The sequence below is a fragment of the Fringilla coelebs genome (assembly GCF_963513975.1).
Source record: "Fringilla coelebs genome assembly, chromosome: Z".
Classification (NCBI taxonomy): Eukaryota; Metazoa; Chordata; class Aves; order Passeriformes; family Fringillidae; genus Fringilla; species Fringilla coelebs.
Window position 1 is genome coordinate 41040533 of NC_140031.1, and position 144179 is coordinate 41184711.

At 39.3% G+C, this 144179-nt stretch overlaps 2 protein-coding genes across 4 annotated transcripts; both read left to right on the forward strand.

The window, feature by feature from the left end:
* The first annotated feature begins 23071 nt into the window (after positions 1-23071).
* On the forward strand, positions 23072-80919 carry SPIN1 (spindlin 1). Of its 3 annotated transcripts, none has more exons than XM_084225262.1 (6): positions 23072-23151; positions 61168-61396; positions 71083-71131; positions 76190-76443; positions 77406-77639; positions 80309-80919. In XM_084225262.1, exons 2-6 carry the CDS (start codon positions 61345-61347, stop codon positions 80506-80508), a joined length of 789 nt encoding a protein of 262 aa, XP_084081388.1. In that variant the 5' UTR covers positions 23072-23151; positions 61168-61344; the 3' UTR covers positions 80509-80919. The 3 variants fall into 3 exon arrangements, with proteins under 3 accessions (XP_084081388.1, XP_084081387.1, XP_084081389.1); XM_084225261.1 differs by lacking the exon at positions 23072-23151 and adding an exon at positions 23159-23377; XM_084225263.1 differs by lacking the exon at positions 23072-23151 and adding an exon at positions 23881-24330.
* A 16013-nt stretch (positions 80920-96932) lies between these two features.
* NXNL2 (nucleoredoxin like 2) lies at positions 96933-103072 on the forward strand (the record flags this gene model as incomplete). Its single annotated transcript, XM_084225147.1, has 2 exons — positions 96933-97234; positions 102904-103072. The coding sequence occupies 2 exons, from the start codon at positions 96933-96935 to the stop codon at positions 103070-103072; spliced, it is 471 nt and encodes a 156-aa protein (XP_084081273.1).
* Between the last annotated feature and the right edge of the window lie 41107 nt (positions 103073-144179).

The window sequence follows — 144179 nt, forward strand, 5'->3', positions numbered from 1 at the left end:
GACCGCTGAATCACCATGAATACAAATAAATCACTCTTTCTCTGAAGTCTTTATATTGAAGGTTAATGGCATACTGTCAAAACAATAGCAGATTAAAAAAAATAAACTCTTGGAGAAGGAACAGTGTAGCTAGGAAGAATATCAGTGTTCTGCTGCTGTAATCATCCTGCAGCTTGTAAACTAGTAGCCATTTGCAAATCATTCACAGGAACTAAGCCACTCTATTCACATTGGAAAAATATCTTAAAATGGGCAGATGATTTAAATAAATAATTTCCAGGGCTTGATAGAAGCATACTCAAGCAAAAATATCCATCTACTTAGTCAAAAATTACTCACTATAATATTCTATTCACACATACACAGGTATTCCTTACCAATGGTGAGAAAAAGGGTGATTATCAGAATTCCTGCTACATTTTCTTTCAGTATTAATCCCTGTTCAGTCTCCAGACTTTCATATCACACTTGGAAAAAACTGGTCCCACAGAAAGTCATCAACCCAAGTTTGCCTTGGTTTTACCCCCTAAATACAGGTATAAATTAGGTGAAATAGATATAAATCTACAGCTTCATTAAAATTTTTAATTATGTTGATAAATAATAATGATTGTCATTATTCATTAAATTCATAGCCATGTGAATTTACATGTGAGCCAAATATGTGTATATTAGTTTTCTTTCCCTTCTTTCTTTAAATTTAATCTTATTTTCCTTTCTCTTCTATCATAGAATGCAAGTAGTGAAATTTTTAACTTACTAAATTTTTTGGCAAAATTCCCAAGTCTGACATCGAGCTAGTATTTCACTCAGCAAATCTGGTTGACTAAATTCTTCATTTTAATAGCACTACACTCTATCTTTTTTTCTGTCTTGTTTTCATGCTATAGACTTTTGTGGAAGCTTGTATTTGAATTAGCCAGCATGCAGCTGTGAGTACCTGCTTATAGAAAAGAAATCTGAATATTATTTTGCCAGGTTTAAAATAGAAGACATGAGCTGCAGTTGTCCTTTGTGCTCCTCTGATTGATATTCAAAAGCATCAGAAACCTCTTTTGGTTTCTCACAACAATGTGAAATGTGTGTCTATTACTTTCAGCATATTTAATGTAAAATGTCCTCAGCAACTTCCACCTAAATCCTGTGCCTTACTTTCATTTATAAGGATGCTTCTTCTTGTTAGGTCTTTTCAATTTCCCCACAATCCCTAGACATGCTTTGATCACTCTGGAGTTAGAGACAAGGTACAAACTCTTCTCACATAAAAGAATGGGCAAGTCTGTAACTAAAGATAAAGAATAGTCATCACAAAAGCATTGATAGAGTTATTCTGCTCAACAGCACGTATATACCACATAAGAGGCAGAACAGTAGTAGGACCTGTAAAACAAATAGCGATATTTTAAGGTTCTAAACATTTTTAAAAGAAAAAGATGTCATTGGATCAAAGAGCAGGTAATTCATATCAGAATATACATTTATGAATCTGCATCTCCTTATGTCTCTGTGGATTTCCAGATTTAATGACTATATGCTAGGAATATCATCTGAATGCAGGACTGATAGTTTGGTCCTTTTGCTGTATGTTTTTTCACAACCAATCTGGCTTCAAGTGGTAAATGTTGCTTCTCTTCCAATTTATACCTGAAGTTGTATATTGGGGTTCCTTTCTTCTGTTTTCTGGTGTTTGGGTGAAAACAAGGATTTTATTTCTATACTAGGCCCTCCTTTTTTTTAAACAGCTACCTGTTTTTCCACCATAGGCATATATATATACATATAAATATAAATATATATATATTTTATTTAATCCGGCATTCAGGACCACTATTGTATCCATTCCTAATAAGGGCAATTACTTCAGTTATGTAAAATAAAACTTGCTGGAAAAGCTTCACCATGAAATCCATCAATACTTTGCATCAAGCCAAAATACCTGTAGATATTTTTGGTGAATGCAGTCATAGAGTTGGAAAAACAGCAGCCCCCCTGAAAATGTCAGTGACAGGGAGGCTCACAAAAGTTCTCTTCAGTGACTAACAGTGGAAATCTGCTTGACAGACACCTAAAGTGGAGACCAGCCTGATCTCCCTGGAGCTACCCTTTACTACTTCATTCATGCTGTTATAGGTAATAAATGATAAAGCCAAATTAAAAATAATAAAATAGGTTTTTATTTCGTGACTGAGGTTCGGTCTCTGATAGCCACAATCAAAGGGACAGCGTCGAGCCTGGGTTTTTCACTGAACTGTAGAAAATTTGTCTGGGAAAAACCATTACTCCGTACTTAGCTTGTTCTTGGCAGATGCATCTTTCTTTTGCAACCTTCTTCAGTGTTTATGTGATTCCACTGCCTTCTTAATCAAGTTATTTCTGTGCTAACCTATATCCAAGTTTTTAATGCTCCCCAAATAATACTGCATCTCTTGCAATCTAAGTAACTTACATCTTGATTTCTTACTTGTTTCTTCCAGGGTGGCACTTTGCCATTTTAGACCATTCAAGCAAGAATTTGCATTCGTATTTCTACTTAAGCATTAAGACACAAATGTGTCCATCACCCTAAGCTGCACTTAGCGATGCTTGTAGCTTTTGCTACAAGCAAAAGATGTTTGACTGACAGGAAAAGGCAGAAGGTGGCACAAAGACTGTTCAACGTGAAGAGCTGAATTTTGCAAATTAATCTTCAGCTGTAGGTAACAATTTTCATGGAAAGGTGAATACATTAATAAAAATGGAGGAGAATAAGTCTGCCATAACAGTAGGGGAAAAAAAATGACAAGTTTTAGCCTTGACTAACAGAATATTATGTTCAAAGACTCAGTCAGGATTTCATGGACATCTTATTGTCTGACACTAGAAATTATATTATTTGTTTACCAATTTTTCTGTCAGTCCTTTTAATAAATTCAAATTTTACTGCAAAGTTAATTTCTCAATACTGATACATAAGTAACTTGCTGACATAAACATATCTTAAGCAGAATAAAATCACACGGCAAGTAGTCTTATTGTTTGAGAAAAATTGTCCCTTCAGCTGGAAAAGGGACTGTGAAGTTCAGAATTTTATGTTGTCTATACTTCTGAATGTAACTTATTTGACAAAGCTGGGCTTTTCATCTTAGTTTTGATGTCACACAGTTCTCATTAACCCCAAAAGATGTCAAACTTTGCAGATTTGTAAACAGTATTTATGCACTATTCAAAACACATAATTTCTCAAACACACTGCACAAAATTATACACACTGAATGAAAATACATATTTCAAATCAAACTTGGTCTATGCAGACACTTAAAATAGAGGACAGAAGAGAAAGACAGAGTATGTATGTACAATGTGTGGCTGAGATGGAGCTGGTTTTGGTCAGAACTGCCCTTATAGTGCTCATCTTTGTGGTTAGAACAGTACTGAAAACACACCAGTGTTTGGTCTACAGCATCAAGGTTGTCTCTCCAACAGCCTTCAACCACCAAAGGTGGGTAGGGGGCAGCTGGGCAAGGGCTTCCAGGGACAACAGTCTCCAACTGATAGAAGAGATGCCCTGAAAGGTGTGAAATTCTACTCAGCAATAAAACTCTGGAAAGGAGAAGCAGGAGGTGTTATGGTGCTGGCTTTCAAAGCAACCCTAGGTTAGTTGAGGCCTAGCTTCCAAGGCAATGGATGGACATCTGCCTGACAATGGGAAGTAGTGAATAATTCATCTTTTTTGCTTTGTTTCCATGTGCAACCTTTTCTTTTCTGGTTAAACAGCTTTTATCTCAGGCAACTTTTCCATCTTATTTCCTCCTGCTGTCTTGTTGAGGAGGAGTGAGAGAGCAGCAGAGGGGGTCTCTGGAAGTCATACAAGACAAAGTACAATGTATTACCACTTGATCCCATTTATCCTTTTCCTGCAGTACTTAGAAAAGATATTGTATTTGTAACTCTTAATACTAATGTTGCACAAAGAAAAAAAAATGTACCATGCTGAATACAGCACAGTGCCATTGGGATAAAGGAGCAAGAGATTTGATACTTTGCTTATCACATCACCTGAACTGGTATTTATTTTCTGGGTCATTAAAGTAATTACACACCAGAAGCAGTTCTGACAGGTTTCAATGTAGGATAGTGGTAATTCAATATAATTGAACTTATTTCCAAGTTTTTGAATCATTCACTTTTAGCACTAGTAAGTTTGAACACAGTATAAACATGAGTTCTGCAGTAAATGAAAATCCTACTAACCTGATAGATTTCAGGCGCGTAAATAAAATCCATTCCCAGCTGTGGTAAATAGTCAGAATTGTACAGTGTCGCTTTAAGACAGGCGAAGAATTGATGAAGCTGGTTGAGGAAAACATGAGCTGGGCCATTTGCTTATCTTGCATCTGGCTCAAGCAGGGCTTAACAACAGAATGATGTCTGGAGTTGCTTCAGTGAGGCACAGAAAAAATACAAAAATACGGCATCTGCTGTACTGCACTGTACTGAAGAAGGTCAGGCAGCCTTTTCTGCAATCTCAGTATTCCAAGGAGGACCAAAGTGTTGCTTCTACCTCTTTTGCCAACTATCAATCCTGACTAAAAGTAACTGAGATTCTCATTAAGCCCCATTAATAGGTCAATTTAAGCATCCTTTGGGATGAAAATGAAGAACATGTGCTGTGCAAGGCATGTGTGAGCAAAGTCATCAAACCCCACTGCAACATGTGATTTTGGCCCTCTATGGACGAGCCAAAATTTAAGTATAAAAGGTAGGCTTCAGGGCAGAAAAGGCTGGATTAGGGAAAACACATGTGGAGGGGGAAAAACCTCTGGAGAAGGAAAACATTGCTGGAGGGGAAAAATATCTGGTCAGCATTGACTGATAGACAGTGTCCCTAGTCTTTCTCCTCTCCTGAAGGGATGGCCTTAGGTGAGGTTTATACCTCCATCTGCATTGTAGCACAGCTGAGAATACTAATTGTCATATAACCACTATTAGAATATTTCTCATAAAACCTTCTCATGCGACACTGTATTTTTAGTGCATTTATCACTGGCAATTCTGAACGTGCTCTTCTGCTGCTTCTCATTATTGTGAATCTGAATTGTGAACATTGCTTTTTGTGCGCAACCAGACCTATAGTACTGGACTGGTGAACTGCACCTATGCTTCAAATTCTTCTGTTGAAATTGACTGGACTGACAGTGCTAAATTGGTTACAGTCAGGCCACATCCAGGCCCTCTGATCTCTGAAGGCCAGCTGGAACTCAAGAGGTCTCATTTTCTGCTGAATTCCCATGCTCTTACCATGAGAACAGATAATTTGGCATTGTGGGGTCATAATTTACTGGTTTTGAAATATGTGTATGTTGATCTAAGTATAATTACAAAATTGTAATAGTATTTAGATTAGATTAGACCATGCTAGATTGATGTGCTAGGCAAGTTAAATATCCAAGTAAATAAATATTTTTAAATTGTGTACTTTTCCTTTATATTATGCTTTTCCAAGTGCAACAGTTGAAAACATCAAAATCAGGTATTTTTGAAATCAGAAAAATGTAATTACTTAGAATCTTGTCTGAAGAAACTATGTTTTAGATACACTTTTTGATCTTATTATGTATGACATTGAAAAGCTTTAGTGACTTCCACAGTAAGGCTGTCTATTATTTCCAAAATAGATGCAATTGCACCTAAGTGGAGATGACTATATATTGGAGCAAATATTTGCAAATTGTGCAAATCACTCTTCACAGTTAGGTTAAATGTCTAATAGCTAATTAAAAATTCTTTACAGATAAACAAGGGCAATCCAGTCCAAGAAAAACATATGTCCCATTTTTCACCATCTTGATTCATCTCTTAGGCTTCTTACCCTGAGTGGACTGATCATAATTAGGTCAAGTTATTTACATGGTTTTTTTGCAGCACTATATGCTGTTATGAATATTTGCTCTGGGATACAAGTATTTTTACTTTCCTTTAAATTCAGCATACTGTAATGAAAGACACATTGGTAACTGCATATTTATTAAAAATATTGTCCGAAAATACTTTTTCTTCCTTCTTTTCTTCATGCAGTTTTGGAGTTAAATGAACCAGATACACAGCTGCTGTCAGAAGGAACAGTCTAACCATTTATTTTTCTTCTTATCTCCTTCCCACCCTTCCCAGTATGATGATCCAAATAGAAAACGTTGCATTTTGTACCGATATGTTTTCAGTGGAAATGCAGCTCCCACACACCACACAACTTCACTGTCACTAGATCCAACACAGACTAATAAGGAGGAGTGCACATCAAAAGGGTGAAAAAGGGCAGGACCAGTTGGCAAGAGCGCCGCTTCAGCTTAATTTGAACAAGTCCTGAAGCATCTTCTGAGAATGAAAGATGTGAATATGATATTTCCCTGTTGTTCTGTTGTTTTTTTATTTTCTTTCAAGTTCAGGTTATTTTTGACTGCTTAGCAAAGTGACAGCCTGTAGACTTGTCAGATTTATTGAGTTTACCAATAGTCTGTGGACATCTTGAATGTAGAAGTGGTGCAATTTCACTGGTCATAAACTTTCATTCTGCAAGCACTTTCCAGGCCTTTAGGCCCTTCCTGAGAAAATGGAGTATGAGTGAAATCCAAACACCTCTCCAGTCCTTCTCAATGCATATTTACTGAATAATTTACTGAAACTGTAACTGTCCTTTATCATGTTATCATCAAAGAACTGCTGAATACAAAAATGGAATCAAGTAGCAGTACTGAGACCTTGTTTTTCAAATGAATGAAACTTCTCAGATCTCTCCATATTATAGATAGGCTGTTTCTTACTCAAGTCTTGATGATTAATTCAAGCAATTAACTCTCCAAAATTCAGTAACAGTGCAAGACTCTACAATTATCTTTACACTACTTTAAAAAAAAGGCACAAAAATTAACTGTGAACTGACACAATCCTTTCTCACTAATAGAATTATAAGAGTAGTTCTCTATTCTAGGAGTAAGAAGATTACTTTCCAGCAACACAGGAATTTGTTGGCCAGATTACTCAGCTTGTAGATCAAAAATTATAAATTATAAACTTGCAAATTCTGATTTTGTATTAATGTTATTTATAAGTGTGTCAATTGTATGTCAAAGGTTTAGTATGTCAGCTATGGAAATAGTACATCTTTTTACCACTGGGGTGAAAATCCAATACACCTGACCAGACATTTCTGCATCAATTTGATCTGGGAAACAATGAGGTGATGAGGACGTGTTTGCAGTAAGTACTCTTACACAAGACAAATAATGATGCTGTCTCATGCCAACACCTACTTTAAAAAAATATTTTGCAAAATGAAGCTTTGATCTGCTACTAATTGAAGGGATTGGATACTATTGTTAACTCATAAAGTATCCTCTTTACTACATAGTATAGATTACAAGCGATATGTAAATGAAGGCAGGTTTAGGAGACAGACATGTATTTGAAGATTTTGTTTATAAAGCTGTTACCAAAGATATGATCTCTCATCTATAATTTAGAATCATGGAATCATTTAGGTCAGAAAACATCTTCAAGATGATTGAATTCCACCGTTAATGTGACACTAACAAGTCCACCACAAAAGCACATCCTTAACTGCCACATCTACGTCTTTTGAATACCTCCAGACATGGTGACTCAACCATTTTCCTGGGCAACCTGTACCAGTGCTTGATAACTCTTTCAGGGAAGAATTTTTTCCTAATACCCAATCTAAATATCCCCTGGCACAACTTGAGGCCATTTCCTCCTGTTTTGCTATTTGTTATGTGGCAGAAGAGACCAATGCCCTCTTAATTACAACCTCCTTTCAGAGAGCAGAAAGATCACCCTTGAGTCTCCTTTCCTCCAGTATAAACCCCCCAGCTCCCTCAGTCGCCCTCTGAGGACTTGTGCTCCAGACCCTTCACCAGGTCCACGTGCCCTTCTCTGGACATGCCCCAGGACCTCAGTATTTTTCATGGATTGAGGGGCCCAGAACTGAATACAAGATTCAAGGTGTGGCTTCACCAGTGCCAAGAGCCGGGGGACAATCACTGCCCTGCTCCTGCTGGCCACAGGCCAGGATGCCATTGCCCTTCTTTGTAGCCATGAAGGCTACCTGGGCACAGCTGGCTCATGTTCAGCCACTGTCAACCAGCACCCCCAGGTCCTTTTCCACTGAGCTGCTTTCCAGCCACTCTGACCTCAGCCAGTAGCACTGCCTGGAGTTGTGACACAAGGACCCATCACTTCCACCTTGCTGAACCTCTCCTGCTATAACTGTAACTTCTAGAATGCATTAACTACCTGCTAAGTCACCTGAGCTTATTGCACAGGTATTAGTATATTAGTTATGTACATGTAAATTACATAGCTACAATACAAATATTATAAACTAATAAATGCATCAGTTCATGCTAGATAATATATGTATTTCCAATGTGCTGAGAAGTTCAGCAACGCTTTATGCTGTATAGCCATAGTTTGTCTTTTCTAGGCTAACTGGAAGTAAGAGGACAAGAAGACATTGGGAGAGTATCTGAGAAATATCTAAGGGTTTCTGAAAGCAGGAGTCAGAAGATAGCTTACAAAGCAAAAAACAAAAAAAAGTTTGCCTCACACAGGTTATCAATTCGCTATTAATAATGTCCAGATACATATAAAAGGTTAAGTATTTGTATGTAAATAATATGCAGATAAAAGTTATTGGAATGTTGTTTCTCTGTCACTGAATTCTGTTTTTCAGAGGTATTTATCTGCAAGTGGCCCAGGTTTTCTCTAGAATTTATTATTGCAAATTAAATATGCCCAGTGAAATTACCTCCCCAACAGGCTGACTCAGTGTCACAGAATCATAGAATAATTCAGACTGGAAGAGATTCCAAGGTAAATTCCCAACTTTAACAGTACAATTCTCAGAATTGAATTTATTTATTTCACATTGTATGCAGTAAGAGACTGTCTATTGCTGTTATATGTGATTTTCATATGTTTTCTTGGCCATTAATGAATTTTTCTTTATTTACCTACTGCTTCTCAGAAGTCCCAGAAAAAACAGGTTTCGGATAAAATCTTGTTTATGTAGAGTAGCTTTCTTGAACTGCTATAGGTCTCATCCTATGTCCAAGAATCAGTAAAAAAACTGCTAATTTTTTTTAAGTTAGTTTAAGATATTATAAAGAAAGAAACATGAATTTTGAATTTTATTTCTGATGCACAAACATGTGATACGCATAACATTACTCTAACTGGGAAACAGACAATACTTCATAGATTAATGGCAGTGAACCCATCTTGGATCACCAGATAATACAAATTTGAATTGGACAGAGACAAGATTTTTGATTTTTTTTAACCTGAAATCACTTTAAGAATGATTTAAACTAGTCCATTATCCACACTTTCTTAAAATAAATCTGGAATTAATATTTGCTTCTTATACTATGGACAAATTCATTTATTGCAAGTCACAACATATTTCCTTTTATTTTCCTAAGAGTAATCTGGTAATAGCAGGAAAAGAAAATAACACACAAATAAACAAAGCTACACCACAACCACCTCCCCCCCTCCCAAAACTATAAGTTTATTCAAAAATAACAATCTCTATAGAGTGTATCCATTCACAAATCATCTGACCCACTTGGTTAAAGAAGAATCAAAGGAAAATTATTTTGGCCTCAGATTTTCAAAGTGGGCTGCTTCAACACTATAGAAGTACCCTAAAAAAATTTAAACCTTTCTGCATTGATGGCAACAGGTACATAAGTGTTAATAATAGCTTCTGGATGAAATTCACAAATAATTACAAACTCTAATTTAGATATACAAACTCTAATTTAGATATTGTGTCTTCAATAAGCTTGTCCAGCAACTTGAAATTATATGCTACCAGTAACAAAATAATTACTTAACATATGCAAATTAACTGCATTAGCACTGTATCTTTAAAATTGTCTATATAATTAATTGGATTACTTCTTATTTTCCTCTGCATCTCATGCTCCTTGATCAGATGAGGTGAACCCAAGCCCTTGATTTCAAGCAGCTCAGAGCAGAAGGATGAAACTGGTTTCCACACTCATAATTAAAGAGTTGGTACAGAAGAGAAGGCGTCTTTTCTGTTCATATAATGTGGCTGCCTATAGTTCAATGCTTCCTCCTGTTTGCTCTGAGAGCCTGCTGCTGTGAACACTTTCCTAGAAGGATGCAGAAGAAAGGAACAGCTGTCTACAGAGCAAAAGTTATCTCTTATTTGAATTTATGGGAGACTCCAGTTTAATGATCTGAAATATTTCTGAACAATATCTGTTTTCCTGTCTTTTTACACATTTTTTTAAATATTAGATTTGACTTTATTAGAAAATTGTAGGGTGACACTTCCCTGATATTTCTTATTTATAAGAAAATAATGTTTCTGTGTCAAGCATTTATATGAGCAGTTCTCAGAAGTCGTTTAAGAACGCTCAGAATTGCCTCCACAGAGAAGGATGCTCAGCCCTGGAGCAGAATGGAGATATTAAATAACTGGAATTATCTTAACATGATCATGGAGAAATTCTTAACATGTTCATAGAGAAAATTACGTGGAAGGGGACCTCTGAAGTACTCAAAGCAGAGCAGACTTAGACAGAGCTGCTCAGGGACTTGTCAAGTTTTGAAAATCTCTGAAGACAGAAATCCCAGTTTCTGGGCAGCTCATTCCAGGGTCTGATCCCTTTACCAGAAACAAACTGCTGTTTATGATGAGTCAGAATTTTCACTGCTCTAATTTATGACTGCTGTCTCTTGTCCTTTCACTGTGTACCTCTGAGAAGCGTTTGGGTGGTTAAAACTACAACATACCAAATCACCTTTAAGAAACCGCTTACAAGCACAAGTTTAGATATCACGTAATTAAAACAAAGCACATACATAAGGCAAAAAAGGAACCCACATGTGAAGGAAAACAACAGGTTCCCAATAAATCATGCTGAATTTACCTCACCTGCCAAAAGTGACTCTTCAATACATAATTGTTCCTCCATTTTTCCATTTCCATCATGAACAGCCAAAGCAAATTTTCAAGAAGGTGGTTACACTGTAATAGGTATACTCTAGCGTATATAATCTGATAACCTATCACAGGCCTTATCTAAGTAAATGGGTATCTTGGAGATAGATTATGGGATCTGCTTCTGGTGAAATGAGGGGCTCTAACCTCAACATCCCTTTTGTGCTCGTTCAGCATCCCCCATTTTACACAACACCACTGTTGGTTAGACAAGTTGAATTAATTATCATGCTAGAACATGCATTTGTGTTTCAACTACACTTTCACTGCAATTCAGACGTAATGGAAGAGCCTTAAGGGAGCTGTGTTCCAGTCAAGTGAACTAATAGACATACGAGGCCTCAGTTTATTTATCTGCAGCCTAATTTCCTCTTATAGTCTTTCCTTTTTCAACATTCCCTTTCCTACATGGATCTCTATATTTGAAATACTATTGCAACCCTTGCTGCAAAGCTCAAGATGAGACCTTATAAGAAGGAAAGGTTTATTTATTTTACAGTGAAATCAATTTCACCCACACTCTCATATTCATGCACTCACAAGCACACTCAAGAAGTGTGTATCCATGAGCTGTGTCATCTGTCAAGCATCAGGTGCCACTTAATGTGCTGCAAGGTGTCTTTACAGGATTCAGATGATGATCCAAAGGGCAAGGTACATAGACTATCAAGCCTCCTTTGCAAAAAAACCCACTATATTGCTCATGATCTGTTTATCCACTGGTTCCAGCTGTGTTTTGCATCTGTGTGTCTACTCCTAAATTTCTTTATCTATTTTTCCAGTTACTCTTTAAGCTCTCTTTAACAACTGCAAGGGGAACAGAAAATTTCAGTCCTTTGTATTGTCTGTGTTGTCTGCCAGTGAGCATGAAGACAGAGGTAGCAATCGCTTCAGCCCCACTACTGACACATATGTAGCTGCAATCTAAATCCCCAGCTGGCATCCCCACCTCCCAAACAGAATGCATGTTGAATCTGCTATTGGACAATGCATGGTACTTGTCTTCTCTGATTCATAAGTTGCCTACACAACTAACAAAGATTTATTTTCTCACTAAGAGAACAAAAATGGTATCTTTTGATTCTCTGGAACCACAGGTAAACAAACTTCAAGGATCACCTTCCTCAATCCTGCTATAGTACATAAAAATCATGTCATAAATCCCAAGATACTCAGATACTATTCTCTTGCAAAGATTGATGATTTCTGCAAGCAGTTAAGACTTCATTGAATTATAAGCCTTTTTTGAGAGTTAACTCTGAACATCTCCTAACAGCAGGAGCTTATAAACTACTTTTCTTTCTTAATGAAAGAAAATCCACTCCAGCTTAAAACCAGGAAACTTTACCTCAGTATTTTTTGAACAACTTTCTTTCTGCAGTATTTTTGCTGGTGAGCTGGCTAGCTTATTTCAGGTCCATTCAATTCATTAACACCCCAAGCCAGAACAGTTTGAAGCAACTTTCTTGAATTTTTCAATATTGATTTCTGTGGCATATTATTTGTTCTTCCCAATGACTGCATAATTTCATATTGTATATTTTTTTTATCACTGTGAATGAGAGCTAAAGCAGAACTTGAAAAAAAAGAAATTCCTGGTTAGACAGGAATATGTTTTCCACAGTTAAATATTTGAATGACAATCCTTTGTGTTTGTTTAAAACATGATGGATTGCTTTGTAACCATCTGTATTATAGATTCTGCAGGGTATAGGAAATAGTAGAAAGAGTAAACTAATCAACTCTGATATCAAGAGATATGTTCCCAGATCACAAATTCATATGTTGGATCTGAAACAACACAGTGAAATCTTATCAATCATTGTTGAGCATATTCAAAAAACGCATATTCATAGAAGGCTGCAAGAAAATGCATTTTAGAGAGATCTACTCACCTGTGAGATGTTCATGTGAATTTCAATTTTTAGTGTGTACAGTACCTGGGAATATTCAAGATGTTTAAAAGGCACAGGTAAGCCACAGGAAAAAGAAATGTAAGAAACTGTTCTGTAATTATAATGATCACTAAATATTATCATTGGAGATTTTGGTGATCATTAACTATCTGCTTTCTGGAATTAACCTAGATGGTAAGTTTTGGTGGTTTCCTTTTAAGTTAAGAGGGAAGGAAAATATTTAAAATGAAGGTGTTGAGAATCTCTGTAAGTTAATGAACTCCCTTAAATCTTCACAAGATTTACAAAGTGATTTTTATTCTCCATATTAACAGTGTACTAGAAATACATGTAGTCTGACTGCTACTCGCTGGCTTCAGAAAATGGAAGAGTGCTAAGGCTACTCCAATAATATTATTTAATATAAACAGATTGGAAACAATTATTTTTAGACTCTAGACTACAGAATTTCATTATATAAACAGCCAGTATACACCATAGTTTGGTTAAGTCTGGCACAAAAAGCACAGGAAAGCCTTAAGAATCTTTATCTAGGCAATTGTGCCCACAAGAATGTTCATTCACAGTACTACCAACAGGTGCTTATATAAAAATTTCTTTTACTGCATCTACCAGTGCAAGAGGAAGGTATGGGAGAAATCAAGATTAAGATCAGAAATCAGATTAAGATCTTTTGAGCAACCAAACAAAAATTGCATATATCATGCTAAGAACATTAACACTAAATTTAACTGAATTGTACACATCAACTAGAAAAAACATAAAAAACTAAAAAAAAACCAAACAATGCTCTGCATCAAGAGTCTAGCAAACAATAGCAAGAGATAGAGGAAAGTAAGTGCTAGTAGGGAGTATCTGAAGTGAAATTTTAGATTACATATATAGAAAGAAACAAATTAGGAACAATTTCTTCATTAAGGGCAGTCAGGCTCTGGAACAAGGTGCCCAGGGAAATGGTAGAGTCACTATCACCAAATGTTTTACAAGACATGTAAGTGTAACAGAGAGAGACATAGCCAATGGTGGACTTGCCTGTGCTAGGCTAGTGGCAAGACTTGATCTTAAAGGTCTTTTCCAATCAAAATAATTCTGTCTTTTCCAACCAAAATAATTCTGTAATACTATGTCAAAATCCAATTTTTTAATTAAATTCAGTTAGAAACTTTTAGTCCCCTTGTATAAATGTTTGCTCCCAAGCGTGGTTTAGAAGGTTTTGGTTTTTTTTTAATCTCCCCAGAGGAAAAATATTAAGGCACAAAGGACAGCTATTTTGTGAAAACACTACTACTACTAAATGGACGTCTCCATCCTTTATCAGCTGGTTCAATGCTGAAAAGCAGTGTTTGTTCAGCAGAACAGCACACTATTTCCATGAAGACATATGATGGATGCAATGGAGTGGATCACATTCTGCTAAATACATATATAGAATTATATATATGTGTATATATATTTTTATAGTTATATATACATTTCTGTGCTGGGAGGTACCTATTGAAATAGCTGTGAAGTTCTGTGGGTATGTCTTCCATCCATTGTTCTGGTTTGCTGTATAGGCTCCAGGAAGCTTGACCCTAATGAGTATCACAGGGCTGTGGGGAAATGAAGTTCCTGCTTTAAGCATATTTTATGAATTCTTACAGAATTTTCAAAACAGAGTGGTATAAAATAACTGTATGAGGTATCACTTTATATTGTACTAATTCTACACAGGTTTTCCTTAAATTCTTCTCTTCATGCTGAGCCTTGCAAACAATTTGTCCTTGTATTACTCTTTGTTAATTTCTTTTCAGGTTCTGTTGCAAGTGCAGCTGAGTATAGAGTAATTGAGGCATATATTTTTGATGGTTGCAGGTTTTATGAAGGTGGATGTGCTATGTCTGAGTTTAAATGTACCTAGTAGTCCACAGGTTGCTATTTCTTTTCATGTTCATCATCCTATTCAGAGCTTATTGGATAAGTATCACTATAAAAACAGACTAATTTGTATCTGTCTTGGTATGGAAAGACAAGAGTATGCTAAGGAAGGCAGAAGCCTCCTCTGAAATGGAGAATGCAAACCCTCCCGACCCATCCGAATTGCTATAAATTTTAAATAAGGGGCTCTCAGGCAAAAAATATGGGAGCAGGAAATAGCAGTTCTTTAATAGAGAAGAAAAATAAGAGAATAAACAATGCAATACACTAGAACAACACCGACAGAACACAACCTGACACCCTGTTGGTCAGGGTGTTGGTAGCAGTCCAATTGGAAAAGGGGCTGCAGTCCTCCTGGAGTGTCAGGCGTGGTTCTGTTGGAGCAGGGGGTCCTGTAGGAAAGGGGTGTCTTCTTCCTTTAAAGATCCAGTGGAAGAAGAGGCAGCTGCTATTTCTCTGGGGAATCCAGTGGAGAAAGCCGTGCTGGTGATTCAGAATCTCTGGAGTATACCTGGGTAGCAATGCTTGGCTCCTCCCTCTGGGCAGAGCATCTCACAATGGGATGTTATAGTTCTTATCAGTCATGTGGTGACATTCAATGGCCTCTTATCAGCAGATGTCCCCTGCCAAGGGAGGAGTGATTGTGATCACTCAGAGAGAGAGATAAGGAGCATTGCCCACTTGACACCAGACAACTGCCATACAGATGGTAATAGAATACTTCTTGGCTTGCAATCTGGAACAGCAGCCCTAGGCCATTACAACTGAGACCACTAAAAAATGTTCATCCCACCAAGTTTTGTACAGACTGCATCTTCAGTATCAGAGTAAAGCCCACTTTCCTTTTTATACTAATCATGCGTAAGAATTAGCAAACACATCTGAACTGGAAGTGACATGGCTGTAATTAAAGCAAAAAAAAAAAAAAATGAACACAGTACACATAAAAAGTGAATGAACAAATGAAAATAATAAATACAAAATACCAGTTACGTAAATACTATGAAAAATTTAAACAGAATGAGATACACTAATAATGCCATTGGAAAACACCTTTTAAGTCCTAATTAAGCCAACACTACTGGGAGGAAAATCACACAAGATTATCTACATTGTATTTTCTGTCTTGCATAGAAATACATTTCCCTTTCTTAAAAGCATTTCATAATTTTTCTTCTCCTTTCAGTACTAAAATCTTTGAAAGAACAGTATTCCTATATTCCTTGAAGGCTATTAAAAAGTTAAGGTGACATGTCTTATTTACCAAGATTGGTCACAGTGGTTTTCTTTCTTTTTCTTCCTGCTGTATACTTTTTTAATATTATTGTTTGGTTCCCCTGGAAAGCCTTAAAGAATATGACACAGAGACCACATATATCTCAAGTGCTTGTGTAACTCCTTTAAAATAAAAATTATCAGAATGGAAATGATTATCATATATTTTCAAAATAAGTTGTTCATCAAACTTCTCACATTTCAAAGCCCATATAATGGAAATAATGAAGAAAAACTGTATTTTAGAGTAAGTATCTTCCTTTTCTGTCATAGAGATTAATTTCTTCTACCTATATGGAAATTAGTGGAAAAAATGCTATATTTTGTTCTGCCAAAGGCTGACAACTACTTATTTTGGATATATGTGTGTGAAAGTGAGGAGGGAAGATATAAGAGTGGGAGGAGAAGGGTTTAAATTTCTGCAATAGTAGTATGATCCATTTGGCAATCTATCTTGCTGTGACCAAAGTAAGTCTGTGAAGCAGGGCATCATGTGACAGAAATATTTATCTGTTTTAAAAGAATGTCAGGTTAATATCTGTGATTCTTCTCTCCAAGCACATTTATTAGACTCCTTCCCTTCAGTAGGTTATCAGTCCTTGACACTTAATAATAGATCATTCACTTATAAAAGGGATGTAACTACACCGGTAAAAATGAAAGCTTTTGTTAATAGTAAGAAAAATGTAATCATTAATTGAGACTGAGCTATAAAAAAAAGAATTAATTTAGCTACAAAAGCTTCCCTATCAAACCTCTAAAATTTCAGTTAGTTTTTAGATTTTGCTTCAAACTGAAGTTCTAATTTAGTTTATTTTGAACATTTATCTTTTTTTACTTTTTGTATGTTTCAATTCTAAGCAGATTCATTGTAAGCCAGTCCTAGAAATTAAACACATTGATCAGAAATCACTCTCTGTTAGCACAGGATATACATCTCTGATAGATCCTGAGCTTCAGTTCTGTAGTAGTTGGAAAATCTCTTTAGGCTGAGCTTTATTCACCATGTTCTAATGCATACATAGATAAATTTTCAAAAGACAAATTTTAATATAAATCACCAATATTTGAACCTTATTGTTGTTTTACTTAAATTGTTAGAAGACAGATATTTGGTTCCTGTAAAAGCGATATACACAAATGTTGCAACTATGTCATTCAGTAAACACACTAGGAGGCCTCTGTTTCCTTTAATTTTAAATAACTTCTGTATCAGCTTTATAAGAACTACCTTGGAACAGACAAATTTACCAGAGAGTCAATTAAAGCTACCCTTTAATACAGCAATTAAGTCCCTTTATGCCCCGAAAGAAAATTAAAACAACAGGCTGACTGATCCCAGTATTTAAGGATGTGGATTGAAAATCAGGCTCAGAGGCAAGATGGCATTTCGCCTTCAAATCCAACAAGCAACTTGGATTCCAAGAGTCCTTGATTCTACCATCAAGTCAATAACCAATTTTTTTTGTCAGGACTTACGGCTGATAATTCCTAGGCCAGGAAGATGTTGAAAAAGAAAATGTTTCTGGAACTGGAGGGAACCTGGTTCCTACCAAGAACATCCCAAGAGCATTCAAAGCTTGTGGGAAATTTTAGGCATTCTGTTCCCAAAGAAACTAGGCAGCATTTAGACCATTAAAAAATTCCAAGAAGTTTTTGTACAACACTTTGTAAAAATCCAGGACACTAATAACTGAATTAAGCTGCTTTTTGAGTTCACAATGTGATGGTGCCAAATTGAGCTCTTCATGACTCTTAAGGTACTCCTAAGGAAGCCAGATCAAGAGTGTTCTATGGGTCTTCAGGAATTAAAGTTTCTTTGTCTTATGCTGTAACAAAAAAGTCGCATTATGTCATGCTATATTTGCCAAGCTCCAGTGGAAGGTTCTCCACCCTAATGGAACCAAAAACTTAGGAGCGTAAATAACAGTTCACCAAGGCCATCAGGACTGCAAAAAGAACTTTGCAACCTTCGCTTTTTTAGCAGGGAATTTTGAAATGTTTCCCCACCCTCTTTTTTGTTTCCCTGGTTCACAGAAAACAAGGAGGAGACAATTTTAAAGGAATCTTTCTGATGGAATTACTTCCCCTGTAGTTGAAGAAATACTGCTGAGTCTCTTCCATAAGGAAGACTATTTCATACAAAATGTAGCATCTGGGTTTGCTTTGGTCAGCATCTGAGGGCTTGTATCGATCGGTCACAAGCACTTTGCCTAGCCTAATTAGTTGTCAGGTAGCTGCACAATCTTGGGCTTCCCTGTACAGATACAGATATGACCTCCAACATTTCCTCAGAAAACCTGAATAGACATGTGAGCTCCAAGCTTGTGCCGAGGAATCCACAGATTCACAGTCTGGCTGAAGCAGAAGGTCAGATCCAAAGCTCCAAGAGTTACACAGTTCAATTTGCCCTGCCCTGCCTACAGTCAGGCAGGAGCTCCTAGCAATTCAGAAGGAAGAACAAATGGCCTTGATGGGCAGTCAGTTTCTCAAAAGCTTCTCATACAAGTGATCTCCTATGCCTCAGGGATCATCACACCTCAGATCTTGAAGCAAGGAATGGGCTGATATCACTGAGGATCCTTTTCTATAAGGGTTTTCTAAGGCAATGGCTTTCCCATAGTTCCCAAGAGAAGAAAACAACTACAACCCAGAGACAGCTCAGGATTAACAGTAGTTTCAGTTTTCTTTTTAAACTGCTCCTCCCCCCTCCAACAGCGTAACAAAACTACAATATCAGTAGTATGTGCTGGACTGAATTCAGTTCTTGCTCCTGGGACCACAGTAATTACTTTGTTGATTTCACATGTGGTCTGATGACTTCAGGAACAAGACTCACTGGACTCAAACACTATTTCATTCAAAAAGCAGCTACATCCCATTTATGTTCTGCAGCCCCTAAACTGAGGAACAAGCCCTGTGGTACTAAGTGAAGGCTTCTGGAGTAATTGGCAATGCATGGTAACTGGAGTTATTGGAGTTATTGGCAATGGTAACTGGAGTTATTGGCAATGCATATTTTGGTCTGGCTTCCTGGGTACAGAAACATCTGAACTGAAGAAGTGTAGGAAGTCCAGAATTGGTTCCTGTACGCTATGGTCTGAATGGAAGCTTCAGACAAAGTTTAACAGAGAGACCTTCCCATTGTGACAGAGGGTTCAGAAAAGACTCCCTTGCTTTCTAAACTCCTTCTCAGAGAGAAGCCTAGGTGTGGCTGGATCCAATCCTAGACTTAATCAATGATTATGTCTAAAGGACTGCATAGGTGTGATTGAAACTTATATGACTTTGTCCTGCAAGATTGATGACAAATTAAATACATCTATATGAAGAAAGTAAATCAGTTATTTTAATTGATGATTGTTATATATGTATGATGATAGTGATTAGACTAAAAGACTTCAGTCAGGACAGTAACTATTAGCAGAGTGCACTATTTTTTAAATCAATAATTTTGAAGCTAGCTTAATAACTATTAAATGGAGACTGATGCTACTTATCCAAACCAAAGACCATGGGCAAAGTAACCCTGAGGGGCATCAGCCCTCAAGGGAGGAATCGCCACATGCACTCCCTAGAAGAAGTGTGTTGCAAGTTCCTCCTGGAAGAGGGACTGGGCTTTCATAGTATAAAGTCATTGACTCTAAAATACATGTTTCTAGGCCAGCTATGTCAGCTCAGCAGCCTTTAACTCAGCACTTTTAAATCGATTACAGTGTAATCACTTGCTGGTTTCTTTATCAGGATCTTTGTCTGCAGCCTCCTCAGCAATGTCAGTTGCTGTCAGAACATGTTTTTTACATCCTGAGAATGTTTAGTTTTGGGATAAAAGACTCAGGCTGGCTTCAGCACTCTTCAAAATCAAAAGCAACATGAACCAGTTCTCTATCTATCACTGATAACTTTTACAAATAGAGTAAGGTTTGAGCTGTTTACTCCCACTTAGGCAGAGCATCCTGCTACAGTCAATGACAGCTCAAAAGAACAAATACTAGTACCATTAAATCCTTTCTGAAAAATAGCACCACAGCCAGCACTGAGAACCTATTAATATCCTTCTGTTATTAACTAGCTAGTTAATAACTAGCTAGTTAATATCCTTCCACAACGGAGTATGTCCCACACCATATATTCAGATCTAGGTATTCTTTCTGTCTGAACAGTCACCCATGATTTGATGGGTGGACTGTTCAGTAGATGAGGAACTGGTAGGATGCTTGCATCCACAGAATAGTGTTCAGCAGCCCAGTGTCCAGATGGAGGTTGGTGACAAGTGGTGTCCCTCAAGAGATGAGTACTGTTTAATGTCTTCATCAGTGTGACAGACAGTGAGATCAAGTGCACCCTCAGCATATCTGCAGACAACACCAAGCTGAGTGGTGCAACTGACACAACTAAGGGATAAGATACCATTCTTAAGGACCAGGACAAGCTCAGCAAATGGGCCCATGTGAATGAGGTTTAACAAGACCAAGTTCCAGGTGCTGCACCTCGGTCAGGGCAACCTGCAGTATCAGCCCAGGCTGGGGGATGAACAGAAGGAGAGCAGCCCTGTGAGAAGGACTTGGGGGTGCTGGTGGGTGAGAGGCTGGACATGACCCAGCCATGGGCACTGCCAGCCCAGAAAGCCAAACGTGTCCTGGGCTGCATCCAGAGCAGCGTGGGCAGCAGGGCCAGGGAGGGGATTCTGCCCCTCTGCTCTGCTCTGGTCAGAGCCCACCTGGAACCTGCATCCAGCTCTGGGGTCCCAGCACAGGGAGGACATGGAACTGGAGTGACTCCAGAGAAGGGATACAAAAATGGTCAAAGGGATGAAGCACCTCTGCATGAAGGAAGGCTGAAAGATTTGGGATGGTTCAGCCTGAGGAAGAGAAGGCATTAGGAAGGCCCTACAGTGGCCTTTCAGTACTTAAGCAGAGGTTGTAATAAAGACAGGGACAGACCTTTTAGCAGTATCTGTAACAGCTGAACAAGGGGCAATGATTTTATACTAAGTGAGTGGGGATTTAGAGATGGTAGGAAGCAATTTTCTACAACGAGGGTGGTGAAACACTGGCATGGGTTGCCCAGAGAGGTGATAGATCCCTGATCCCTGAAAACACTCAAGGTCAGACGGACAGGGCTCTGAGCAACCTAAGTTGAAGCAACCTCTAGTTGAAGATGTCCCTGCTCATTGCAGGGGCATTGGACTACATGACTTTTGAAGGTCCCTTCCTAGCCACATGATTCTATGATTCTATGTCTATTTTTATGTCAGGAGAATTTAACCAATGATTGCTTATCTCAATGATATGCAAAGCTGGTTACAGATTCTACAATCCTACTTGGATGGTACAGCATTATTAACTTGTACCCTCATCTTTACCAATCTTTGTCCCCTACTTCATCGTGTCTCACTCTCTCTCTTTCTCAGAAATTTCTTCCTTTAAATTGCAAATGACTAATCTCTCAGAATCTCAAGACTCTTTTATCATAGGAATTACTGGGGACACAATTCCTTGGATGAAATTAAGAGATGTGAAAACAATAAAGGAGAAACTAAAAATGTGATTCTTCCTCCTGTTCTGCCAATAAGAATTTAAAGCAAAGTTATGTATGTCTGTACCTTCACACACCCATATTTTACTTTCTGGCACATGCATGGAATTCATTACTGATGTGATCTGTAAGTGTGACTTAGGAACTTGGCTACTACCCTGTGCATTTGCTACTGTTGAACTAAGAAATTCCATTATTTGAATCAAATCTTCCCTTCTCCAAACTGACTTAATTTCTTGCCAAGCCTTGCTTCAGAAAAAGGTACCAGTGTGATTTGTTATGGCAGATCAGCTATCCACCTGCTTTCATTATTAGACAAATTTGTCAGAAGGTAACAATCTTACTGACGTTTTCCATTTTGCTGTCAGCATGGCAGTATGAATGGATCTTAGAGGTATGTGCTTTAATGACTTACCAAAATGACGGACTAGGATTTGATGACACTGTATCATATTTTCATCAATACATTTCCAGGTTATTTTACTTTTTTCCCCCCCTGCTAATTAATGCCTTAGACAGTTTCATCTGAAAATTTCTGGTATGGCTCACCAAATTTCTTCCTTATGTTCCACTCCATCTAGATCATGCATGCCTCACGAATTAGCAAATACTCCCCATTAGGATTTATAAACGTTCTGATTTTCTCCTAGATGTCCTGGCATCTAATGCTAACAGTTGAAAAGATGACACTCGCCTATGGTCTGTCAATTACTGAACAAGTCTTGATTACTTGCAGGTTTTCCTTTACTGTTCCCTCAAGTATTGTCTCTCAGCCTCCCAGGGGCATGCAGGACAGCCCTTCAAGAGGGGGAAACAATTTGTAACTAATGCTTTTGTTCAGCACACATTTTTGAAGGCTTCCCCACTCTTTTTCATGTCCTTATTGCATAGATCAACGTTTTCAGGGAAACCTTTAAGTTCTGAGGGAACTACACCTTCTTTCTGCCCATAATGTTGCCTCTCAAAATGAGAAGACAATTTCATACAAAATGCAGTTGCTTACTTGAATTATTTACAAATACTTCCCCTGCTCAGATGAAGTGCTGGCCTGCCTTCTGGCAGCTGCACTCCACTCTTGACCTTCTTCAGCACCAAACCTGGCAGAATTCAGTAAGCGTTCGGACAATGTTCTTAGGCACATTGTGTGTCTCATGCCCCGGGCAGGGCTGAGAGTTGGACTCCATGATCCTTGCGGGTCCCTCCGAGCACAGGACATTCAGAGATGCTCGGGGTTCTCTGTGCACCCTGAGGGCTGGAGGGTGACCTGGGGCACGACTGGGACACACCGTGCCCCACCAGCACCGCGCAGGCCGCGCTGCCGCCCATGGCGGGCCGGGTGGGGCTGCCCGCCGCAGTCGGGGCGGCGCAGTGCGCCTGCGCGCCGCCAGGGGGGGCCGGCGCGGGGGAGGAGGGCGGGCCCCGGCCCTGTGTTTTGAACGGCGCGATGCGGGTGGCTCACTATTTGGCAGGAAGGTGAGGAGGCCTCTATCCTGGCGGCGGAGCTCGCGTAGGGAGAGGGGGATCCAAATGTGGCAGAGGCGAGCTGGAGGCAGCGGCGGCGGAGGGGGACAAGCGAGAGGAGGGGAGCGGCCGTGCCCGCCACCGCCGCTGCTGCCGCCGCCGCAGAGAAGCTGAGCGGCCCGGCTGGGAGGGGCTGAGCGGCAGCCCTGGCACCCCCGGGCGCCCGCCCCGCCAGCAGGTGAGCGACCGGGACGAGGGAGGGGACGGGGGGAGCGCAGCCCGTCGCGCCGCCCTTGGCCTGGCTCGGCCCAGTACCGGGCAGAGCCGGAGGGAGTCGCTGTGGGGGGACCGGCGCTCCCAGGTCGGCCGCGCCTCGCCTCCCTCGGGCCTCTCACATCGTGGATCCCCCGCCCTCTCCGCCCGGAAGCCGCGGGCGACATCGGGGCCGCGGAGGCTCCGGTCTGGAGGTGTCGTCTCTGTTCTCCCTTTCCCCGCAAGCTCCCTGGCTGCTTGGCAACCTCCCCCGCCCTTCCGGGCTCCGAGGCTCTGCCGCCCTCCCCCGGCACGGCACCGCGCCGCATCCACCCGTAGGGGAGCGGTGCCCTCCCCCTTTCCCCGCTGCGGAGCTATTGTGTGCGGGCTGAGGCCCGCCGAGGGGCTGCTGGCGGATAAGCCGTTCCCCGGGGAGGTGGAGGCGGGAAAGCGGGACGAGGGGGGCGTGAGGGCGGCGGGGGAGCCGGGGCCGCGGGAGACAGCGCCGGCGCGGTGTGTGCGCGCCCCGCGCGCTCTGCGCTGCTGCGATCCTTTGTCTGCTGTGCCGCTTTCCCCTCCTCCCTCGCTCCTTTCCTCCCTCCTCCCTTCCCTTTCCTCCCTGCGTTCCCCTCTCTCTCCCAGGCTCCAAGCGCTGCTGCAGCTGCAGGTTTGTAAATACTGGACCAACACACACACACACACACACACACACACACACACACACACACACACACACACACAACATGGCTGACGCTCGCCTTGCTCCTCCACCAGGGTCTCCGCCTTCTCCCTCAGTCTCCGCTGCTTAGCCGCTCCTCCGTGTAGGCTTTTGTTTCTTCCCCCCTCCCCCTTCATCGCCCATCAAAAAAAAAAAAAAAAAAAAAAAAAGAGGAAAAACAATTCACCCTCTTTATTTGCGCGCATGGCGGGATATCAAGGGTAAGGATCCTCGCTTTGGAAGCTTTCTCCTTTCGTTTTGCTGTTTGCAACAAAATGAAACCTAAAATCAGAGGTGATTTGGGAACCTGGCAAGGCCTGGGGCGAGGGAGGAAGGGAGGGAAGGAGGGGGGGAACTGGGTGAGCCCCGCTGAGAGAGGCTTGATTGGAATGTGCGTATCTTTTTCTCATGTTGGGTGGGGGGCGGCTGATGCACCAAAGTGCTGGCAGAGATGAGAATACTGTGTTACACTTGGCAGAATGAACTAGGGCCTTCTCTTTCGTTTCAGGACAATTCGGTATAAGAGGTCAACTCTGGACAATCACATTAAAAAGATCTGAAGTAGTTATGTCAGAATAGGCATTGTGTAGGTAAAACCCGTAAAATAGGCGTTTTGGCTTTTTTGCATTTCCTGTATCTCCTTGTTAGTATCTTAAACAGCTTGCAGAACGTGGAATACATAAACCGGAATTTACACTTGTCAGGTCTTCGTGTTGCTGGCTTTCTGTCACAAATTAATTTGCCCTTGTGATGACAATAGTACAAACCAAAGCGTTTCCTTTTTCCTAAAAGGAGTGCTTTCAGATTTTTTATTTTGTTTTTTTGTTGTTGTTGTTATTGCTTGTTTGTTTTGGTTTTTTGTAAAAAAGGCATTGTAACATGAAGTTTAGTGAGCTCCCAAATAAAAACAAGACAGCATGCTTTTGACCCCTTTACCAGTGCAAGGCGAATGGTTAGTTCAGTACCCTCCACCTCAGTTATTCAGAGCACCCCCTTCTGGCTTTGATAAATATGGCTTATTTTTTTGCTGCTTGTGACGTAAAACCAAAACACTTGAAGGTAGTTCAAGCATATCTAAAGTGATCTGCCATGAAATGGTTTTATTTCTAGCCTGTAAATTAATGGTGAATGTTGAAGGTGTTAAGACATGATGCTTTATATTTGCTTTCTAGACATGTTACTGTAATTCCAAGTGTTTAATTTTTCAAGGATTGTACTTGAAGATACTGTCTTTATTTATACACATGGGTAGCCATAGGTTTCTGAGCACTGCTCTTAAGTAACGAATGTCCTAGCTATGTCGTCTTTTGTCTGCTTTGCTTTAGAAGCTTCTAGTGGAGAAGCATTGGAATGGCACAGTCTCGCAGCTTTTACTGAGATAGAAATATGTGAATTAAATACTGTATATGGATACTTCTTTCTGCTGCTTTTTCCATCCCCATTAATAAGCATTGATTAGCAAACACTGATTATGGAGAAAATAATATATAGAAGGAGTTTACAACAACATAAAACTTAAAAGAAGTCATCCAGATTACAGTATCATTTTGGAATGTGTATCTACGTCATGACTTCTGAGGCAACTGTTTTAATTCTAGATGGAGAAGTCAGAGCAAAAGTCTATAGTCCGATACATCAGATTCCTGCAACAGGCAGTTACTTTTTTTTTTACATTTTTCAATCTGAAGGCAATATTGCCTAAACTAGAATAGTTTTACAGGTTTTAGTTAATTTGTCATTTATTGTGATAACTACTGCATTTGAAATTATGCTGACGTACTAAAAATGTGAAATGCATTGAAGTATGCAGCTCCTCCCTCAGAATAGGCCTTCAGATACTTAAGTCAATTCTTAGGCTGAAGAGCAAAATACAGTAAAAATAAGCCATCCACAACACAGTTTAAGCCTGTTACATTGCAGTTTGGTTGCTAGAGCTAAATTTTATTCTGTAACATTTATCTCTATTTCATCATCTTTGTGAAGTTTCCTGTCTATAGCATCTTTTCTTCACCTTGCATTGTATTCTTTTCTGTGACACTTGGAAGGTTTTTCTTCCTGTCTTGGTTGTGTTGACTTAGTTGACCTTCAGATCCCAAAAGGAGCAGATGTAATTGAAGAATTTGCCGAATCTCTGCATCTTCATTTAGTAAAGAGCCTCCAGTGTTTTTGCCATTGTGAGTTATGCTAGGCTGTATTCAACCAAATTAAAAACCTGAGACTAGTAAAACCTTCTTTTCAAAACCTGTTTGGCAAATGAGACTGAGGAAAAGGAAGACGGCAGTAAATGCAGTCTCAGTGATCAGCTTGCTGGAAGAAGTTAGAAATTAACAGTTTTTTCAAAGTAGGCATACTTTTCAGTAGATCTTTAATCAAGTAAATTATGACTCGCTCTAGTTCTAACTATTTATGAGATTACCAAGTAACATACAGTCCTAAAAGTAATAAACATTTAGTACATTCTTATTCAGTACTTTATATTTTCTCAGTCCGAATATTCCTTCGTCCTTTTCTTACCTAATATCTTTCCTTGCTATCTGTTGACAGACTGCACTCTTTGATATGTTCAGATCTGTAAACCAATAGCTGATGCAAGAGCTGTGTGTTATTAATGTAATGCATGATTTGCGTAATATTTGACAAATTATATATTTTTACAAGTATTTTATTTACTGAAGCAAAATGCCATTTTTAACCTTTTTTTTCCCTTTCTGAAGAATGAAGCCTTTTGGTGCAAACTTCTCATCATTCCATTTTGTTTTTCTTGTTGCCTGCCTTTTTTTTTTTTTTTTGACCTGGTAAGAGAAAGATCAAACTTTGATTTCTTGATGGTGTGGCATGGCAATGTTTTCATAGGCGACTAAAACAAATTCAACAATCTGGTTTAGAAAACCATCTTTGAAAGCTGTGCATTGAAGCTGAACCAAAAGAGAATGCTCTTACAGAAAGTTGTTTCCTGTTGTGTGGTTAGATAGCTTGTTTCTCATGACAGGTGTGAGAGAATTTTTTGATTTGTTGTTTTTCTTGTGTTCCTTCTCTTACTGCTCTTCAGAGGTTAGTGATTTTATGATGGAAGGCTGAATGCTGATCTTTCTTGACACTGGTTCTCATTATGAGTATCTCCTGTATATCAAGATGTATCCCAGTTGCTGTCCAGATGCTATCTAGATGTCATTCTGCCACCTGCCTTAAAAGAATGGGGAATCTGACTTTGCTTTATAAATGCGTAGACTTGTTTCCATCTGATGTGAATATATATTGAGATCCTTAAAACAATGCAGTCAACTGGTTTGTATTTAGCTACGAACAGTTGATTCTAGAGACAAAAGGGCTTCATCCCTGATCCATTTCAAACAATGGTGAAATAATTTAATTTGAGCTAACTGCTTTCACCATGTGGTGGCTGAAGTTAACTTTCTGTTATATAGTAAAATGTGAATTTGCTAAAGACATACAGAATTCAGGAGGTGAATGGATTTGGCTTTCAGTTTGTGGAGCATGGTTCTACAAAGCCAGGTTATATATATATATTTTTAATTTATTTTCTATAATATATGTCATGAAACTGCTGTAAATTTATGTTAAATGAGGTCTTGAATGGCTGACTTGGAAACTTCACTATTGGTTCCACAAAATGAAATATATAAAAATAGTAATGATTACCTGTGGTGTCTACTAGCTGTAACTGTTACCTAAATGTATTTTAATTTTTGCAGTTATTGTGCCTTGGTTGAGATGTTCTTGAAATATTTTGATGAATTTATACTCTTTTTGGTAAGACTTAAAAATCTCTAAAACTTGATTTGCTCTTTGACTGGTTTAGGTTTGGGGGGTTTTTGTTTGGTTTGTGGTTTTTTTGTGTGTTTTTTAATGTTTTTGTGGAATATTCCAATATAGTATTCAAGTTCTGCACCTACAAATACTGGTGAGAGTAAGTGCTTATTTCAAAAGCACTTCTGTGGATTCCAGTGATTTAGTAAATACTTGACTTTCACAGAATGGATGCTGAGCTTAAGACCATCTGTTCTGTATGGTATTTTGAACAAAATGGAGCTGCATCAGTTAGTTACTACTTTGTGGTATAGTAAGCTATTCTAGCTGGTCTGCGCCATCATGCTAAGGTCTGTAAAGTGTCACCAACAGAGACTTCAGAAAAAGCCATTAACAACAGCAGAACAAGCAAAACCCAACTGCCGAGCTTCTTTTCCCATTAACTTCTTTTAATCCAGTTTAAATGTAAAAGCGAACTTTGCTAGATTATGATTTCTTACCTTCGTTGGATAAGGACAGACAGAGTCATTAGATATCAGACTTTTGGTCTATTTGATTTAGTAAAGTCAAGTAATTATGTGTTTCAGAACTGTTTCAGTTTTTACTAATTTAGTGTTTATGCTTCCTACATGGAAGTCGTTGCTAGTTATGTGGAATCAAGGCAGCTCAAGTCCAGTATATTATCTTGTGATTTTAGTTGGAATTTTTGAATAGGGAAACTTTTACCTTTCTAGATTTAATGTTTTGTGAGCTGAGTAGCACAAGAATAAACATGTTCTAGATTAGTTCTCCAGCGAAAATTCTGTAAAGTTTTGTTGATTCATTTTTCTATATACCTTGACAAACACAATGTTTGCTGAAGTCTGGAGCTGTGCTTTGGGTTCTTTTAGTAAGCAAAGGTTAAGTACCTGCCATGGACTGGAAGTATTATGTGTATTCTGTTCCATATCTGTAACTTATTTCTGGTTGTAATTGTGCACTTAAAATTGTCTGCAATTAGACCATCTTTCTTCCATTTTCTAGGAATGATAAAAGTTAGTAAAAATAATGCTTCAAACTTGGAGTATGTGTAACACTTAAAATTATACTTGGAAAAGAGTTGACTGATTCTGGACAATTGCTTGCCCATCATGTTTAATAACCCTGTATGGTCTAGACAATGAGCTAGACATCACAGTGAAACTAGGATGGAGGTAAGCAAGTTTGAGATCAATGTACTCCATCTTTCTCAAAGCATTCCAGGTGCAGAGAGCTTTGTTGAATGGATGTAATTACTTTTTTCTTCAGAAATCCCTTTCAGAAGTTCTTTGTCTTGTTGGTGAAAGATGGCCTACAAACCCATTAATTGGTTGTTTAGGTGTCAGTGGAACTAAAAATGAGATATTGTGGTCCTGAGATTTTGTGAGATATGATAGGCCAAAATCTATACTCTTAAAAGTATGCCTTCAAAAGCAGCTTAACAGTAGATTCTGACTTTCATGTGACTCCGCAGAAATCTGTTCTTGAATGCTTTTAGGGTTACAGGATATGCAGGCTTTCAGTATACTTGGAAACCACAGATTGTTGCATATTCTTATGGTTCTTTGATGATAGGCAGAGCGGCTGGCCTCTCGGTCATCTCTCCCTACTGCTGAAGGGAGGAGTGAATAAGCACAGAAATCTTCATTTCCTAGACTTCAGGGGTACATCTCAGGTGAATTACATCTCTGTCTTCCTCTCTTCCTTTTTGTTGGTAAAGCATACATACTGTTAGGTGCCAGCCAAAAGACAAGAGGGTAAGCGGATTTCCTGTCTGTTCAAGTCAGGGGAAGTTTCGCTCCAGCCTTCAGTTATACCTATGTATCTTGGTTTGAAAGACAGGTCTCTGCTAAGGAAGGCAGGAACATTCCTTGGAATGCAAAATATGATGCCTTCTGTCTGAATTGTTATAATTTTGAAATTAAGGGGCTTTCAGGCAAAGATATGAGAAGCGGAATAACAGTTCTTTACTAGTGTGTGTAGCAAGGCAAACAACAGCGGCAGCAACAGTAAACAAGAGCAGAAATCCAGTGGAAATCTCTTCCCAATCTTGGAGCACTTTGCCCATGGGTGCAGTTCCGGTCGCAGCCGGCAGGGGCGCTGCTGGCTCCTGGCGGGCCGGGCGAGCGGGTGCGGTGGTTTCCCGCGCCTGCAGGGAGCGCTATGTGTCTCCGCTCAAACTATGGTGGGTGCAGCCGGCCGTAAGGGATGGAAAAGGGGCTTCCTTTTATGAACCCCCAGGGCCAGCCATCCCGGTGCCCCCTCTGGATAGCAAAAGGGGATGTAGCAGGGACATCGGAGCCATAAGCTGAGAAGGTAGGGATCCGCAAAGTCCCGGAGTGGTGGATGAGATTTATCAGAAACTTCGCAGCTGCAGCTGGAACCATGGGGCGTTTTGGATGTCTGGGGATGCAGGATACAATGTAGCAAAAACTCAGCAGTTGGCAGAAAAAAAATCAAAATGGTGGGGGCGGGGAAGTGGCAGCGCGGCTCTGAGCAGGGCAGGGAAAAGGCTCCCTGCGAGGGGAAAGCACTTGGGATCCCAGAGCTTTCTTCTGAGGCACCCCAGCAGATGGTGTAAAGTCCCTTTTTTAGTGAGGTTGGGTGGTAATAATGTCCTAGTTCAGTGGCTGCCCTCACGAGCAGAGAAGCAGGACCCCCATGGCAGAAGCAGCAGGACTGGGCTGGGCTCCAGCGGCGGCAGTGAATTCCCTCCCCCGAGAAGCAGCTCCGACTGTCCACCTCCAAAGCCAAGTGCAAGAGAGCTAGGAGCTGCCCCAGCCCCTGCTCTTTGCAGCAGAATTCTGCCTTTCCCAGGGAAACCCAGAGGGAGTAGCCAGCTGGACCCCTCCCCTGAGCTGTGGCCACTTCTCTTGTCGCTCATAAGTACCCAGTCGTTACTGTCACCTAGCAACACATGGGAGAAAATTCCCCGAGAGAAAGAAACAAAGGAAGAATCTTAAACCCCAGCACTGTGTTTACAGTGTTTATACATGTAGCTTGTATGGAAAGAGGTCAGACATGTTAATGTTACTTCATGGCAGTAGGGTTACATGGCTGTATTAACAGTGGATGAAAAGTACTTTTTCAAATGCTGTAACCTTGGCTAACCAGAAGTGAAATAGACATTGCATTAGAGATAGTTTTAGGCTAGAAGCTTGAAGAACTGAATTTGCATAGATTTGTTTGAGGCAGGCTTTTTCTTTTGCTCTTAGGTATAATTTAATTGAAGGAGGAAGAGTGATGTTGTAAATAAGCATCTCAGGTTTTGGTTGTACTTAAGCCTCTAATCACATTTCTAGGAGAGTTTGTGTTTGGGTGAGGGTGGCGCAGTATGGCTCTGGCATGGGCAAAAAGGGCAGAGGTGTGGTTGTTGTTGTGTGTGCTTTGATTATCTCTAGGACAGACTCCTAGAAAGCCTCACCTGATTTTACAGGAAGGATATCCTGCTTCTGAGATCCTGTTTGCTGGAAGATGCCTCACTTTTTCTCTTCTTCAGTTGCTCTATTTCCCATTCACTGCTGCCCAGTTGAGTAGACTCAGCTTTGTTTCAAGGACCACAGGACAATTTAGTCCTCCCTACCAATAAGCCCATGTGCATTTTCAAAAGGAAGAGGGATGTGAGTTTTTTTGGGAGGATTGTTGTTATTACCAATACCTAGGTTAATGCAGAATCTCAGGAAATACACTTAAGTGTTTATTGGTGAAGCTAGTTCAGATTAGATATAAAACTTTTCAAAGAGAAAATGAGATTATAAAGCAAAAAAAGAGACTTCTTTTATCTGTAGCTGTAATAAATGGGCAGGAGACAATTCTCCTTCTGATGCCTTTATTAAAAGTGATCAGCTCAGGATAGGGGCATTCGGCAGGTCCACGGCTCCTGTCGCTGTTTCCCGGGTGACTCAGAGGAGGAGGAATCGTGCAGCAGCTTTGTCCCACTTGACAATTCTAGGTTCTGGTTGTAAGCATAGCAGCCTAAGAAAATGGATAACCTATTTCTTGTTCATAACATTGCTGTTGCTAGAAGTTCTACCTCCAAGTTCTGTCATAATTAATTTACTTTCTCATTTAATTTCTATTTGTGCTGCATGCACAGTGGAGTAGTTTTAGAGCAACAGTTGCTTTAAATACAACTTAACCACCGAAGCTCAAAAAAGGAAGGCAGATTTACTGTGGGTCAGACACAGTATGGTAAAGAACAAGTAATTCCAAGGTGATTGTCGTTCTGGAAGCCTTGACTTCATTCTTGCCATCATTTTGTTACCTCTCTGTAACTAGAGAATGAAGACAGTATAGTGTTTTAAGTTGGCCATACTCAAGTGCATGCTAATGTTGTCTTAAAGTTCATTTTTTCACAGTCCAGTAAATAACTTCGCAGAGTCACTTGAAATAGCTTATCTGCTTACTTCCCATCTACTAATTAGTTTCCTGAGTATATACCATTATCAGAAGTAATATTTTGTAATACCTTAAAATCAGAAGTAATATTTTGTGCATTTTTCTTCTGTGCTTTTTAAGAAATTCTAGTGTTATGAGGATTGGTGTGTTCTGATATCTCTGCAGCTTTTAGGGAGATTCACTGGTTTCACAGTTGAACTTATCTGTTGTCTTGCTCCCTACCAGCACTCACACACACACACTACGCACACATACACACTTATGCAGGATGTGTTGTGTTTTTTCACCAAAAATGTGAAAGAAGATACCATGGTACATCACAATGCTGATTGTTCTTATCTTAGAAAAGAATGTATGATTGGTGGTTTAATAAGAGGTACCATTGTCTGATGATGAATTCAGTTCTGACTGAAGTATTTAAATTAATATTGCAAATATCTGATACAAATTTTCTACACTTAATTTATCTTCTTTTAAAGTAAATTTTTGTTCTTTCACTGACCCTCCAGACTTACAGAAATCAGTGTAGTTAGCTGCTATTGGAGCTTATATAATAGAATGCTGAGTTTTGTTTTCAGTGACTTCTTGTTATGCAGATTGCAACTTTAACATCTATGGCAGCTATTCACCATTTAAGTTCGATAATCTCTTTAGGCCAAGATTTTTAGATGGTGCGTGAATATTCTGCAGTTGATCTGGAAAAGCTAACATCTCATTTTTCATTAGTAGTCGTGGCAAAAGACGGCCATGCTTAACAGCAAGTGTTTTCACTTAACTGGTTTATGATTCCACTGTAGACTGTTACGTGGATGCGTTTGAGAACTGATTTAATATAAGCTAAAATGGCTGAATGTGAAGAAAACAGGTCAGATAAATTTGGTCTAAGACTGGCTGCTCAGCTTTTTCAAACTGTAGATTAAAGGCAAGAGATCATTTTCTCTGAATCCTTTTTTCAGTTTTGGTTTATCTGGGGGGGGGGGTTTTCCCCCTGGTTATTGCAAAGATAGGACGAAAAATACTATTGATTTGAATTGTCTAACTATATAAGTATTTTCTTAAAACCAGGTGTGTAATGAGAAATTTTCCTATATGCCTTTAGTACCTATCAGTGTGATCATGCTTCAGTTTGCAAAAATGGTATTGTTTACTCCTTCATTGCAGTAATTCATATAAAATGTGTCCATCTTCTGACTAAAAGAGGCCAAAGTTTATCAATACTTTCACTCTAATTCCTTTTCCTGCTGTCAGCTGATTTAAGAAACAGCTACATTTTTGTTAGAATAGGGGCAATCAGTGTTTGTGTCCAGTAGAAATCCAAGTTAATATCTGATTTATTAAAAACTGTCTGTTACAGTTGTAGCTACTGTGATATTGGTGGCGGGGGGGGGAAGTTTGGATACATGTGTCTCAGGTCTTTGAATAAATGATCTTGTGGCTAATCTTGTCATAGTTTTGGTTGTATAAAAAGCTAATGTAGGCAATTATTTTCTAACCTTATCCCTTTTCAATATTTTGCGGTCCTGCTTTTTTTTTCTTTTTAAGCGCTGAATTACTGCTTATATGTCGATATCCTCACTGGTTACTTAGGTTGGGGTTCATAACAATAAATTTTGACATTCTAGTCAATGCTGTGAATAATAGCTTGTCATTAGAAGAATCTTGAATGTCTATGTGCTTTGTTTGAATTAAAAGTTGGTAGGTGGTTGTTGTTGCACAAGTTTGTTTTGTTTTTTTTTTACAAGTATTTGTGTCACAAATTCTTACATTTGGTTTAGGATTTTTCTTTTAATATAATATGCCTAGGCTTAATTTAGTTTTGCAATGGCATCTTTTCAGGATACTCAAACACATCAAAGAATAATTTGGTACTTATGATGCACAGACTAAAAAGCTTGCAAGTGGTCCATCTAATGGTGATATCCCCCTGACCCAAAAAGCTATATGCTGCTTGTAGTCTCTCCGTGTTTGAAGGTGTATGTAGCAGCACTGCTAGCTTACATTGTGGAGGAGTGGTTGTGATGTATTTAAAATGAGTTTAGAAAGATCAGCCAGCCTTCTCAAGAGTTGTAAATGCAGGAGTTTGATTTGCTGTGATTACTCAACCTAACAGACTTATAAGTGCAGTAACTTACCACTGCATTACTTTCTAACAGAAGGGTAGGTATGTTTGCCCTAGGCTTGCTCTTCCAGAATGTTGGAATGATCCTTTTGGCTTTGAAGCAATCCTTCTCTAACTAGCATAATAAATTAAACCTAGTCTTCTGGCAAAGGCAGCTGAAGTATAGTCCTTGAAGAGAGGTGAGCAGAGAGCAGTGAAGTGCCTTACTTTTTAAAATAGATGTTCTTCCTCCATGGTTTCCACAGACTTGTTGTAAATGTTTTCAAACCAAATTCAGTACACTTGGTTAGAGTTGTAATAAATTATTTGTGTCACTTCTGTCTGTAAGAGCATGACTAACAAAATAATTGCATTGTAACTTAAAAGTGTACTTGCATTCACCATAGAGTGGTAGCAAGCACAGTGATTGTGCAGTGCTGCTATCATATCCTGGGCAGCTGTTATTTTTGTGCATGTTATTTTTGATTTTTTTATTCGAAGGAGGGAAGGATAGTTGTCTACCAGGAAAGAAAGTTCTAGAACCACAGAGTGGTTTGGTTTGGAATGGATCTTAAAGATCACCCAGTTTTACTCCTCTGCCCTGGACAGGTGCGCCTTTACTAGACCAGGATGCTCAAGGGCTTACTGAGGCACTTCCACAGAGGAGGCATCCACAGCTTGTCTGAACAGCCTGCTTCAGTGCCTCACCATCTGCAAAGTAAAGAATTTCTTCCTGATACCTAATCTAAACATGTTCTCTCTTACTTTGAAGCTACTCCCTCATGTCCTGTTGCTACTTGCCTTGTTGAAGTGTCTTTCTCTAGCGTTCTTGTAGGTCCTCTTCATCAGCTGAAAGGCTGCCATAAAGTTACCCCAAAGCCTTCTCTTTCCAGGCAGAGCAGCCCCACCTCTCAACCTGATCTTGTAGAGATGTGTTCCAGCCCTGTGATCATCAACTGAAAAACTAACCCAGTTTGTATTTGCCATGATGCAAAAGTGTGCTGCTTTGGATGGTTACACAAGGCTGTGACAGCTTCTTGTTTTACCAGCGGTGCAGGTTCTTGCCCTGTGGTTAAATGCAAAGGTTAAATGCATTAGACTGAACAATTAGGAGTGGGTTAAAATTTACCTTTGGATAAAGTGACGTAAGGGAGGTTATCATGACTTTGAATAAGTACTAGATAGATCTCTTCTTTATATTTTTTTTAAAAAGCCTTATCTTGTAAGATTACTTTAAGCATGGAGGACCATGTAAGTGTGAAATGGTCAGGCTGTAGGTTAGAACATATACAAGGTTAAATCAGCAAATATTTTGCACTGCCTTTTTAAAGCAAGAGGATGCTTTAAAAAGAAATTGTACTTAAGAGTCTTGGTATATTGTGCAAACTCATAGGAAGAATTGTAGCAATGTAGTGAAAAGAAGTAATACCTTTGTGTTACTAAGTATATTGTCACTATTTTTAAAGCTGTTCAGCTAAACTTTGATAGCTGATGATTATTCCATAGTAGAAGGACAGAACAGTAGTGAAATTTAACCCTATGTTCTGTTGGCATAGACAAATAATTCAGTAGTAGAAGAGGTTGTGCTTGTCCATGCTGCTTGGGAGAAGAGTAGAGAAGAATATAAGTCTTTTAAAATGTGCTATGTGTGTCTTTTTCCTTCTTTTACTAAAGTGTGCATAATGTTGCAGTAGTGGGATTTTTTTTTTCAAAATTAGTTTTGCTCTGCCATCTCTATGTATAGGAAAACAGATACATTTGTTCTTAGCTATTAGAAAGAAAATAGACTAGAAATTTATTTAAATACCACTGCATGATTTAGTGTGGAACTTGAAAGTTTATGTTGACAAGTGTATATTGTTTGTTGGGTTTTTTTTTGTTTGGTTGGTTTTTTTTAAGGAAGCTCTGGTAAGCTTATTTGGCATGAATCAGTTCTCTTACCCCTTCATTAGCTTCATTTCTCCTCAGTAGAAGAGCCAAAATGTGTGTGTTTTAATACCAGATTTATGAAATTTTTTTTTGCATTTTGTGTTTAATTTTTGGAATTTTTTTTTTGAATCAAGAGACAAGCAAGGAATTCTTCAAAGGGCAAACATATGTCAAAATGTCAGTGAGTCCTTAGCCAAATATTTTATCTGGTTGTAATATTGTCTATGTGGGAAGCAGATCAAATAAGAAACTATTACGTTTTAATCAGTTTCATTTTAGTAAAATGCTCTACTTTTGCACAGCTTCACTGTTGATACCTTGTAAAAGGCCAGACTAAGCCTACAAGGTTTTCTAAATTTAATTTCTGGAGAATTTTCCTTTGTTTTCTGGGTTATTGATTTACAAATGCTTAAAGTTGCAGTCCTGCAGTTTTCCTTTACCCTGAAAATTTGTGTGAATCTCAGAAACGTAATTATATTTAGTGTGGGCGTAAACATAAAAACTGGAGTTAATTGAGCTTTTTTTATTTTGTTTTTGCATTCTGGATATGATATGCATGTTATTGTCTACTTTCTTTTGCCTTGTTAATCTCATTTTTCTCTAACTTATAAGTGTTTTTGTCAGTGGGTTGGTTTGGTTTTTTTTTTCACCTGTGCATGTTGATAACTAGCAGTTCCTTTTCAGGCAAAACCCCATGCCTATTTTTAATTGCAATCAGCAGCTGATGTCTGGCTTAGTGACTATGTAGTGTTATCACTGCTTCTTACTTGTAATCAACCCATATGACTTGAGGTTTGTCATTTAAAAATCAGTGGGTTTTGGATGCAAACTTAATAACCACTGATGTAGGATGCCTTTAGGAATGGCATATAGTGGTTTTCTGCCCCTTTTCCTTTTTCTGAAGAATTTTAGGACCATATAGAGCAACAGATAAATAAAATTAAGAAAGTTTTGATCACAGGTTCCCAAACTCTTTCTAATTGATGCAAAGGCCCAGACAGTGGAAGAAGCCTTGATCTGTGAACTGTTGAGCTGGACCAGCTGAGATGATCATCTCTTGCAGGTGCAACTGTCTGTTCTTTATGGGAAGACTGAGAACTTTTAAAACCTCTGGACAGAACTGGACTAATTCCCACACAGCAGTAGTAGGCTGGATGTTTAATTAGTTTCACTAGTGCCTTTTTTATGGAAATATAGAATGAAAAATAGATAAAGCATGATTAAAGTACACCTTTCTTCTGTTGAAAGTGAAGTCATTCCCTTTGCCCTTTTCTGTGCATTTTTTAAATTCCAGAGGTGGAAAGACCAGCTGGTCTTTGGTTCGTTTATTTGGTAGGAGAGGGGGGACAATAACATGGTTATGTGCATCTGCATTTCCAGTGCTGTTGAAAAAATTGCTCAGTGTATTGTGTACATACTGGTGTTACAGATGCTAAGCAAGTTCCTGAGTTCAGAGAACTATTAAAAACTTGCTGCTTATGCTCTACATGAAACTAAGTATAAATGTGGTTTTTATTTTACTTTCACTCTAGTGACTTCTATTCCTGGTAGTTAAATAAGGATGCAAGTTGAAAGGTTGTGCAGCTGTGAACAATTAAATAGTCACAAGTTTTACTGAAGCATAGTATGTCTGATTATTTACAGAATTTTCTACCAAAGGATAATCTTCCCAGCAGAAGTATCTGCCAGTAATGGGTTGGAATGATGAAAATTTGTCTAGAATTATTTAAAGGGGATTTCTCACTTTGTATGATGCTCACTTTGTAAGCTCTGTATAATTGATGATCTTTTAGTGCATTTTAGGAAACAGATATAAAAAATTGTAATGAATTGTCCCCCCATCTTGGATTGTTTTGCTTGTTAGAAATAACAAGGCACATTTTACTGCTGAATGCCTGAGGGTAGAGAGGTGTCCACTCTATGACTGTTATTAGAATCTGTGAAGGCGAAATGGAGAAATTGTTGTTGTTGAAGGTAATTATGATAATTTTTCTGTGTTGATGGTGCAGGTATTGAGGTATACTTGTAAAATGTGGTGAGTTTATAGACACATGTGTATACCAGAATGTCTGTCTGGAAATTTGTTACTTCATCATTTATTCATTGCGTTTAAAAAAAAAAAAAATTCTGCTCCATAAGCATCTGTAACTGAAGACAAAACCCTTAATATCTTAAAAGTTTTTTTCTTAAATACAGTAAAGTAGTATGAGAGAGTTGTGTCAGAAGAGGTATTGTTTTCGTCAGTCAGCTAAACTTCTTCAGGTGACAACATGTCTTAATTTAACCTATACTTATGGAGGCTGTAAATATAAGTAATAAATTAAAGATGTGTGCTCAGGGTAGTTTTTCCTTGGAAGATAAGTTTTTTGAGCTGTAGAAGGTGCTTATAGGTAATGACTTGTTGTGTTATCTCCTGAGTCCTGATAAACCATTCTTAGAGTGTCCTTAGGTTAGTTTTCATTAAAGTTCCATTAATAATTTGAAAGATAAAATGAAAGCATGCTTGCAGAAAATAATTTTAGGCAGTGTATTTTAAAAATAAAAATAGAAAACTACCTAAATAGAAAATACAAGACTTGGAAAATATGCTTTAGCTATATTAAATTTAACCAAACATCCATTGAGTAAACAACAGAAGAGATGATAATTTTGAGGACTTTTAAGGCCTAGTTCTCTAAGGTTGTATTTTATTATGCATTTTACAGGCAGGAGGAAAAGCCCTTACTATGTCTTTGAAGCTCTCACTGTACAGCGTAATATATGTGTAATTGGAAAAGCTGTAGATAAGGTAGACATAATTTAAGAAAACTGTTGTTTTGGTTTTATTTAAGTTGGTAACTTGTTTTTTAAAAGCTACTAAAATAAAATCCTGATAAAACTAAATTACAGAATTCTAGAATATGCTGAGCTGGAAGGGATCCATCAAGATCATCACATCCTACTTCTGGCCCTCCACAAGACATCACCAAGAGTCGCACCCTGTGCCTGCCTGAGAGAGTTGTCCAAATGGTTCTTGAGTTAGACAGATTAGGTGCTGTGACCCCTTCCCTGGGGAGCCTGTTCCAGTGCCCAGTCACCCTCTGGGTGAAAAAGCTTTTCTTGATATCCATCCTAAGCCTCCCCTGACTGAGTTTCATGCCGTTTGCTCAAGGTCTGCCACTGGTCATGAGAGCGAAGAGGATGGTATCTTCCCCTCCACTTCCCCTCATGCAGAAGTTGTAGACAGCAATGAAGTCTCCCCTCAGTCTCCTCCAGGCTGAGCAGACCAATCATAAGGCTTCCCCTCCAGACCCTTCACCATCCTTGTGGTTCTCTTTTGGTTACTCTCTAATAGCTTAATGTCTTTTTTTAATATTGTGGCTCCAAAACTACACACAGCGCTCAAGGTGAGGCTGAACCAGTGCAGTGCAGAGTGGAGTAGGACAATCCCCTTCCTCTGTTGGCAGTGCTGTGCCTGATGCACCCCAGGTTGGCCCTCCTGGCTGTCAGGGCACTGCTGACTTATGTTCAACTTCTTTTGACCAGTACCCCAGGTCCCTTTCCACAGTGCTGCTATCCAGCCTCTTGTTCCTTAGTCTGTACACATGTCCAGGGTTGTCCCAGCTGGAGAAGTCAGTACTTGCCCTTGTTAAACTTAATGGGATTGGTGCTCACCCACCTCTCTTAATTGTCAAGATGTCTCTTAGTCCTTGAGGAAATCAACATCTCCTAATTTAGTGTCCTTGTCAAACTTATTTAGTATCCATTTGAGTCATGCATCCAAGTCTTAAATAAAGATGTTGAAGAAAACTGGGCTGAGGATTCAGTTTAGTTAGTTTAGAGGGGGTTTTTTTTGGCATAGCAGGTTTTTTATGGTATAAGGCTATGTGGATCTTAAAAATCACAGAATTTCAAGGGACCCTAAAAATCATCTCGTTCCAGCCTTCCTGCCATGGGCAGAGACACCTTCCACTAGACCAGGATGCTCAAAGCATCGAACAGCCTGGCCTTGAACACTTTCAGGCATAGAGAATCCACAACTTTACTGAGCAGCCTGTTCCAGTGCCTTACCACCTGCACAGAATTTCTTCCTGAAACCTAATCTAAACTTATTCTCTTTTTGAAGCCACTCCCTCAAGTCCTGTTGCTCCTTGCCTTGATAAAGTGTCTTTCTCCAGCCTTCTTTTAGGTCCTCTTCAGCTACTGAAAGGCTGATGTAAAGTTGTCCCAAAGCCTTCTCTTTCCAGGCAGGACAACCCAAACTCTCTCAGCCTGACCTTGCAGCTCAGTGGCCCTCCTTGGGAGCTCTTCCAACAGGTCATGTCTGTCTTTTTGTCTCTGCTGGGGGACAGATCTGGATACAGTATTCCAGGTGCATACCATGCAGGTAGTATTACCTCTCTAGTCCACTCATGAGAGTGGACTAGGGAGGTGATAACCACCTTTGCAGACTTGCTGGTCATGCTACTTTTGATGCAGCCCAGGATGTGATTGGTTTTCTTGACTGCAAACACACATTACTGAGTCATATTTATCTGCCTCTCATCCACCAACACCCCTAAGTCTTTCTCTCTGTGGCTGCTCTTCAAGTGTTTGCTCAATGTCTGTATTTGTGCTTGGGATTGCCTCAACCCAAGTACAGCACCTAGCACTTGGCCCTCTAGAGCTTCATGAGTTTCCCACAGACCCACCTCTTAAGCCTGTACAGGTCCCTCTGGATGGAGCACTTCCCTCCAGCATGGGACTGCCCCACACAGCTTGGTGTCTTCAGCAAATTTGATGAGGGTGCATTTGATCCCACTGTCTGTGTTGCTGGCAAAGATAATGAGCAATTCAGATCCCAGTACTGACCCCTGAGGACACCATTCATCACTGTTCTCCTCTTGATATTGAACTGTTGACCACAGCCTTTTTGAATGCAGCCCTCCAGTGAATTTTGTACTCATTAAGTTGTCTAATCTGTAAAATCATGTTTCTTGAGATTAGATACAAGGGTTTTGTGCAGGATAGTATACTTCGCAGAAGTCCAGGTAGATTACATTAGTCACTCTTCCTTCAACCACCAACACTGGTTATTGTCCGGTGTTGAAGTGAAAATGATCCTCTACTATTACCCTGAAAAGCCAGTATAATGTTTTTCTTCAACTGTCAATGAAGATGTTGAAGTGAATTGGACATTATGAAATGATAAATTCATTATGGTGTGATAAATTAAACTTGCTTTGAGGGCCAGGATTATTTTCCTGTATTGGGTCACTGGACTACCTGCATGTTAGTAGAGCTAAGTGTTAAGGGTTGTGTTATGGTAAATACAGCTGGCAACAAAGTAAATACAACTCAGCCCCATGCAGCAACTTGTTCGCTCCCACAACAGCAGGGTCAGGGAGAGAATTGGAAGGGTAAAAACTAGAAAACTCATGGGTTGAGAGAAAGGCAGTTTTATAGGGAAAGCAAAAGCCATCCCGACAAGCAAAGCAAAACAAGGAAGGAATTACTGTTTCTGATGCCCACGTAGGTGTTCAGCCTTCTCCAGTAGAGCAAGGTCGCATCACGCGTAATGGTTATTTGGAAAGACAAATTACATCACTCCAATGTCCCCCAACCCTTCCTTCTTCCCCCCACCTTTACAACCTGACCATGACGTCACAGGGTATGGAACATCCTTTTGGTCAGTTTGCGTTACCTGTCCTGGCTGTGTCCCATCCCAACCTCCCAGTTTCCTCAACAGTGTGGCAGTACAAAAAGCATATGAAGTCCTTAGCCCTGTGTAAGTCTGCTCAGCAATAATAAAACCATTGCTGTGTTATCAGCCCTGTGTTCAGCAGAAATCCAAAACACAGCCCCATACCAGCCAGAAAATGAGCTACCCCAGCCTAACCTAGCACAGGATGTAATAGAGGAAATAAAATTGACCAGCTTGTCAGGGAAGTTATGATTTAATAGCCAGTGTCCTGGGAAATTGGAGGAAGAGAAGTCGGGTTTCTTTTCAGCCAAATCTTTCTATTGGAGCAGGGCCATCTGCTAAATCTTCAGATCTTAACAATACAGAAAAATAAAAGGAAGATGCTGAGTTGCTGGAAAAATGGGCTCAATGTGCAGTGCATTATTCAGAGCTGGAATATTTGGCCTCTCAAATGATATTGAAAATGACTGAAGCATTTCTAATATCAATAGATTTTATTGTCACAGATTACCTGCTTTACAGAGTAGAAAAAGTCTTGGTTTAACTGTGATAAAAGATACTCTTGGAAATAAAAAAACTAAGAATGACAATTGTTTCTGCTCTGAAAACTTCAGGTGCAAAAAACAGCGAAGAAACTCCTGTGTAGTTAGTAGTCGTTGTATAGATATGTGACTATATTTCAGTAAAGCAATGAGTAGTAAGCAAGTCAGAAAGAGGAATGTTTTATGAATGCTTCCTGTAAAAGGGAAACTATTCCCTGTGTACATAGGAAAGGAATGGATCTCCTGTAGATCTAAAGCTCATAATCCTCTTTAATTATTCTGCTGGCAAAACAACTTCATGCTCTTCATCTAGAAATATTTATTACCTTACTAATTCTGAGTAGCTTCAGACTGTCTCTTGTTTAATGCATGCAGGGTCTGATTTTTGACATGTGATAATTGCATGTTGGGGTCAGCTATAGTAGGTAAGTTTCTCTGGGCTTAGACTTGTTCTGCCATTTAAAGCCATCAAACAAAGAGATCACCTGAATTAACCAGTGTGCATTTCTTTCTCTCATTGTTTCTCACACTACATGGACGCATGTGGTTGCATTACATTCTGACCAGTGTTAGTTTTAATTAGTTGTATTCCTGATAGATGATGACTGCAAGGAAATTTGAAAAATGCTTTTAAGTCCTGTACTGCCTCTTTTGTTCTGGAAGTTGGGAGTAGTAATATAAGATCAGGTGTGTAATCAGTTGAGTTTTATGTACAGTAATGGAAAATACGGTTTTCATATAAAGTGCAAAAGCAATAAAACAGCTTAAGTAATACTTCAAATAATATTTAAAAAACATTTTCTCTTTTAGATTTCATGAAATTGCAGTGTACAGGCCTATGTGTGCCCTGCACATTGCTGTTGACTGGCTAAAATCTTTTGAATACATAAGTGAAAATGATGTATGACGTGACTTGTCAGATATCAGTTTTCTGACAAACGTGTTTGATACAGTACTTTGCTAAGATGCATGTTTGTGAACTAAGCTACAAATATTTTTGGAAGTATAGTCACAGGCTGCCCAGGAAATTGTGAAAGAAATGAGTGGATGTAGCGCTTAGTGCTACAGTCTAGTTGATGAATATGATGGTGTTCTGTCAAAGGACAGTTAATTTTGGAGGTCTTTTCTGACCTTAATGATTCTGTGAGGTTTTTTCGTTATTAGCTAATGAACGGAATATTTGCTATAGCCCTTCTATTAATTTGTGTGGCCTAATCAATTATAGATCAGACATCCTTGGGTGAAAGGCAGAAAGGGTTCATTGGTTCTAAGACTGCATAGTGAAACTTCAGTCTACTAACAAAATGGTGAAAAGAGCAGTGTGTAGCTGGTTAGAACATGGTGTAAATTGAGGGAAAAATTGCTTCCTTTTATTGCATTTTGAGCTAGTAAGATGAGTGTATTTGGGGAGTGCTTCTAAGCAGGAATTTAAGAATTTTGTGGTACTGCTTATTTGCAGTTCCTTTTGACTGCTCGTGGTTGTCATTAATACTTCTTAGCCTGGAAGTATGCCTCAAAATTTTAAGAGAAAATTCATAATGAAACTTCAATCAAAATTTCTTAAGTTTCTTTATGATGATAGTTAGGAAAGACTGATTTTTTTCCTTCAGATAGAAACTGTATTGTTTTTGATTAATATGTCGGACTTTGTATCAAATATGTGAAATTGATGAGTATAAAGAATATATCATTGTTAAGGTCATAGGTTTTTACGAGTGGAAAAAAATTCATGAACTGCTAATGGATCACTTCAACTCAAAGAAATGAGCATTGAACAATTCTTGTTTATGCATACTTAAACAAAGACCCACTCCAGCAGAGCTTGGTAAATTCCCATGTTTTCTATGCAGCATGGTGTGGGCTGCATAGGATTGCAACTGTAATTTGTAGTGTTATTTGTTGCAGTGTTGAAGACAACCCCTAAGACTTTTCTGGTTTGTGTTCTGTGATCTGCTTTATGCTTTTTTAATGGTTCTGATGTTGACTGAAATATAGAGTTTGTCAGAGGTGATGGCTATGAATTTTATTTGTGACAAGTAGCCCCCAGTGAGAAGCCAGAAGCCGCAGAGAAGTGTGTACTGTTAGCTTTGGTTGGTTTTGCAAACAGCCTAGGATAGAAAAAAATGCTGCAGCAATCCCAAGATTATTGGTATGAGGAACTATGTAAAAAAAGTTGAGCAACTGATTGAACTGGCCGTGGCCAAATGACTGAAGGACTCTTTCTGTGAAGCAATGGTAGAATGACTTAAGTGCAAGAAAGACCAAAGGCTGAAGTCAGGGAGAGGGATAAGGAGAGAATGTAAGGCAGTGATTGAGGAGTAAGGTGTTTTAAAAGAAGTGAGAGAATTCTTGGCTCACTTTAGTTCAGTATTTCATAGTGACAGATAGCTTTGATAGCTTTAGAAATTGTAGAGTGACAAGTGGTTTCAAGAGATAAAGAGACTCGGCCAGTCTGGAAGGGTAACCACTGTATGGTAAGTGTGGGCAGCCAGGCAAGCCTACATGCTGCTGGTGGCACAGACATGTTAGTCTGATACCCTCGAAAGAAGCATTTGAATGTGCTTGTGTGGTATCACTAGTGACTGCTGTTGTGCTCCTATTAAGGCTTACCTCATTTCTTAAATGGTCATTATGCACATACTTCAAATGTTGAGAATGTGAGAGGAGCAGAGCTCAAATGAACATGGAAATAATGAACTGTGCTTTTATTAAGAAAGCTATGCAATTAGAATGAACCAAGTGTAAGGGTTGCTCAACTTTGCCCTTAATAGTTGTTGGACTTTTTTTAAATGGCGATGCATCACAGCAAGCTTAAAAGATCCTACTAGGAAAGTGCTAATACTGATTTAAATGATTTGGAGAAACAGAAAAATTTCCTTGAGTTCTATAGAAAGTCTTTAAAAATGTTAAAGTAATTTAGACGCCTTCTTTAACTTATCAACTAGGGGTCTGTAGGCGAATGCTTCAGCTTCACTGTTTATAGGGATTTGATCTCTGAATTGTATTTTTCTCAAATATTATCTTTAGCTCAGGTTCAGGTACTTAAGACTGTTTTTAGGATAAGCCGTATTGTACACTGCTGCTTTGTTTTGTGTTTAGTTTTTGTATTCTTTGAGCAAGTTTTTTTATTGCTCGAAATAAGAAATCTAAAATCAAAACATTGCTGTCTTGGAGTTTTAACAGCTTGGGCAACAGCAGTTCCTGTTTGAGGTCTGATGTTTGATCGTGGGCTGTGTTTTATTTACGGTGTTCTTAGCACAGAGTGTGCTGAAATAAGATCAGGGAAAACTATCTCATAGTTTTAACATACATGTTATGAAGTCAGATTCTTTATGTGTTACTTGATGAAAAACACGCTGTTGGGTTTCTGTTTTAACAGCTCTTATTTTCTTAAAAGAATATGAAGTCACAACTTTAGGTAATTTTTAATGTAAAAAGTGATTCTGATATAACCCAAATGTAAGGACTTAAAGAGCACAGTTGCCTGTCCAGAAGGAACTTACCATAAGATAAACATGCACAGCAGCAACTTCAGATAGCAGAAAACAGAGGAAGTTGCGACAGGAAGATGCTAATTGTAGGCCTGGAGGAGGCAAAACCTTGTTAGTGCATCCTGGGTAATGCATCCAAAGATTCCTACTGTAGCAAAGTGTGTGAAAGACGGCAACTGCTCATTAAGTTAGTATCAGTCAAACACAGATCTCAAGGGGGTATGCTCCCATGCATACATGCAACTTCTACATTGGACTTCTGGAGGAGGGCGAACTTTGGCCTGTTCAGGAGACTTATTCAGAGAGTTCCTTGGGAAGCAAAGAAGTTCAGGAAAGGTGGGCGTGCTTCAAAACAGAGATCCTGAAGGGCACTGGAACAGACTGTCCCTGTGTGCCAAAAGATGAGTCGATGAGGCAAATGTCCAGCCTGGATGGGCAATGAGGTTTTGAAGGAAGTCAGGAATAAAAAGAGGGTGTCTCATCTTTGGAAGGAGGGTCAAGTTTCTCAGGAAATATTTAAGGGACTTCCTAGGGCATGTAGGAAAAAAATTTGGGAGGCCGAAGCTCAGTTTGAACTTTATTTGGCAACTTTTGTAAAACATAGTAACAAATGTTTTTACAAATATATTAATGGTAAAAGGAAGGGTAAGACCAACCTTTGTTCACTATTGGATGCAGAAGGGAACTTAGTAACTTCAGATGAGAAGAAGGCAGAGGTGCTTAACACTTTCTTTGCCTCAGTCTTTAGTGGGAAAATGGCTTGTCCTCAGGACAGCTGTCCTCCTGGGTTGGTAGATGGTGTCAGGGAGCAGAATGGTCCCCCTGTTATCCAAGAGGAGGCAGTCAGAGACCTGCTGAGCTGCTTGGATGTTCATAAATCTATGCGACCAGACGGGATCCATCCCAGGGTGATGAGGGAGCTGGCAGATGAGCTTGCAAAGCTTCTCTCCATCATTTGCCAACAGTCCTGGCTCACTGGTGAGCTTCCAGATGGCTGGAAGCTGGCCAGTGTGACACCCATTCACAAAAAGGGTGGGAAGGAGGATCCTGGTAATTTAGGCCAGTTAGCCCAACCTCAGTACCTGGTAAGGTAATGGAACAGCTTATGTTGGGTGTCATCACACATCCCTTACAGGATGGCCAGGGGATCAGACCCAGCCAACACAGAGGAGGTATTTCATCTTTGACTGACCTGGTCTCCTTTTATGACCAGGTGACCTGCCTGGTGGATGCAGGAAAGGCTGTGGATGTTGTGTTTGGATTTCAGCAAGGCCTTTGACACTGTCTCCCACAGCACACTCCTGGAAAAGCTGGCAGCCCACAGCTTGGACAGGAGCACTCCTTGCTGGATTAGGAACTGGCTGGATGGCCAGCCCAGAGTGATGGTGAATGGTGCTGCATCCAGCTGGTGGCCAGTCATCAGTGGTGTCCCTCAGGGGTCTGTGCTGGGGCCAGTTCTGTTCAATATTTTTATTGATGACATGGATGAGGGTGTTGAGTCTTTCATGGTAAATTTTCAGACACTAAGACTGGGAGCTTGACACTAAGCTGGGAGCGTGTGTCAGTCTGTTGTGGAGGGTAGGATGGCTCTGCAGAGACACCTGGAACAGTTGGATGGATGGGCAGAGTCCAATAAGATGATGTTTAATAAGTCCAAGAGCTGAGTCCTGCATTTTGGCCACAATAACCCCTGCAGTGTTATAGGCTGGGGATGGTGTGGCTGGACAGCACCCAGGCAGAAAAGGACCTGGGGGTGCTGGTCCACAGCCAGCTGAACATGAGCCAGCAGAGTGCCCTGGTGGCCATCCTGGCCATCCTGGCCTGTGTCAGGAATAGAGTGGCCAGCAGGGGCAGGGAGGTCATTCTTCCCCTGTAGTCAGCACTGGTGAGGCCACACCAGTGTGCAGTGTGCTGTGTTGAGTGCCGTGTCCAGTTCTGGACCCCTCAGTTTGGGAAAGACGTTGAGAAGCTTGAGCATGTCCAGAGGAGGCAATGAGGCTGGTGAGGGACTTGGAACACAAACCCTATGAGGAATGGCTGAGGGAGCTGGGGTTGTTTAGCCTGGAGAAAAGAGACTCAGGGGTGACCTTATCACTCTACAGCTTCCTGAAAGGTGGCTGTAGTCAGGTAGGACTTGGTCTCTTTCTCCAGGCAGCACTGACAGAACCAGAGGACACAGTCTCAGGCTGCGCCAAGGGGAATGCAGGCTGGATATTAGGAAAAAGTTTTTACAGAAAGGATGATAAAGTACTGGAATCATCTGCCTCAGGAGGTGGTGGAGTCACTATCTCTGGATGTGTTTAAAAAAAGGACTGGATGTGGCACTCAGTGCCATGGTCTAGCTGAGGTGTTAGGGCATGGGTTGGACTCTATGATTTTAAAGGTCTTTTCCAACCCAGGAATTCTGTGTGCTTCTGTGTGTGAACTTGGACTGTATAGGTAGTACCCCTGGAAGAACGACTTGTGGATGCCCATCACCAAGGAGCCCAGAGTAAGGAAGGTCCCATGGGACACCACTGGATCCCTCTCCCTGTCTTCCTCCACCCATCTCCAGAGCTGTAGTCTGTCCCCTGAAGAAATAGAGCATGGGCCCAATGGGCTGATGTATTTGCATGAGAACCTTTTGTATGAGAACTGGTTTCTGTTTTGCACAAGAACCTTTTATGTTGAAGGTACATACTCTCAGTGACTGGATATAAGGTATGTGTCCAGAGACCTTAACTTGCAAGTCCAAAAAAGTGTCAAAAAGGGCTTTAGAAATGTTATTATTAAGGGAGCAAGGTATGTGGAATGTTAAATCTTAGTAAAACTGAATGTTGTATCTCTGTACACAATGCGGTGGCATTGACTGAAGAAGCCCAAGGCAGAATTAAAAGAACTTGCTACCAATAACTCCAAGGCCAAGACAGTTTTCTAGGAGTTAGCCCCAATTGCTGGATTATGTCAGTACTTTGATCCTTGGGACTCAGAGGGTAGAGGAAGTGGCTAATGAGGCTTGGGTTGATGATTGCCGTTGGATTTGCATTTTTAATTATTTGGATAGCTGTTGTACATTGTGTGATTGCTCATGTTATTGCTTCTGTCTTTTCTCCTTCTATTGCTTCATATACATCACCCTTGTGGCCAACCTATGAGCTGAAGAGCAAAGTCCCTGTAGGGCAGTATTTGAGCCACAGAGTGTAAGGTGTAAGGACTTAAATAGCACAGTTTCCTGTCTCATGAGGACTGTCAGGGCCACAGAAGGTACTTGTCTGTAAAATAAGGCATCACAGTGGAAACTTGAGGTCAGGGACAGAAGGAAAGAATTTGCAACAGGAAGGTGCTAATTCTAGGCCTGGCAGAGGCGAGATCTGATTAGCACATCCTGGCTAATGCATCAAGACAAAAATTCCCACTGTAGTAAAATGTATGGGAAGCAACTGCTAGTATACATACCACCAGTAAAAGAAAGAGCATGCCAATACAGAATCCTCTGTATCCTCCCTCTACTCCCTCCCTTGTTAACAGTTAAGACGCATTTAAACTTCTGATCTGTAATTTTTCATCCTTATTCTATGATCTTCATTTTACACTTCTCCTAATTTTGGCTAGGACAGAGTTAATTTCATCACAGTTGCCAGGAGGGAGATGGAGCCTGTGTGGACAGGGCCAGGTTATTTTATAGCACCCACATAATTGTCAGAGGGCATGGCTTTAAATTGGAGAGAAAGGGAACATGATGCAGAACAGCTATTACTTTGTTCTGTTTTTCGAGGAGAGCAAAGGAGCCAACAGAGTAGTGTGTGGGCAGTTCAGCTGGGGCATTTGTATATTGTGGTTTTTGTCTTAGGCCTGGGGAAGGAACATAGGTGGAGATGGAATCACAGAATGAACTGGTCTGGAAAAGACCTTTTGAGATGATCAAGTCCAGCCTATGACCTGAGGTCTCCTCATCAACTAAACCATGGCACAGAGTGCCACATCCAGTCTTTTTTAAAACACATCCAGGGATAGTGGCTCCATCGCTTCCCTGGGCAGACAATTCCAGTGCCCAGTCAGTTTTTTAGGAAAAAAATTTTTTCTAATGTCTAATTTAAACTTCCCCTGGTGCAGCTTAAGACTGTCCTCTTGTTCTTGTGGGAGAAGAGACTGACTCCCCAGCTAGCTTTCAGGAAGTTGTAGAGAGTGATAAGGTCACCCCTGAGCCTCCTTTTCTCCAGGCCAAATATCCCCAACTCCCTCAGCTCTTCTTCATAGGGCTTGTGTTCCAAGCTCTTCACCAGCCTTATTGCCCTCTTCTGGATGCATTCAGGTGTTTCAACATCCTTCCTCAACTTCCCAAGACTATTTGTCTACCATTGTTTTTCATTGTCTCGGGCTCAGGGAAGAAGATGGTGGCTGTAGTAATGTCTGCAATATTCTCCTTTTTCAAAGGAATCTGTATGTCACTGGACATGGTAAGACTGGGTCAGTTCAACATCTATAAGCATTTTTTGCATATGATTGCCCTCTTTTATATGCTGTTGTTATTAGTATTGTTGCTACTACTGTTTGTGTTCCTTAGCTCATTGCTGCTTTTCTAATGAATTGTTGTCTCAATCCGTAATCTCTGCCTTTTTGTCCTTTCTTACTGGAGCGGTTGGAGGAAAGGAAGTGGTAGTTTGGAGCTTAATTTCCATCTGGGTTTGAGCTACAAGAGCCCTCAAAAAGAAATCTTTTTATGAGAAGAATTTCTGTGCATTGAGCTCGCAGTTCTGTGAACCTCTATAGCAGGGTTTCCTTACAGAAACTGCATATTAAAGTTTCGTACACAGTGATTTCTTCAAGTAATGGCGAGTTAACAATGGAGCTTTTTACAGATTATGTTGAGATTTTTACCTGTGTGCAAGGAACTGATAATTCCAGGTCTCTAATGGATCACGTTTCAATCTCTGGTTTTGTTTGCTAGTATTTTTTAGGCAATTTGTAGTAAGGGTTTTTTTTTTTTTCATTTCCCCATTATAAAAAAACAAAACAAAAAACAAACAAAAGAAAAAACCCCAAAACCCCAGGCTGGTACAGCCTGAGCCTTTGTAACCCTGAAGCTAGAAAGTTGTTATTTTGTGGTAATACATATTTACCATTTTGTTTTGTATTCAAGTATGTTGAAAATGTTACCTTCCACACTAAAGGACCCATAAAGGAAGCAAGCCAGATGATCTTTCTAAGGAGTACCCAAATGACTACTGAAAACAGTAGCATTCTTGAGGCCAGAATTCCACAGTCATATTCTGCTATATCCTGAGCTGTGGCAAACAATATCAAGCCAGTCAGAGGAGAATCAAGATGACATAATCTTAATTCATAGTTGCCCAGAAAGTATGAAACAATTCTTTGTATGCAGTAGGATTTAGACACTTCAGAAAGTAACCCCTTGGTATGTTTTAGAAGAGTAGGCATTGGATTCTAGATACCTAACCTTTCAGGAAAGTACTTCTTGCTGTTTGGAAAGACCTTGACTCCTAAAGCTGAACTTCAATAATCAATTTCAGTGATGTGGCAGTAGCTAGGTCTATTGACTCTTATCTTGGGCTGGAAAACATTTGGAAAGTTTCACATTTCACAGGCACTTTTTCACCTATGGATTTTACTCATTTTAAAGTACAATACATATTTATATGTGAACATTTTAAGACAAACAGGCTAACATTCTTTGCATAGTGCTTAGAATATTGAAATTGATTTTTCTCCCAGTAATCCAGGGCTTTTCAAATAACATCCACTCCTGCCATCAAATGTAATATGATGTGTTCTTCCTGTAATTTTAAGCAGTTCTCCTGCATGGTAGACTCTTAACATGATTACTCTGTGTTTTGGATGTTTGTTTGGTGTTTCTCCGTAGACAATGTAAGGTCGTGTTTCCTTGGGTTTTTTGTTTTTTCATGCTATTGATGGGTGGGTGCTCTAATGCAGATAAGAAGACTCTTATTTTTAGTACCTTGAATCTCCCACAATGATGAGGGCTATTACAAATACATGTGCATACAAATATATGTAAGCATAAGGGTATGCTAAAAATGCATGTAGATGTAGACACTAAAAATTACTTATAAGCTTGTAGAAAACAAGATCTTTTTATCATTCAGCCTATCAGAACAAACTGCATTCTAACACGGGGACTGAGAATCCTGTTCCCTCCTGACTTCTTCACTGGTGCTTTTATTGCAATTTAGAAGTGTATTGACGGAGTTCTGAAAATTAGTCTTGCAAGGTAATACTCTGATCCTATAAAGGTATTGTTAAGTCTCTGAAATTAAAAAAGATAATTAAGTTTGTTTAAAGTACTGTTTTGTAGTCCCAGCTCTAATGAAGTTTTTACTGCTGTCTTTACAAATTAACCCAAATATACACTGTCAGAGTTTATTTCAAGTCACACCCATTGTAATGCTGAATTGGATTAAGTGAGAGAGGCTGCTTTAATGATCCCACATGAAGGAAATGTTATGGAAGTAAAGCACAAACTGTACTGGGTTCTCTAACAGCTACATTTTGCTAATTGAGAAAGTAAGAAGGCTGCATAGGAAACAATGGAAATTGTAATTTTAGGATTTCTCTCTGGCTGTTCTTTCCATTCATCTCTATTTTTCATGTGTGTAAGATCTTTCGACTGCAGTATTCACAGGTTACCATCTATGTGTGATCTTGTAAGACTATACTAATGTTTCAAGTTAATGAACTGAAACAAAATCGCTGTTCCTAACTTTAAGAGAGCCATGGTAAGGACATAGGCTGAAAGATGATAGATTTAACAAAACTTGCTCAAACTGCTGCCTGAGATAGGAGCCTTCTGAAAGAATAGTATTCTTTTTAAAGCTACCAATGTAATTCTAAACCTTTACCCATGTAATTCTTCAATGTAATTATTTTTCATAGTTATTGTTCTACTATAGTGTTACCAATTTTTTTTTTAGGATTTCTAAGTTATGTCTAAGTTTCCTCTTTTCACTCTTATCTTCATTGCTGTGGTGGTTTAACACTAGCTGGAAACTATAGTCCAATTAAGCCACGTCTCTTCTCCCTGCCCTTCTAGTAAGAGAGGAGGGAAAGGCAGATGCTGTGCGTTGACATAACAATTACTGAAAGCAAACAGGAACGGAATAGGAAACATACAGTAATAGTAGCAATGCTGATAACAAAAGTATAGGAAATGAGAAGGCTTTACACACAAAAACAGGTGTTCACCGCCATGACTTAGCTTTGCCTGACCACCAGGGTAAAGACAAGATGGCGGCTGTTCCCGCACTCAGTGCTGTGTGGTTTCCCTGGACAAAGACAAGATGGCAGGTCTTCTTCACGGCCAGCTTTACCTGTCCCCAAGCCCAAGACAGCAGAAAACAATGGCAGAAAAAACCCCGAAAGCAAGACCATCCATGTCACACTGCACCACTGGTGACTTCTTGAACCAGTGACACTGCTTTTGACACCTCCACTCAACTCCTCTGGACTCTGCTGTTCTTGGCACCCAGAGCCACAATTTCCTGAGGGAATCTTCTTGTCATTTGTTTCCAGTCATGCTTACTTCAGCTTTCAGTAGAGTCAGCTGTTGGGATCCCCCTGCCACCCCAGAAATAGAGATGGATTCTGCCCCTAGATACCTTGATGGCATCAGGATACATAGTGTATTGATGCCAACTAAAGCTTTACATTCTTATGGGTCTAATGTGCCAGGGCATGAGATCCACATTCATGTAGATTGATCATTCCCTTCCCCCTTCTGTTTAGAGGAGGGCATCTCTTGGTCTGCTCATAGTACTTCTTAATTCTTGTAAATATGACCTGGAGGTCCCTTCAGAAGGATGAGAAATAACATCAGCCTTTTTAATCTCTCTGAGGTCTTTCTTGGCTAAGGAAAACTGTAGCTGCATTTATTATCAAAGAGTTTAATGTGGTGTTTATCCTTCATCTCAACAGAAGTGCTGCTAGAGTAGAGGTCCATTTTCCATCCCACTTCCTCATGTATTCTCAGTGCTCATGCATCTAGAACCACAGATTACCTTGTGGTGTGTACTCTCTCTCTCTAGCTGGGGAGCACCTCCTGCCTAATAGCAGGAGCTCTGATCTGTACTGGCAGGGCATGGGACATTTCCTCCTTGTATTTTGGGTAGTCTTTTTGAAATTGTCGTTGGTCCTCTTTAATTTCCCCGTTACATTGTTGTAAGTCCTTGGACAATCATTTCATAGATGAGACACAGTCCTGTATTGGGATGGAGATCGTTTCTTTATATAGCTGGAGTTTGGTAGCCAAATTGTTCATTTTTTTTTTCTCCTTCCCTCTGTGATTTCTCTGCCAGTGAGTTGGCATGTGTCACTGGCACACTCTGTAGGAACTTCACCACATGTTCTGTGTATCTTGGATGTCATCTGTATTTATCGGCAACTGCTCATTATTTGAATCTTTACAGATTACCTCCATTACATCTAATTCTCTCAGGTACTGGATACCTTGCCTCCATGGTGTTCCACTTGTGTTGGTGTACTAAAAGGTGAACTTCAGCTGTGCAAAGATACCTCTCCATCAGACTTGACAGGAGTTACTTTCAGAGACTGAGAGTTTCTGGTCTTTTCTAAATCCCCTGTAAATGCCTGCATTCCAGAACAGGGATCCTAATTGCTTGGCTTCATTGCCATCTAGTGTTGCACCATTTGCCACAATATCCCAACATCAAGCAGCCAGGTTGGTAGGGCTCACCAGGCTGGTGGCTGTAATCTTTTGGCTTTATCTCAGAGCTCACCCATGGATAGGGATCAGGTGATTATATATAGCCCTGTTTCTTCCTCTGGTCTTGTGGGTCCTCATCCCTCACCCTGTGAATTGATTTGTTCTTGAATTCTTCTTAACAGGGGCAGCTGCTACTGGCATGGGCTGTTCCTCTAATTCAGCTGCAGTTTGAGTCGCCTTGCTGCCTGTGCTCTGCTTTCCTCTCCTTTCCCTGGGCATGCTGTCAGACACACAAGCAGTGTCTGACAAGTGTCAGCAAGTTGCATAACTTTGCGCCTCTCTGGAGCTGTCACAGCATTTTTTTTTTCAAATATTTTGCCACTTTATCAAGGTCCTCTATTTTTCAGGGGTGAACTTCCAAACCACTGGAGCAGCATACTCCTTTAAAAGCTGGCTTATTTTCTCTGCCATCCCATACTACTCATGACTGTTCAGCTTCAGGGCAGTTCACTGAACAACTTCCCTAAATGTGTCTATGCTGATTCAAAACGTTGTGTAGACTTAATTTATTCTAAATTTAACTTATTCTAGACTGCACTAGAAGAAATTTGGCAGACATTGCAATTAGAATATCTTTGACATGGAATTCAAGATTCTCAAAAACTGTTGTAGGAGGCCCAAAAGAGGAAAAACAGGTGGAAGTCTGAGAAAAAGCATTGTTCTCTGGCCCCTCTACAGATTGGGTACTATTATTAATGAATCCTCATAGGTAGCAGCCAAGGCCAGGATAGGTGAACAGCACTGAACACACATCCCAGATGACCTTTTTTGCCATTGATGTCATCATGTCACACAGTACAGCAACAAAGCAATCCTGATCCTTCTCCCTGCTCTGTAAAAACAGCATCATGGGGAACATGTATAGGAATATATGCAGGGTTAGATATCACACCTTTTGTAAACAAAAGTTTACAAGAAGAGAAGGTAGATTATAGACAAAAACAGGTGTTCACCACCTCCATGTAGTTCTCTGTGGCAGCTAGGACAAGGACAAGATGGAGGGCACTCCCCACAGTTGGCTCTCCCTGTCCTGCAGGCCTGAGATAATGGAAAACAATCACAGACCCCTGAAAGCAAGATCATTCACATTGTGCTCTGCCACTGCTTTGTTCCCCATGGCTGATTCCCACCCCAGTGCCTCTGCTTTTGCCCTTCTCACTCTGCCAGGGCTCAGTTCCCAGCAGCACCAGGGCTTTTAACTGCTCCGCTGGGCTCAGCTGTGTTCACTACCCAGAGCTGCCCTCTCCTGAGGGACAGGAATGGATCAGGAGTGGCAAGAGCGGGCAGGGTCCACTCAGCTGAGTCCAGCCACCTCTCTGAGGAAGAGGTAAACAAAGTTGTGTCATTTCTACGAGATACTCACCTTTTCCCCCATGGCTGTGCCCTGCAGTGCTCATGTAGATGCTATAGAATAGCAATATAAGTCACACCCATGGAGTTTTGAGCTTCACCCCCTCCCTACAACCACAAGAACTTACCAGCAAACCTTTTTATATTGTTTTTCATTATGGTAAATAACTTGCTCATTTGCTTATCCTAAAATTTTCTAGTAAATAATTAGAAATTGCAGTGTGCTGTCTCTTGAAATTTAAAGACACCATGTCAACAAAAGACAGTGTGGACAAATTTCAGATTCTTCTTGTCTTCTTCTGAATAATCTGCAGTTCATCACTGTGGCATTGCAATGTGGAGTTAACTTTGAATTTTGTGAGTTTATATCTGTCATGAGAGTAGTTTGTGTTGGAAGGGGCATTTAAAGAACATCTAGTCTAACTGCCCTGCCATTGGCAGGGACTTCTTTCCCTAGAATGGGTCAAAGCCCCATAGGGTCAGTACCAGTACAGTGGTATTGGGTGTGTTTGTTACAATTGTAGATAGGACCTCTCTGGATAGAGGTGAAACTGCAGAGGCCGTTATAGTGGAGTGGTAGTTGTACTTGATGTGGGGTCTTTCAGTTCATAAACGTGTTCCTGAAAAGTATTATTTCTGTAGTTGTCAGCTGCAAATCACTTTTATCTTCAGATTTCATGTACTGTACTTTCTTCTCAGACATCAGATCTTACTACCTACACAAATTCCTAGTATAGAATAAAAGAAGTTCCTAATAACTAATATACTGATTCAACTGGTAGGATATTTCAAAAATTCATAATTTGAATTGCTGAATTCTCATACCACAGGAAAGTGTTTGGGATTTTTTTAATAGGTAACGGGAAAAAGAAAACAACAGTAACAAACTAAAACCAGCTTTTTTTTTTTTATTGCAACCATTATTTAGGGGAAATCTTAACAGTAAGATTGCCTTTGGGAATGCAGGTGCAGAAGACTTGCATAGAATGATCCTTTCTGCTCATATAATAACGATTAGGGAGTCTGAATAACAGACTAACATGCTGAATAACATTCTTCATCCAACTTGCTAGTGCTGGAATAAACTATACTACTACTTCATATGAAACATATAGCAGTAGCTCTGAGCAAATTTAGGGAAGTCACAATTGCTTACCAAGGAATTTAGTTGATGCATTTCAGTTTAGAATGATTCCTTCCCCAGAACATTTTTGTGAAGTGTTGGTCTTCCCCTGAGCAGCTAGCAGTGGAGGTTCTCAGCAAGCTGTTTACACAAGTATTTTAGATAGTGAAGTAAAAATATTGAAGCCCACCAGGTGGTGCCAGAAGGCCTGATCACTGGTGGCTCTGACAGCTGGAACAGACCTGAGAAAGTGCAAGCCTGCCGCTTTTGGCAGAAATTGTATTGCCTAAATGCAGGCAATGCATGCAATTACCCTTCCTCTCCTTCCAAACTTTTCTACCCCTAAAGCATTTCCTCAGTAAATACTTCCTTCTGTGTTCATGATGGTGAAATTTAAATATGCTGGTTAGGAGTGAGGCACTTAAAATTGTGATGCTTGCTGCCAGCATTAATTATCATTGGTTTTGTCTGCTAACATCCCTCTTCAGTGAATAGCAGAGCCATGAAGCTTTCACTAAACAGCATTGTGCCGTGTGTTGCCGTGAAATGCATGCAATTTTTTGGAAATAGAGACATGAATGTTAAGTAAAATTTAAGCTAGAGAATTAGTTTAGGTGGTTACATTTATCTTCATGGGGTTAAAAGCTCACATAAATATTTTAATGTTTCTAAAAACTTAATTGTTTACAAAGGGAATAAGATATTTCACAGTAAGGAGTCCGTGCATGTTGTTTTTTCCATAATTTCCCTTTGTACTGCAAAAAATTTTTTTTCATGACTTTTTTTTTGTTCTGTCCTTATGTCATGTTTTTCTGCCTGTTTTGATGGTATGATTCCACTGTTCTCAAATAGAACTGGTATGATTGACAATTTGTGATGCTGGTGTTTTTAATCTAACACTTAACAGCCTCTGAAATACTCTGCAGTAATTAGACTACTATCAGACGAAGCAGTCATCAATTTCCACACTTTTTCCTAAAGAGTGTTTTTGTGTAGAAAGGCTTGTAAAAACAGATGAGCAACGCACCTTGGCTGGTGAGCAGCAGCTCACAAGTCAAAACAATGTCAGTCTTTTAAGTGAAACCTGCCACTGCACTGGTCATGACCTGTGCTGTTAGGTTTTGGGGAAATAGGTGTCTGACAAGTAGGCAGTAGAACTTCACCTCTGGAAGTTGCTGGCGGTCTGTAAAGTCCCTTTGGATGTGTCACTTTGTATCCAAAAAACCCTACTTACGTTGGATTTACTTTAGTGTATCTGCCACTATCAACAGAAGGACTTTAAAAAGTTAATTGTTTCATATGTCATCTTACATATTGCCAAACAAGGAATATCTGATCTTTCTACACAGACAGAACTCTTTATTGCAACTGAGTGCATCAGAAGTGTGTTTTGGTTTTGTGTTTCCTACTTTTATGTGAAGCATGACATTTCTTGAGACTTGCAATCATAAAGAGATTTTCCATATTAGGACATCAAGATATTTGCATGTTGGCATTAAGTCTGATAATTTTTATCACTTTTAAGAACCCTAAGGTGTACAGAGTTTAGTGTATTTGTAATCAAATAAGTAAGACTTATATATTCTTAAAATTCAAATTGTTCTTAAAGTACATCAGTTTTCAGAAAATGAGGTTTTATGCCTCATTGTTAGTAACTTCAGAACTGTCGCTATGCAAGTGAAATGTATTGAATTCAGAATACTAGTGTTAGGAAAGCAGAGTTTCATCTTCAATAGGGCTTTGAACTGATAACAGTTACTTGCTAAGTTTCTAGAAAATCAATTTAAACAGCTGGATCTGGTTTTAACTTCAGTAGCCTTGTGTCCATCCATTGGTTCAGAGAGCATGGTGAACCACTTCATTAAGTGCTAGCAAATGAACTGTGACTTTAAAAGGATTATGAATAAATTTTCTGTCTCCAAAGCATGATTCCAGATTTGGGGCATAGTAATGATTTGGGATAATCTATTAAAAAAAAAACTTAACTGGTAGAAAACCATATCTTTCGTTGTGGTTTAGTTATTTTTTTATACATAACTGCATAAGCAGTACAATCAAAATATCTAGTACTTTATGTTTTTACAATGAATTGGAAATCTTGTGAGGATGAAGTGTGTAATATTGGTGTTACAAAATACTTTGAATAACAGCTCAACAGCTTACTGTTAAAGGGTGTATTATTTTCTAAATCTGAAGAATTTTCACATTTTGTGGATTTGTGAAGGTGGTGATGGTTATTTGGTTTATGTTTTGGAGAGACTGTTCTTTTAGTTTTGTGGGGGCTTTTAGATGAGAAGATAAAATACAAGATTACAGTTACTTCTCAACTAATAGCTCTTCTGGAGGAGAATAGTTACCTCTTGTATTTTTATGTGGTGCCTGTGAGACTGAGTATGGTAGTATATCACAGCAGTGCTATGAATTTAGAGTTGGTTTTTCATAATCTGTGATGCTTCTATATTAATGTGCTTTCGTCCATAGGAGAATACATCTGAGTTCAGTAGAAAAAATAATCCTTATGCTATATTTCTAGTAAAGTAGTTAAGTAAACTAACTGCTTCCTATTGGAATATTGTTGAATATTGTTGCCATGGTATCATTTTGCATTGTTGGGTATACACTAGTAGCTTTCAGGATGAGATGAAATGTGGGAAACATTGTTTCTGTAAATGTGGAACATGTGTTTCTGTAAATTTTTTTTTTATTTCTTTATTTATTTAGTTCTTATGAATTCCTTACTGCAAATTGCTTAAGTTAGTTCTTTCTAAAAACTACAGATTGCTCCCTACTTGTTTTTCTTAGGTGTATTGCTCTTTGTTGCTGTATTGTTCCAAGAAGTTAATGAGTACAATTCATGAAAGAATTGTCAAGTGTTAGATGTAAATGTATTTTTCTGTGTAACAGTTTTACCATACCTCAAGGTGCGTCACCTTTATGTTCCCTTACTCAATAAGGCATTAGCTTAAGCTACATCTTTTCATTTGTTTGGATCACTAGTTAGGGGCATTCTTCTGATTTTAACCCCTATATGAAAATTGACAACAGTTTCCAAAACTGAGGTAAAAGAGGGAAGACAGTACTCAACTCACAGATTTGACAGGCCCTGTCTCTCACAGATAAGCAGTGACATTTCTTAAGGAAGTGATCTGATCTCACTTGACTCTTCTGTGAGCAACACTGAAGTAGTGAATTCTTATACATAAATGTTTCAGGCCCAGAAATGTTATTCTGAAATAAATTAGCCTGTAATGCTTTGGTTTTTTCACATGGTAAAGATTTTCCGTTATTAAATCCTGAAAGGGGTATTAAAAAGTTGTCCTCAGTTACCTCCCGTATCTAGAGGAATGTAATGACTAAGTGCTTTAGGAATTTGATGATCTTAGGTGGAAAGAATTGCCAGAAACTTAAAGAGATCTATGAATCATCAGCTCTTTGAACTATTGACCTGTTCAACAAATTGCTGGTAAAGCAGTGAAATCAGTACCTTTAAAGGCTTTTGTGTTGCATTGTTTTCAATAGTCTTTTTTAAACTTCTGTGAGGTAAAGTTATTCTGCTATGTGAGTGGGAGCATGTTGTTTCTAACCAAATAGATTGGTTAGATTGTTTGATTGGTACTTTAACCAAGTAAAGGTAGTACAGTTTCTCTAAATTAGTAGTTATACCCCACTGTGTTAAGCTCAATAGTTTTTAAGAAGCCTTCCTTTCTCTTTGAAATTGACATAGTGACCTGGAAATTACTGTGATTAGGAGATAAAAAGCAGCATCCCTTGTATTTGTTTAGCCATATATGTCCTGTGTTGCTGAATGTTTTCAGAATACCAGATTGTGAAGTAATATCCTGTTGCAAATGAAAACAAGCATTAAAGTAAGACTTGGTTAAGATGGAATATTTTTGTTTCAAAATCAAGCTACTTATGAACTTCATCTGTTTTGTTTTTCAGAGTTTTGTAATTGAAAGAGCATCTTCTACATTTGAAGAAGAGCAAGTTGTTGATTGAATGGTGGATTAATAAGTGGTTGTCTCATCCTAAGACTAAAAAGAAGATATCCTGGAAGTTGGAAAGAACTGGATTTTCACCCTAGTCCAGCAGCTTTGCTGCTCACTTAAACACAGATGAATGAAGACCCCATTTGGAAAATCACCAGGTCAGCGGTCCAGAGCTGATGCAGGTGAGGTGTTCTTTCTGAATGGTTTTCTTTGCTTTTAATGGACAAAAAGCATTCTTACTTTACTGACTTTTTAAATATGTGAATTATTTTCTGCAGATGTTAATAATTTTTGATGTCATCATTCCTGTTTTAAAAGAAAATTTGCTTTTTTTCTAGAAGATCATGGCTTGAAAAGACAAACTAAAAAATTAGGTAGTAAATTTAAATGTAAGTGTAGCAGTACAGATGTGACCATCCTGTTTTGTGTTGTGTCAAAAGTTATTTATCAGTGACCTCTGTGGGGAAAGCAATATAATTTTCAAGTAACCCTTTGGAGACTTTCAAACTTGTATTTCACCTGAGACTGTGTTAAATTTGCTGTCACTTATTTGAAACTTATATGTACTGATTCCAGTGGTAGGTAGCAATGCAGTTATCTTTCAAGTAAGAGCTACAGGTTTCAAAGGAGAGATCCAGTGCAAAGTCTTAAATGCTTGGTTCAGTGGCCAAATGGAGACAGTGATGACTGGAGCTCCTCAGGTGTCAGTATTGGGAGTAGCATTGTTTAACGTCTTATTCAGTGGTAGGGATGATGGGATTGGGTGCACTCTCAGCAAGTTTGCTGATGACATCAAGCTGTGTGTTGCAGTCAGCATGCTGGAGGGAAGGAATGCTATCTGGAACAACCTGGACAGGATTGAGAGGTGGGTCCGGCATGCCTTGTGGTGTTGAACAAAGCCAAATGCCAGGTGCTGCATCTGCGCTTGGGCAATTCCAACACAAATATATCCTGGACAGAGAATGGACTGAGGGCAGCCTTGGCAAGAAGGATTTGGGGGTGTTGGCAAATATGAAGGCTCAGCATGACCCATCAGGGTCACAGTCACACAGTCACGCTCACAGGCCCAATGGCCTCTCACATCCTGGGCTGCATCAAAAGCAGCAGGACCAGCAGGCTGAGGGATGTGTTACTGCCTTTCTAGTCCACTCCATGAGATACTACCTGGAGTACTGCATCCAGCCCTGGGGCTCCTTATGTAAGAATGATGTGGATCAGTTGGAATGAGTCCAGAGGAGGGCTGTGAAGATAATCTGAGGCCTGGCGCACCTCTTCCACAATCAAGAGCTGTAGTTGTTCAGCCCAGAGAGAGAAGGCTTCAAGGTGACCTAATTATGGCCTGCTGGTACCTGAAGGGGACTTAAAAGAAAGCTGTAGAGGAGCAATTTACTTCTATTTATTATTTATTTCTCTTGTCCTGTCATTACAAGAAGCTCTTGTAATGACCGGATGAGAGAAATTGGCTTCAAACTGAAAGAGAGTAGGTCCAAAAGATGGCCATGAGGGACTAAAGGGCTGGAGCTCCTTATGAGAAAAGGCTGAGAGTTGTAGTTGTTCAGCCAGGAAAAGAGGAGACTCCAGGAAGTGCAACCTTTTCGTTTTTAAGTGGGACTTATAAGGAAGATTGAGAAAGGTTATTTGCCAAAGCCTTCAGTGACAGTACATGGGGTAATTGTTATAAACAGAGAGTACCGTTAGGTTTGAGTATACAGAAGAAATTTTTTACAATGAGTATGTATGGTGAAAAACGGGAACAGGTTATCCAAATATGAGTGACTCCTCTTTTGGAAATATTTAAGGTTATGTTCAAAGGGATATTAAGCAACTTGATCTAGTGAAAAGTGCCTTCCCCGTTATAGGGCTGAACTAGGTAAATTTAAGAGAATCTCTGAGATTACCTAGAACAGCTGTAAAAAAGGAAAAAAGTTGTACTTAAAGAAGTAACTTTTAAATCAGATTTGTTGAGCTTTACTGCATTATGGATACAAATATCTTATTTACTGTCTTCCATTTTTAATGGTGGTTGCTACTTTCCAAGAAACTTTACAAACAACACATAGGGTTCCAGAATAGCTACATCTTAAGTAGAAATTAGGATTTTAAGTCTTGCCTATAAAATTTCTGTCATCTGGGATTGAATAATAAAGCAGTAATTTAGTCTTTGTCAGGAGGAAAAATTAATAAAAGAAAAAGGTACAGTAAAAGAGTGGAAATAGTGTATGTATTTTATATTTGATATGTTAATAATGTAAAATAATAAAATGGTTGGATTCTAGGAGACTTCTGGATCATGTACAGGTAGGTAGCAAAAAACAGGTGCTGGAGGTGGAGATAAACCAGTGGTAGTGTCAGGTTTTCATATAGGGCAAAATTTGATGCATTAACAAAGCATTTTTCAACTGACTTTGATCTCATCCTGTTGTAGGGACCTACCAGTCAGTGACACTACAGGTTGATAGCATCTTTGTCAAAGACAATTTTCAGCTGTCCTGTCTGTCTGCTCAGGAAGGAAGTGCTTTTATATGTTGATAAGTAGATGTAAAGGAAGAGGTGTATGTGATTTATAATACCTACTTTTGAAATCTCTCTCTCTGGGAAACATACTATGTATGTATTTCTTTTTGAGAAGCAAAGGATAGGATTGAAGGTAGAGAAAAGAAGGCAAGGTAGACATTTAATTTTTACGCAATAGTAGAGTATGTGGGTGCAGACTCTTGGAGTTTGTTCAAGTATAGAGTTACTTTCCATGATCTAGTTTCCATGAATCAGACAGGTGCTCTTGGCAGTGTGCCTGCCTGTCTCTCTAATTAGTGTATTGCTGTCCCAAATATAGGAGAAATACAGCCTTAAAAAAAAATACAGTATATTTAATTGTAAAGTAAGATGTGATTACCCTGTGTTAACTTAATTGACCCTTCTAAATCTAATGATCACCTGTATAATGCTGTATAAGTGAAAGGCTTGTCCTCTCGGGTGTTTCTTAGCAGTGTTCTCCCAGAGATACAGAATCCTACTGAACTGCATGAGGGTCAGGAACAATTGTAAAGCCTTTACTAGATGGTTTGAAAACATAAAAGTACTCTCTTAGTAAAGAAAACTTTTAACACATTTTGAGCATATAATGAACCATATATGAGCATTTGTATTTTTTTCACTCGTAAAAGCAAGTGTAAATTGTTTCAGTGTTGTCTTTATTAACTAAGATGGATGTGAATTGCTTAGAATAGAAAATCTTTTGATCAGTGTAATCTTTTGTGCAGAGCTGGAATTTTGTTTATGTCTGTAGTTCTGACCTACTTCAATTGAAAGCCCTCCCTTCTTCAAACTTGTAAATTGACATTGAGCAATACTAGGTGAGAATCAGCACACTGAAGTGTTTCTTAGGTCCCTGAAAGTAATTCTGAAATAGTCTCCAGATACAGAGTGCAATTACTGCTGTTCACAGTGATGATTCTGGAATACAACTTTAAAATATCTAGGTTGTTGTAAACATAGGAGATATTCAGAGAAGTAAAATATGGTTGCTGTTTTCTGTAGAGCCTGTCTAATTTTCATGGATTGCTTGGAGAGTACCAACTCATGTCACAATAGTAAAACATTGCCAGTAGCTTTCTCCCATCCTTCTTCCTATTCTCCTATAGCCCAAGCTGAAATGACATATATATTTTCCTTGAAGGCAACATCCTGAACAATTTTTTTTTTTTGGTCTTGTCATACCCTATTTCTTTATCTTTGTCTGGGGTAAAGTTCAGAAACATGATTTCTAGTTTTGCTGTTGAATTGTAAGGGTTTAATGTAAGGGGTTGAATTAATGAGCGTCAGAAAACACACGTATGACAAAACACCATATGACAGTTGAATTCTTAATTCGGTTGCTCTCGCCTGGAAGCTGGGCGTTGTGGTCAATTTCTATTACAAAAAATATGCTCTTAGTCATAAAAAAAAAATAGGTTGATATGAAAGGGATCTTTTAAAGATCATCTTGTCTAACTCTTGCAATTAGTGGGGATATCTTCAACTAGATCAGATTTTTTTTTAATAGAATAATCATTACTATGCCCCAAACTTGAAATCATGCTTCGGAAACAGAAATTTTTTTCATAATCCTTTTAAAGTCACAATTCATTTGCTAGTACTTAATAGAGTGCTTCACTATGCTCTCTGATCCAATGGATGGACACAAGCCTACTGAAGTTGCACTGAAGATTTGGACACTTCCAGGGATGGGGCAACACCAATTCTGGGCAACCTGTGCTAGTGTTTCACCACACTCAATGTACAAAAACTTCTTATTTCTAATCTTCTCCATTTTAAAATCATTACCCTGTGTCCTGTTGCAACAGCTCCTGCTAAAAAGTCTGTCCATATATTTCCTATAGGCCCCCTTCACATACCGGAAGGCTGCAATAAGGTCTCTTCAGAGCCTTCTTTTCTCCAGGCCAAAAAGTCCCAACTCTCACCTTTCTTCATACAGAAGGTGCTCCAGCCCTCCAGTCATTTTCATGACTTTCCTGTGACCTGATTCCAGCATGTCTGTTCAGGACCCCTGGATGTAGGGTTCCAGTTGGGCTCTCACCAGACCAGAGCAGAGGGGCAGAATCCCCTTCATGTCCCTGCTGCCCACGCTGCTCTGGATGCAGCCCAGGACACGTTTGGCTTTCTGGGCTGGCAGTGCCCATGGCTGGGTCATGTCATCCACCTGCGCCATTCTTGTGGACCAAGACAAATTCAGGAGGCAGATAGTTTTGATTTTGACCACCTGACTAGAATATGTTAAATGTCAGGATTCTGTGCTGCCCTCTCCCCATGTCCAGAGCTGCTGTAGAGGACGGAGGAACTCTTGTTGCAGTTTCTACAATTGTGTAGCTGTCATCGTTTAACATAGTTTAGGTTTTAGTTAAGAAAAAAATCCATGCGCTATGGAAGTGATTCCCTGTAAGGACCTTGGCAGCTTCCTTTGGACCTGACAATACCAATCAGTTGGCTAGTTTGAATATTGACCACCTGTTAAACCACTTAAAAGAGCTGAAAATGCCTCTGTGGAAAACATATTTAAAAATGAACAAATCCTGGGAAAAGCTCTCTTGCTTCTAGCCTTTCAACAGGTAACTGGACGCTAGCCGGGTAGGGCCCCACTCCTCTGTGTGACCTGGCCAGGCCAGGCTGGACCCTTCTCTGCCACACGGCCTGGCTAGCCCAGCCCGAAGCACAGCTTGGCTGAGATTCTGCTGCCACCGAGTTCCAGCCATGGCTGGTGAGCCATACTGGCTCCATTCAGCTTCAGGTGGAGCCAAGCCAAGCTCTGTTCTGGCTGTGAGCCACCAAGCCACAGAAAAATCACATGGCTAAGAACAGAGATGGCTCTGCAGCCCCGCACAGAAATCAGCTCCTGCAACTGGAATTAAATGGAGCAGGGGCCAGAAAAAAGCCCTGCAGACAGAGTGGCCACTGCCCGGCAAAGATCATACATATGGCTATCCACAGGCCTGGGCAAGATATTAACATTTTTAGCATACAGATGAAACTTGCAAACATCAATCCTCACTCAAGTGAGAGAACAGGAAAGGGTGAAGACACATAGAGAAAACATAGAGACACCAAGGTTAGTGAAGAAGGAGATCGGAGGAGAAGGAGGAGATACCTTAGTCTTGGGCTGAAATTCTCTTGTAAGGCTATGGTGAAGATATAATTGATACATCAGACTTTTTTTTTCCCCTGTAACTCATGGAATGTGCTGGGGGGGATATAGTGTTCTAGCCACAGTGAGCAGAGGTACCAGTATTGAAGCAAGCAGCTGTTGAAGTAGCTTGAACAGAGATGAGAGATGAGAAACCTTTCCCCAGAGATGGAAGAAGAAAACCTCTGTTTCCAGAGATAAAAGGGAACTTTGGTTTCAATACTAGAACAACTCATTCTTAAAATTGTACCCCAGTAAGCTGAAATGACTAACCCATGGTGATAGTTATGGAAAAAACTACCAAAATGTGGGAGGCACTTCATGATAGCAGATTTCCAGGCAGCTGCTATTTGTGAAAATTAAAGCCATAAGGAAACTGTTTCTTGGGAAGAAGTCTCAGTGACATGGCAAGAGAGACTCCTCTCCCTAAGAGGACTGAAGAAAGACTATTTTAGAGGTGGTAAACTGACTGAAAGTCCCAGGGTTTGTCTATTTACATTGTCAGTGGAAAAAAAAAGAGGGTGTGGTGGGAGGTGAAGTGTTCTGAAGTTTTATTCTAATTTCTTACTATTTTTCTTTTAATTCTGTTAATAAAGTTTTCTGTATACCCTTTAAAGTTTGAGCCTGCTTTGCTCTCCTCCTAATCCTTATCTAACAGCAGAAAATAAGTCATTCTAGTGGGTGGACTGGTGTTCGGCCAGCATTGGACCCACTACAGTAGCCAAGCAATTCAATAGTGTAATCTGATATATCCTTAAAAGGAGTTTATATCTTTATGAGACCTATCTGAATTCAGACTGTGCAAATTAAGAGGGCAAATTGTGGCAAATCAGGATCTGGTTAATACAAGAGTGTGTTTAACCTAGGATCTTCAAATACTTGCTATTGATATATTTATCAAAACAAATGCCATTACTTCATGTATTAAACTGGGAGCTCTCTTAAGAAACTGACTTAAGATGATGAGTAGTACTTAGTTATCTGTGTTGCCTTTGATATAGAGCTCATTACATCAGTGAACAAGTTGAATCTTAGCAAAATTTGAAGATCCCAAAGTGAAAATTTAGGTAGCAACAAAATCCCATTCCCAGAGGTCAGCATAACTTCTCTTCTGTACTTACTGCAAATGTTGAAGTAAATCTTCCTTCTGTGTCAATCTAGTGTTTCTGTTCTTGACTTTGAAAGAAAAATCCTTCATACCTCCCTTCCTACAGGTTACACACTCCTTGAGAGGTGAACAGAAAGCAAATTCTTGTGCTGCACCATTCTGTTGTTTTGCTGTGTTTTTACTTGAGCTACTTTAGCCAAAAACTTACTTTTCTCTCATTAGCTGGAAATGTAAAATGTTAAGTACATATGTTCATCTTCTGGTGATGAAGTTTCTCTATTCTGTAAGAACAGTTTTTGGATTTTAAGAAGTTAGTCTTTTTTAAATAAAACATCACCATATTTTAAATATTTTTATTATATTATATAACAGTGGAACACAGCCTCATATACAGAGAGGTAACTGAAATTATGCTTAGAAAGTTTTTTTTTGCAGGTTGTGATAAAGTCCTAAAGTCTTACAGGTTTCTAATCAAACTTTTTGTGATGCTGTTTTTGTTTTTCCAGCTAAGTTCTTACAAATACTCAATTTAATTATTTGGTTTTGTAACAGTCAAAAATTGCAAGTAGGATCTTTACTGCAACAATTGACAGACAAAGCCTAATTTTTAAAACCTAAGAGCATTTCAGATACCATTACTGTTGGAAATGCAGATTCCTGACGATCTGATGTGAGCTTGGATATACTAAACATAAGATTATTTTAGTTATTAATGAATTATATTAATCCTGCCATTTCTGTAACTTTGTGTATGCCCTCTTAAATTTTGCATACAAAAATTAAAATAGTAAAATACTTATGAACGCTTTGAAGATTTTTGGTACAGTTGCTGCTTGGCTCCTGTGTGATTCTCTTCAATATGTATCTAATTCTAGATATGCTTGGAACATGCACGTAGTGTAAATTTAAAATAATTGGTTTGTTTGGGCCTAGAGAGAAATTAAAGCACTTCTCTGCAAGTGTTAATTCAAGCATTCCTAGTTAAACTTCTAGGCGTGTTTGTACATAAACACGAGGCGTTAGGGTTATACATGGTTCAGTTCAGCACTGTGACCAGATTGTTTTAGATATGGCAACCAAGAAGCAAAAAATCCAAGACAGCCCAAAACAAGCTGCTGTGAAGAAATTTTTACTCCATACTATTAAAAAGCAGTATAGTGAGGAAGATAGGGAGAATCAGGATCAAGGCCTGTTATCTTCCGGCCAGGTAGTCACCATCAGCCATCACTTTAACAGGGGCAATTTCAGTCAACCCCAGTAAATGATCCCTGTGCAGGTAGCCTTTTACTGTGATCTGAGGCTGCAGTTTTTATTCTAATAACTAATTTTGATTTTTCTGTCTGTTCACATTAGCTTTTTTGTACAGCATTCTTTTGAACATGTTTTTCTGTCATTTTGATTCTGCATATTTCCTCTGCTGAATTTTTCATGGCTGCTCATAAGCAGCTTTCTATCAGCCAGCAGAAGCCTGATTTCCCCTTTCCTCATTTCATCTTATTAAAAGCTTTCAATTTTTCATATTCATCCCAAGTTATCACTGGGTTGAGTGCAGTGCTCTTCTCTCAGTAAAAATTTGTTTATTTTTAGTTTTTTATGTGCTCTGTTAGGCACAGGTAGTGCTGGTCTGACTAACTCAGGATGATGTGTATTGGCATCTCCTTTTATTAACTCAAGGATGAAAGCTTAAAACAGCCTGCTGATTCACTGTTGTTGCTGATTGACCATTGCAACTACTCTCTCTGTTGCGTTTAGTTTCATTTCCATTTTAATAATTGCTGCCACTTGTTAGGTTCATCACTGAGCTTCTGTGTTGAGTTTGCATGGCAAGGTGCCAGGAGAGTACAAGGTGGCTTCTGTGAGAAGTAGAAGTAGAAGCTTCTCCTGTGTCCAAGAGAGCCAGTGCCAGCTGGCTCCAAGATGGACCTGCCACTGGCCAAAGCTGAGCCTGTCAGTAATGGTGGTAGTGCCACTGGGACATTGTATTTAAGAATGAGTGAAAGATTCTGCCCCACAGCAATTGCAGGTGAGGAGTGAAACTACGTGAGCATAGCAGCCCTGCAGACAGCAAGGTCACTGCAGAAGGAGAGGGGAGGAGGTGCTTCAGGCCCTGGAGGAGAGAGTCCAAAGCAGACAGTGGTGAAGATCATGGTGAAGCAGCTGTGCACCTGCAGTGCATGGAGGACCCTACACTGGAGTGGGGGAATGTGACTGAAGGAGTCTGTGAGACTGCAGGAAGTCTGCACTGGAGCAGGTTTCCTGGCTGGACCTGTGACCTCATGAGAGAAGAGCCCAGTCTGGAGCAGGTCTTGTGACCCTTTGAGGGGCTCACTGCAGAGCAGCCTGTTCCAGAAGGATGGCACACTGTGGAAGAGATCAATGCTGCAGGTGTTTGCCAGGAACTGTAGCCCATGAGATGGATTCACATTGGAGAAGTTTGGAGGACCATCTCCTGTGGGAGAGACCCGACACTTCAGTGGGGAAAAAGTTAGTTCTCCCCTGCTGAGGGAGAACTAACCCTAACCCTGAGGAGAAAGAAAGAAGCAGCAGAGATAACATGTGATTAACTGCACCTTCATTCCCTGTCCACTTGTGCTACCTGCAAGATAGGAGGTAGAAAAAAAATTGCGAGTGAAGTTAGGCTCAGGAAGAAGGGAGAGCTGCAAGAAACGTGTTTTTAAGATTTAGCTTGATTTCTCAGTATCTTACTCTGACTTGTTTGGTAATAAATTAATATTCCCCAAGTCGAAGTCTGGTTTGCCTGTGATGGTAATTGGTGAGTGATGCCACTCTGACCCTCTCTTGACCCAGGAACATTTGGTTGTATTTTCTCTCCCTTGTCCAGCTGAGAGAAAAGATAGAATAACTTTGGTCGGTACCTGGCATCCAGCCAGGATCAGCCCACTGCAGCTTCAAGTGCAGATAGACAATGTCTACCTCTCTAGAGCCTTTTCCCATTTTAGCAGGTCACTGATCAGTCATAACACAAAGTGTTTGGATTCTTTACATTTTGACATTCAATATGATGGCTTTTATGTACGTTTAAAAATTATTTTTCAGTAATTCCAGCACCTTTTATATTGTAGGTCATGCAGGAGTGTCTGCCAGCATGATGAAGAAAAGAACATCCCACAAGTAAGTTGCTAATATATTTACTAAATGATAGCTCTCAGTAACTGGAAGTACTGTTCTAGAAATATATCTGTATTGTTCCACTCTGTTCTTGAAAATTTTGGAAAAATATTCAGTCTGTATATGTGTGTAGAGTCAGACTTTTAATCCTTTCAGGAGGGTAGTAGTAAAGAAAGCCCCACAGATAAAGTTTTAAATGTTGTTTTGACTGTTAACTTTTTTTTTTTTTAAATACAATTTTGAAATTCTTCTGGAATCTGTAGAGAAGGATTTTCAAGTCTGAGCTTAGCCATGTCTACTATAGGATGTCTGTTCTCTGGCACAGAGTTCATGCAGTCACCAGGTCAAAAAAAACCTGCAAATCATCCTTACTAAGAGCCCAGTTGGGAAGGAATCTCAGATATATCTAGTCATGCACATCTATATGCACTATAATTGTAGTGTTGGAAAAGATTTTTCATTTTTTAAAAATAAAGAATGTACTGAAATACTTCTGTAAGTTGCTGTTAGTATGTGAAGGAAGGATGCCTGCTTTTGCTACACTTTCATGGCATTCAACATTTTAAATAGTGGCAGCTGAACACTGGTGAGTAGCTGTGTGAAAGTAGAGGTAACCTTCTGGATATAATTGGTCTTAGTGTCATGCAGCAAGGTACCTTATCTGGCTGTATCTGGTGAGAGAAATCTAAGCTGGGTAAGTGGGAAACTTGAAATGTTACTAGCTGTTTGTAAGTGTAAAGTCATATAGTGTATATCAGTCACAAGCAATTTGTTTGGCAGGTGTATTTTCCACAATTAGTCTAGTTAATCTCTATTAACAGTGTTAACTGTTTCCCAGAGACAACACTTGATGTTAAACTACTCTGATGCCTTCCACCAGCTCATCATTGTCCATTCTTGTCTATCTTCATAGAAGGCAAAGAGAAACATTTTTTTGTCTAGGGGCAGGTAGAGTTGGTTAAACTTTAATTTCTCTTGTTCTCTTTCAACCGCTCAGAGAAAGGAGTGTATGATGGGAAGACTATCAGAGGTGGGTTGCCTTTTGTACTTGAGGGTGGCTAGATTTGTCTTTATTGTTGTGTTAATATACACTTACTTAAATAACTAAATAGGCTGTAAATTTATTAGCATAAAAGCTTTTGTGGGACATAAGAAGTTTTGATCCTAAGTGACATAATTTTGAGGTATTTATCTTAAGCATCCAGTTTAGTTTTATGTTAATTTAGCCTAGTTCAATTTTTTATTATTTAGTTAAGGTTTTTTTGTACCAAGCCAAGGTGACTTCTTGTGTGCTGCATACTGACTTGTCTGAGAATTAGGAGTAGTGGAACATTGTTTATAGTTTGCCATAAATGAGTAGGATATTAATATGATGTAATACTGTATGCTGATACTACTCTGAGCCAACATAATCGACTGTTAGTAATGTATACTTTGTCACTGATTTAGCTATTTATGTTCTCATTTAATGAAAAAGAAGAAGCCTACTGGTACTCAAAGGCAATTGAGATTTTAAAGGTTTGTTTCAAAAGGTTTGTGGCAGAGAAAGGAGCAAGGCATGACTCAGTAAGTGAGGTTGTGGTAGAATGAGCAGTGTGGATGAGCCTTCTGAACTCTTTAAATGGTAGTTAGCTACTTGTCAGACAATACCCTTTTCTTTAAAAGAAAGAAGGGCCCACAACTGTTGAGCCTTTTGGAGATGATTCCAGTGGTTATAGGACAGTTCTTCCAAGCACTCTGTCACTGAGTAGTGGTGATCTCTGCCAATATGAAGGTGACCTCACTGGCATCAGATCAATCAATAAGCTCACAGATGTCATTCTTTCCCTAAACAATCCTTTCTTCATAGGCTCTCCTATTTCTTGTAGTCAGCAATTCAGAGACTTGGAGGTATAGGTTATAGTTGCAATTTATTTACAAGTGTACTTTATTTACAAGTGAAATTTTGATACCACTTTAAGGTAACATGCTCTTGGCTTCTGCAGCATCTAGAGCTGAAATTCACAACTTAATGATTTTTTTTTACTTTTGAGGGAGTACTTAGAATATACTTCAACACCTCTATCTTAATTAACATTCTTCATAGTCTGCATATTGTGAAAAGTAGTTAATAACAATTCTCAGATCAATATTATGTTATTAGTCATAGACATTAATAAGATCACAGTTGTGTTTTGTATCCTATTTTCAATAACTTATCTGTTTTGTACCTTGAGAGATTTGAAAGCATACTGACCACTGCTACTGTACTACATCTATAATGTTTTATCATTTTCATTCCAGTTTTTCACAGTTGTGCGTGTTTTGCATATCTGAGAGGTGTGGTTTTCTTTCATCCTTCTGGTTTGTTTTTTTTTTCCCCTTTTGGTGTTTTTCTGAGATGACATGATCATGATAAAAAACAATCAACAATGAAACTTAAACGCATAACTTTGTAGGTTACTGAGCATTGCCATTCCTATTTTTATAAATGCTAGTTTGTGTTTTAAGCACAGCCCTCTGGTAATGGCTGATATTTCTGCTGCCAGTCCTCTGCAGTTATGAAATACGTTGTTTTCCCAGGTAGCAGTAGCCAAATTAAAGTTTGTGTAAGGACCATATAAACACAGCTTTAATATCTGGGCAGATTTCCTTCTGGCTGTGTAGCCTTTAGAATGTTTCCAAAGTATCTTGTTCTGATAATGAAACTTTTTCGCATTAGGTTTTTACTTAACAGCTTACAGCCTGCAAGATAAAGAAGAAGATCAGAAACTTTTGGGAATCAAAAGTTTGCAAGGGCTGTTTACAATGAGGGTGTATCTCATGTGTCAAGAACTGCTTCCAGGACTTGCTATTTTCTGTTTATCCTGGCTTAATTTCTTACATGTCTAATTGTTTTCAAATATTCAAGAACAAATGTCTGTGGAAGTTTTAAAGAATGTTTTAATGAAAGAGAAGGAAAAATTGTATTGGACCCACTGGATAGAACATCATAGAAGGTTATCTGTGTAACTTGATTTATTACAAAAACTACACGCTGTTCAGGAAAGGAGATTTGGTTAGTTGATTGTCTTACATGGAAGTACGTTCATAACTTACTTATTAATAGTTAGAAACTTTTGGTTGCTTTCTTACCATGTTCAGATACAAGAAGTATGTTTTCCTTGATATTAAATATCTATTGATTTCCTTAAATATGTAATTTGTTATAGTATAAACCGCTTCAAATGAGAAGTGAGCAGCTGTTAGTAATGCAACCTTCAAACAAAAATTTGAACTGCAAGTACACCTAGTGGGTACTTGATTTGTATTAAATTCCTAATATTCTTTGCTCTATGAGGCATTTTAAACCTGTTTTAACTGTTATGTTGTCTTCTTTCATCTTTTTTTAGAGTGAGTGTATTTTTTTCAAAGATGAAATGATGAGCAACATAAACTGCTTAAACTAGACAAAGCAATGTCATTTTAAACTTCTTTTATTTCTAGTAGTTTTTATTCCCTTCAGAATGAAGCAGTGTTCCATTAGCACTAATTAAATGAATTGAATACAAAACAAACTCAATTTTATGCTGAGAACCAGATCTGTGAACTTACTTTGTAGTAGTAGGCTATTACTGACACTTACTCCAATTAGAAACACTTGAGCAGAGCTAGAATTTGAAAATATATTCTAGTTTTTGCATAAAATTAGATCCAGCTTTGTGGGAGAGTTTCTTTTTATAGGAACTTAAACCTGTTCCAGTTATCTGTGCTATCAAAGTTAGGAATGCAAAACTGCAGTCTGATCTTTGGAAACGTCAAATGATAACAAAAGTGAAATTTTAAAACACCCTTGCTAAGATCTTCATGGTGAATTAAAGTCTGGAGGTGGGACAAGTACTGAAGTTAATTGTGTATCTTTTTTTTAATAGTTATGATTACAGTTATGATACAGCAATAAACATTCCAATATCATATTGTGAGTGTATTTTTCTGAAATATTGCTTCCAGGATTTCAGTGGTATGATTGTTATCTGTATTTTTTGGTTCATATAGGGACTTCTTTGAGAGCATTAATCATATCTGGAGACCTTTTTCTTTGATCACTATCTCTAATCTAAGGAAAAATAATGCCTTCTGCAACTGATAATTTTTTGGATGTTACTTTTAAGCTAGTTGTGTGCATGTATTACTGCCATTGAAATGACGTGTGCTACATGTGGTAGCCCAAAAATTTGTTTTACAACTAGTTGATATCCAGGAGAATTTTGTATATTGTCATAATGCCCCATAGTTTCTTCCATTTGTGTTCAAAACTTTGTTTTTAATAGCTGGATAAAACAAAACTTGTATAACACTTTCAGTGATTTGGAACTGTCAAATAGCTTACATTACAGTTCATCAGAATAGCAACTGTTACTTACCAGAGGGAATTTTCATGCCAATTCCATGAAGATATCAGGAGGACAAAAAAGTTACTTGATCTGTTTTCCATATAAAGGAGTATCCCCTCTCTGACCGTTTACATTACATGCAGTTTTTCATTTTCCATACTAAATAGGGAAGTGTTATTGCTGTCATGTGTCTTTAAAACTACTTGGAATCAAAATTACCTGTAAATGAAGGAGCCAAAATTTTCTTCAGGTGTTTTGGGGAAAATAAACATTTTGAAAGAATTTTAGTCAGCCACGTAATGCTTGCACTGACTTCTTCCTTCTGGGAAGGAGTTGTTTACTGTTCTGCAGAGAGTAACAAGGTAGTAAAGTTGTAATACTGCCAGCTAACCTTGTGCTTTGAGATTTGATCAGGTGAGTTTCACTTTTGACATTCAGTGTAGCAAAGGATAGAATAGTTATTTTGGCTTAAGCAAACTACATTTAGAATTTACTGCTAGGAAACTGAACTTTCACAGCATGTCAAAAATGTGTCACTACTTTCAAGTATGTTTTTCTTTTTTCCAATAAAGCTTGATAAGCTTTATGACCTAATTTGAATAAGGTATGATAAGCTATAAAATATATTGTCAAGTAAGAGCATACAGTGATTTTCTGAAGTGGAATATGTATGTACTTGTTTAATATTAATGTTTGTATCTGTGTACAGAAAACATAGAAACAATGTGGGACCAAGCAAACCTATTTCTCAGCCACGAAGAAATATTGTAGGCTGCAGGATACAGCACGGATGGAAAGAAGGAAGTGGACCTGTAACACAATGGAAGGGCACAGTTCTTGATCAAGTTCCTGTAAATCCCTCTCTCTATCTCATAAAGTATGATGGATTTGATTGTGTGTATGGACTAGAACTTCACAAAGATGAAAGAGTTTCAGCACTTGAAGTTCTTCCAGACAGAGTTGGTAAGTGTTTACGGTTTTTCTCCGAAATAAAAATATACATATTGGCTGTCTTTTATCACCAGATGTTTTTCACTAATCTCTCCAGACTTCCCCCAGGATAACCCATGACCACTTAAGTGTTACTGGTCAATTTCATTTTTGTCTGATGGCAGGTAATCTAAATGCTTTGATTTTTTTTTTCTATTCCACTAAATTTTGATGATGCTATTGAGTGCAGTTGCTCTCTTCTGTCTTTAAGTATTTTGCAGTACATTTTGTAGTTTTCAGATTAACATTGATATTTCTGTTGAAATTTCAACTCTAAGCCATCTATAGATTGTGTTGTCTATTTTGTTTGTCTAACAGTAATAAGGCTACTTTTTTTCTTGTACTACCGCCATGTACTTATAATAATGGCTGGAAAACATTTTCTAAGTGAATTAACCTAATTAGTAATAATGCTTTTTGTTTTTCAGAATTAACTTGGATTGTTAAACTGCAGGTTTTTCAGTCCACCAAGTTTGATATCTATTCAAGTAAACACTAGTTTGTAAATAGAAAAAGCTTTTGCTTCTTCTAACTGCAAAGGAATTGGTTATAATCTGTAGGGTGGCATTTTGAGGAACCAAACCCCAAAGTTGAATTAATAACATCATAGAACTGCCTTGAGATAGGCCTTTTGTTTCTGTCTCTCCCTGTCCAATGTCTAGTTAAAGTTCAGAGTCTTTGGTGCTCAATTGATCTCTTGTTAGCTTACATTGTGATTGTTTAATGAAAGGGAGTACAGTAATTCATTGTTATTTTAACAGCATTCTGAAGTTCTTAGTTCTGCAGCACTAAACTCTCTGGAATGGACACGGTTTGTTTTGTGTATGAATTTACTAACTGCCAATCAAATTTGTGCATTTATTAGCTTAAAGATTATTTTTACAAAGATACATATCTATGCTTTTGAATGAATTTCTGAAATGCTGTCATTTCAGCTTCATCTCGAATTAGTGATGCCCATCTGGCAGACACAATGATTGGTAAAGCTGTGGAACATATGTTTGAGACAGAGGATGGCTCAAAAGATGAATGGAGGGGGATGGTTTTGGCTCGAGCTCCTATTATGAACACATGGTTTTATATTACCTATGAGAAAGATCCCGTCTTGTACATGTACCAACTCTTAGATGATTATAAAGAAGGTGACCTTCGCATTATGCCTGATTCAAGTAAGTAGGCCAGTTACTGTTTTCTTTCAGCAGCTTTTTTATTAAACATTTAGTGTTGGTTTATTTATGGTCAGGAGAGCTGACAAACACGCATCATGTTTGATATTCCATTTAATTCTTTTTAAAGTATCACAGCTAACAAATGTGGTAGTACAAGAAAAAACATCTGTGTTAACTGCTGAAATATTTAACTTTTTCTTAGCAATGACATATGCAGGGTAATACTTTTTCATAATTAATCTTAATCTGCTGAAAATATGGGTGTGCTACCATCAAAGATTCACTTTTTGGTTTTTTAGTGGAAATTGACAAGCTGGAAGTCTTCCACTGCTTTTTTCTTATATAAGTATCATGTCATGTGGAGTTGGCTCTTGATTTGTGTCTCTGAAGCAGTTCTTTTGCGAATGAATATTTTGGGTCAAATTGATATAGTAAGAACAATTTCACTGAGCTAGTTTTTTAGTGTGGAAAACTTCTTGAGTAGTTGCTTGTGGGAAAGAAGTACTTATTTTTTGAAAACTGATTTTCTCTCACATTTTGTAACACTAGTAAGAAAAATATTTCCTCTTAGTATTTTTTCTCTCATTTTGGATGAAGTAGTCTTCTTCAGGGTTTCTATTAGTTGAGGAAGCTTTTCACAGAATCAGTATTATTCTAGAGATTTAGATAGTCAGTTTAAGGAGAGAGTGATAAGGAATACTTTGAGTTTACTACTTCTGTGTACTAAAACCCTTTCTGACAGAAGCCATCTGGGATTTAAAGAAAATTATTTGTAACTAATACATGTGCAAAGCACTAGTAGTTAGCCACTACAGTTATCCAGTTAGTAATTTGTTGAGTATGAGATGATCTTCTTTCAGATGCACCACTGGTAATGATTTACTGGCAGAATAAAAAAGTGGCACATATTTGCATAATCTCTGTGTTAATGATCTGTGTTTAGATTACCCTCTCCTCTCCTCCTAGCAAAAAGCAACATTTCTGGTGCTTTTAAAGAAAAAGCCACAGATGTTAAAGGAAAAAAGTGACCTTCCTCTTCTTGAAGAAATAAAGCAAGCTCTTTAAGATTTGAATGTTAAAATAACTTGTTCTTTGTATAAACTGTATTAACCATCAAAACGGACTAAGAATGTACTTTTAGTCTGCTTTGCTTTCTTCCACCTTGAAAGTAAGGAGAGCTTATATGCTTTCTTTTCATTTAAATCTTACTTGGTTTTAGTGCACTTTACCGTCTGTGCTCGCCAAAGGATTATTGCTTACTTCTAAACACTTTTAGGTATTTGCTTCCTTTCCTGAATGTGAATGCTTTCCAGATATTTTGAATCATGTCCTTGAGTCAACAATTGGATGTTAGTATTTTGGAGTAGTATTACTCAAAGTCAGATTTTAGAATATCTGCAAATGCTTCTGTAAATTTGGTGAAACTTGCCATAATGTTATAAATAAAATTTCTAGGGTCCTGTCCCTTATCAAATATAGGTTCTACATATGTGAGGAAACCAAATAATAGATAATTTGTTTTAACCTTTTTTCTTTTTGTAAGGGGAAAATATATTGCTGTATCTGATACTAAAACTTGGCACACTTCTAAGTGAAAATGCAGGACTTGAATTTGCATCTTTGCCGAGAAAGACTCTTCATATAAAACTCATACTAAGAGGATAATAACTATGTGTGACAATGCATTTACAGGGGAACTGAAACACAAAAATGAAACTTCTGTTTGCAAGAATTTCTACGTGCAAATGCAAACCAGTCTCTTCATTCCCTCTTGGGTTTTTTTCTCCTTTGAGAGTTTTTTCACAGCTCTCAAAACTCAAAATAAATCGGGTAGAATCTGTAAGAGATTCTTAATACAAACTTGTAACTAAGTTATTAATTTAAAAGCTTATGATTTCCAGAATAAAACCCACATCAGATATTACAACTGCTTTAGAAAGTTTTCCAGTAGAATACAAACTACAAGCTTATCTGAACTAGGAATCAAAGAAGAGGAGTTGAGAAAGAAGATGTGGTTAGCTTCCAATTCTCCATACAGTGCTTTTTACCCTTTATCATGTTCTGTGATTGGCTTGTATCACTTGGCATGTTAAAAATCACACCTTTCATAATCCAGATTTAGCATAGGGTTTGTCTGGTTAGTTTTGCCGGAGAGAAAAACAATACAGTCAGATTTTACCAAAATTACTCAAATATGGAGTGAAAAGTCCCTTTTAATAGGGACTTGATATCTACTACCATTTCAGAAGAGATGCTTCTGTTGTAATCAAATGCATGTATTGAACCTTTGAATAATGTGTATGGGAAGATGGAAGTTAAGTTGGGGTGCCTTTCTGCTAAGTAGGTCTAGTGCCTTTTTCTGCTCATGGCTTAAATTCAGCTATCTACTACCATTTTCTACAACTTGTGCATACACCCTTCTGTCAAAGATTGCCTTCTCTTACCAAAGTGCTATTTTTGTCTTTATAAAACTGAAGACAGTCTTGCTTGAAAATTTTTTCTTCAACTACATCCTACAAGCATTGTTAAATGCATATCTGAATGAAATTAAGTAATCTGTTTACAACTTCTAATTGTTTTGTATGAGTTTCAAAGACGACTGTGCAGTTGTCTTCCATAGTGCAAAATTTTATTAATGTCTACTAAAGCATACTGGATTTATGTTACAGATGATTCACCTCCTGCAGAACGGGAACCAGGTGAAGTTGTGGACAGCCTGGTAGGCAAACAAGTGGAATATGCCAAAGAAGATGGCTCGAAAAGGACTGGCATGGTCATTCATCAAGTTGAAGCCAAACCATCTGTCTATTTCATCAAGTTTGATGATGATTTCCATATTTATGTCTACGATTTGGTGAAGACATCCTAGACGTCATCATGAACTTTTGCCAAATTTGTGGAACTATTAAATGTAAAATTTGTAGACACAAAGACTTGACTGCTTTCCAGTTTAACGAAAGCTTAAATGTCCCTGCGAACCCACAATCTGCCAGCAAAACTGTTTTGTTCTGAGTAATACAAACATGACACATTTTGTGTAAGAGAACTCCTTTTCTTGAAGGAAGTCAGTATGTTTGGGCAGGAGGGAGTTAAAAGCAAAGAACAGCTGCAAATTCAAGCTGTGTAAAGTTGATCTAGTATTGTAATCATTAATCTAAATTTTTTTCATAGATTCTGACTTTTTCTTCAATCTTGCACTCACTTGTTCAAGTGCCACATGCAAGTGTAGTTTGATATTTTGATACGCCTTCTTTTGTAACATTAAATTTAATTTCTTGGATACTGGCAGTCCTTGTCTTCAGGGTTGGGACAGAGGTGACTTTTCTGAAAGGTTTAAACAGTTTGTGCATTATCAAGGAGTGCCTAACCCAAGTAACATCACTCTGCTGTGTTTCTACACTTTATTTCAAATTTAGCTTTTTAAGAACTTGCAGTGCGGGGAAATGCTTGTGCATTTTTTACTAGTCACAGGGCAGTAGGATATCAAGTGTTTGGATTACGCACCTTTCAGTGAAAAGGCTTTAAACTATAAAATGACATTTAATCTGTATAACCACTTAATTAGAATATGCAGGTTAATGGCCCATATTTACGAGTTGTAGGAACCAGTAAAATACATGCAACAAGGCTGCCTTCAATCCTAAATGTTGTACTTCTTTCTTTGTTTGTTATACACACTTCTTAGCAAAACCCAAGTGCTTGGTGCCACAACTCTAACAGTATATATGCTACTTCAGAAGACTTTAGACTACGCATTGGCATTAGTAGTCTCTCATTTAAAATCAAAACCTAGCAACCTGAATGTTTGTGTGTGGACTTAGACGCCTAACAGTAGTTAATATTTTTACATGGTAAATACAATCTCACACCAGGGGAGTGGGAGGGGGTGTCCTTTTACAGCGAAGACATAACTTTAGGGAAGGAGAAGCATTTGTTGCCTTCTGCTCAGTCTGTTGCATTCCTTTGTTTTGGTTTGCCTTTAATTATTTTGGTTCAAGAAGGCATCTTCCTGGTTTATTCTTTTTCTGGCTTTTCCACTTAAGGAGTGTCTGGATAAATCTACAGTTTAAACCTGTTGTTGCCTTTTGTGGTGTACATTGTACTTGCTTTGAGGTATGCTGTTAACATTAATTTCATTCTATGAACACTAGAGTTCTGCATGCCAGTGGTGTACTATCTAATGGAAGCTATAAGGCAGTCTCAGTGGTTCAGTCATCTGCATTAGATTGTGGATGTAAATAGCAGCCCACAACTGCAAAATCTTTTCATGGTTATAATCTTACAAGATAGTTGTAAATGAAAATTAGGGTTTCCTTAAGTGTGGCAGCTTTTAAAAATAATGGAATTGGAACAACAATGCAGCACAGCAACAAGGTTGTCATGTTACAATAAGGCAGAGCTCTGCAAGTTTCTAGAACTGCTTCACAGAAGTACAGAATGTGAAGACAGTTAACACTGTTGATGGAAGGAACAAATACCCTGATATCCAGCTGTGTGCCATTAGTGGAAGAATGCAGGAGCTGTTAATCAGAGGACAGAGGTGCAGATGACCTCTGTTGTGGGTATTCCTGATATTGAAGACTCAGTGGTTTAAGCCCCTTTCTGTCCATTTTTTTGCCTGATTTCATATTTTAGCCTTAAGGCTTGTGCCTCATTATGCTGTTGAATGGTAATAAATACTCTCCATATAAATATGATACCTTAATTCTTTGTCCATTGCTACTATATTGCATTATGTCCAGTATTTCATCATGGGCAACCAAAGGCAGGCTATTGTCTTTCAGTGAATAGCTTCTCGATGCAGTCCTTATGCAGTAAGTACCTGAGTCATAAATGTTTCTTGTGTTTGAACAAAGTGAGCAGATTTGCAACACAGTGTTTTCATCCTGCAGATCTGTTGTGTTTTCTATTGACTCTTAAGAGTCCTGCATGTAAATCTCAAAGCTGAGCCTGGCTCCATGAGCCCAAGTCGATATTTGTGGCATAGGAATGAGTGAGTGTATTAATTACACACGAGATACATGGATTACCTAGTACACCGAGCTTGGGACTATATATCTGAGGAATAGGAGGTTTATTGTTTTGAAATATCTGAGGTTTAGGTCTACTGGAACACTTTTAGGATTAGGCTTGCATTTGTGGGTTTTCTGCAAGCCTATTGAATACACTATGTATTCTGACAATTAGAGTACAATCTACAAACTGTAAATTTCACTGTCATTTTTGGATGTCCCCGTTTGTCTGTTGTGTGGGTATTTTCACTTGGGGTTTTTTTGGGGATTTTTTTTGTTTGTTTTGGTTTTTTGGGTTTGGTTTTCTTTGATAGCTTAAACCACAGTTTTGAGGCTTGAGACTAATTCCACTCCCTGCCCATCTGCTTTGGGCTTTGTTTTAGGCTCATGTTTCAGATCTGCATGCAGTGCTTGCGTTACCCTGGTAACTAAATGTTGGTTCCTTGTTATAGGGGTTCAACATTACTTTCCAAAATCACATAGGGCTTGTGATGGCACAAGCCATGGATCTTTGTATAAAAGTTACTCACCTTTCACATTTACCTGCTGTAGTATTGTTGTATATTGTGTGTGTGCGTGTGTGTGATGTCAGGCTGCCATGTAAAACTTAAAAGGGAAAAAAAAAACCAACTTAAATGCAGACCATCCTTTTTTGCATGCTTAGAGGGTTAGAACATTCAATGTAACAAACTAAAGTTGCATGTTAAAATGTTTAGGTTTTTGTTTTATTCTGTTTTTTATTTTGTGTTCAGTTTTTTGTGAATTTGCTTATTGTGCTGTTTTAATGGTTGTTAGTAGGATTAAATGCACCGGTGAGACGAGCATAGTGCCAACGGAAGGTAATTTTCCAGTTGTATGTGTCATACAGCATTTGAAGGGACCATGTATTCTGTTGAAGAAAAAAATAAAATTTCAGTTGAATAGCAGAACACTACATTCTTCTTCTTTCTTTTGAGTGCCAAACCCTAAACTATGTTGGAATAGAGATGGGGAAAACCCTTTTTCTTGGAATAGGTAGAAGCATTCTTTAAATGGATTGTTGAAACACAGGGGCTTTGTCTTCAGAGAGAATTGTCTAGTTGCGTCAGGGAAAATAATTATGGTAAAAACAGTTTCTGGTTCCTTGAAAATGCTGTGCTTTTTGTATTTTACATCATTAGTGCAATTTGGATGGTTCTTGGTATGTGTATAGTTCAGAGGTCTTCGTGTTCACATTTTTAAATTAGGTAATGAATTCATCTTTAGAGCTTGGTTTCTTTATTTTTATTTTATTTTGAAGAATGTAGACAGTTCCCTGTTCTCTGCATTTAGAAGTATAAACACTTTAAATTGTTACTTAATTCTGTAAGTAATTTTTATAATTATGATGTAACTCTATCCTTAAAACATTTAAAATAAACCCTTTATGTGCAACTTATGCCTGTAAACTTTGTTCTCATGAGCAAAACACAGAGATGTAATTTCAGATTATGAAGAAGCAGTTTCTTCATTTTTCTGATTGAAAGGATTTACTATTTTAATGTTGAGCCATGTACGCTGGTATAATACCTGCGCTATGAAATAGGGTTGGTTGCAAGATGGAACTTGCCTAAGGAAAAGCGTACTGTTAAATTGTATTTAACTAAACGCAGAAAACTCCCCCCCACGTCCAGGGGCTGTGCAGGTCTGTGAAGCAGTCTCTCTTTCCAGAGCACACAAAATATCTTTGCAGTGGGGAACTACAGAAGCATTTGGCAGTGTCTTGGTGATACATTAATTTGCTTTGAATTAAAACAGTTTAAAATTTAATGAAGTGTATTTTACTGGTGATTATAAACAAAGTTGATGCAAATTGGAGGTGATGAGGAAAGAAGAAAACATCAACATGTTGTGGATTTTCTAAAGTCTTCTAAGTTGTTTTGAAGACTTTATGTGGTTTAATTACTAAGGCAGGCTTTCCATGTTGAACAGATTTTCTTTATTACTACCTCTTTTTTGATAATAAAGGGTGCATGGCACTTAAAGGATGTGATATAGTGGTGGACTTTGTAGTGTTAGGTTAAAAGTTGGACTCAGTGATCTGAAGGATCTCTTCCAACCTCAACGATTCTGTGATTGTAAAGCATTTTTTTTGGCACCAAATTCATTTAGTCATATACTGAAGAATATAGAGAATGCCGGCATGCATACCCAAGCCTTTTCCCTTAGTTCATCATCCAATTTATTGTATCCTGTTGCCCCTGACACTCCACCCAGTGAAGATTTATATTGTGTACATCTGTGATTAAGGAGACTCTTAAGACTTTGCTGCAAAAAGTCTTTGCACCTGCAAAAAGTATGTGTTTATCTCTGTGACCAGTCTGTTAAATTGTAGTTAACAACAGATAGTAATATTTTGTGACTAATGCCTGAACCTGTTCTGTATTACCACTAATAAACCACCCTCAGTTTGATGGCATCTTCCTCTGTACAGAGAAAAAGAGAAAGTTATAAAAGCAAAGATATTTTTGTTGTCTATTGCTGCAGTAATAAACTCACTCCTGAGAGCTGGTTGCTTACAAGCTCACTTACAAGCATCTTAAATGTCAGTGCTGTGTAGACAGTAATGTCCCTCAGATTTAAGAGGGTGATAAGAGTCCTCCTCAGAGATATTGTTTTAATTCTGCTCTACTGTATTGTCACATCTGTCAGGTTCCTCCTTGTCAATATGAACAGGTTAAATTTTCAGGGGAAAAAAAAAAAAGCTGCTCTTTTCTCAGTAAGTTACTTATTTTGACATAATTTTTTTTATATTCATACTGTAAGCAGTGGAGCCATTGACAACTTCAGGGGACTCTACTGCTTTGTGGAAAGGATAAAGTTCAGTAAGGATATTTTGGAGGAGGTTGGGCTGCTGCAATTTAAGATCATTAGGGTACAAAAGGAGGAGTAAAAATAGGTGAAGGAAATGAGAGGTATGTTTCATCCTCAAGCACTAAGTAATAAAAGATTTTTACTATTTTACAAACTTTAAAGCATTATTTTCAATCTGACTCATTTTTCTTTCAGTAAGTTCCTGCCTTAGCATGTTACATCACTTAACCTCTTTGCCAGTATCTGTAACTTACCATTTTAATTCATTTCAGGATTTACAGCCTGAGGAAGTTATCAAACTCCTCAGGATTTTTTTTAAGCTCTGCTCTTCCAATTGCCTTGTGAGTTTCCTGATTTCCAGAGTGCAGAGCTGCATATGTACAATGTACACCTGCGTGTATATAACAGGAAGCAGCTGAGGTCTCAACAGAGTGAGGTGGTGTCAACACTTCCCTGTTCTACAGAGATGTTCATTACAGATCTCTGCACATTTTTCTTCTGAAATCAGTAATGATTTGCTTAACTCCACTTGTATGCAACTTGTGTGAATGGTTTTGCAGCATCACAGTTTAAATACCTCTATGTTTTGACACTGGTTCCACCCACCCCCATGCAATTAATCCTTAAATTTGTTTATATTCAATGGAGTCTGACTTTTACAGGCCCTTTCTTAGTATTTTGATGCCATCGTTCCTCGGGTCTCTAGACCGATCTGTTTGAAGCTGACTTTAGTAATGAACATCTTCACATTTACTTTGATTGCATAGTCTTGTTACTTCCTAAGGAGGTTCTGCCCAGATCTGACAGATGATTTAAAAAAAAAAAAAAACACACAACTTTATACTACTTTAAACACACAGTCTTGTTGATCAAAGTGATTCCTGGTAGACAGCCACTGAGGAGAGAATGGTCTTATTTTTCTCTTTCTTTTATGGAAGATTACTCGGTGTCAGGGTAGCACTCATCTGAGTTTTGGGCTGATGCATTTTAGTCCTGTGGCACTAGCTAGCTACACATGATATATTCAGCTTTGAAATGGACTGAGGGATGATTAAATTATCTTCATAAAGACCTTTATCACTGGATAAAAGCTGTCACTAATTTATTTGATTTTGCACACTGTCACTAACTCCTCGCTATTTTTAGCTTACAGAGGCAGATGTCTACCTTAAACTTCCATTAATTTAATTAATTACAAAACATTAACCTTTTAAGCTGTAAGAGCAAAATAAATCGGCACTAACAGCAGAAGCACTAGAAGATAAAGTGATTAAAAGGTTGTGCTTAAAGTGTTGCAAGAATGGCAAAGCAGTTTTTACAACTTTTCAATAGGATGCCACACATTTCATTATGGAAATTTGGAACTCTGTTTTGCTGGGAATCCTCACTATTCTCCAGCATTTTTCACTTAATTCAAGTTTTATTCTGCCTGACACAAAAAAAATCCGCTTCTATTATTATTATTAGTACAGCACAGTGTATTGTCTACTCAGTAGCTGGTAGACAAAAAAGATATAAAAAGGGAGTTACAGTGCAGTTTTCTGAAAAAGCAAGGCAGAAAACCTAACCACTCTGATTCAGAACTTCGATGGTAGGGGGGAAAAAATCCAAACAATATAAGGATCCATTTTCTGCTGATTCGGAACTGAGAATAAGATTTCATTCTAAAAAAACTGGCAGGAAGATTTAACAGGAAGATGCTCATAATATATGAGAAATGCATTGTGTTAAATTTTACTGAGAAGAAAAGAAGATTAACTGCAATACGTAGTGCTTTCTAATGTAAATCCAAACATCATCCTGGCCTTTACCTTGGTATTACAAGACTAGCAGTGTACACAGGAGAAGATTCTTAGCATTTTGGCTTCCACAGATTTGGTTTAACACGTGAAAGTTGTCGTATTTAAAATATAATATGACCCAAAACAACACCATATGTTCTCCCAAATTCTGACCACTCTAGCAGATGACAAAATTACAACTACCTAAAATTACTACTAATTGATACTATCTAGTCATACTACTCCAGATAATACAAAAGCATGAAATGGAGATCTGAATTGCTTCAAGTTTTTAAAGAATGCACTTGTATGTGGAAGGAAGAAAATATCTGAAGAGTGCTAAAAACCTTACTGCAGAAAGCCCGTGCATTTAATGCTTTGAGACGCTCCTCTGTGGAGTACAAACAAATTTTTGCACTCAATATAGGTTCAAGATTACCAAGATAAGAGTTGCTGATACCTGTGTCCTTCTCAGCCAATTAATAAAAAAATGAAGGATAAATTGTGCTGCAAGAGGCAGAAATTTGAATTCTTCAGACATCTGCTTTTCTGTAAACTACCAGATTATATCACTAAAACTATTTTGGAAATAACAAATGCAATTTCAAAGTTTCTTTTGTATTTTTTTACTGGGATTATTCAGCACTCTCAAATGGCAGAGTAAAGGTGCAGAGTAAGCACTGGAGAAAATCATGCTAAAGAGTGAAAAATTACCTGTCCAACTGACTGAAGTCCTGAACTGTCTTTGGGATGGCACTGGGGTAGGAGGCTCCTGCAAGGTATGGCAGCAAATGAACCTGCTTTTTACTGGCCTTTGGACCAGAGCTGTAAGGCTATAAATACTTAGCTCTGAAGCAGTAATCCTTTCTTGACTCGACCAGATTAAGGTTGGTCCTGACCCAAACTCTAGTGCTCTCTTTGCAATGGGATTAACAACATACGGAAGGCTTTGTCTTGATGCTCTGGTACTGGGGAAGTCCTGTCTGACTCCTAAGTCTGTTACTTCTATTCAAGATCCAGGCAAGCATGCATGGGGTGGGTTAGGTGGAAGCATATCCCCTTCTAGACAAGAGATGCTCGTTGCTCCCCTCCATCTACTCTTCTTGAGGCTCCCCCCACGCCCCGCCGAAATCCATCGAGTCCCGCGGGTCAATGTACCTGTGGGCGGGCGGGTTCGCCCGGCCGCCTCCCTCGCAGGCCCGGGCTGACCGCGGCCCTCGGGCCCCGCGGCTCTGTCGCGCCGGGCGGGCTCTGGGAGCCCCGGGGGAGCCGTGGCAGCCGCGGCACCCCCGGGTCCTTGGTGCGGCTGCAGCTTCTCCGGGGCGGAGGGGCCCCTCGGCCGAGCCCCCTGCACGGCCAGGGCGGGGGCGCTGCCCTCGGCAGAGCCTTTCCCCCGCGGCCCAAAGCCTCTCCCCGCCCTGGGTGAGGCCTGTGCGGGCCGGCGGCTGAAAGCCCCGGGGCTGCGCCTCCCCTCCGGAGGGGCTGAGCTTGTGCTCCGTGAAGTTATTCTTCTGCCCCAGCCCCGAGTTGTTACTTTATTTATCTTCATCGGCGAGCGGTGTAGGGCCTCAGTCAGGGCCCCATTCAGGGTGTGGTGGTCTTCTCTGCAGATTTTGTAATACAGTTTTGCCATAATAGGCAAAAGTCTTTCATGAAGATGTTTAAGTCATGAACTAAAATACTTCAGTTTCTGACAAGCATGTGGTCCAGTCCATGGTGAGGCAGCCGAGGCCCTACAGCCCATGGAGTACCACTGAAGAGCAGAGATCCATACTGTAGCACTGGGGACCTGGGGCTGCAGCAGACGGAGATGCCCCAAAGGAAGCTGCAGTCTGTGGAAAGTCCATCCTGAAGCTGACTCCAGGCAGTACTCATGGCACTGTGGAAAGGAGCCCACACTGAGGCAGTTTTTCTGGCAGAAACTGCAGCCTAATAAGGACCCCCAATACTGGTGCAATCTGTTCCTGAAGGACTGCAGGCCATGGAATAGACCTACACTGGAGCAGCAGGGAAAAGTTAAAAAGTGTGAGAAGGAATGAGCAGCAATGGCCATCAACTAAAACTCAAGAAGTTCCAGTTCAGCATGGAAGAACTTTATGTTTTGTGGTACAGGCTGCCCAGGAATGTCCTGTAGTTTCCCTCTCTGGAGACATTCTGAACCTTCACGGATGCATTCTTGTCTCTTGTCTCACCTGCTCTAGCTGACTGGCCTTGGCAAGCTCTTTGAACTGGATGATCTCCAGAGGTCTCGTCCAACTCTAACAGTTTTGTGATTACATGAAGGAGCAGCAGAGATGGCGTATTATGAACAGATCACAACCCCTATTTTCCAGTTCCTTGCACCAGTTGGGCAGGAGGAGGAGGTAGAAAATCAGGAGCAAAGTTGAGCTTGGGAAAAAGAGAGGTGGAAGGAAGATATTTTTGGCTTAGTCTTTCTTTGTTACCATCCTACTCCTATTCTTGATTTGCAAAAAACTAATTTTCCCTTGGTTAACTCTGCCCTACCTTCAGTGGTACTTAGAAAGGGATGTTTGTGTCTTCATCTCAACTGATGAACTTTTTCAACATTTTTCTCCCACAGTTCTGTTGAGGAGGGGGACTGAGAGAGCAACTGAGTGGGCAAAGTGGGTCATGCAAGGTTAACTCTCCACAATAGCATAAGGATTTATTCTACTCAACAGCCTTACGTATGATTTCTCTTTTCTTTGTCCAAGATGATTTTCAATGTAACTGAAAAGGATAGAATAATAAAATATCTTGGATTGGAAGAGACTGTAAGATCATCTAGTTCCAAACCCCCACTATATAGGGGCAGGGATGCCCATGAAAATTACATAAAAGTCAATGTTCATGAGGCACAGAAGCTAGCATGTGAAACCTGAGTCTTTGACATCTGTCATTCTCTGAATTTAATTGTCATTTCAGAGCTCTAAGTACAGTCACTGTTTTTTCAACTCACAGTCAACCAAAGGAACAGAAAGTAGCTTTCTTAGGCTACTTTTTACGGGGTTTTGTGAGTGGAGACTTCAGCCTATTCAGTGACATTTCTTTCTCAATTATTTCTATGTTTCTAATGATTTAAAAATCAGAGCACATGGTACTACAGGCTGCAAAATGCTATATATTCTGTGTATGTCTGTGCAAGGGGAAGGACTTTGGGATTTTACAGTAGCTAGATAAAACATGTACAGTATAAATGACAGTGAATCTCAGCCTTAAAAGGACATTCCGTTAGTTCAAACAGCAAGACCACAACTATCTAGAAACCCATGAGACAAGTGGCTGCAGTGAGGTCAATGTTCTCTGCCAAAACTCTTATTATGAACTCCTGCAAGCAGCTGCAGCATAGATGCATTGGCAGCTTGGTTATTGGCAGAAAAGTATTCTTGTTTCAGTGTTGTAAAATTTACACTGGCTTCTCTAGGACCCAGTCCTTTTTTTGCTAAAAAATGGTCACCTGAAATACATGGTTAATGAAATCATTCAATCTGGCTAGAAGAGAGGCTGCTGACAAGGTGGGCAGGAGTAGATGCAGGCTGTCGTTTCCACAGCTGAAGACTCTTCAAGTTTTGCCAGAAGAGGTTGTGCAGATGCCAATTACTTTTGTATGCAGCTATCAAATTACTTAAAGCAACTGAAACTGCTATTATACTTCTGGAGTCCCTCCCTGCAGCAGAGTGCTCGTGACAATCTGACCTTTTTCTTCAACCAAAACTCTGACAAAAATTAGAATTAAGTGGTGGTTGCTAGCAACTGTAGGGGACTGAGCTAGATTCTGCACAAAGACTCAAAAGCAGCTTTACACTTCTCATGAGACACATAAATGCAGGATCTAGTGTTGGATGACTCTGACCGTGAAAGGAATGCATCTAGTCAGAAGTCTCTTCATGCAAAAAAACCAACCCAAAACCCTAAATGTCCTCTTTACTACATTAAACTGCCAAAAGGTTAGAGTGAGTGAAAAGTGTGACTGAACTCAAATGAACTAGAGCAGAATTTTACCGCAGTATTTTTCCATTCCTGCAGGTGCAAATGTTGTTCCTTGTTGCCATGCAGCTGCTGCTGTATTAGATGACACTGCATTGTTTCCCTGGCATACCTGTTGGGAACTCAGAAAAGTTACAGCACTGATATTTAGACTATGTAGCACTTGGTAATTTGAGATACACTGCTCAGGATAAAGTTAGATGCAAAGGATCATTGAATCCAGCTTTTGTACTCCAAGGAGAAGTTCATACACCTTTGCTAGGTTCAAAATCTGTAAAATGGAAAGAATGTACCCATAATTGCTACACTTCCTATCCCAGACTTTTTGCATAGTATGAATCTGTTAATAGGCTGTAGTATCTCCTGAGTGAAAGAAAAAATATTCCTTGCAAACTCTCAAATCCAGCTAATTTTTAAGTATTTTTAAAAGCATTCTTTCACCCTTCCCATATGTGCTATTTATTTATATCAGTAATGCTTATTAAACTGGAACCCAGACTTAATGTTGCAAACATTTACTTAAAAATTGTTATTGCAGAACCACAGAATATCCTGATTTGTAAGGGACCCACAAGGATCATTGAGTCTATCTCCAGGCTCTGGACAGGACACCCTGTTCTTGCCTGAGAGCATTGTCCAAATTCTTCGTGAACTCTGTCAGGCTGGTGCTGTGACCACTTCCGCGGGGAGCCTGTTCCAGTGCCCAGCCACCCTCTGGGATAAGAACCTTATCTTAATACCCAACCTAAAGCTCCCCGACACAATTTCAGGCCATTCCTGCAATGAGATCTTCCCTCAGCCTCCTCCAGGCTGAACAGACCAAGTGACCTCAGCTACTCATTATAAGGCTTCCCCTCAAGGCCCTTTACCATTCTTGTTATCCTCTTTTGGATGCTTTCTGATGGCTTAATGTCTTTTTTATATTGTGGCATCCAAAACTGCACACAGGACCCAAAGTGAGGCCTCACCAGCAGAGTGTTATCTGATAATTATTGTCTCTTGTTGCTAACAATCTGTTGCTCCAAAAAATGAAAATGAAAGAAAAGGAGATATACCTTACAGTATCTTACTAGAATGTTTTGGTTACTTGGTAGCTACTACAGCTCTCAGTCTTGATGATAGTAGATGTCTTTGGGGTAAGAATGCTAAGCTACATCCCGGTATCTCTTAGGAAGGAAACATAAGATTCCCTAACAAGGTAACCCTTGATATCTGCTGCAATAGGCACCAAAGAGTTGAAATACAATTAATAAAATAGTAAGTAATTTTTTTTAAAAAAAAAGTGTCCTACTTATTTGAATTATTTTCCTACTTGAGAAAAGCTGGTATTATTTCCTTTGTGTTTGGGTTAAGTAGGGGAAGCAGCTCCAAGAACAATCACGAAGGAGCATTCAGTACATATCTGTATCACTGCTGGTTATGTCACAAGACCCTGAATTGAGCTGAGGAAAAGGTGCTCCAAACGTGTCAGCTCTAAGGAATGCTATGAATATGCAATAACTACTTTAGTTGGCAGGTTGTGCATAGTAAAATTTAATTTTTTTCGCTCAGTAATTCTTTGTGCACTGGCTTCTTTCCCCAGCTCGTTTGTTAATGTGTTGGGTTGAGATCAAGAAACTTGCTACACTGAAACCTTTTTTCACTGTATGCACTGTGGTGAGTAACTTTGCCTGCTTTCTCACCAATAATTCAGATTATGACTTTCTCCTGTAAAGCACATTTTTATGTATTATGAAAAAGAACTTTAAAAAGCCAGCTATTTTACAAAATTTAATCAATGATTGCTACAAATTTAACTCTTTAATCCACAGATGTATTTCCTTTATTCTGTGTGTTCTGGTCTCCTTTGGCATCTGATTTTCTGTCTGGCTAGTATTCACACATGATGGGATTCACCAAAGCCAGTTGCTAATATGACTTCTTCAGGGATTGCACTACATACAGTACTGCCCAACCAGAGTTTGTCTTCATTAGTTTTGTCACTTGCATGTTTTCATCAGGGTATAATTAAGTAGATGGTACACTAATGATTAATTGTAGACAGAGCCAACAAGATCTCAACCAGGTCACACTCTCCTTTGAGTGAAATTAGCTTTTGCCTTATGGCTTCTCACCGGATGGATATGCAGCCTGCCAACACCAACTATGTAATGATGCATTTCCTATAGAATGCTTAATAAGCAGATTGAAACTTGATGTTCTATACCTTTTCATCTAAAAATCCAGCATCATGCATATAACATGAGTTTTAAGAGACCCTTTATTGCAAATTTTATTGGATCAAATTCTTTACTACTCAGACCCATGCCAGCTATGAAGAAGGTACATGAAGGAGAAAGCAATGGCTATGTTAATTAAGGAACTAGGCAAGTATTCAGAATCTTCTCACGCTTTATCTTGTGTATAGCTGATAGAGACATTAACTCTGCCACCATAGGTGTATGGAATTACTTTGCTTTGAGCACATATTGTATTTCCTTATATTATTTAAGAATTAGAAAGTCTGAACATTTTTAATTCCAGTTCATTTCTTCTACAGGTCTTTCTCAGCATGCTGCTCTATGTCATTAAAAGCAAGAGTTTATGATTCAGGCTCTTCATATTTTCTCTTCTAAATTCTCAGTTGTGTGTCAAAATCTGGATATGTAATTAACTTCAGTATTAATTGAAGCAAAATTCACAAGGAAAGTAGGATAATCTTTTCAATGTGAGCAAAATAAACTGAAAGTCTTGGGCTTAGATTAAAGATAGGACCAAATACTGTTACCTTAAAAATAGTATAGTAAATTCAATAATAAAAAGCTCTTTACTAGTAAAATCATAAGTGCAATTTTTTGTGGTAGGAAGTTTTTGTTTAATTTTATCCTGGAATTCTCCAGAGGCTTCTACTGGGTGACCATTGTGTGCAGATTTTCTGACAGTGTAACATCACAGCTAACACTACCTTGAGACAGGACCACAGAAGAAGCTCCATTATTTTCAGTCCAAGGGGAGACTAGGGGATGGAATAAATCACTACATTGTTAACACCAGTAGCAAGAACAGTCCTAGAAGACATTTCTAATTAAAACAAGTCTCCGTCTCCTTGGTATGAATCATAAAGTGAGGCATTTCTTATTGGTCCATGTTAGTGTCATGGAGAAATGTCTCTGCAGTCAATTCAAAGGCAGGTGCAAGACAAGATTTTCCTTGCTATGCAGCACTTTCAGTGAATCTTTGATATATTTAGAAAGTTGATCACCTTAAGCTTCCTGAGGGAAGGTATCTGGTTCCTCATCCCTAGTATCTGCTCCTCAAAGAACTTAAGACGTTTAACATCACTGTCATGTACATCCAGCTCTTCTCCCCAGGGAGATGTATGTAGCTATCAACTTTTTTCTCTATGCCTAGAGGTCTCAAAGACAAACTCAGTATGTTCTTTTCTCATGGCATAGCCTGTTTCTGACTAACCAGCTTTCTAATCTGTACAGATGGCACAGCTGGAAGTTCCTTGGGTCATTGTTTCCACTCATAATACCTGAGAAAATACACTTTCACCACCAATGGAAGGAGAAATTGATAGGAATATCAAGAATGTACCAATGGTAGCCTGAACCTGTATGAAAACTTTTTTCCATTTTTGGTGATTCTACAGGCTCCAAATGCTTTGACTCCATCCTCAAGGGTCTCACATTTCATAATGGTCTCACAAAGGCAGACAGTATGGCAAATCAAACACTCAGGTAAGCCTAATTTCTCACCTGTGCTATTTTAAGAACAGACAGCTTTCACAGCTCCTTGTGTCTTCTACTTTTGACATCCAGAGGAATTCTGAAGGGGGGAACTGCACAAAACAGCACTCAAAAGTTGGACAAAGGATTGATAGGACATGTGACAGATGGGAGGACTACATTGTTTTAAATGTCACTTCTGTGCTGGAAGCAGATGAATATCTGGTTTAAAAAAACATAGTTTAACTCTCCATGAAAAATGGAGAAATACAGTATTTTAATAAAAGCTACTTTTGAAACACCTAAGCATTTTGTTTTGTTTTGGTTTTTTTTTTTTTTTTTTTCCAGTAGAATATCAGAATTGAAGTAACATATTAGTCCAGATATACTTGGAAATAATGATGCATGAACTACTTTATTTTAAATGCATGAACTTCTGCACAAGAAACAGTCTTTTAATTAGCAGTAAATCTTCATAATAAAAGGCAAAAGGGGTAAGAGAAATGGCAGAAATGCAGCTCCCAAAGTTCAAAGTGACCCTACAACCAGTTTTGATGAGCCTACTGAAAAAAACCCCAAGACTGCTGTGTTACTTCTGAGGTTCATCTTTGGGTTTTCTCTCACATGTTCAACTATTTTAAATAATACCATATTCTTTTTCACTCAGGACAGAACATTGACAAAAAATTTTTGTCAAGTCAATGGAAGAAAAGCAGGTTTCAAAAAGACCTCAAAAGGAAATAAATGTGGGGGAGAATACTTGTGCTCAGTTTATTCCTATACAAATTTAAACTGGAATTCTGTGTTGAAGTATCGCTGTTCTCACTGTTCATACTACATGGTCAGAAGATTATCAGATGTATAAATTGGACTTTAATTTCACTGTAAACTTGGTTGCAATTTACCCAAGCAAACGCTCATCATAACTAACATCCATTCTGTTCTAGTGTTAAGTATTTGAATCATAATACATACTTATCACAAATTTATCTTTTCTGTAAGTAAAATTGACAGATTTTTTGAGAGTCTGCAGATTAAAACATGGGAAAAAACTGAAGAATAAATCCTAGAATGCATTTGTACACACCATTTTAATGTGAAATATTTTTAAGCTAGCTTCATTAAACACTTGACATACCCACCATAAACATTAAAATTTATTTTAGTGGGATACTGATTTTTTTTAAAAGATAAATTCTTTTTAATTGAGTTTTTCACAGTTCACGGAAAGGAGAAAATGTACTTGGTTTGATTATCACCCTGTCGGGATCCTTTAATTAAACTGTAATTTAATAGCCCTACCACCAAATCATCTTTCATTTCCGTTTTTGCAGTTTGCTTTAGGCAGGAAAAAAGATTTCTTATTTGTAATACAATTTTTGTTCATTTCTAACTCAATGTCAGCTGAGGAAAAAAGCATTATTCAACCCAAACACATGATAAGTGCACTGGAATAAAATGAGAATTCCCCTTATCTACTGGGACAGAGAATAGACAGCTCCTTTCATGTCCAGAATTCAGATAATTCTCTATGCTATGAAAAAAAAAAGTGCAGGACGCCTGATATTAAATTTTTTTTGCCGAAACTGACTAAGCCTGGTGATGACACCTCCAGGAGAGAGGCGGTGAGCTCCATGGTGAGCTGAAAGGGGCCCGGCGCACGCAGTTGCTGTTTTATTTTATTGGAAGTTCGGCATCTTCAGCGAGCCTTGAGCTGCACTTGGCTCCTCTGAAAGCCGCCTTGGCGCTCAGAGGAGCGGGGGGAAGGGGCCGCGTCTCCTTGGCTGCGCGGGGCGCTGGGCGGGCCGGGCGGTGGCGGGCGCTATAAAGCTGCGGCGGCGGTGCCATGGTAGGGTGGCGGTGTCGCGGCGGTGGAGCTGCGTGTCGGGGCGGTGCGGCGCTGCGTGGGTCCCGGCGAGCGCTCGGGCCCGCGGCCACCGCCGCGCCCGTGGCGGGTCCGGCGGTGCCAGCATGGTGGATGTGTTCAGCGGGCGGCTCCTGGTCAGCAAGGATGGCCGCAGCGTGGACCCCGAAGAGGCTCTGCAGAACAAAGTCGTGGGCTTGTACTTCTCCGCCGGCTGGTGCTCGCCGTGCCGCGACTTCACCCCCGTCCTCTGTGACTTTTACACGGAGCTCCTAGAGGAGACCGAGCCCCCCGCCCCTTTCGAGGTCGTCTTCATCTCCTCCGACCACAGCGCCGAGGAGATGGTGGGCTACATGCGCGCCATGCACGGGGACTGGCTGGCCCTGCCCTTCCACGACCCCTACAAGCAGTGAGTACCGGCGGCCGCCGCCGCCCGGAGCGGTCCGGCCCCGCCTGGGGCGCACGGCCAGCGCCCCTGCCCCGAGGGCCGGGACGGGGCGGGCGGGGGCACTCGAACAGCCCTAATACAGCAGCTCCCCGGAACCTCCGCCTCTGCCCCGTTAGCCCGCGACTGCTTCCCGCTGAAGTCCCTGGAGCCCAGGCTGCCGCATCTCCCGGCCGTGCTCCCGCCCCGAGCCGCGGCTTCCGCTGGCTGTCACACTGCTTGCTCTCTGGTTTTAGCCCGTCCCATACGTAAAGAACGCGGTTTTGTGCACCTCGTTTGGAAGCTAAGAGATCTTCGAACAAGAGTTAGTAAAAACCCCATGTATTAAAGAGATGAGTGAGGTAAAAACTAATGGCAAGTGAGGATCAAGTGATTTGCTTTTCAGCACGGCGGTAATTGTTGCTAAGGTTGGTCTGCATTGCCTAGGTTTGTGCTCTGGGAAGAAGGCAAATGAAGATGTTATAAAACTTGTAACTGAACTACTTGAAGGAGAGGAAACAGTGAAGAATTTCAGACAGATACAGTATCAGCTGGAGTTTAGCGGTGGCATATTGCACCTGGTAACTGTGCTGTTCAGTTTCCAAAGTGACATTCCTGTAGGCAGCTTGCTCATGAAAACAGCAAAAGAAAAGGGCATGACTGTGTAAGTAAGTAACAGGGTGATAGCAAGAAGTGTTTTGACGACCTAAGTCATGGATGGAGCCTCATTTGGATGACTTTCAGAAATCTGATTTAGCTCCTATAAGTATAGACTGGGATTACGGGATGACAAGTAAGATGTTCAGGGTTACTGAAATGCCTGTAACTGGAGACTTGAAATACATGTAAATATTGATAAAGGGGTTTTCCCTCCTCCCTCTTTAAATGAGTTGATTGTAGAAATTTTTTTTCAAGGTGGGACCAAAGTCAAGAAGGTAACATGACTTTTAAATGTAGATTGGGTAATAAAACTTGCACCCAAATAAATTCTTCTAAGAAAGAAATCTTTTCTAGTGCTTCTAGTAACTTCTGTCTTTCCTTTTAATTCTAGATCCATCCCAGTGTGCTACCTGGTGTGTAACACTCCAGCTACTCGCTCAACAGGGAGCATGTTGGCCAATCTTGTTTTTTCAGGGCAGTTTGGCAAACTCAAGAGCAAATTACTTCAAGCCAGGAACAATTTCATCCTTTCTGGCTTATTTCTGGATACCCACTACCAATTTATGTTAGACCTTTTTCCCACTGGCTTAAAAATTGTTTTGCATAGTTCTCTACAATCTTCCCAGGCAGTAATTGTATTTGATATCTACTAATCATAATAGAACACTGGCAAATTTCCATCAGGAAATGTAGTCCTTGAAATCCCCGCACCCAGCAAGCTGTTCAGCATGGCCCATGGGAATGTGCTTACAGCTTTATCCTCTGTGGATTAGAGGTCTATTTCTAACTGCTCTTGCTCAAGTAATGCAGAGTGGAGGCAAAGAGATAGTTTAATTGGCTTTTCTGTGGCATCCTGTAATGTCCTTCACAGTTAGGTAGAGAAACATGGCTTGGCCTTCCAGATGACTGTGAGATCACAGGGGCTTAATGGGGAAGAGAGTGGAGAGGGATATGAACAAGCAAGGTTTTTGAAGTTGTGTTTCTTGTGTGTAACAATGAAGGACTGTGTGGAGCTGTTCAAGGTGCTTAGGCTGGATTAACTGGTAGTTTGGTGTCAGGGGTACAGGTGAATCATCCACTAACCCATATTATAATTCTGGTTAGATACTAGTTCTACTTAAGAATATAATTAAAAAAAAAATGGGTAAGATAATTGTATTATTAATATTTTTAAATGTATTATTATTTTTAAAGTTCTGTTGCAATTAATTGAATTGGCTATTGATTTTTTGATGTGTAAAGAAGGCATTTAATATCTTCAGTGAGGTTAAAAGATCCTAGCTGGTTGCTTCAGTTTAAGGTACACAATTGCAGCATAGACTGATGTATCTTCCAGACACAACAGAGCCAATTTTAAGTATGCCATCCAAAATACTTTTCAAGAACAGAAGCATTGGTGATTAATTTTATCTAAAGAAACAGCCAGCATTCATACTTGTAGTGTATAGAGCCTAACACTGCAGTGTCAAGCAGCGAAACAAAATACTGAATTCAAAGCAGAATCTCCAGACTCTTCCATGCTGTCAGTCCTGGCTATTCCCAGAGGTGGGACTGCACCTTTACTACCTCATGTGGTCTGTGGCATGACTATTAGGAAATACTGCTCCTGATCCTTTCACTGTCTGCAGGTTAATGTAAATTTTTTTTGTTGCCTGAGGCACAGTATTTTGATTCTTGAAGTGGAGTGTGAAGACAGTCTGGCAGGAAGTGAGCACTTGAAAGAAAAAGAGGGTAGTAGAGAGGAAAAGTAGGTGTTGGACAGAACATCAACATCAACAACAAAGGTTCTAAGTAGGACGGATGTTTTGACAGTGGCACACAAAGACATACCTTTGTGTTTGTACTAAACCCTGTGATGAAAGTTATCAGTTTTTATGAGGGTGTCTGGTGTGTACAGTAGTTCTTGCAGGCTACCAGGCTGGCCTGTACAGCTCAGTAAAAATTAGACTCATGGAAAATGCCCCCAAAAAAAAGAAAATGTTGTATGTACATTTTATATTAGGAAGCTTTGTGTATGAGGGTGGATTGGCACCTGCAGAAATATTGGGGAGAGGAGGGTGCTAAAAAACAAAGGTAGAATAGTGTCAAGTATCTGAGCAGTTAAGAGCAATTGCTTAATTCTTAGACTTTTTAGACTGCTATTGCAAAATCTCAGTAGACACTTTAAAATTGAATCCCAAGCATGTGGCGTGCATGATTATGACTAAGATTTAACAACGCAGAAATTTCACACCTAAAAGAAAATGCTTACAGCTGTGTATTGCAGGGCATACTGCTAGAAGCAGATGAACAAGAAGGCCCTCACTTTCACATGACAGCACTTCCAAATGAAAGCTGTTATAATTCAAGCGTTGTCAGATATCACATTACACATGTGTATAAAATTTACCATTTATGTTCCCAGATTATATTATATCTGCCCCATGTTGTCTTCATCTCAAGAATGCTCTTGCACATAGATCTTAAACCCTTATATAAAGATACTTGTGTTGTGACCCAGCCTGGGTAGGCAGTCAGGCCCCAGACAGCACTGGGTAACTCCCTGCCCCCATGAGATTCAGGAGAGAATGTGGAGGTTGAAAGTGAGAACACTTAGGGTTGAAATAAAGATGTTTTAATAGATAAAGCAAAAGTAAGGACACTCAGGCAAAGCAAGATATGAAATTCATTCACTAATTCCCGTTCACTGACAGATATTTAACAGCTTCCAGCACAGGGTAGCCTCATCCTGTAATGATTGCATGGGAAGATAAATCTCCTGGCTCTGAATGTTGGTCCTTTCCCCCTTCTTTCTTCAGCTTTTACAGCTAATCATAGTGTTACATGATATGGAACATCCTTTGGTCGTTACAGATCAGTTGTCCCAGCTGTGCCTCCTCACAGATTCTTGTGCACCACCAGCCTGCTCACTGGCATGGTAGCACAAGAAGCAGAAAGGGCCCAGGTGCTTCATAAGCACTGTTCGGCAATAGCTAAAACACTGGTGTGTTATCAGTGCTGTTTTGCTACGCACCATGCGAGCTGCTGTAAAGAAAATTAGCTCCCAGCTAATATCAGTATTATCTGTAAATACAAGATCTGTGCTCTCAGAAACTTTCATCCAACCTTCTCATAAGAGTAAAAAGATCTAACAATGCCTATGACTTCCAGTTTGCCTCAGTCTTAATGTCATGGGTTTTTATTTGTATTTATGGTTTACTGATACCGTGAGTTGCCATTGGAATTAGTCCCATGGCACATATGTGGTTTGTGCAGGTGAGTCATGGGATTTTAGATCCGTATCAGAGAGAATGATCTTAATAAGTTTTAAGAAGTCATTTTTGTAAGCATGTGTACCTGTGTACTCAGTGATTAAGAAGCATTGTCTGCAGAACTCTTTCTGAGCCTTCTTCAGGTCCACCGATCTTGAAAGCTGAGCACAAGTGTAAGCCAGATCCGTGCACGCTTCAGTCTGGTTTGATGCAGGCAACATTCTGCCCTAAGGCTGTCTGAACAAGGTGCCATGCTGGGCTGGATACATGCATTCCCTTAGGAAAGTGAAGTGTAAGATTCCAGTCTCCATATCAATTCCATACCTTCAGTCTCCTAGTGCCCCATCTCTGATTGCTACAATTGTGTTTATCACAATTGTGTTTATCGCTCACTGAACCAATAAAATGCATCTTCCACCCATCTTATTTGTCATTCAGGTGGTATGAGGTGATAGTTTTACGTGTCTTCTACGCATACTTTCTTTGGAATGCATTTTTTTACCTGTTTTAGCAGCTTTTGGAAAGGTCTAGGGGGATTGTTGGTTGATGGTTTGTATGTCACAATTCACTGAGAAAGCAAACTTTTAATTATACCCATTATTAATACCCATTATTTATACCCATTAATAATACCCTTAATAATACCCATTATTGCTGCTTCCATAGTATTTCCTGCATTATTGCTCAGCCAACAAAATGGCAGAGCAGTCTGCTTCACCTGTTGATTTTTCTTCTTTTAAGGAAAAGTACAGAAGGGAAGGCACATTTCAGGTATGCCCTATCTGGGTCAGTATTTCACTTAAGTCTTATTTCTCAGCATTTTTTTTTTCGTCTCAGGAAATCATTGAGAATGTCTATGTATTATGTCAAGCATTTTTAAGCAATGTCTACATTTTTTTTCTACTTAAAATTTCTTTGGTGTTTGAACCTCATACAGAAAAGGTTCCTGCTTGTGATGATGGTGCTCAGGCAGCATATTTCCATTTAGTATTTTAAGTATGTTTTGAGAGAGGTGTTGTTAGTGTTTTGGAATTTGGCTATTCTGTTTTTGCCTGTTTTGTGTCTCTCCTCTGGTTCTTCTAAAGGTGCAGAGGAGGAGTTGAATTTTTTTCTTTGGCAACGCAGATGGGTGGCTCTTATTCCAAATATTTTGATTGCTCACTTTTCTGTCTGTAGAAGGCCTGTTTCACTGAGGGAGTTTATGTAGTATCTTCAGTCTCTTCCATTTACACAAAAAGATAATGTATCATGCCTTCTTTAATGATGATTGCAGGAAGTAGGACTATGGGACACTCAAGTGTATTTGTAGAGCAATGAATATAAAATGCTAATCTAATTGAGACCCTTCTCCTGTCCTGTAAAAAAGACCCAGAATGACATCTGTTTTGGGCTAGTAAAAAAAAAGTGGAAGAGTATATCAAACTTTGCTTCTATGGACATCTTTTACGTCTCCAAGAGCCTCTACTCCTGTGGAAACTGCAGGCAGCAGTGATGAGCATTTACAGGAAGGATGCTGCAGCTCTCTTAACTCTCAGAGCTACATTTTACTGAGTAGGCTTACAGCTGCAGCCTTGTTGATCTCCTTACACTACCCAGTGCTCTGCCTCAAACTCTGAGGCAGCCCAGGCAGTCATCACTTCTGCTCTCCCGTGTGTCCTGGCCAGAGTAGCCTTTGTAAAGACACTAGGAGTTTTCTTAAAATGCTCCTAATGGTGTGTTTTATTTTTAATTTTTTTCCCACAGTGATCTGAAGAAGAAATACAACATAACAGCAATTCCTAAACTGGTGATTGTGAAACAAACTGGAGAAGTCATTACTGACAAGGGAAGAAAACAGATCAGAGACAAAGGGCTATCCTGTTTCCGGAACTGGCTTGACGGTGCAGATATCTTTCAGAATTTTTCTAGCTAAAATGTTGACAAATAAAAGCAAGAAAAGGCATAGTGGAAAAGTTGCTAGAGTTCTGAAAAGACTCTTTCTTTGTTCAGAATGAGAAGGGTAAGACATTTATTTATCTTTGCTTGTAAAGAAATTTTGGGTTTGACTTGAAAACCAGTTATTCCAGTGTCATAAAATGCAATTATTGTTGTATTGTTCTATCTGTGATATTTAATATGAAGCATAGTGTTCCAAATAATATTAAAGAACTTCAGAAGAATAGGCTGCTTAGACAATAATAATAGAAACCTGTGAAATCTATGCAAACACTTACTTTGAAAAGTCAACACAGTAAAAATAAATGCAAAAAAACCTATTTATTGATGACTTTTTTCAGGTGATTAGCACATTTTATTTAGAAAATAAAACTGTTTGCATTAATAAATTATTGTTTATTAAATATGTCTCATGTATTTCCTTATCTATCTTTACAAGAATAATCAGAAAATGTCATGACTTTTAAACAGAACACATTTGTTTGGCAGTATTGAAGAAATATTCTTCTACTTTATTTTACTTTATGGAATGTATTAATATTTATTTATAGTTCTGCCCTGGACTTTAAAACTTTGCCGTATATGCTAAGCTCCAATTCCGCAGCATTGGAACTACAGGATCTTTAAGGTCCTTTCCAACACAAGCCATTCCATGGTTCTATTATGTTAGCTCCCAAGTTAACATCAGGTCAGGTTAAGAAGAAACCATTTTCCATCTTTTCTTTTGCTAAAATATGTAGAAGCAAACATCAACAATTATACCAGGTCTCTCTGATGAATGCTCATGTTGTATCTAAGGCACAACTTGATTTGCTTTCTCTTCATGGTTGGCATCCCAGCCCAGACATTCATGCAATTAATGAGCCACAAAATCACACTTCTCATGCAAGCTGAGTGTTTGCTGATTAGAACTTAGAGTTGTTATTGTTTCCACTACAAGCACTTACATTACTAACATTTGAAGTCTCGTTGACTCAATTTGGAACAAGAGAGCCTGCATCCATCAGTTGTAGCACTCCAGTTGTGTTTAGTGTCCCAGCAAGTCTTTGTGACCCCGAGGGGGTCCTAGTCCTCTAACTGCACCCAGAATTCTGATTTCATGTCCATGTCCTGGGCTATGTGCATTAGTGTGGTGGTGTTTGCAGGGGTCCCAGGACCAGGGAAGAGACGACAGTGTTGACTCCATGTTATATTAAAACTATACTAAAAGAATAGAAGAAAGGATTTCATCAGAAGGCTTGCAAGCAAAGGAGAAGAATGGAATGATAACAAAGGCTTGTGACTGACCAGACAGTCTGAGACAGGTGGACTGTGACTGGCCATTAATTAGAAACGACCACATGAGACTAATCACAGATCCACCTGTTGCATTCCACAGCAGCAGATAACAATTGTTTACATTTTGTTCCTGAGGCCTCTCAGCTTCTCAGGAGAAAAAATCCTAAGGAAAGGATTTTTCAGAAAATATCATGGCTACACATTATTGTAGAGGCATTTCAGTGCATTCTTTGCATGCCTGTGCTTGAAGGGTTACCACTTCAGCCTTAAAACAACACATTGTTTGCGATGTCCCATCTGCAGTTATTGGCTTACTGACCCCATCCACTACTGTCTCTATTTATTTTTTAAGGTACGTTTGCCTTACCATAAGAAAACCTAACAAAGAGGGTGTGAACATTAATGTGTGTGAATAGTTGTATCATTTAATAACAAACCTGTGTAATTTTCTTGTCATGGAGGGAGAAAAAATTCTATGAAGAGTGTGAATGTAAAAAGTCACACATACTTCACAGTAGGTAAGAAGCAAGTACATCAGAGAAACAGATTTTAAATGGAAAATAACTCTAGAAAGTGTTCAGCAGAGCTGTGAGTTCCGACTCCTTTTAGCTGTTTTAAAAATTACATCTGGGTATACCACAGACAATTTCTAATTTGTGCCATCTCACCATACCAGTAGTATTCATGGTCTTTCCTAATGAAATGCTAAGCTCCCTAGTAAATTTTTTGTGTAAGTGAGATGTTAGCTCTGCCTGCTGTTCTGAAACCACCTAATAGCAGATATATTTCAAATATACGATGAGAAAAAAAATTATCAAAATTTTTCCAAATGTTTGAAGATAGGTTACCTGAATGCGGAATAATTTATATAGCAAAAGTATCCACTTCACTCTATTATCAGATATCAGGCATTACTTCAGCCAAGATATCTTTATTCAAGGTGGTTGCTATCTTGATTCTTGTTTGTCTATATGCACATATATGAAAGAACTCAGTATTTTACAACAGAGATGGACTTAGGCCCTTTGGATAATTGACACCAATAGAATAACACAAGTTCCAAGTAAAATTCAGCTGAGAATTCATAATGATGAAACAAAGATATCTACTGTATAAAAAGCTTGGTGTGACTTCAGTCAAGGACTGTTGGTTTTGCACATCAGTGTTTGGAATATCAGAAAATTGTTTTACTTGTCAGTGCTAAAATAATCCATGTTTGACCTAGATAAATTATAAAGTAGTGGAAAATATTTTCTTATTAGCAATACCTTGTGAAATTAGAGAGGCAAATCCTAGTGGCTCAGCTGTAAGGCTTGTTATTACTTGGAATGTGTGCTCTTTGGAAATGGAACTTTGCAGTGTAGTCATCTTAGAATGTACAGAATTGTCCCTTTAATTCTCTTAAATTATTTTTTAGTTCACAGATGACTTCCTAGCCTCTATATTCAGTCACAGTCACCTTGAGTATTAGTGAATACTAGCACTTTTTCAGTGGAGTGGGGAAAAACCCCTCATTTTAAAAATACAATAGACAGCAGCATAGTGATACTGGTTGATGCTGCACCTTTTTAAAGGAGTGAACTAAAAAAAAAAGTTAAGAAGAGGAGCATTCTTCCTAATTCCACTGGACAAGATAGTGTCCATTATTAGTAAATCATTTATGTTTTGCATAGGCAGTAGCCAAATCCTTCTTGTACAAATAATGTTGAGTGCATGTGCAGGACATCAAAGGACATATTTTTCAGAGATTACTGTTTTCCCAAGTGTAATGTGAGGGCACATTTCCCATGCAAACATAAAATTCACTAATACTGTTATGCTTGGATACAAATTATTTTCAAAGGAAGTTATTTTATTTGAATAAGTGGGGCTTTGTCCCAGAACAAGGCCATTTACTGAGATTCTCTTCTTTGGCAGTAGCTTCAGTTTGGTTTTGAAAGGCACTCATGTTTCTAGCAAGACTGTCAAAACCTTAAGTTCTCTTCAACAGATGGTATGCCTGCTTAAGCATAGAAGAGGATGTTTTAGTAATTTTTCTTTAATGCAGCAGTCTCCTGGTTATGCTTATTTCTTACTTGGAAATTAATAGCAATATTGCCAGCCTCAAGTGGTACATTGGGGGTTATCGCTCCTAACTTCTCCCAGTATAATACATAATAACCCATTGAATGCCATCTCTGAAGATTGAAATGTTTGAAGAGTGCTCTGAAGCTCCAGGTATGCTGATGCAATTCCGGTGCACACACATTTTGTGACCCAGTGCAGTCTACATAAATTGGAGTGCAGGTGTATCTTGTCGGCATCACCAAAGCAAAATTACATTATCTTCATCTAGATACCTCCTCTCTACAACCTCACAAAACTGCTACCACATATAGTCCTATCTGATGAAGAGAGCAGAGAATGGAGGGCAGGCAAGAGTTAGTTGAGATCTTGATTGAATCCTGGCTTTGTTTGTCAACACTGAAAAACACATACTCTGTTCCCTGGATCAGTATTATGTGCTGCAGCCAGTTGTGCTTATGAAGAGTGCTGCTTTTAGTGGTACCTTAATTAACACCTATCATTAGAAGAGTATTCACATTAACAATATCTTAATTTGTATTCAAAGTTGGCACATTATCACCTCCTTCAAGAGAAATTCAAACAATTGCACCTTTAAGGCTATGCAAGATTTTGAGTATATGGAGGATTTTACTGTGCATGGTGCAGAGGGAGAGACCAGCTGCAAAGACCAAGGCAGAAGCGTCCCACATGTGAAAAGAAGAAAGACAGAACTAACTGCTTGATGTTAAAGTAGTTGTAACACCATGAAAGAAGTTAGAAGTTGGTGGGACTTGGCTGGAACAAGTGTGGGGCTGTGACAGTAAAATTCTGCTGTCTTTGTTTCAGTCATCCTGCATTCAAGATGGCATGACTTTCTTTAAAAATGAACAAGATTGACCAAAACAAATCCCCCTCCAAACCCTCCAATTAGATGGTAATAAATTTCAAAACTTCGAACATTTGACTTTCTGCTCAAGTTGAGAGATTGAGCACCAACTTTGTCTGCAATGTCCAAAATGAAACTACTTCGTTTCTTCTACAATGTCCAAAACGAAACTACTTTCTGACCGGTATGTGGAAAGTAGGAAGCAGGCCTTGGTGTGGTCAAAATTGTGAGGACACAACAGCATCACAAGTGAGAGATGGAGAAGCTGGACACAGTTCACATGGATGCAGTTTCTGGGTTATCAGGAAGAAATGGCTACATTTGCTGAAACACTGTTCCCTTCAATAAGGATGCTGCTGCTGCCCTGATGTATCAATCCCCTTCAGAGCAGTTTGTATTGCTGTAAATGTATGTAAACCCTAGTAAACTTGTGGTATGTCATGGTTTGTACTGATAGAGGACTGAACCTTTCTCCTTTCTGTCCTATAGCTGTTGAAATAGACTCCTGCCTAACCAGAATCTGTGAAGTAGACTGTGTTTGCAGTATGACAGGTATTTTGTGTAAGAATGCACAAAAGTGCAATAGCCTCTTAGGCTCTAATAGGCTTCTAGTACCCTCTAATAGGCCACTTCTTAACGATTTATGTTCTGGTGTACTTTAAGCTTGAAAATTTCTGACCACATGAACTCAGCTCTGTGAGTCCACGCAGAATATTTCTTGCTCAGAAATTGAGCTGTGGTTTGTAATCTGCTTACCAGATGTGTTTTAAAAAGTCATGATGTACTTGACCTTTGAAGGAAGACATTAGTTTGAAGTATTTATTTTCAATCTCAACCTAGAACATTCTTGTCTAGTGGTCAGATGCCAAAATACAGTAGGCAGTATAAAAGAGAGGGCTCTTGAAACTATGTTAGAAAGTATTTGTTTCATCTGTGAGAGCTTAACGAAGAGAACTATGATGGGACTTTCAAGTGCAGTCTGGCTCTGCCACAGTTTATTTTCAGCTGTACTTGTTGACAAACTGTACTTATTGACAAATAATTTGTTGCTCCAGTCCAGCTGCACTTCATTAAGGTATCCAATATTGCTGAGCTTCCAGAAGTATTCTTCTGTCTTTCAGGAGGGTGGTGTAATTATCATGCTGGATAGAGCTCAGGTGATTATTGAAGTGGAACATGGGTGGGTCTCTTCTACTGAAAATAGTAAGGGAGTGGGTGTTTGAGAGTTATGCAAGCTCGCAAGAGGCACAGCCATCTGCAGCTGCTCCTGACTAGGAGGGAGAGAGGAGAGGGGGAACATGTGTTAACCTGGAGCTGCTGTTAAGCTGGCCTTCAGGCTGCTATCTGTTGCTGTAGAACAAAGGCCAAGAGCAGCTCAAACTACAAGCAGGGGTGAAGAATGGAGGGACCAGATATACCCCTCTGTTTCTGTATGGAACAGAGAAGCTGAAATCCAGCAGCAGAATCCAAACTTGAATCCTTGTCAAATGGTAACAAAGAGACACGCTTAGTCCTTTTCTAGGAAAGGCAAAGGAGCAAAAAGATTTTAAACTGTATTTGTTACATTGTCCCTCTCCTTACTCTGTGCTAAGGCCATGTTAGGAAACCCTACCTGTTCAGCTGCTGTAAGATGCTCAGATTCCTCTCTGAACACCTAAATGCTTTATCCAGAGAAGAGATTGTCCGTTCCTGAGGACTCAGGAAAAAGGCTTTTTAATCTCACCAGCTCGCTAAACACAGGGTCAGTTAATGCAGAGCTTATCACTAGCCTAGTAGTTTCATGCTGAAAACCTGCCAGTTTTCAGCATAAAATCTTTATTTTTCCACTTGTTTCTTCAGTTTTTGCCATACTTACTTATCACTTTTCTCCTAACCTTTTTATACTGAAGTACACTATCTCCTAAAGTTTTGTGCATAGTAAGAGAAAATCTAGCAGATTTTTATTTGTAATCACTCTGAGTTACAATGCATGTTAAAAGAAAAGAAAAAGAAAAATGGATTCCCTTTAAAAAACTGAACATATGAAGTTTGACCAGTAAATTACAATCTGGAAGTTAGGATGGAAAATTAAGTTAAAAATTCAATACCTATGTAAGTATCTGATTTAAATAGGCAGAACTGAGGTTTTTCAGGTTTCTCATCCTTCTAGTTTATCATAGCAGGAAATATGTTTCTGTGGATAAAATCAAGGCAATGGTAAAACAGCACTTCTATTTAAAATTAATTTAACATTTAATATTTTTATTCACTCCCCTCTTTTCTTTCTAGTTCAGAGGATAACACATTTTTAGTTACAGGCACATTTGAAACTGTTGAGAGTATTTCAAAAGTTAGCTCATCACCATTGTCTGTGGCAGATGATTGTCTCCAGAGGAAAACTAGATCACATTCCTGCACATCTCTGCAATGCACAAATGTCCAAGCAAGACCAGACAGATTCTTGAGGAAAAGTTCTCCCTTATGCTTCAACAAGGCCCATTGCCCCATCTAGATTAAATTTAGTTCTAAAAATAGGATTTAAGGGAGATTTAAATAATTGAAGAAAGATTTTCACCACAGCACAGAAATTTATATTTCTCCTTGGTACTGATCTCACCACAATCATTACATTGATCTCCAGGGACACCATTTTCTCAGCTTATGCCCTGTTTTCCTTGAGAACATTTCTACAATTTACATAAGCACTAACCCTAGTTTTAGAAGAAAATACATTTTAAAATAGGTCTTACAGTGTAGCAAAGAAACTATTATTTCCCATGTAAAATCTACTAGTATCAGCATTTTGATCCTCATGCTCAGAAATTATGATTCTTTTAATTGGATATTGCAACTGGGGAACAGCAATATTCTTGCATTATTTTGAACCAAGTGGAAATTTTGAGCTGTATTGCTATATACAAGAATAACAGAAAAGGCAAATTGATGGAAGAAGTGATGATAATAAGCAGAATGCTTCTTCTCTTTGGACTCATAACTGCAAAAATAAATGGAAGGGAATTGTTTTTAGTCTTTTGGAAATAGATTCACAAATAGAAACTAGTAAGCTCAAGAAAAAGAGCAGACTACAGGTCAGATTTTTAAGGTTTATTTTCCAAATAAACAATAGGATTTGCCCACTAGGAAAAATGATCTGCTATAAGAAACAATGAAGCAATCAATGTTTTAATTTAGTCTTGTAAAAAAAACCTTTCCTTCCAAATATTAGAGTGTGAAAAGCTGTAAACTCAGCGGGGAGATGCTCAAAATTTCACAAGAAAATGTGGTTGAAGCATTATGCTTTTTAAAACATTTTGACAGACTATGTCATTATTCAGCTTCGTGGAAGGCGAGACAGCAGCTAAAGGCAAAATTATTTTCTTCCGCATAACTGCTTTGACTTTATTCTCTTGTAGGGGAATCTGCTAGTTTTCTGTGACTGTTTTTAAACACTTAGTTTAATGAAAGATGATGAGCATTCTTTGTACTTTGGTTATTGGTTGTTTTCTAAAATTTCCTAACGTTATTTTCTTAAATTCTGCTGAATTTCTTTGCTTAAATTCTGCTGAAATCTTACTCTAGAAGGGTTTACTTAATGGCAAAATCAAATAATGGCACACTGTGCCTCTCTGGTCACATCCACCCAGATTTCACCATTATCAAAACACCAGTCATCCCAACAGTCCTGGGAAACAGCTGATGTGATCTATATTAATTTTACTGAGAGAGAAAACAAGATATAATGAAAGTGCCTGGAAAAGTCTCCTGTAAATTTTGTAGCAATGCCAGGACCTGAACAGAAATTATGGTATGATTTGGTTCCTAAGCCAGTGGTTACCAAACTACAGCTAGGGACTCGTTGCACAACTGTGGTAAAAGAGTCTACAGATGATTCACAAAATCATATTGCCTTTTCAGTTAGAGAAGTTGACTGTAAGAGACTGTGAGAAGTTATGTTCTCTTGGTCTGAAATATTTGGAAAGAACCACATTTTCCTGGGAGTGTGAAAAAAAGGTAGCCAAAAGTCCTACAGCTTATTTATTTCTAAATAAGCTTGAGCCTTTATACATCTGTATTTTTCTCTTCAGAGAAGTTTGAATGAAAAATTTAATGATAAAAAGTTGTGTTACATGCTTACACCAAAAAATGGGTGTATATCCTAAAAAAGAAAAAGGAGAGAAAATACTCACTACAAGAAAAATTGTGCAGTTGCAATATAGGAAAAGAACATTTGCTCCAAGAAATATGGTGAAGTTCCACAGCACGTATGACACCAGACATAATGTGGGACCCAGGAAGGATGTCTAGTCACTACAAATACCATTTAAAGAGACAGGAATACTGGTTGATTTTCTTAGACATACTTGAATCCTGTTGTTCTGTGGCTACTGCATCCATTTTTCCAGGACATGTTCTTCTCTCCTGCTCTCAGTATCTTGCCCAGGCAGATTTCTGGTAAAAGCAGTTCATGCCTGTGGTTTTTAACCCCTGTGAAAGAAGGAGCCAGGGTAGTTGTGTGGGAGGGAGAGCAGCAGTACCTGTGCCAGCAGAGCAGAAGAAGCTGACCAGGCACCAGCTGGCTTCTGGACAGAGACCTTAGGCTGGGGTGAGAAGACAAGGGAAGACGCCCAGCTTAGGATGAGTAATTTAGGGAGAGATGTGAAAGGAATGGGATCATCCAGAGCAGGAGGAATAGATTTTTTTTTTCTTGCAGCCATGTAATTCTGACTTGGGATACGCCGGGAGGACAAGCAGGAACTGGAGTGGAAGGAGCTGCGGGCTACATGTTACCTGAGGGTCCAAGAGGGTTTGGGCTTACACTGGAGCAGCTGCTCCACTCCATTCACTCAGACAGCTAGGCATTCCAAAGTTTGTGGGCCAGAGACTTGACAAAACACCTGTTAAAGCTGGGAGGCCAGGTACTACCTTCATTTCTCTTTTGATCCTGGAACCGTGTTCTGTCACCAGGAGACCTATCAGAAGGAGCACGAGGTAATTGCTGCACCAGGTAACAGCCACTGAGCACACAGAGGGTATTTTTCTGGCTCTTTGCCGTGTTGTGAATGAGCCCTGAGGACTCAGAAGAGACGCCGGGGCCACTAGAGAGCTTGCGGGGCAGCTGCGTTCCGGCAGCTGGAGCCCATCTGCTCCGAGCGCCGCTCTGCGGGGCCGGGCGGGGGTACCGGGGCGCTGCGCTGAGCCTTCGGGCTGGGGCAGCCCCACAGCAGAGCAGGCACTGCTCTGCACTGCAGCACCACGTCTGTCCTCCAGCTGAGCCCTGGCAATCGAATGAGGACCTGAAACACTTCCTCCTGCTCCCAGCTTTGACACAGCCGGTCTTATTTAGTGATACCTTATTGCTAACATTTTTCCATCTTTGAACACTTTAGTGATGAAACACAGTAAAGCTGGCTTTCTTAAAACAAGCACTTGCCTTCTTCTCTGTTGTGTTATCCTGCTCAATCTGCAAAGCACTACTTGGTGTATGAACAAGCTATGGCTTGTTCTCTCATCATGTGTCCTCCATCCCAAATGACTTGAAATTGAGATAGTTTGAACAAAGACTTTGAGTAAGATTTTACTTAGTCACTGCAGTTGCTATCCACATTTGTACATGCATGCCCACATACATGTATACATATGTATGTGTATATATATATATATATATATATATATATATATATGGAAAAAAGAAGAAAAACAAGCCCTTCTAAACCCAGAACATATCTAGTTTAACCTATTATTCTATAGTTGTGCTGTGGTTCTTAACAGCTGCTCCCCACAGTGGATGACAAGTGGTGGGAATATTTTTCTTGTGTTGAGAATAGAATGTTTATTAATAGATAATATTCTCCCAGCCATGCTTGCTACAGCAATCCTATAAATGCTGTTAAAAGTGACCCACCTGTCTGCCTACGTGCCTCCTTCATAAAGATATCCTGACACTGTCCTGCACTTTCGTCATTGCAACGATGTGGACATCAGAAACATACTTGGACACCAGTAATATACTGCTTTCCTTAAGGGAAAACCAAGCCATGTTGTCCTCAGCCTTCCTGTCCTCAACCTGTCTCCTCCTTCTTGCTTTTGCTCATTCTTCTTCATCCCAAGTTTACCAGTCGAATAGTTCATCTTTTACAAAGCTCTCTGAAGAGATCTGAGCAAAAATCAAAATCAACTTTCTTTATAAAATGTAACTCCTCCGGGAAGCCCATTTTAAATGCCCACAATTGTCATGGCTGGACAGTAACCCACTCTATATCATGTTTTTCAATACAGTCCATAATAATTTAAAAATCCTCTGAAATTAACCCTAAATCACCTCTATCCCACCACTCTGTACAGTATGAATTATACTTTTAGGAAATATGAACTGAACTGCTTGTAGACAGAACAGAGGGGATACTTTTAAAGCAAAGTGGTCTTAGCAGGATTTGACTCTCAGTGGCACAGCTCTGTGTCATGGCTCTTAGGCAAAAACACTTTTTTTTTTTTTTTTTTTAAACTTTTCACTCTCTTCTTTCTGAAAAGAAAATCCTGACCTCAAATATCTGGCTTTCAAGGGGATGCTTCTGAGCTATAGCCTCACAGTTATATCCCTAGCCAACACACTGAATTTTTGGTAAAGATTCAATCCTGGTCCTGTGGCATGCCACACATTCTCAACTCGGAATGACCTGAGCATATGGAACGAAAATATCAGGAGGTTTAAGCGCCTGCTGTAATGAGACTCGCAGGATTAACAATCCTTGCCGGCATCAGCCGGCTGCAGCTTTGCTGCTTTCCTCTTCAGCGTTTTCCCACGAGAGGGCAATGTCATCCCTATTTTCCATCCTTCAGTAGCAGAACACTCCAGAGCTTTGCCAGCCTACACATTGCCCCCTCTGCTGACCGATCCACACTCAGTTTGCTGCGTTGTTCTTATATAAACGGACCTATTTAGCATTGTGGTTATTAATCTTCAATAACGGGTCTACCATTTGCTGGGAAAGGAATTACTAGTAATTGGGAGACTCTTCTCTGGCAAAAGCACTGTAAGCTCCAAAACGATCTGTCATTATGTGAGCCCTGAACTTATGTGCTCCTTTGAAATATTGTCATTTACTTTCTATATAAATTTGTATGAGGAAAGCAGCTTCAGACATTATTGCTGACTGGCTATCCTTAAACAACCCTGTTATCAAGCAGATGAACAGGAGTTGTGTTTTTGTGTAATTGTTACTGAAGAGGAGCTGTGGGGGAAAAAGCTGTGAGGAAGAAGAGGCTAATTACTGTTTGGTGATTTGGCAAATCATCAGTGCCAAAGCTGTCCTGTAAATCAACCTCATGGTTCAATAATCTGCTGTAAGACCCCTTCATACATATCAGGAACAAACTATGTTTCAAACCCAAGGCAAGTTAGTTATGACCTGCCCCTTCCCCTGTACTTGTGTGTTCAAAAAGTGCAGGTTTTGTGGCTGTTTTTTGTTGGTTTTGCCTTTACAGGCAGGCAGGACGAATTAGCAACACCGTCCATTCCAGTGATACCAGTTGTTTTGCCATCTGGCCTGTCAGCAGTGCAAGCACAATATTTCAACATCCAACTCCTCCCCATCATTCTCTCTTCACCACAGCAGCAGGAAAGCTAAATGGTATTCCAGAAGAAACATCTCAGCAGAAATCCATGCCAGTGCTACATCTCTGCGTCTTGCAGGAAGCCTTTAATATCTTTTGGGATTGAGTCTATGTAAATTCCCCAAATGAGCAGGTGCCACGTCCAGGGCTAGGTATCAGAGCTTCCTGGCTCCAGGCCTTCTGCTTTGACACAGCTCTTTCAAAAGGTAACTGTAGAAACTGGTAAGTGTTCAGAATTGCAACTGATGTAGCTTACACAAATACTTTCCCTTACTCGAAATGGGCGTGCTGCATTTTAAACCCCTGATATCAAGGGGGGGAAAACCATTCCAGTTTGAGTTGCAGCATTCTCATTATTCTAACTGAGTTACAACTTTTTTTAATAAACAAAATAGTCCAAAGCAGAGAAAACAATAAAATTGGACTATTTAATTTTTCTCTGAGATACATTTTCAATTTGGTATTTCAGGGATCAGAAAATTCAAACTGATGATGTTTTGAAAATGTTCCACAGATGCCTTTTCTGCATTCCTCTGGCCACTGTAGATCATGTTCATTCAGTGCAGTCTTGGCTGGTGTGATTTATTAATGTGCTGCATGAATAAATGGTGATACTCTCAGGAGCATTCAGTTGCTGATGGAGATGTGTGGTGGAAAAGGAACACTGCTACCTACTATGAGCAATATGCCATGGACTCTTTTGGCAGCTTTGTGGTTTCCATTGTATGACATCCTTCTAGACTCATCCAGAGTATCTTCTGCTACCTGAATGGTGTAAAAGGATTAGAAGAGGGTCATAAACATCCACACTGTTCATTTTACAATTCCCATTAATCTCCTCTCTTGCTTTATCTAGAGATTATTTATTAGTTTAATTCTCCAATATGATAAAAGAGACTGAACACATTTACAGAGCCACTTTTTTCTCCTTCCCCCCCGCTTTGTTTAGTGGTTTTTGGTTTTTTTTGTTTGGGGTTATTTTGTGGTGGTTTTTTTCTTTGTTGGGGTTTTGGGCTTTTGTTTTGTTTGGGGTTTTTTGGGTTTTTTATGTGGGTTTTTTTTTTTTTTTTTTGTTGTTGTTGCTCTTGTTGGTCTTATTTTTGGGTTTTTTTCCTGTTACATGTTTTAAAAAAAATGTAAAGGTTATTTTTTGCCACTAAAGTGCAGGTCCTCAATTGTTTATTAGTTTCATGTTTTGTCTAGGTACGGCCTTAAAAAAGTATCAGTGAAACGCAATTCTAACTGAGCAAGCTAAACAGTCTCTCAGCAGTTACATCTCCGGAATACTGCCAGGTTGAGGCAGGCAGTGACAACTGGGCTGAGCTTACCTGTGCTGCATGGCACACAGCTGTGCAGCAGCAGGGCACTTTGGCACAAATGCCATCCTGTGGTCAGTGACCCTCACACCTTGCACCTGGAATAAGATTGATGGGAGGCAATAGGAGGTACTTTTCAAAACTTTGTCCACATGAAATAAACCATGTCTCTAACACAACTTAACTAACTTACTGTCCCTTGCAGTCTTGAAGCTTTAACGATACAGTGTGTGTTTGGGGATTAAAGCACGTTGTTTCCACAGAAAGTGTATCCTACTTTTTGGGAGCCTGGTTCAGAGATTTGGGATGTGTGATATACTGGGAATAGATTTTGCTTTGGACATGGGGGATTCTGTTTTAATAAATCTACATTACATTGCCTGAGTCATAAAAATATAGACCATGACATGATTATGTGAGCTTCTCAGCCAGATTTGGCAAGTCACACTACTGTAAAAACATTTAAACAAAGCAACTGAAAAGTTCAGATAGTGGCACTGTGGTTTGGTTGAATGATTTTAAAACCGCTGTCATTTTTCTAGACTACATGGGTATGCTTTGAAGCCGAACCTTTTGAAATGAGCCCTAAATGCACTTTGGCACTTACTTGGAATCAAGTGATTTTTTAAAAAAAATTGGATGCTGTTATTATTAACCTTTTGGTTGCTGGGAAAGAAATCTAGATAAAAGCGTCATTCACTCTTACTTGCATTTAGTTGATAGAAAGTGACATGTTTTCATTTTATCTTTCACAGATAAAAGATTTCAGCAGAAGAATGCAAATGTGCACTTTGTTCTTTTCTTTAAGCAGAGAACCTGGGAAACAGCTTGAAAATTATGATTTAAAAAGAGGTATATATATCAACAAGACAAATGCATTTGATAGATCTGCAAATGCTGTATATTGTTATAGTTCTACTTTTCTGAAGTCTCTGAATTTTATTTTTGTTCCTTTTAATTACGTCAGTATTTCTCTAAGGGTTTTAAAGAGAAAACCCATGCAAGGAATGAGAGAACATGATAGAAGTTTTGTTTCTTCAGCACATTTGCAGTAAAATACCCCAAAAGATCTGTACAACAGATCATTCAGCCTGCAGTGTTAAGCTGCTAATTGTTACTTGTGCAATGATCCCTACAAATTGTGCCATTATCCTTCAAAAGGAACATCCCAAAAGATTACAGCCTTGTGATAAGTGACATAACTCTCAGTTTTCCTATCGTGACAAGGGAGACAAGTCTGTTTCTTGCCAAGCCTCAGTCCTGCCTGTCTCTTGTTCATCATGTCCATTCCTAAAGCATCACTGATGATTCATTCTCATTTTTTTTACCCACTACCCACTTCCTCTCCTTACAGACAGCGTGTTTGGCTGTGCTACAGGATAGGTTTGTGCTGCTCCTTGCCATTCATAACTGGGAATTGGTTACCTCTGGGGTGATGCAGAAGACAAGTCAGTGTCTGGGAGCTGGTATTGTGTGAGTTACCATATTCCCTTTCTGCTGGGTATCTGATGAAGAAGGTGGCAGCTGTAATCCTCAAGATGGTAAGCCACAGCACCTCACTGGGCAAAAGGGGGTAGAGCGCAACAGACAGTGCCAATTAGTTAAAATTAGAACACAATTTTCAATTACTTGTTGTATTGACAGTAAAAAAAGAGATGCTTGGTCATCAGAGGAACAGTCTTCTGTCACCTTCTGCCAGGTGTTTAATTTTGGTGGCTTGGCCCCTGTGAGTTTCTACCATTTGCTGGAGCATTACTTGAGAATAGACTGCTTCTGTTCTCTACCTGGTGAATTCTTCTCCTGGTGAAGTGTAACAGAGCAATTTCCCTACAGAGAAATCAGAGCTTGAGGAATGAAGGGTGGGAGCAGGCATCAGGTTCCTGGGGAAAAGAAAGACTAGCAACAAAAACTATGATAAAGAAGCTCTGGGCTTTGGGGCTTTTTTGATGAGGGCATCCATGCAGTAGGGCTAACATCCAGGAGTGCACTCCAGAGCCCCTCATCATGCAAGGTGTTGGACAATTCTTTAAAAAAATCAAAGTTTGGGAGAGGACAATTCTTTGTTGTGTTTTGTGCACCAAGGATCGCTTCTCTGCTTAGAGCTTGCAGCAGCAAATGCAATATGATGAGCCATCCAAATTTCATTGCTAGCCTGGAATATGGATCAGATGGATTACACTTAACAATTAAAATCAACATTTGATTGTGATTAGTATGACTAATTAGAATACCTTAACAAGATAAGTGGCCTGCAAGATGAAGCCTCCACATTCTCATGGAGATTTGTTATTTTTGTGATCTGTGCTGTGCAAGCACTTAAAAAGTACAGTATGAATATAAGAAAGCTGTGTCATGACCCTTACTTATAGCAATAAAGTGTTGTTTTTCTTTCTTGGAGAGTTTTTACAGAAAGCATTGAGCTCATCATCCTGTATGCTCTGCAGTGTGTATGACACTCTCAGGTTTAAAAGCTACAACTGAAGTGGGATGAAAAGAGATAACTGTTTCCATTATATATTTTATTTATTTATTTATTTATTTATTTATATCGATAGATAGACAGACAGACATAATAAATATATATAAAGTTCCTTTACGTGTAGAGTCTGTCCTATGATGGAAGAGACTGTGAGAGTCATTGTCTCCTAAGGGAAAGCTGCACGAACCAGTGATGAAGGAAAGATACAGTCATACTAGTTTACTTTCTTTCCATTTTCCAAAATTCATTTCCTCTGTGACCTTGAACAAATCTTACAGCTGTTGTTTACTGTGAATTAAACACAGACCATATTATTTTAGTTGAAAAATGCTTTGAAATGAGAGGATACCGAAATCCATGGAAACCGTCTTAGAAAGGTGACCTGTTGTGCTCAGATGGGTTACTGTAGATGTAGGCCTTAACATTCCCCACAGTTTAACACCACTAAGACTACAATAGTGTTGTGAGTTTTCTTATTTTTATTTCTCTCTTTTTATTTTCTCTTTTATTCTTCTCACTCCCCAAGACCTATTTTGAAGGTTCTGGCATAGATGTGGCATAGTATAAAAGTTTAAAATTAAAACAAGAAAGCTACAAAAAATCACCCCAGTTTGAAAATGCATGCAATAATACCTAGACTCCATTGCCTTCTCTGTAACTGGAAACTAATGAGGAGGAGCCTGGGCAGTTAACATTTTCTTAGAGATGGATTCTCTAGTCAGCCATAGCCAGGCTGTGCCATGCCAACACCTATAAATACAATTTTCTTGCAGCAAAGTAAAGAGAGGGCTTTGTGCTCTACTCTTGCTCCTTGGTTCCTGTGGAAGGGGTTCCCTATGGCAAGGAGATGGTCCTGATTGCTGCTTATGGCAGGAGTGACACTGACATCACCCCTCCCCTTCTGCTTTCGTTGATTCAGATGGTCAGGTGCTGGTGAAGGCCCCCTGGACTGCCAGCCACAGCAAGAACAGACTTGTCCAGTCAATGATTTCTCTGCTACATGGAGAGGTGACAAGGAATCGGGCCCCCTTCTGCAGCTGATTCGAGCTTTGACAGCTGCCAGTAAATATCTGTGTTGTGTGCCATGTTAAAAGCTCTCAGGAGATCTTATGATGCCTTAGGGTTTGTCAGATGTTACACACACTCAATAAATAGAGATGAACTCCCTCCATACTGTGCCAGCAGGCTTAAGTGTCCTCTGAGTAGCTGTAAAGAATACAGGTCATAGGACCAACCTTTCCATTCTACTTACCTGACTTCCTAGCCACTTCATTTTGTTCTTTTCTGAATTCCATCAAAGTGAATACACTCTAAAAGAGAAATCTGTGGCTCAATAAAGTACAGAGTCTGACCTAACCCACTCCAGTTTTTTCTTTCTGCCTGACCAGAGGTTGCAGAGCTTTCTTCCTTTGCTGGGAAGTCTGTTGGGAGCAGCTGTTTTGCTCCACAGTGGTCTTCCCCTTCCTTATCAAGGCTCCAGTTTTCTACAGCCAGTCCCTTCCTGGTAAGGGCAACCTGGTCTGTATTGTGGGAGACAGTGTGGAGCTGCACGTACAGACAATCTTCCCCTAGAAACTCTCAGAGAACTGAAAAGCCAGCATCCTTAATGGAAGGTGTGATTTCAGACCATCTCCATGTCTCCACAGGAGCCCAGCTGCTACTGACAAGAAGAAAGCAAAGGAATTTTTCTTCCTGCCTCCAGGCTAGTCACCATATGGCATTGTTCTAGGAGAAAAAGTTGGTAAAACGTTATTTCTTGCTGTTTTTTAAGGGAGAATGAAATAATTATTTTAATTTTGGTGCTTGATATTGCAACCATTCTTTTCTGGTAAGGGCATTATCATAATATATTGATAATATCCATGGTGTGTTTTCTTTTCCAACCCAATGGCAACATGTGCACCACACTTTCAAGGAATGTAGTCAGACTAAAAGAAATGTGGCATATATTTTGAACAACTGCCTAAGGGAATGTTCTAGGCTTGTGGCACAATCAGAACCAAGAGATTAGGTGGCAGTCTTTTCATTTGCAATGTGCTTTACCTCAATATTAATTCAAGGATAAGAATGAGCTATTGCAAGGAACACTAGAGCAATAAATTTTTCCCTTATATTCTGGGTGTGAATCAGCACCCAAAAGGGCAGCTGCTCTTTGAAAGAGTTTGAAGAACTCATGAATCATTTGTATCTCCATCACATTGCCTCTACCATACAGAGTATGATTCAATCATTTTCTTCAAATGGTAATTCTCAAGAGACACAAGGATCAGAAAGGCAAGTGGCGCTGGGCTGGATATGCCTTTGTTGAATGGCCAGATGATGGTGCTTTCCAAGAGTCCCAGGTGGCTGAACCTTGATGGTTCAGCTCTTACAGAGAGATATTAAGTTGAGATTAAATGGCTGAAAGTCTTAGTCCTTGAAAATTCAGGTAATTCTGAGAAAAAACAAAAGTCATTTTAATGCAAAAGTCATTACTATGCAAACTGTAGTGACTTTCAAGAATTGTTGGCAACCCTAAATGTGCAGTTTGTGAACTAATAGCCCACTTGATGTTTTGCAAGGCTCACAGTTGGCAAATAACTTATGTCCAGTATTTCTGTGTTGTTTTTAGCATTGTGCGAAATGTTCCATGCTTAGACAATTTTTCTGAAAGCAAACATAAATTTAACAAGAAAATCACACCTCAAGTAGTATATTTGCATCTCACAGTACTCTTGTTCAAAAAAAATCTGTGAGGCAATAGAGACTGAGGGCTTTGCATAGGTCACACTGTGAATCAGTGATTCAGCCCTTTTTTTACCCCATTTATTAGATCCCCCTGCCAGTATAAACAGTCTGCATAACTTGGTGAGGAGGTTAAAATGTCAGGTCGAGTTCATTTTAAATTGCTTGAGCCACTTGTGGAATGTAAACTCTATGATCAAGTTTGTATTTAACCACGAATCTTCAAACAGTTTAGTACTGAGACAAAAACTGATTGCGCAGCAAGCTATGGCTGCCTGATAGGATAGATACAGGCCAACAGTGTAGGTGGGTCTTATCTCATGCTGGAACTTCTAAAGTGATTTACTATCTCCATATAACAGATGTGCTTCATTCTCATTAAAAAAGTTAAACCCAAGTGGCTACACCAGGATTAGCTAACACCCAGCCCTGCTAAACAGGACTTGCCAGAGTATGTAAAAATAAAACTACTTAATCAGCTATTAAGAATGATGAAGAAACAGTCATGATGTTTCTGCAATTTAGCATAATAAATTGCAAGAAGCAATATTCTGTAATAAGATATAGGGACACAGGGAATGCCCTGCTCTGAGTGGAAGGAGCAACTGCACCATGTGCAAGCATTAAAAATCAATACAGCTTGACTTCGGAGCAGCTAAGGCAAGGTGGCATTGACTTCAGTGCACATCAGCTCCACTAGGCATAATCTATCTCCAGATAAGTTTGTTGCAAAAGTAAGAACAGAATGCCTTAATTTCTGCTCCTACAATTTGTTGCCTGTCAGATTAGGAGCTTGATGGCAGAGACTGGTTCTTAATATAGATTTCCATGTTTTCTGGCTGAAGCAAAGTACAATGCAAATTGAGACTGCTAAACAGCTGGGAAAGGAAGTCTACTTGATTCTGTATTACTTCTGAGAACTGCTGTCTTGTCAGTTAAGGATCACTCTTGCATTCATGCTCCAAGCCCCTTCTATCCTCACTAGCTCCCCACAATGAAGTCCAAAGCAGGAGAACTACAACAAAGGCAAACCTGGTTTAAAGCAGGGTCTCTGCTCGTACAAACTGTGTGGATGCACCAAACTCAAGCCCTTTGATTGCAGTCACAGAAAGCTGCCTAGCCAGTCAAAGGCTGTTAAACAAGAAAAAGTGCCTAGGGTTTCTTGGCCAAATGTAGCACCTGGAGCAGGATTGCTGCTGTTGGGTACCTGCTCACTCCTAGAGGTGCCTGCAGTCCTATGGCAGCCACCTACCAGAAAAAGACATCCTGCAGACACTTGTGCATCTCTGCAGGCACACCCAGACCTGTCCGTACCTGCAGGGAGCTGAGCAGATGGGCAGTCATCTCCTCCTGCAGACCTGCCTGGGGACACTGCTGCACTCCTCTGCAGGGACCACACTGGATTATAGTCCCTGCTCCGTGCCACTGTGGAGAGGAGGAGAGCCTGTCACAGACTCTGGGGTTTTGGGTGGTCCCCCATGTTCAGGGTGGTACACGGCATGTGTTGTAAAACACCCTGGCTGTCAACTGCTGCTGTGTGTGACGTGTATGAGACAATCCCTGGGCACTGTTTTTATTCAAAACTCTTTTTTTTTTTTTTTTCCCTGAAAAGCATTAGCTGTAAGGATAGAAACCAGCATTCTTATGCTCAATAAGAGACCTAGAGGCAAAGAGAGCTCTCTGTCTTGAACATTTTTCCTCTCCCCTGATGTCAGAAATCATAAACTTATTATTTTGTTCTTCACAAGAGCTTTAACAGGGGACTTTAAAACTCTTCTATCTGACTGCTCTTTGTTTCCTCAAGTAACTCAGCCTTACCTGAGTGTCATGGTTTGACCCGGAAGAGAGTTTTTTTTTGGAAAGTTATGGTCAAACCAATCAGTGGCCAGATGTGAAATTGGCATTTGGTGTGGCCACTGAGGATTTGGGTACGCCTCCGAGAACACACTCAGGGGTTAAAAGCAGAAGGTTCAGAGAAGACCTGCCTCTTTGGAGTCCGGCCGGTGAGTTGCTCTGACCTCTCCCCTGCCCAGCGGCGTCTGGGCGGGGGAGGGGAGGCCATGCGGCCTGGGAAGGAAGGCCGGAGCCCCGGCAAGGTGCAGGGGTGGAGGAGTCCTGGGATGGTTTGGGCAGCCCCCCCTGGGAGAGAGAATGACAGAGACTGTGCAGGCTGGAAATTTGTTATCTGGTGCCGGGAGCACAGCCAGGAGGAGAAAGTGGGGGGGGGCAAGGTGCCCAGCCGTCAGCAGACCAGGCCGAGCTTGTAACCTTTTTGAACCTTTGGAAGCTTTAAAAACACTGATCCTCCCCAGCTGAGGAGTGAGAGGAGAAAGAGGATGGGAAAGAAGAAGAAGTTTGACTAGGTGAAGAAATGCTTGTAGATGAGAGTGCCCTAGGTGGAGGAGATGAGTGGAGTGGCTTTGGGCTGGACTTTTCTCTTACACAGCCACGGGCGAAACCAAGTTCTTCTGATAATACAGAGACTGCTCCTTGGGGGAGGCGTTGGCTAGAAGCCAGGAGTGACAAGGCCGCGAAGAGAAGCGGAGAGAACAGAGACTGAGGGGGAGGGTGTGGTGGAGCCCTCTGCCTCCAGGGAAGGATCTCTGTTCCTGAGAGCCCCAGGCCCCAGGGGAAATAATATGGGGGGGACAGGTGTCCTAAATGGTGAGAGGCGGCCACTTCTTGGAACTGGGCAAAGCATTCTTAAAAGGACCTAAGGAGCAGTTTGGATCCATGGACAGTGGTGAGAGCGCTGGACATGGAAGGAAGAATGGTCACCGCTACAGATTTTCTTCGGGCGGCTGCAGTGTGTGACGTGGAAGCACTGGGGACTTTGCAGTGTTTTCCTGGGGAGGCCCATGGTGTGAGAGGAAGACTCCTCTCTCCTGATGAACTGGGGAGAGTGTGTGTGAAGGAGGGTATTGGACTGAGAATTGATGTGTTAGAGGGGATTTGTTTGTTGGAGAGGTGGGGGGAGGAGAAGTGTTTTTGAAGATGTTCTATTGTGGATTGTTGTGTAGTTTTTTTCCTTTTCCCTTTTGTGTCTATGTAGATTAATAAAATGTTGTTTTTTTTTCTTTTCCCCTCCATTCCCAAGTTGGAGCCTGTTTTGTTCTGTTCCTGGGTCACATCTCACGGTAACCATTTTAGGAATCCACCTTTCATGGGGGCGCTGGCACTGTGCCAGGGTCAACCCATGACACTGAGTCTCCTCTTCATCTTGACTACATTTCTTACAGGCACTGAGAAATCTTATAACCACACTCCTATCTCAGCCTGGCTGGACTTTTAAATTTGGAAAGGAGAATGGTAAAAACTCCTAGCAGGTCTCAAAATTAAAGTGAAAAAAGAGACTCCCATAAAATTTCAATGTAAGCAAAAGGAAGCCAATTTGATATGTAAAGAACAACATCAGGTCGCACTCCTACTCCTCTCCTTTTCACTCTCAGGGCACCCTGGGAGACTGGAAGCTATTTTTTTTCTGTCCTTTCCCTTCTGCTTAGGCAGATTATTTTCAATTGCATAGCTGGAATGGTAATCCTCTTCCCTCTTTCTTTTTTACTCTTTCCTTTCGGCCTGGTTCAAAACACACAGATTAAGACAGTCTTTTGTGTTTGACATAGTAAGTCTGTGTCAGCAAAATTCAGTCTCTAACAAGAACTGCAATAGATGTTGTGACATCAGGAGTAAATCACTCCTTGAAACAATTAGAAAAACAGACTGTCGATTTATGACTGGTTTACTGTTAAGGCTTTCATTTGGATATTTCAAAGTAATTTTTATTTCTGAACAAAATTCAATAATTTCCAAGCAGCTGGACCTTTTCTTACTAATATAATTAAAAATAACCCCAGCATTTAAACCCACAATTAGACCCCAGTAAAACAGAGTAAATAAACGAATGAGGAATTGGAATTTTCCACCAATGCAAACATAAAGGCACTTTTCTGTCAGACAGCTTGTTTCACATCCAGAACCTAGCCCAAACATTACCAAAAAAGGACAGTGAGGGAGCAGGGTGGTATTAGATGTGAGAGAGCACTCTTGCTTCTATGAGCATTATTCTTTTAATTTTTTTATACTGGTGGGAAATAGCCAGAAATTTAGGGTAGTACGCAACAAGTGAGGAAGAGAGACTGAATTTACTAGTATTTCAGGAAAGTAATAACTTGCTGAAACTGCAATGAGTCATTTGTGCAAGATGTTAAGAGATTGTTGTGGCATAAAAAAATATATAAACTTGCCTCACTGTGTTGCTGTAGCACACCCACTACTTGAAATGATTTTTTCTGACCTTAGTTTAATTAAGAACTAGTCAAGAAGAAATCATTTTAGAATTATATCAGACCAGCAGTGTGTCTACAGAAAGGAAAAAGAAGTTGTTTTTGTGTTTGCATTTTCAAAAGGCACCGTAGTTTTCATAAAGCCTGAAGTAAAGCAAAAAGGATAAAATGGATGGCAGTGTACAAAATAATCAACCAGATGCATAATTAAGGGCTAGTCAAGGGAAGAAAAGGCAGACTGAATAGTTCTGTGGGTAGAGCAGATCTATCCAGCAGTATCTGGGAGCACGACCTGGCCCTCAGCCACAAGCTAGAAAATGTCAATTGAGAGGATAGGACAAGACTGCACAGGATGAAATGTGGCTTAACATGCTGGGACTCACTGGTGCTAAATTAACCCAGAAGCACTTTTTTACTGTAAATTAACCATGAGGTTACTGCCTTCAGCAGCTATTAGCACAGATGATGGCTTTATTCAGTGGCCAGCAACACCAAGGGACAGGGAATCAGGGATAAAATGGGCTGGTAATTTGCATGCCTGCTTGGGAGTTAGTCATGGCAGCCTAGCTGTGGGCACATCTGTCTGTGCCTCATAGGATAATATGTTCTTACCTTACCTCAACAAAACACCAAAAGTTTGCTCCCAGACAAGGGTTAAATACCTGAGAAAAGGTGCCTAAATAAAGTTTAAGTCACTCTATGAATGGTTTTATACCACATGGAAAGTCCCAAGGCTGGTATGTATGCTTTGCTGGACCAGAAACATTCCTTTGGCAAATAGCTCTCATCTGTCATCAGCCTAAAGTGCTTGCAAGTACTCTGCACAGGGCATAAATACAAATACAATCAAAACTGGCCCCACTTTCTCTCCCCTCACTCAAACAAGCTCTCTCCTATTTCCTGCTAGCGTTTCTGACTGCCCATGCTGTGCTTCCCTGGCACTTCTGTTCCTTCCCCAATGAGGACCGCTGGCACTTCTTACATCACCTCGCTCACTGCCTGCCTCTCTGCCTCCCTACCTCTCCAGCGTGGTTTGAACTGCTGCCCTTTTAATGGCAGGAGCCCTGTGCTGATGTGGTGCTCCTTTTTCTCTCTGAGGGCAAGCATTTAATGACATGATGGGTGCAGTCCTCTTCTGTGTAGTTCTTACCCTCAGTGGCACAATGTGCAAAGGATTGTCTTAAACCTCTGTCGCGGCATTTCCTAATGACAAGTGTTTCACTTGCTACATTAGGCTGACTGCCAGTAAGGCAATGAAGATATGAAACTTAACAGTTTTTATTTCATTTCCTTAAGTACAAAATTACTTTGTCGCTGAAAGCAAAAAACTTCATTTAGCAAGCCAGGCTATTAGAGCGGAAGATTATAAAAATACATTCTGGAAGCAGATAGGAAAGGAATAATATATAAACAATAATACAGGAGTACGTTCATTTTTTAATGCTGTCACTGCCTCAAAGTCCATGGTACAGAGTCATGAAGGAGGAAGTCAGCCAAGGGCAAATTAGCTCTTGGGAAGGGCCTGGAGGTCTTCTCAGGGAGCTCAGAGAGAGCCTGTGCATGTTGGTGGCTGAGAGGCAGACAGCGCTGCAAAAATATTCCTTGGTTTGCAGTTTGTTTTCATTCCTTCCTCATCAAGATCATGGGGAAATTTCTACCCTTCCAAGGGAGCTATTAGTTCTACTAGTCCATTTCCTCCTCCACATCCTGTAAAGCCTGAGGTCTCCAGGGATGACTAAGCCAATGTTTTTAAGATGCAAAGAAGTGAAATGGATATAAAAGCAGTCAAACCTCAGTCAAAACATGGGAGAATACAAGTGTGACCATGAGCTGGACTCTGCTGAGACCAGCAAATGTGCTCCAGGCCATTCCTGTTCTTCTAGGATGTCATAGATGTTTAGGAAGTAGCAAGGAGTGGCGAATGAGCATGTCCCTTTCAAAGCAGGGAGGTGGGGTTGATCATTTGCCAAGGCACTTCTTCAGCGGCAGCTGGCAAACCCACTAATCCCAAGAGTACTGAGGATGTGGGAGACACAAGGGGGGGTACTGAGAGGAGAAGCACAAGCCAACATGCTGAGGATTGATATAGCTTGTTGAAAGTCAGGTTTATAGAAATGACACATTTTAACCACTGGCTTCTTGTATCACATTAAAAACACATTTAAGGCCAGCACTGAGACATTCGGTGCTCTGAACAGTTCCTGTCTCGGCCTTTAAGAAGATATTAAATAGGCCTGGTTAATCTCTCAGTTACATGGTTGCAGGTGAGGATGATCTCACTGAATTCGGGCCATTAGTTATCTACAGCTGGAAGCTGCATGCACTACACTTATAAAATGTCTTATTAACCTGGACACAGAGATTTCTCTCTTTTTCCAACTACAAACTATTACACAAGGACTTTGAGTTAAAAGCCAACTAGCTTCGGTCATTAAGAAGGAATTTTCTTTTCCATTCCAGATTTCCGCTATGGCACATGCCTGATCCTTGCTGGCTGTAGTAAACACTAAGAACAATCAATTAAATGCTTACAAAACATTTTTTTTTAACGTTGCAGGAGTATTTTTAAACAAGTTTTTAAACTCCTTTTCGGACGGAGGAGAAAGTTGTTACTCTTGTCCATCACAGTGCTGAGAAATGTAAAGAAGAAAAACAAGGAGTGGATACATGGATACAGACCAGCTTGAAAGTAGCACCTTCTCCTGATATTGCCACTGGCAGCTGCTATAGGTGATATAATAATCTAACTGCTGAACCTAAAACCTTCTCTGGGCAGTTCTGATAAAGGACACCCAGAAGCCTCTTTCATTGCAACTGGAATGATAGTTTCAATTGATGGATAGCATAGTTTCATATTGGGGCAGAAGGGAGAGCAGGCACATTGTTAAAAACATAGCTGTGTCTACTTTTTGCATCAGGAGGAGATTTCTTTTACCAAAACATTGTTAGCTGGAGTCAAGCCAAAATATTTCATTTGAGTCTGCATTGAATATTTTCTTACATCAGATGATTATGGTTGTCATTGTTTTGTATCAATTTAGATTATGAATGGTATTTTTGCCACCGTGTTTCCCAGAGCACAAAATTTCATTTTTGATGAAATTAATGACCCAGATTTGCCAGTAATGATCAGTTATCAGTTATTTTGTATTAATACAAATTGATAATTTATTTTTACTAGCATTTTGCAAAAACATACTAACCAAATGAAATACTTAGGGAGGGGGATGAGGAGGGATGGGGGGAAGTGAATATTATAATTTTAGCCCTGTACACTGAAAGATAAGCCAGCAGTAGATAAATATACAACTTTGTGTTTTGACAGGAATGTGCATCTGTTTCCCATTAAGTTTGCTTGAGACAAGCAAGGAGTCAAGGTTTCCCGTGATTTAATTTGAAGCAATTTGGATTTCCTGTGCCTCAGCTGGAGGTATTATTGGTTGGAGACCAGAAATGCCCTAACTGTCGAAGGAGTTTCATGTTCCACAAAGAATAATACCTAAAGAAATTTAAACAGGATGTCAAGAAGTTTTATATGTGGGCTCTCCAGTGTTTCTAATATAAATTCACGTGAGTTGTGCTCTCTCTTTTTGCCACACAAAGTGACCAACTTGGAAAAGATAGTAAGCTAATAAATACTGCTCAGCATAACTCACAGTGTAATTCTGTCCAGCAGAGGAGCTAAAATTCCACGTCAGATTCCCTGGAAAAGACATGACTGACCTAAACAGCCAAGACTGCTTTTCACAGAGAGGGAGCAGAGCCCGGGCAGACAGCTGCCAGGCTCTGGTCATGTGTGATGTTCAGAAAAGTCTGAGCACATTTCCTGTGACAGCAAGGTTCTGCAATGCTTCTCAGGCTCTGTACAAGAAGGAGAGATACTCTTACTGCTTATTTAAATCATGGCCTTGGCTCCTGCAAACAACATATAATGCTGATGGCATATTTGCATGAAAAAATGAACATTATTAAGAATATAATGACCTAGATCCTTTTAATGGATTTATTTACAAACTACACTTCACTGTCTTTTGAACAAGGAAATGTTATTTTGAGCCAATCAGATTGTCAAGAGGTTAATATATCACCGCTTCTACGGATCTCCTCTTCAAATGAAATCTTAGTCCCAGCTGAAGTCAGTTCTGGTTTTTGTCATAGGGCTGATATTTTCACCTCTCGTGCTCCCTGATGGCTGAGAGAGCTTTGGAGACTCAAGTATAGGAATTGTGATTTTTTTAACACCTCCTCAGGTAAACATTCTTGCATACAAATGGATTTTTATCTAAAATACTCATCACTTATGTTTCCTCCTAACCAGAATAATCCACAAGACTCAGGGTTTTAACTCAGCTACATCAAAAGGGGTAATGCTGATTATTATTTGCAGCTTACTTACTTCCTTTCAGCTTGCACTGGTTTAGGAACTTGTAAAAACTACATTAAAATTCAGTCACTGTCAGTTTTGAGGAAAAATTTGCATTGTTTCATTGACAGTATAAACTCTACTGCATTTTTTTTCTGGTTATGGTTAAACTGCACTGGATTTTGTGAGATCATACCATTACTGGATATTAAGTAAGCTTCAAATCATTCTGTCGTTTGAGCTAGAAATAGAAATTTAAAAATTGTTTACCTGTTTACCTGATTGTGACTGCAGTACATAACGCTTCATAATGAATAGAAAACACAAAATTACTTAATTAAGGCTGTGAAGATACCAATATTAGTATTTCTTTAAAATTCACACTTTTTCCCCCCTGGGTTTTCATTTTTGGTTTTGGGTGTTTTTAATGTTCATTTTTTATGCAGACATTCGGATTTTTAAGTGAAAGTCAAAAGTGTTCCAGCAGAGCAATTTACTTCATGTGTTGTGTTTTGGAGGCACTGTTAATCTCAAAAAGCAAGAAAAGCAGGCTGCTCTTCTCCTCCATTGAACTTTTTTTGGGCTATTCCAGGTTATTCCTGGAAAATACGCATCTTCTGCGGCTTTTTTCCTACTATTTACATTTTTCAGTGTATGAGATTTTAATTTACATGTTGAGATTCTCTGGTGTTACTGATCCCACAGCTGAGACACCTCATGATTTATTAGTCTGTATTTGTAGCTGATATGTGATGTTTGTCATATTGTTCCACATAAATATTCTCTCAACACTGCAGCAACATTATCTAATAAAAACATGAGGAACAGAACTTCTGTACGGTCTCCATGATTTTTTACTAAAACTGGAGCCAAATGCTTACAAATTCTAGTCAGGCAGCTGAAAATTTGACTTTTGACATTCACTAATAGGTGATAATTATTCATATAGAGACAGTATTCTATTGATACACATGGGGTGTAGTGATCTTGAAACAAAATTGATGAGAACTATTGTCAGATATGGAAAATATGGAAAATTGCACAAAGATATTTATTTACAATGAATAGCTATTCTATCAAGTGATCTTCTGTTAACAAAATAAGACAGATTTTGTTATTTTTTCCTATCAGCCATTGTATCTGTATTTAAAGGCTCTAGGGATCTCTTACAACCAGTATTACTGCAATGTCATCCTTGACTGGAGCTCAAAACAATTCTGTAACTAACATGAAAAGAACCTCTTTAGTGATATGTGACCTGGCAGTCTCAGAAGGATACAGCAATACCAAGATGAAACACGACTTTAGTTCCATATGAATAACCTTCTCTCGCTTCTCCAAATCTAGATCAAGATCCTTAGGTAATTAAATGCTGAAACAGCAGCTAGAAGTGTGACCTAGACTACTGGAGGATAATAATCCCTCAAGAGTCCTCAGGTTCGTAATATTTCCTGCAGTTGGTGATTTCAACTACCTACCATTGAAATGTACAGAAATCCACAGCAATTTGCTTTGTGGAAATAACATTTGACCATTCAAAACACAGGCTGCTTTGAAACAGACGAATTTTGGGGGCTTTTTTGGCTGGTTCTAGCATGTATTTTCCTGATCTTTTCCTAGAGCCCTGGCCATGCCATGTTCTGAGAGCTTTCCTGCTGACGCAGAACATCTGTTTCTGTCTGTGGAAACCTTGGCCCTCTGTGCTCTGTGTGACCCAAGAGCCATCTGTATAATGTTTACACAGAATCATTTGTAGCACTGCTGATAACACAAGTGAGTGCTGCTTTTTCACATGCATTGGTACAATGTTTGGAGCAGTCAGAGTCGCACATCCCTACCCAGACCATACTTGGGAAGTGCTCTCTGTATGTGCCTGTCTTCAGTCAAATCTTTTCCTTTCCTGGAATGTTTCCAAGGCTTCCATATGTTAAAACAGTGTTTTCCCTTACTAAATAAATAAAAGAGAATTGATTTAGTTGGTTTTCTCTTGCTAAATCAAGGATTGAAATGAAAATGGCAAACACCCAAATGTACACCCAATGACTAATGTGAGAAAATGCTTTCTTACATCCCTAATGTATGTCCATAGCTGCACCAGAATTCTGAAAAAATTCTGGCAGCTCAACTCAAGAAATACAACACTTATTCTTTATTTCATTATATCTTTCATTAAGAAAAGAATGATCTCTGACCCAGAGAATTGAATAAACAGCCTTACATGGACTTTGGTGAACTGTGGATCAGTCCTGTGGGATTTATCTGTAAAGGCAGTTGCTAGATTTTGTCCCACCTAACTATAAACATTTTTATATAAACAACTACCAAGTCACACCAGTCAGGGGAAAGCAGAACATGACTATCAGTACTACTTCAGTTTCTGCTTGAAGACGAGAGGAATCATATTCAGTGAGTTCTTATATTCCTCTATACAAAGGGGAACTCTAATCTTGAGACATTTCCATCCAGTTTAGTCAGATGAATACCATCAGAAAATTTCATTCTCAGTGAGTTTCCTACCACTTCCTAAAATATCTCTGTCAAAGTTGAAGCATTTATCAAATACTGTGTGCTACAAAAGTCAACACTGTAGTGGGGATTATTACAATGCATGCTTAATTTGTAAAAGCAGCTAAGAATAAATTTGGGGATGAGATTATTTAAGGGGCAATTGTTATGACTATTTTAACAGCAAAAAATTGACTAAATCTTTCAATTAGCACTTCAAGTTGCACATCTGAAAGAGGTGAAGTTGTTATGACAAGGTATTAACTTTGAAAAAGTTAGCCCATTAGGTTTTTTCTGCAGTGTAACTCTCCACTATCATCCTGCCCTTCAGAATCTGGCCTGAAGAACAAGAGAAACCAGCACAACAAAGATACAAAACCGCTTTGCCTTATGTAAACCATGTGATGTTATTTATGACAAAGTTAAATCATACTCGTTCGAAAAAACTCAATGCTTTTCATCACCACAGCTTTATGATTTAAAGTCTCTGAAGAGTATTGTGAAGTGTTTAGGGAGAAAAGATGACCTGTCTTAAAATTCATAAGCAGATAATAATTTGAAAAGCCTGTGTCACCTGCGCACATTTTGAGACCATTACAAATGTATTTTCCACTGGAAAAAGTACATTAAAAAAAAGAAAATAGTCAGAGTATTCAACATTATCAATAAATTATTACAACTTTGTCAGAAATATGGGAGAAACACTTTAAGTGGACTTTAAATGGACATTGAACTCTTACCTTTCATTCACTCCTGTAGTGTCAGGAACACTCATCCAGCATCAAGAAAGCTGGACTGCATGCTCATCTCAGCCTCAGTGATTTTCATTAATCTTTCTCAATTCCTAAGAAAATGAGTGCTACAATTAGCAGACTGTATACTAACTGAACCTAGGGTTGATGATGGAACATTTTGCAGCCAAGAGCACGCGTTCTAGAACTGAAAAAGAAGCAAGAATTTGTAACACAATGTTATTACACTTAGCTAGAGTTGTATACAAATCTGTGAACCATCAGATGTTGAGTAGGACTGTGGAATATGTCAGGAGTTGTAATATGTGTGAGTTATTTCGTTCCTTGCTCTCCATTTCTGAAAGTACATAAAATCTTTTCATTTCTGAAAGTACATAAAATCCCACACTGAAATTAATTAAAACGCCATATTCTTTACACCATATTCTGTAACAAAATCTAGTCTTCTGCTTCAGGAAGAGAAGAAACTGAGAGCAAAGATTCTGGGAATTCAAGAGAATTCCAGCAATTAAAATAGATATTTCAAGCACTCTAATGGCAGGTTCAGACAGGAGGGAAAAAAAAGAGGTTTGTGTAATGTGTAAAGTGTTTTGGCAACACTTCCTAGGGTAAAAGAAAACATCCTCACAACACAGCCATGACAGTAAAAAATGTAAAGTCACATTACAGATAAAGTTTGGATCATTATACCAATGTGGTAGATAGAAGAAAAATAAAAGAATGTGTAGAAAAATTTATGTTTTTTTTCCACAGGTGTTTCAAGAAGATGACAGAGACTGTTAGTATGAGCAAGCATGAAAAATGTATTTTTAATTGCACTTACACTGCTTCATAAGCCAATGCAGACTCCCTTAAATAAACTCTACATTATGAGTGACATTTGTTGCATGGGCATCAGTGGTGTAAAAGTTAGGTGACAGACTTCTCCTCTGTAATGATGGAAAGCCCTTGTCACTCTCCACTGACCACAGAAAAATCTGAAACTGTCACACAAATGCTGAAGCTTAAGTGAGAAAATCTGGTTTTGTCCTAGCACAGTGTTTTGAAATGATGACTGCTGAATATTTCTATTTTAGTGAGAGTTTTTAGAGTTTTTCCAAACTTTCAGATGGCTGTAGGGATGCTGAGGAAACAGATTTGTTTCTTTAGGGTAAAAGCAAGAGACAGCAGAAAAGTAAATTTTGAAAAGGCAGAAATAAACTCTATATATTCAGAAAATACAATTCAGTCTTTTTTAAGTGATTGAGGCAGCTCTATAGTCACTGAGCTATAAAACTATCTGAACGTGGGAGCACAGGTAATTTTTTTTTCTCAATTTTAGTATAATTTTCGTGAGCAATTTCTGCCATTATTTCTAACTTAGAATATGATTCATCCTCTTGAAACCATTACAAAGCCTACAATTTTTATTAGACGCTTGAGTTCATTGACAAGCAACAGAAAAGTTGCAATCTATGAAAAAAGTTCTCCCAACTTTTCCTTTCTCTATGTGTGATTAACTATCCTTTGGAAATGACGATGATGAATACAGCTCTGATTTATAAGAAGTGAATGAGAGAAATGAAAAATAAGGAAGTAAGAAAGAATGGAATAACAGTGACATTGGACAACACTAGGAGTATTTTCTGGCAGACTTTTCAAAAATCTGAGGGAACTCTGAGTCAACCTAGGAGGATATGCCATCAACACAGAATACCAGCCTTTGTACCTGGTTTGGGTTGATGTCACTGCATTAAAGAAGACACACAAATTGGAGCCCTTTACATGCTTGGATCCGCTGACAAGAGAGCCAACAGTGCTGGACTTTCAGGCAGAGAAAATCAAACCCCATTGATTTAAAATTATGCCATCAGACACTTGGTGATGTGCAGCTCTTCCAAAGCAGCTGTCAGACACATTTGCAGTAGGGTGACTAATTTGGCATACAATACAGGATTATCTGGTGATCACTTCATGGTCTTCACCTGGGGCAATACAAAAAGAAATCTCATATTTAGAACAGATTTTTATGAAAAAGTGCAGAAGTGTCAGAAATACAGTGACGTTTACAGAGGTAATGAAAATTACACATTAGCTGATGGAGCCTGTTATTCAGGAGAACCTGGTTAAACAAATTATTTTTGTCTTCAGTTTCTTCCAGCCCGATTTGTCTCAGCCTACTGATACAATTCCTCTTTGGAATTGAGGAAGTGCAAATGGCTGGTGTTTGGCACTCCAATTGATTCTTTCCACACAAAGACACAGGAAAATACGAAATAATACGTGTAACTCAAATACCTATTTTGGAAATATTTACGCCTTTGTCTTCCATGTGTGCTGCAAGGTAGCACAGTAGCTTTCCCACCAGACAAGGGTGATGGCTGATCTCTGGTGCACCAGACCTCCAACAAACTATAAGTGATCTTTTCCTACAGTGACAGTAACGAGACTTTGTCAAGATGTTCGTGATTTGTGACTAAGATCCACTGTAATTGATTGTTCTTGCTGTTTTTAGCTATGTTATTTTTCAGAGAAGCTCATCTCAACCAATGACTTCAGAACATTAAAGAAAATAGTGTACTGTGAAACAGCAAGAGTTGTGAGCTCTTCCTCTATACTGACATAAACCCGCTGAAATACAGTGATATAAGTCCACCACAGAATCAGTGACTCACAGCAAAATACGAAAAATAGCAATGCTTTGCAGTCAGTAAAATTACCCTTACGTTTATATATGATTGTCTAGCGGTGATGATGAAGTACCATGTTAGCATTAATGTGTTTTATTTTTTAAAGTAGAGAATATTTGGGATAAGTTGCTGTTAAAATTAGGATGGGGAGCAGGTGGTGTTCATCTACTTTCTATCCCATGTATTGTGTGGTGATTTGCCCATTTTATATTCCCTCATGACATTTTGAAATCAGTTCAATACCTCCTTCTTTACAAAGATTGTCATACTTGTCTAAGTATATATTGAATAAGTTCTGGCTGTTTGTTTTAGCTGCAAAACAGGCACCTGTAACAGAACTTGGCTGGCATTAATATTGCCTTTCACATCATCTGTCTTGTCAAACATCACACCAGGTAGTACTTCATTAATAAGTTCACAGTATTGGTTCACAGGTCATTGGGTAAAATTTGGCAGTCTGTGTTATTAAAAAGAGCAGAAATAATGTTTGGGATATTACCCTCTGAGTTTAAAACCTGAATCCTACTGGGTTGCTCATGGATGAGAATGCATGGAAAATAAAATTGCTGAGAAAAATTATACTAAAAAGACAAATGTGTCTGGTTCTACCTTGCTTTGGCAGTCAAACTGTAGCAAAGGAACTAACACTTCCATAATTTGGAAACAGAAAGCCGGTGTCTTGTTCTGCATCATGCTGACAGCAGAGGAAGAAGGACAAAATAATGCCTCTTGCATTTTCTAGTTCACTGTTCTCAGAAATCTATCACTCTCCCAAACTTTTAATTGTGTCACTCTCTCCTGAACATTTTATCTTTCTGTAACATGCAAAGTGTAGTGGTAAATTTCTGGATAGCATAACTAAAAAATTTGCCTATGTAGCACAAACATGTGAGGCAGTAGAAAAATTAAAACGTTAATTAAAAGATTATTTAAAACAAGTAGATCAATTAAAACATTAAATCAATTAAAAAAATCGAAGGGAGCATATCTGGGAGTCAGTCTGCACATGTGATTAAAGTTACATCAGGTAATACAGACGCATGTGTTCTTTGGTTATTTGAAAGGGGAACTAAAAGACAGCTATGAAAGGATGCTAGTTATATTTCCTCCCTTTGTGATGTTGATTATGCCCAGAAGTATAGCTAAACTCAGGGGTTATCTTTGCTTCAGTCTCCCCCAGGCTGAACAGACCAAGTGACCTCTGCTGCTCTTTGCAAGGCTTTCCCTCCAGACCCTTCCTTGTCCTTGTTACCCTCCCTTGGACACTCTCTAAATAGCTTAATATCTTTTTTATATTGTATCACCCAAAACCACCCCCAGCACTCGAGGTGAGGCCACCCCAGTGCAGAGCAGAGCAGGACAATCCTCTCCCTTGCCTGGCTGGTGCTGCTGTGCCTGATGCAACCCAGGACAGGGTGGCCTTCATAGCAGAAAACTTGGGAATTTTAAAAAGAGAGAGAATTTGTTAGGCAGTGAGAAGAGCTCCTTCAGACTTTCCTGTCTGTTTCTGCATGAGAGATTTTCTTAGGACTGATACTAGCACAAGCAAAACTTGTATTTTATTATATACATATATGTATATAGATATAAAATTAGCCCAGTTTTGTTGGAGCCTGGGGCTAGTAACGCCAAGGTAGTGGGTTTGATCCTTGTGTGGGCCATTCACTTAAGATTTTGATTTGATGATTTGTCTGGTTCCCTTCAAACTCAGAATTTTCTGTGATGCTGTGGACCTTGCAAGACTTAGAAATGTTGAGAAAGTCAAAAAGTATAACTGTAAGTACAAAGCCCATCACTATGGGTAAAATACAAGTAAGGACACACAATAAGTGTTTCTACCAAGATCATGTCAAAATGTAATAACCGGTTAAAAGCCTTACTAGGCCAAATAACTTCAAATATTAGGAGAAGAAAATTCAGACTGTGGTTGAAAAACAAATGAGTCAAATGTGGAAAATGAGGGAACTCATTTAAGAATATCCTCCTGCAAAACCAGACCCATCAATGCAATACGAAGTGTGAGGTTTGGGGGATGTACAGATGTCTGCGTACAGGGGTCTAAATTTAGTGCTCTGAATTAGGCTACAAAGACATTTATCTCTTCACTGACTCCAAGGACACTTAGGCAGCTTCACCTCTGAACCTTTTTGTCTGCTAAAGTGACAAGTGTCAATACATATATCCCACCAACTTCAACATATTCACAAAATCTGCTTTCTTAGGCTGTTATTTCACTTCTATAACAAAAAATTACCTAATTTTTTAGAAAATATTTCAATATTCTTAAAGAACAAATTATATTGCGGTGCAATGGATATTATTTATTTAATCACATGAATTAACAAGCGATTATTCAGGTGTACTTAGTACTTCTGCTATCATTTGAAAAACAGCAATACTGCTGAAGTTTACAGTAAGGACTTCAATGTTTATCCTTCAACCAGTGGCAGTACACATCCAGCCCAGATGAAAGGAGATCTGCTGTATGCATCTGTTAATTGAGAAATTAGGATTTTTTTTGCCTCAGTCAGATTTCTTTACATCACTGATCAGCTAAACACAGGGGGCTAGTCCTAACATTTAGTTTGATATTTCAGACACTCAGTCCCTACAAGAGGGGCTCCAACATTTTTATGAACTTACTGGAAAATTCAAGTGCTGGAATAAGTGTAAATGCACTAGATTAGCTAGTTTGTGAAGTACAAAAAGTGCTTACCCTGGATTTACCAAATTAATAAAATCTTAAGAAATAGAGAACTTCCATTTTCAACATTTCTGAAAAAAGATTGAATTCACTTCAACAAGGATTTATGAAGGGTTCATTTCAGTTTAAAGGAGCTAGACCTTTAGGAAAGTTAAACAAATAAAATTGTGTTAGGCAAGCTGCATATTGATAGATAGTTATATATATATATATAAAAGTTGACAGTTTTAAAAAATATGCATTTTCTATAAGTAATCTAGACACATCCAAGCGCAAATGCAGGGAATAAGTTTGGACAATGATTGAAGAAGCAAAGATATAAGGGCTGGTGGTTCATTTTTTTTCTCCTGAACAGAAGACATAAGTGATTGGCATTTGTATACAGTCTGGAATCACATCAAAAAAGTGACAGGATTTCCTGGGACTAGTCCACCTGAAAAGAGGATGTAAACTGCCTTTATTATTGTCTCTTGGTACTTTAGGTCCCTGATTAAATAAGTTAAGGAGATGAGACAAAAAAAGCTGTTTCACAATTTTCTTTCTGGTTATACAAGTTCCTTATTGCTCAGACAGCTGCCACAGAGGAGATTTCTGGGTGAGAAATTGCTCTGTTTACTCAGCCTGAAAATGACCTCTTCTCCTGTCTACCTCTAGCCCATTGTTAATCAACCATCTCAAACAGGGAAACAAACAGGAGGATCACTTTCCCTCTTCATGCCAACATACATTTTGTACCCACTTAAAACCTGTTTTGTCTGGGGTGCTTGTGTGATACAAGGTACTGGTAACAGAAATAAGGCATAGTCTTTCACACTCTGGTTATCTGTCAATTAATAGACTAAGATCATAATCTTTGTTAAAGTGAAGAAAAAAATCAGTGTTTATCAGTGTTTGTTTATTTCACAAATTCCATTAAGTAATTAGATGACCATTTTTATTTCTAGATAAGAAGTAGGAAAGCAATCAGAATTATTGTGACTGAGCTGCTTAGAAACTATTAATTAGCTGCATTAAGATTTTGATACAAAGTTCATAGCTGTACTGACTAGACAGTTTTGGAGGGTTTGCAATCCTTCAAAGTTCTTCAGTCTTATATGCCATACAAATAGTTTGCCCTGCCAGTTCACCTCCACGGGTATGAGGAATGCTGGCAGCATGACCAAGGGATAGATGTCAGCTTTGACCAGAGCTGCAAAGAGCTGATTAAGGCATGCTCCAAGCCTTGACAGCAAACAGGCTTTGCCTAACTTCAGTAAACAAACTGAGGTGAAGCTGGTCTGGCCAGCTGGAGCTTCCAGAGGTGTCAGAGGCAACCAATTAAATCAGAGGAAAAGATGACTTTTTAGCCTCTTTGAACTGGCCAATACAGCTTATTCTTGTTCTACTGAAATCACCCTTCAAAACAACTTGCTCACACTGAGATTAGCATAGATAACATGCTCTGAATTTTATTGAGACAGTGAGTCTAATAATGATTTCCATACATCATAAGTGTGCCCGAAAAATCTGTGTGTGGCTGCTATAAATGAAAGAAAGACTAATATTTGAGTCAGCCTTCCTGTTCTGAAAATGAAATACAGAGTAAAATGAAATGCCCACATGGGGGAGTTATTGCAGAATAGTTAGGCTAGCTCCTCTGTTAAAACAAGCACTCCCAGTCTTTGTAAAGAACTGTCAAACTGACAGTGGTGTGAAACAGAACAGTATTATTCTCTGTAAAGAAAGCATTGGGCAGCTCTCATTTGTGTCTTCTTCAGGTTTGTCTAGATCACTCTTTTTGCAGACAGGTGAATAAGAATAACAAGTACACAATGTAGAGTAAAAGTTCTGAATGTCCAAATATGACCAGAATGTGCCTATGAAAATTGTTTTACAGTTATTGAAAAAGTCATTATTAAAAAAACTGTGTACAGCCATGCTTGGATATCAGCTTCTGATTGAGCAAGAATTTTGAAAAGAGCCTAGTACCATCTATCATTGTTAAAATTTCAGGCAACATAAACTGGAAGTGACATGTAGCTGAAAGGAACTTCACAGAGTTTGCTCTGAACACAATAGAGCTGGCTGTAGCTGTTCAAACGGCTCTCCTGGTATCCAAGAGTCAGAGGCATGCATGGACTCATCTGCCAGGGCACTTTGAATGCCCCAGGCAAAACAATGATGCAATAGAGACCGCACGTCCTCAAATCAAAATCAAAAACATGTCATCTCTGCTGGATAATTCCAAACAGAAATAAAGGCATGCAGCAAGAAAATGCACAACAGAAACAGATTTTACTTTTTAAAACATCACTGTGGCAGGGAAAAGCCTCATAACTATGGAGAGCTAGAAAAAAAGCAGGCCGTAGAACAGTTCTTCTGCAACTGGTAGGCATCAGTGAGATACAGACAAATCTCTAGAGAACTGCATACTTAGGCATGAGCAATCTAAGAAAAGAAGAATTTTAGGCACTCAGATCTTACATTTTGGGGATTATAAATCAAAATCACTTTAGCATTTATTTGATAGTCCACAGATGAATAAGATTTTTTTAGCTCTGCAAAGAGATAAATCTACAGTTTTATTAGTGATCTGAAAGAGAGCAATCAAATGAAGATCACTGTGAGACTGGAAACGCATGCCAATAGTTTTCATGTCTTTGAAAATGAAAGCAAAATTTAGAGTGTGTAATATTTACATTTATTATTAAAACTTATGACAATTATTAAAAAAACAAATGAACACTTGCTCTGCAAAGTGACATAATTACCACTGACAGATAAATCATGAGCTTTCCTGATACTCCTAGCAGTGACTGTGTACTCAATAGACCTTTGGTGTTCCTGAATGGTTGAAGCTAATGCTTGTAAATCATATCAACTTGTATTGCTACTGGGTAGCAAGATTTGTGATTTCATTCATTTGTTCAAATGTTTGAGATTTTGCACTCTGAAAAACTCATGAAGCAACGTGCTGCATTGATCTAATAAAAAGTCAGCTGATTGCTCGTATTTGCCTTAGCTGTTTCCTAAATAAAAGTCAGAAATATGTATTCAGCAAGAAAAGAGGAGTAAGAAGTTATATGTTTTGACAGAATTTACCCATTGTATAAAAAGAGATTATTCAGGTAATGCAATGTTTAGATGAAGATGGTAAACCTTGTTTTGAAATGATGATCACAGACACTTGCAAACCACATTTTTAAACAAGTACAAGAAAAATTCATACCACTACAAGGCCTGAGTGCAGAAAACATTTCACTGACACATTAGGTATTTAGTGGCATAACATTATCCAACCAGCTTCTTCCTAGGGGAATGAATCTAGGTACATGTTTCTGATCCCATGAACAGATTTGTCATTCACTCTGGATAGACCAGAGCTTATCCCAGCGTGCTCACTGTGGAATGTTGTGTCATAAGGATCACTGAAAAATCCCGATTGTGTAACATTGATATGTGCCTACTCTGCGGCAAAACTTTACAAATTCCTCCCTCTAACGTGGCATCCAGATGATAGCCCAGTTAGACAGATGGACTAAGTCTGGAGTCCACTGGGGCATAAACTAAAGTCTCAGGGAAGATGGGTCCAGCCCAGTTATATTACAGAAGCCATCAAAGGAGAGATAAGGTCAGAAGTTAAGGGTGTGTAACAGAACATATGGGCAAGTGTTTAATGATGGCCTGATCCAGAGATAGTTAAAGTTCATTAACAGACTCATATGGCATTTGCAGGACTTCAGTAGAACTACTATTTTGTTCATATTTTTTCTTCTTCTTAACATAGATATGAGAGAGAGATTTCCTGTTTTTAACTATTGGTTAAAAGCAAAAAACCTCTTCTTATACTCTTTGCTACTTTTAGCCTAACTTCAAAAAATCTGCATGAGTTGTCTGTGAAAATTTCTGTTGTGGCAGCTGAGAAATATATGTAAAATTTAGTTCACTTGGTTGCTAATGAAGTGTTAGACTATCACTCTTACTCATATTCTACTTTACCTCATATTTATTTTAGTATAAAAATAGCAAAGGAATAATACATTTAAACCAGACTTATTTGCCCAACAATGCTGTTTTGCTGTGTAAGCAAGCATGCTTTTCAGCTAGAAGCTATGTAAAAATGGGAATAATTTTAAAAAAATTAAAAATTTAATGCTGGTTCTTTATTTTGGGGTAAGTGAAGGTTTTTCAAAACAAGATCTATTCTGTAGCTAGTGATTGAAGGGCAGTGACTGAATCCATAAGAGTAACCAAATTAAAGGAACATGACTGCATGTCTCTGGCATGATGTGTCCTTTAGAGAACAAGAAGATGTTCACTGGAGGACTTCCAAAGGTTTGTCTCCACCAAGAGGACTCCCAAAGGTGTCTCCTTCTGTCTGCTGGTGGACACTTTGTGCTACACGGTGCTCCAAGGCTGACCACGATACCAGTTTGACTGGGTGACTGGGCATCACTGTCAGCGAGCTTCAGACAAGGCATCAGAGATTTTCATGGGCAAAATAAACATAGGAAGCACTCCTGTGATCCTTAGTTAAGATTGCCAGCTGGAAGCACACTGTTGTGGTGACACTGCTATTCTCCTGGAAGTGTAAAGGACAGACTTTTCTCCAGCAGAAAATGAAATACCTGCTTTTACAGCAGGATGTCTTCTCTCCTCAGTTACGTGCTTCAGGGTTAGGCTTTGAAGCCTGTACTACTCACAAATAGTCTTCTTTTACAGACAGTAGAAGAAGTGAGCATCTTCAAGAGAGTTCATCTCTTTCTAAGACAGATGGCTAAGACAAGTTTTCTTCTTCAGGAAGAAATTCTCTGCTCAGGAAGAAACTCTTTACTTTACTGTGGGAGTGGTAAGGCACTGGCATGGGTTGCCAGAGAAGCTGTGGATGCCCTACCCTGGAGAGTGTTCAAGGCCAGATTGGATGGTGCCCTGAGCAACATTAGATGTGTCTGTGTCCATGGCAGGGGGGTTGGAGCTACAAGGTCTTTAAGGTCACTTCCAGCCCAGGCTATTCCATGATTCTGTTCTATGACTCCATGAAGTCATCTTATTTTTCTCATTTGCCTATAAATGAAGCCAGGGTGAGTTGTGATCAAGTTTAAGCTTTTTGAAACTTTAATTTCTTCAGTTGAATAAGGTGACTCCCATATATAATGCAGGAGACAAAAACCATTAGAGTATTTATAATGTATGGGGTAGTGGAATGTGAAGAAGTAACGTGGCTGGGGGGATTTTTGCAGATTTAATTCGAGTATTTAACATGATTAAACAGACTCCTCTGGTTTCCAGTGTGACTGTAAACAGACCAAAGTAAGGAGGAGCTTCACCTTTGAACAGCCTTGTATATCAGCATTTGGATTAATGACTGGTGTCACTCTGGGCTGTCACAGCTGCATTTGCTTTCTTATCAGAAAGGGCCTGCAAACCCAGTTTGCTTGCACATGCACAGATTAGCCACAGGAATTGCTGACGACTCTTCCTCATTTTTTGTGGATATGAAGTAGTGAGCA

Coding starts and splice junctions, on each gene's coding strand:
- SPIN1 (XM_084225262.1), top strand. CDS start 61,345: ATGAAGACCCCATTTGGAAAATCACCAGGTCAGCGGTCCAGAGCTGAT. Junction 76,444..77,405: donor AGTTCTTCCAGACAGAGTTG/GTAAGTGTTTAC, acceptor CTGTCATTTCAG/CTTCATCTCGAATTAGTGAT. Junction 77,640..80,308: donor TCGCATTATGCCTGATTCAA/GTAAGTAGGCCA, acceptor TTTATGTTACAG/ATGATTCACCTCCTGCAGAA.